We start from the raw sequence: 144,179 nt of genomic DNA, 5'->3' as shown, positions 1-144,179 counted from the left end.
AAGCATGCAGGAAATACCAGAAAACAGGCTAGAACACCAGCAGAGATGCCCTTAGGAGGGTATTTGCACTTTTGTGTTTGTATGAACAGGAGGAGCACTGCCAGAGCCTTACAAATCGATCTCCAGTTGACTCCAGCAAGTTAGGGTATGTGCTCACAGCCTGGCAACATGAAGCCTGATAAACATTTCCCAGAGAGCAATAGAAGCGGTGGGTTCACCACCAGTGCCCTTTTCTCTTCACAGATGAAAGTAGATTTACATTGAGCACAAATGACTGATGTGAAAGAGTTTGCCGGCAACATTCCCCAGCCTGACGGTTTGGCCATGGGTCAGTGATGTTCTAGGGAGGTACTGTATGTACTTGTCAGGCCATACAGATCTCCATCTGCTAGCCAGATGTAGCCTAACTGCTGCTTAGCACCGGGATGAGTTCCTCAGACTCATTGTCAGACTATGAACTATTGTAGAAACTTGAATCCAGTCCAGCGCTGCTGCTGTGTTGTGTTGCAGAGTGTCCGGGAGCGGTCTTCACGTCAGGTTGTGTGAATGGGAATTATTATTTTGTTCTCAGCTGATTACATTTACATCAAGATTTTTAACAGGTGTATTTATATATATGTATAAGTATTGCATGTGAGATTTTAGGGTTTCCTTTATTTTTGAGCTGTGTATTTATATTTCTTGGTATCAATGTACTTTAACAGTCATGGGTGTAATAAAACAAGGTTACTTTTCAAATCAGAACAAATCTCACGAAGAGTGGATTATTATAGAGTTAGGTCTCTCTCTTAAACTTGGCTACAATGTCAGTAACTATCCAGAGCATACACAAGCTGAGAAAACAAGCCCCCATTGTAGTCTTTCCGATCAGTATTTACAGTATGTATATTTTATGTAAACGTGTCAGTGTAACCAACAATCCAAATGCAAGTCATACCTGAATGTGAATGAATATCAGTCAGTCCTCACCACTTTTCTTTGACAGGTTTTCCACCTCACTTTCAAATGTGATAGTTTGGAAAATTTGACTTGCGTCACACTTGTATAACTTGTTTATTTTTAAGCAGTCCTTTGGCGATGCAGCCCCGTTAATTATTCTTCCAACTCCAATTCTCAAGAACTCAATCTCATTTTACTCAATATCAAAGGACCATACTTAAAAGACCATTGAATTTGATAAAATATTCAAGGAATTAATTGAAAACTTTATTAGAACAACACCGAAAAGAAAAAAGAGCGAGTAAAGTTCAAGCATCAGAATTAAGGAGTGTTGGTCAAGGTAATTGCAATGGTTTTAGTGTTTGGCAAACAGTAAAATATACCAAATTCCCAGTTCAGTGTGATTAAACAGTTAAATATTTAAGCACAAAAACTATTTTAAGAAAATGATTCAAGCAACCAGAATATAAAACCTTGCCAGTGGAAAGAGTTGTTTATGTCTGGTCCCCATCATTTAGACAATGCAGTGTTCCGTGTTTTTAATCATGGCAATGTCTCATATTTATTACTTTTTAACGTCTTGGCTTGAAATAAAGGTTGAAAATGTTGTGTATGATTGTGTATGCACATTTTTAAAAGATTTAAAATGCCTGTTAGGATTGAAACAATCCTGAGTCCACCTTTCGCCCGAGGTCAGCTTGGAATTCTAGCTCCCGGAACATTGAACAGGATAAGCAGTTTTGCAAATGGAAGGATGGATGCAGTCTGTGTGTTGGTTGCATTAATTTTATACATTACAGATTGCTGATAGAAAAGGCTGTTTGTGAATCTCTGTGTGCAGGTTCCGTGACGAACGTTGAAATCCCCTAACCTGTACACACAACAAATATTTTTTTTGCTACCAATTATTTCCTTGACACCAATCATATGAAAACCAAAATAGTGTCCCTTCCTGCTTTGAGACTATACTGGTGGTAATATATTCGATAGTATAACTATTTCTAACCAGGTTTGTACCATAATACAACCAATTGACATAATTGTTTTTTTTTTCTAATACATGGCGAAACATTATTCATAGTGTAAAACATTTTTTGTTTAAGTTTATGACTTGCACTTTACATATGTTTTACTTCTGTGTAATTTTTGTTCTGAAATGATATAACTGAGAGGCCAAACTATATAATACAATGGAAATACCACTGCACAGACATTTTAAAGTAATATCTCGACTGTCATACAAATGTAAAAAAATGTTTAGCACCGTTAGTAAATAGCAAAACATAAATCTTAAAACATATTTTTTGTGTGTGTGTCTCTAGAACCATATGTTTCCAAAAACCTTTTGTCAAATTCAGAATTTTATCCCCTCAGGGATTTGACTTTAAAGGTTCCAATCAGCCTTTAATTACCCTAATGCGATTTTTGGAATGTCATAGGAAACTGGAGGCAGACAAGCTAACCACATGCTCCACCATACATATATTTAGAATCCTTTTTCAAAATAACCACTGGTCTGTATTACATATAAAATGCTTCCTTTACCACTTGTCCTCATCAGGGTCAAAGGTGAGCTAAATGCAACATTGGGCGAGAAATATTTGACATGTGAGTTCATTATGTCACAAATCTCAAACATGCCCATATCTCCATGGTACTCAACAAAATGCCCGGCAACAAGCATGCCTTCCACTCGATGGAAATAACCTGCCCACTCTGTCTGGGCTGAAAATATAATGAACACAGTGACCCTGGCAGCTGGTGAAAGCAGCCCCTAAATACCTTGTTATGTCCCCGATGGGATGTGAGTTTCCCATGGCTGCCCATTATTATCAGAACCTTGGAGCCACGAACTAAAGGATTGCGGCTCCTGCTACAGTAGTGTGATAGACAAGGGTCAGAAAGGTCACATAACATGGTGGTAAAAGCACTGCTGATTAGGGCCTTTGAAATACTTTTTTTTCCCCCGTCAGGTTGATTGCACTGTTCCTGTATTTTTCAAAAGGAGCAACACATAGTATTGCGTGTCCGTGCAGTGTGTGTGTAGGGCCGAAGGGTTATTTTGGTTTCCGCTACTGAACGTTTTTGTGCTTTTGATAATGTATCAAAGAACACAGAAAGACAGGGCAGTTTTTTCATATGTTTGGCAGATTTTGTTATGGTCTCATAAAATCAAAATTGTTGAGCCTTTTGGCCATGATTTAAAAAAAAAAAAAAAAAAAGGTATGGTTGGGGCAAGCACCAGACTGCCCGTCACGCAAAAATAAATAAATAAAACATATCTACAGTGAAGTGTGGCGGTGGCAGCACCATGCTTTGGGACTGCCTCAGCTAACTGGGTCCTTTGTCAAGGTGGAGGGAATTATGAACAGTTCCAAGTAGCAGTGAGTGTTAGCACAAAACCGTCAGGATTCTGCTAGAAAGGAAAAACAATGTGAGGAAAAGCCAACTATGAAGCAGAATTTTATTTGGAGTTAATGCAAGGCATGGTGGAGGGAGTTATGAACAGTTTAAAATAGCACTGCAAACACAAAACCTTCACGCGTCTGCTCAAAAGCAAAACAAATGTAAGGAAAAGGCTGGTAGAGCAGCTGAACTGTATTTGTGGTTAATCAGAGGCACTTTAAAATGGTGGAAGGTATTTGCTGACTCCCATTTAACATGGGTTTGAAAAGTGAATATTTAATTGTAAACACACCCATATCCCACTTATAAGAGGGTGTACACACTGATGCAACCACATTATTTCAGCGGTTTATGTTTACTTCCCCTCATGAAAAAATTACAAATATTTCCATCCATCCATTTTCTGAGCCGCTTATCCTCACAAGGGTCGCGGGAGTGCTGGAGCCTATCCCAGCTATCATCGGGCACGAGGCAGGGTACACCCTGAACTGGTTGCCAGCCAATCGCAGGGCACATATAAACAAACAACCATTCGCACTCACATTCACACCTACGGGCAATTTAGAGTCTTCAATTAACCGACCGTGCATGTTTTTGGGATGTGGGAGGAAACCGGAGTGCCCGGAGAAAACCCACCCAGGCACGGGGAGAACATGCAAACTCCACACAGGCGGGGCTGGGATTTGAACCCCGGTCCTCAGAACTGTGAGGCAGACGCTCTTACCAGTCGATCACCGTGCCGCCTAAAAATATTTCAATTACTGTATATGTCAAGTTAATGGTAGAAAAAGACCAAATGAAAGAATAATGATTGTTTGGCACAAGGCAAACCACAGTAGGCTGACTGAAAACTGAGAAAACAATTTTAGATCATAAAATGAAAATGCTATTGTGTTATTAAAGTGAATGTATGAAGTTTTCAAACTGACAGCCAGATTTGAATGTACAACCCCAATTCCAATGAAGTTGGGACGTTGTGTTAAACATAAATAAAAACAAAATACAATGATTTGCAAATCATGTTCAACCTATATTTAATTGAATACACAACAAAGACAATATATTTAATGTTCAAACTGATAAACTTTAATGTTTTTAGCAAATACTCATTAACTTAGCATTTTATGGCTGCAAGGTCACGGGCATTCAATGTTGGTTTTCAGCCTTGCTGCTTACATGCAGTGATTTCTCCAGATTCTCTGAACCTTTTGATGATATTATGGACCGTAGATAATAAAATCCCTAAATTCCTTGCAATTGTACGTTGAGGAACATTGTCCTTAAACTGTTCGACTATTTTCTCACGCACTTGTTCACAAAGAGGTGAACCTCGCTCCATCTTTGTTTGTGAATGACTGAGCAATTCAGGGAAGCTCCTTTTATACCCAATCCTGGCACCCACCTGTTCCCAATTAGCCTGTTCACCTGTGGGATGTTCCAAACAGGTGTTTGGTGTGCATTCCTCAACTTTCTCAGTCTTTTTTGCCACCTGTCCCAGCTTTTTTGGAACTTCATGCAGCCAAACAATTCTTAGTTAATTATTTGCTAAAAACAATCAAGTTTATCAGTTTGAACATTAAATATCTTGTCTTTGTAGTGTATTCAATTAAATAGAGGTTGAACATGATTTGCAAGTCATTGTATTCTCTTTTTATTTATGTTTAACACAACGTCCCAACTTCATTGGAATTGGGGTTGTAGATCTACCTTCAATCCCCGTCCCCTTGGCTTTCTGCCCCCCAACACACACACACACACACACACACACACACACCTAAAACCACCCTGCACACTAAACGTCATGTTCACCTGGCGGTCTCAGAGTGCACCTCAGTCGCCCGCGAGTATGCAACATTACCATGCACAGCACACCAAAAGTATGCCAAACATGAAATGTTACCGGTTTGATTATGTATTTTTGGCAATGTACAATCAATTAAAAATATAAGATAGGTGATCGACTTACCCGACGACCCAGTGAGAACGGTGACACGTGCGGTGATTTTCCAAGCCCAGCAATATGCAGCTGTCCGCCCATAGATCACCACTATTATATATATTTTCCTTGATTTGAAGTAGCGAGCTATTTAATTCATTCTTTTATAATTTTGTTACTAACTGGAGTTAAATAATATGGCCAAGAAACTTTGTCTCCTTTGCGAGAGTCTGCGGTGTCTCACAGCTATGCTCTGTGTGCGGCAGCTTGAGTGCACAGTAAATTGGAGGGCACGAGAAATGATTGACAGACTATTTGGTCACGCCTCCTGTCTCTACAGTCTCTGATTGGCTATTCTTGTCTTGCCGTGAACAGTAGTAAAATAATAATTACAATTAGAGGCATTGGATTGGGCCAGATCCATAATTTTTCAAAAGACCATTTAAAAAATATTGTACTGTCAGTATTAACATATATGGCAAAAGCTTTTTTTTTTTTTTCAGTGCCTATTGCCTGTTTAAGATGTTAAAAATACTTTTATGGCTACAAGGCATTTGTTGTTTTTGCCATTAATTTGTTTAAGTTCAATATGATAAATACCATTCTGCACATTGTACTTTTGCCTCATGTGTAAATCCAAATAAGGTCCCCCTAAATAAACATAGTTTGCATGTAGAAAAGCAAAAACAAAGCTGAATTAACAAAAATAAATAAATAAATGAATAAAAAATACCCATGCATGTTCTTGTGTACGTAGCTTTTAAGGTTTCGTCAGCTAGTGAGATAATGAAGATATGTTGTACTAAGACAGCTGGAAAACACAGACAAAAAGTAAAATCCTGTATGTGCCAACCGGTGGGAATTCATGTGTACAGTGACCTCATTTAAAGTCTTCGGTGCAAACGGCAATTAGATTCCTGCACGTTCCTCGTCCACATAAGCAATGTCACTTGTGTTTAGGTTTAAGCCGCTGGGAATGTATTATCCCGCATGTGAAGATAGCTCTGGCAGTGATAAGTGGCCTCTGCTGACAGATACCTCTGGAGCATCAAATCAACTACACCTAGGTCTACCTGAATTTGAATGATGGGCAATCCTTACAAAGATTCACCTGCTGTCACCACATTGTTTAAATTCATTCAATGCGTAACGGCTCTTGTGTCTTCACTCCTCATGCCCACCTTTTAAAACTACTATCCAGTAAAGTGAACATTTGCCATCCCATATGGTCGTTGAGTTGCAGGCTTTCAATCAAAATAAGGCACATTTAAGCACAGGCTGATCTCAGGGTCTTATTTAAATTCTAAAATGCATGCATTTGCCAGGAAATACAAATTATGCACCCTGACTACGCTTGTGGTTAGGTGTAGGCCAGTATGACACAAGTCCGTCAATGGCAGTCTCTGCACGCATACAGTATTGGTGAAATGAAACCTTGTAGCCCCGAGTGTTGCAGATAAGTGTAGTTCACACCAGGACAGCATTACAGTTGTGAGTTTAAATCTGGCCATTCTGCTATTTTGGGTATGCACTCAGCCTGCACACTTGGACATACACCAAATGTTTAATGAGCAGATCCACTTTTTGAAAACAAGTTTACTGTATTCACACATTTCACACATTAACAGTAGCAGTAAAACAGAAAAATGCTATCCCATGCTTGGAAATATTACATTTTTATCTGCATGTACATATAAAAAAACACTCACTCGATCCTTCTTACTTCAACTTGGCATGTACCAATAACAAAAATATCAATGAGGGAAATGAAAACCTTCTCACTTTAACACCTAGCAACCTTGTGTATGACTTGCCAAACTAATCTCAATCAAAGGCTGTTCAAGGCCTGATTTGAGGAGTGTGACGTCAGCGTTTTATTAACATAAATAGATCCGTCAGTCAATACTCTGTCTGAAGGCTTTGCTCCAGTATGTATGACCTAGAAGACAATGAGCAGCCAGCTGCCTGGAATAGACAAGTGGTAGAAGGTCTGACTGGTCCGCTAAGTTTCCCATAATTTATAATACACTGGTCGTAAAGTGAAGCAAGAAAACATCGAGGCTGCTGACCAGCTGACACTGGATTTCTTGGGCACAGATGGATTTAGGTAGGATCAGTCTACTCCACTGAGTACATGGATGATCATGTTTGGTGGTTCGTTTACATGGTCATACTTGCAGTAGCATGTAATGCATATGTACATAGAGTTTGCAAAACCTGATACTTTTTAACCTATATAGGAGAACATAGACACAAGGTCAAACACAGACAGTTCTGTGATGCTTGTCAAACAGATTTGTTTCCAATTTGGAAACAATTTTCCCATTGGAAATGAGCCGTTCCAGGGACAAACCATTGCCTTCACAATACCTTTGTAACTGAAGAGGCAAGTAATGTTTTACTTCAGCCGTTTTAATATAACTGTCATAGATTTCTAAAGAGAATTCAACCATGGCTAAAATGCAAATGCCGAAACAACAAATCGCTCTTGAAACACTAGCTAAATGATGAGGGTGCAATAAAAGTCAAGTAGCATTTTTTTTTTTTTTTTTTTTTTTTTTTTTCATTCTTAAGGGACCAGACTATTTTTAAGTAAAAACTGATGAACACATCACCATTTTGGTTTTGGGTTTCTTCATGGCAATGGTGCTTTGAAGCCGGAAGACATAAAGAGCTTAAAATGGGTCTCAGAGTGTTTTTTTTTTTTTTTTTTTTTTTTTTTCCAATTGAAAAACAGTGATCAGTAACAGGTTTCAGTCTAGCAAAGTGTACTTTTACTGCATCACATTACAATGCAGTCTTACATGACACACACGCATACTTCACATTACATGCAGAAGTGGGGTATTCAAAACTCTTGGAAGAAACAAGCAGTTGGTGTTTCTCTATCAAGAGCCATTTCCAACTGCTGGCCTGGCATGCCAATGATAGCATTTCCAGTTGTTTGTGAAGCTCTATGTGAATGGGAAAAGATTGCTTTCAAGTCATCTGAAAACCTCAAAGCAAAAAAGTTTATTTTTACGACGTTGTTGTCGCGCAAACATCTCATCTGTCACACAATATTCAAAAAGCTTAATTCATGCACCAAACACACAGACAATTGGAAAAAGGTTGGCAAATGGCCTGTATAAAGATAACAGAGAAAGAATAAAAAGGTAGAAATCTAAAAAATAAAGGACATAGCGATACAAATGATAAAAACAACAAATTAGTGTAAACATCCCTTGTTGATGCTAATCCTTCTTTTGTAATGTGTTGCAAAAAAAAAAATAAAAAATCCAAACCAAAAAAAAAAAAAGCACAAAAATGTAGTCCCTTATTGCTCACTGAATTGACGTCTCACTGTAGCAAATCTTTTGCTCCAAGGTTCTATGCAACTTCCGAGGCATATTCTTTTGGAAAAGTTTGGTCAAAATACAAATTGCACAAGTTTATGCGCATTTGAATGTAGAAGTACCATTGTATATTAAACGATGCCTGACATCATAGCCTCAAAACGTGTTTAAAGAAGGAAAGCGGCAGAGAGCTGGATGTAATTAAGCTGGTTATGGCTGAGTGAAGCTCTCAAATTGGGCAAGCTTTTATCGCAGACTGTCTTTCATGCTGCAGGTGCTACACGAGGTACTTTAAACTAGTGCAGTGATTCCACTTACCTTTGCTTTCAATAGAAAATGGAAGTTTATTTCATGAAAACTCTGAAGAAAGATGCAAACCTTAGATTTTTGTAGAAAAGAATTCTAGAACCATAATGTTCTACAGAGAATGTAGTAGTATTTTTATGCAAGAAGTAATGCTTCATTTGTTATATAATCTGCTCTTATCGTAAACTTTTAAAAGTTTGGGGCAAAATACAATCGTTTCAAATTGGAATAGTTTTGCCTCACAGTTCAGAGGTTGGGGATTCGAATCTGGGCCCCAGTCTTTCTGTGTGGCGTTTGCATGTTCACCCCGTGCTTGTGTGGGTTTTCTCCGGGTACTGTCTTCCTCTCCATTCAAAAAATGCACAGTTAGCTTCATTAAAGACACCAAATCAGTGATTCTCAACTGTTTTCACCCTGAGACCCGAATGTTCTGATTGTTGCAAACTCATGACACACTTTATGGACAATTTTTTTTTTTTAAATTGCCTCTGAAAACACGTACAAAATGTTATATTTTTAAAATACTGTTTCAAATGAGTATGTTCTACTGCCAAAAGCATTTTGCTAGCCATGACATCCGCTAGCCAGATGCTTAGCTACACTGTGTTCGTTTACGGAGTAAACTAGTAGCTAGAGTGCAATAAAGTAACATTTCTTCTTGCTTACGTAACATGTTCCGTGTGGGAACTTGGTACGCCTCAGTACTGTACCGAAAAAATCTGAATATGAATACATGTCATTTTTTTACTGGCTGACCTGTGACTAGGACAAAATGGGTCCGCGACCCACTTTTGGGTCCTAAGCCACCAGTTTAGAATCCTACTCTAAATTGTCCTGAGGTGTGAATTTGAGTGCAAATGGTTGTTTATCGAAGTTTCCCCCATGAATGGTTGATGACCAGCCCAGGGTGTAGCCCACCTCTTGCCGAAAGTGAGCTGGGACAGGCTACAGCTCACCTGTGACTCTAACGAGTATAAGCAGCATAGAAAATGGATGGATATCTGCGGCATGTCTGCTGATAGCTAATCAATTACAGATAGTTTCATTCATTTCGTTGGCAGTGTGGAACACTAATTATGTAAAACTAGTAAAGGCATCTCCTAATTTCCTGCAATTTAAAAAGTGGAGGTACGCAAGATTAATGAAGGACAACTAAAAGAGTAGTTTTCTTTGCAGTACAAAAAAGTACAAAAGTGTACATGTGGATTTCTTGGTTCTGCCTGCGTGAGTTGGTTGTTTATTGTGGTGATGATTTGCACATTGGGATGGGAATGAAGATGAGTCACTCTTTTGTTTTCACCCACCTTTTTTACTTGCTGCTGCTAGTTGTCATGCCAACATAAATGCTCAAGGAGAGCAAAAAGCTCAAGCTCATTCATTCCGGTTTTTATCCTTATTAAGGGGAAAAGACGAAAAAGAAAAATGACAAAAGAAAACTGGGCCAAACAGATGCCCAGGTACAAGGCATGCTCTTTCATGCAATTAAGGATGTGCATTTAGCATGCACACAGCTATTAATAAAAGAGAGCGCCATCTTGTTTTAGTTTGACCTCTGGAATTGAACTGGCCTGTACAACTGTCAGTCCAATAAATGTATTTCAATTTTTTAATCAATCCGCCATGAACATTTTGTATTCAAGTTCTTTGTGCTTTCATTTCAAGAGGAACCATTATTAATAACAAATAAAATCTTTGGTTTTAGTTTAGTGTTTTTTTTTCTCTGCTTCTAAAAGATGTGCTTACCAAATACACAGTAAGTAACCTGTGAGTGTAGTGAGTGTATACTTCAGAGTATTTGAGATGCATATCATCTGGTTTATTCTTCATTTAATTAAAATGGATGATTGCAAATTGGTGGAATTAGGAAATACTCAGTCATATTTTTATATTCCATCCATCCAGTTTTTTCCGCTTATCCAAGGTCAGGTCGCAGCAGCTTAAGCAGGGAAGCCCAGACTTCCCTCTCCCCAGCCACCCAGGCCAGCCTGGAGACATAGTCTCTCCAGCAAGTCCTGGGTCGTCCCCGGGGCCTCCTCCGCTAAAGCAGAGCACAGACACCCTGAGTAGAAAATCATTTTGGCCGCTTGTTTCGGTAGGGCAGGATCTCTTCCTCTCCCCGGAGAGGGCACTCTACCCTTTTCCGACTGAGGATCATTGCCTCAGTTTTGAATGTGATGATTTTCATTTGCTGTGAACTGCTTCAGCGAGAATTGAAGATCACAGTTTGATGAAGGCTTTCAGAACCACATCATCTGCAAAAAGGGGTGACACAATGCTGTGCTCAATAAACCGTACCCCCTCAATGTCTGGCCTGCGCCTACAAATTCTGTCCATAAAGGTAATGAACAGAATCGGTGACATAGGGCAGCCTTTTTCCAACCCTGACTAGAAACAAATCTGACAGCAAAAGTGGATCAAACTCTGACACCGGCCATACAGGGACCGAACAGCACGTATTAAGGGGTTCGACACTCCATACTCCCAGAGCATATTATTGATGTTGACAAATTAAAATCTTAAGATTCACACTCATTCTGACCTCTGTGCGACTGCATGGCTGTATTGGTCCATTTCATACAAAAGTGTTCATAAGAGAAAACAAAACCAGCAGGCAATAAGAAGACAGAAGCCTCTCTTTGCTTAGTCAAAACAAAAACAGTCTTTAATGTTGTGCTATAAACTGATCGGTGAGAAAATGTGGAGTCAATCAGTTCTGGTTTGGACGAGCATGAAATGCAACTGTGGCTTTTTATGTGTCATGCTGTTTTCATTTTTAAAAAATCCACACATTGTGCCTTGTGGCTGTCTGATAATCTAATTTATGACCTTGGTGAGTTGAATGATAATTGGCCCTTCTGCAGCACAACTAATAATTGAAACAATGTGAGAAACATCTGCAAATACATTTTTGGGTGGTAACTGTGGATCGGGTCTACTTGGATCTGTTTATAGGGGCATGTAATTGCTTTATATCATTTGTATACAGGCGGCACGGTGGAAGACTGGTTAGAGCGTCAGGCTCACAGTTCTGTGTGGAGTTTGCATGTTCTCCCCGTGCCTGCGTGGGTTTGCTCCGGGCACTCCGGATTCCTTCCACATCCCAAAAACATGCATGAATTAGAGACTCTAAATTGGCCGTAGGTGTGAATGTGAGTGTGAATGGTTGTTTGTTTGTATGTGCCCTGCGATTGGCTGGCTACCAGTTCAGGGTGTACCCCACCTCCTGCACGAAGATAGCTGGGCTAGGCGTCCCTAGTGAGGAGAAGTGGCTCAGAAAATGGATGGATGGATGGGTGTTTATATACAAATAGTTGTCATACTGTAAAAATATCTCACCAGTGAGAAGTATCCAATTTTTGTGTGGTGCTGTTCTCAAAAATTATATTGCCACTTATCATTGAACTGTATCTAACATTTTCTGTTGCTATTTTTAAATCACATTTGCATTGTTGTAAATTTGGAAATAAATATTTATTTAAAAAATTGTATTGTTCAAAGTTTAGTATTGTCACGCATGATAAAAGCATAGCATTCGAGGAGAAAAGCAACTCGGTGTAAAGACGATGAGAAGAAAATTATTTTCCCCAAAATAGTTTGAGCAAATTTGTTATTTCAGAAATGTGTATCAAACTGTGACCCTTATGACGGTTGAAAATGGATGAATGGTTTGAAATTAGAGTATTGGTGGAGTACTACTTTAACTACTTTATTATAATTCTACTTGATGGTGGTCATTCTCCACCAACCTGTTACCAACCCTCTGAAATGGATATAAAGAGTATTAGTAGCATTTTACGTGTCAACCCTTCAGTTCACATCTGTGTTTTGGTGTATAAGAAACACTTTTTAGCAGGAATCTCTGTCAAAGGTCCGTCATATATTCACTCTTTGTTATATATGCCATATTCATGGAGATGTGAGCAGCTCCTGTCTTTCAGTTCACACCAAAGCCTTTCAGATGAATGTATGCTATCAAGCTGTGAATGGAACTTATTTTTCCCTTTGGGTTCTGTGCATAGAAATATTCCAGGTGATTAATAATGCATCTTAATTATGAGGGATGTATTAGCAGAGTATTTATTAATAGGTCTGTGTGCAGGGCAGCTGGCATAATTGTGGAATTTGATGGCTCTCCATCTCCACCATCATCTCTGATGTGTTGTTTACAAAAGATAAATGGAAAAAAATTAATTGAGTGGCATCTACCTGCTCACTTGCCTCCATATTAGTAAATGAATGTATACTTAGAAAAGATATGGAAAGACAGCCAAGAGTTAGATTATTCTATTTTCTACTCGCTAAGCTAAGCGGTAAAGAAAATGGATGGATGGATGGATGCTGCAGTGACTTTTACAACCAGACCCACAATAAAGTTGGCAGTAAAAGTTGTCAAGTCAAAGCAGATAATAGTTACAAGTCTTGTATAAAGTATAGTGTCTGAAAGCGATAAAGTACCTTAACAGAAAATAACTTTGGTATTTTACAATACTACTAGTCTTACATTATATCTGAAGAGTGACAAGTGAGTGTGAGATTTTTTTTATTCTGCTTTGATTTATTTACATTGTTAATTTTATTATTTATTTAGTTTACTCAAGTGGTGCTGTAATTTGCCGTCTGTGTGTTGTGTTAATGGGCAAAGTTACCACAAGGGGAGGAGAGGGGAGGGAAGGAGGGCGGAGGAGGAGGAAATAGGGAGGGAGGGAGAGAGAGAGAAGAGAGAGGGAGGGAGGGAGGGCTTAGGAGGAGCAAAGAGTGAGAGAGAGAGGAGAGAGAAACCAACCAAGGTTTTTTATTTTTATTTGGTTTTTTTAATGCATATGACCCAGGATGGCAACCTCCAAGTGACAGTGGTTGCTATGACAGCAAGTACAAATAGAATATAGGGCAGTTGTGGAACCTGAAGCGATTAGATATCTAAGATGATAATTGCTAATAAAACAATTTCATAGCTACAACAGCAACAAACCACTGCAAAGCCGTATGGTGTCTCATCTTGTAAATGTCTTTATATTAGGCCAGTTTTTACGATAATCCACCATCAGGATGAAGAAATACAAAGTGCTTGATCTGTTCCAAAGAGAATATACAAACATCTCTGTGTATGACTTCTTCTTTCCATTCTCTGTGTTTTATAGCAGTTGTGGATATACGTTGTTGCAGTCAAACAACCATCATTTAATATTGAACATTTATTTCTGATAGACTATACTATAACAATAGTACCTAGATTTGCCTTGCTGTGACACAAATAAACTTGATGACTCACCGTTCAAGGCCGTTGGTATAATATTATCTGAAGGAGTCTCAATTTGCTTTCTAAAAAACATTGTTGTCTTTATTTTTTTTTACACATTTATTTTTTAAAACTACTGGTGGAAAACATTATTCTTTTTCCGCAGTTTGAAAATTTATGTAGTTTTTTCTTTTATTGAAACAATCAATGAATTGATCATTTACCCATAGTACAGCCATTCATTTTCTATAGCCCATGTTCTCATTAGGGTCAAGGGTGAGCTGGAGTCTATCCCAGCTGACTTTGGGCAAGAGACGGAATGGTCACCTGACAATCACAGGGCAAATTTCGACACACACTCACATTCATAGCTACGGATATATTTAGAATCATCAGTGAAACTAACCTAGTACCTGGAGGAAACCAGCACGAGCACTGGGAGAACATGCGAACTCCACAGGCCAGAACTGAGATTTAAACCCCGAATCCTACAACTTTCAGGCAGACGTGCTAACCAGGCTTAAACCGTGATGCCTTAGCAAAAGTCCATCCATCCATTTTCTGAGCCGCTTTTCCTCACTAGGGTCGCGGGCGTGCTGGAGCCTATCCCAGCTGTCATCCGGCAGGAGGCGGGGTACACCCTGAACTGATTGCCAGCCAATCGCAGGGCACATAGAAACAAACAACCATTCGCGCTCACAGTCATGCCTACGGGCAATTTAGAGTCTCCAATTAATGCATGTTTTTGGGATGTGGGAGGAAACCGGAGTGCCCGGAGAAAACCCACGCAGGCACGGGGAGAACATGCAAACTCCACACAGGCGGGGCCGGGGAATGAACCCGGGTCATCAGAACTATGAGGCTGACGCTCTAACCAGTCGGCCACCATGCCGCGCCTTAGCAAAAGTCAATCAACGAAAATTAGTTGACCCCATCCCCAAAAGATATATAAAAAAGTCTAAACTACAATTTTTATTTAAACTGAACTATGGTTTTCTCAAAAACATTCTGAGATAAATTTCAAGTTATTATTGAATTTTTTTTGTGTAAGCAGAGTACAGTCATTGACCTTTTTCTTTTCCTTTTGACTTGTCCTGTTAGGGTCGCCACAGTGCGTCATCCTTTTCCATCTTCTGCATCCTCCTCTGTAACACCAATTGCCTTCGTCTTTCCTCACGACATCCGTCAACCTTCTCTTTGGTCTTCCTTTAGCTCTCTTGCCTGGCAGTTTCATCCTCATCACCCTTCTACCAATATACTCACTATCTCTCCTCTGGACGCGTCTAAAACATCGAGGCTGCTTTCTCTAACTTTGTCTCCAAAATATCTAACCTTGGCTGTCCCTCTGATGAGCTCATTTCTAATCCTATCCAACCTGGTCATGCCTCGAGAGAACCTTAACATCGTAATTTCTGCCACCTCCAGCTCTGCTTCCTTTTGTCTCTTCAGTGCCACTGTCTCTAATCCGTACATCATGGCTGGCCTCACCATTGTTTTATAAACTTTGGCCTTCATCCTAACAGAGACTCTTCTGTCACATAACACACCTGCCACCTTCCGCCACCCGTTCTAACCTGCTTGGACCCGTTGCTTCACTTCCTGACCACATTCACCATTGCTCTGGACTGTTGACCCCAAGTATTTAAAGTCCTCCACCCTCGCTAGTTCTTCTCCCTATAGATTCACTCTGCCCCCTCCACCCATCTCATTCATGCACATATTGTATATTATGTCTTACTTCAGCTAATCTTCATTCTTCTCCTTTTCATCGCATGCCACCACTTTCCTAAATGTTCCTCCTCGCTTTCACTGGAGATCATAATGTCATCTGCGAACATCATGGTCCATGGGGATTACAGTCTAACCTCATCTGTCAGTCTATCCATCAACACTGCAAACAGGAAGGGGCTCAGAGTTGATCCCCGATGCAGTCCCACCTCCACCGTAAACTCCTCTGTCACACTTACAGCAAACCTCACCACTGTTTTGCTGCCCTAATACATCTCCTGTACTATTCTAACATACTTCTGTGCCAATCCAGACTTCCGCATACGGTACCACAGCTCCTCTATGGTTACCCTGTCATTATGTCGTCATTATTGCCACTTTCAAATATTAAAGTGCAGTTTTATTATGTTTGTGTATATGTTGATTGTTCTCAAAATCAAGGGAAAAATATGACCATTCGAAACTAGCTTCTCCCTGATTATATAACAGTGGATTTCTGGTTCTTTAGCTACACTAAACATTTGTTTCTCATAGAATATGTATGGAACCATGACATGATCCTGCCTTTAAAGTGGTTACCTCATTGCATATTTGACATTCTGCTGGCACAGTTTTAAAGCATTGGTTCACATTATCAGCAAGTGCATTGAAGATAATACAAAATGACTGGACGGAAATAGTCATTTGCACTGACTTTTTGTCTGCAGTACCCAAACTACATACTGTATGCCACTATTTGATCCAAAATTACTTCAGCATACAGGAGACTTATGACGCACTGACATTAATCTGATATTTGAATTTTTTAAACAAAGAATCATTTCAACTACTGTATCCTCATTTACTGTACATACTGTACAACCAGACTGTTCAGTATCCCTCACCATTTCTGACTGAGACTGCAGTAGTTCAAAGATAGTCCGAGTGGGTTACCCTCCAGTATGATGTGGATTTATATCCAAAGCGTCAAAAGATGGCTTGACTTGCCGGAGGAGAGGAAACCGCTGATGACTCATTACTGGGAGGCTGGTATTTAAACTAGGAAAACGAGCGTCATGATGTTCCAGAGTTCTTGTTAGTTACAGTATTTGCGTTGACAAAGGTCACGCTAAAACAATCCCAGAGTTCATTTAAAAGGTGAAACCTCAACCCCCACATTTATAAACTACAGCAAAAGTAATAAATGCCAAGACTTTTAACATGAAGCAGCTTAAAGGTTTGCTTGGAAATTTGTTTTTCGGTCATTATGGTTAGCATGTTAGCTCTGCTTCCACAGGAATACGAATAGCCTTTACTCTTTTGGTAGTTAAAACAATAAATAGTATGGAACCTCTACAGCCAAATGACCCTGAGCACGTACAAATTCCAATTTGACCCACTTTTTCATGGAAAACGTTTTTTACCATCATGGATAATGCCGCCCAAGATCTCAGCATATCATGTGAGACTTCATTGTCCCTAAAGCGACATCAGTTCTGTGAGCATTAAGAGTAATGCGGCATGTGTCTTTTTTTTTTGGGAGGGGGAGATTTTTGAATTATTTAATTTATTTATTTATTTTATTCCAAAAGAGGAGCACGCCTTGACAAGGTGTGTTAAGAGAAGAAGAATGTGAGAAGAGAAAAATATAGTGGTACTTTGATTACGAGTTGAATACATTATGTGACCCAGCTCAAAATTAGATTTAGAAGTACCCCATTAAATTGAATTGAAATGCCATCATTCCTTACAAGCCCCCCAAAAACATCAAAATAGTTGTGTATTTTCATGATATCACTGTATATAGCCAATGTGAAATAAGTCATAAAAGTATGTTTGTCATGGAACTCAAATTCAATGCAGTAAGACCCCAGCTCCACTATACAATACTTCTTAGTGCAAGTCTATGCTGGAGCCAGGCTGACGGGAGAGAAACGCTAGTGGATTGTTTATTTGACACATTACTATTCAGTATTACCACAAAGAGGTCACTGATCGACCATGGCTTGTCTCCGTTTCACTGTGTAAGCGGATACTACAGTATCTTGTCCTTCTTTTTGCTGTTACAGGAGGGTGTTTGGTAAATTTGCTGATGGCTAATGTGAGCATTTGAGGCTGCTCGCCAGCTGGTGTTAGCCGTTTCAGATGAGTGTTCGTAGCACTTGTGCTTTGTCATATTTAAGGATAGATTTCCATATTATACAAGTGACCGTGCTACTCGTCTCCTTTTTAGTAAAATATTTCCCCAGGTTTGAGGCATCGCCGTAGTTTGCTGCGCCGACGAACCACCTGTTGATTTCAGCGAGGCATCCCTGCCCAAAACACGTGATTGGTGATTAGTCGACCTCAAGCTATAACCGTCATTGCACAGTGACAAAGTTGACGCATCGACTTATCAGTTCAACCCCGAGGATATTGCGGGTCGGTACCCAATATGTTTCCTCTTGCCCATAGCCTTCCAAGTCCTGAAGTACGGCCTCTCCTAGGACGGCGGGACCACAATAGACGCCTGACTGAGAAGGTTGGACCTGGACCAAAATGAAATGACCGAAAGGCGCTACATGCTTGGCACTGTCTCTCCAGTCTGCCGTGCCCCACAGTCGAGGCCGATGGATTAGGTGGCGGATCGTAAATTCTACCTTGTTCAGAGGCAAAGGTTCGGGGCTGGAGTGAGAACAACAAGGAGAGGTTTGTCAGGTCTTGGTCTCTTGGTCTCTATTGTAGTGTTCTGAAGTGCCCACCATGGGCTCAGTAACGTCAGAGGGGATTAATGGAGCAGGAATTGGGGGTGAAGTAAGAGAAGCTGGAAAGTGTGAAGGTGCAGCATTCTGGGACCTTCAAGATTGTAGCTAAATATGTGAGTGCTTGCTTGTCAGCATCAGTTTCTTGCAGGCCTTATGAAATTGCTGCAGAAATCACATGCTAATGTTGCTCGAGGACACTCCTCTCCAGGGTAAAGGAGTTCTCCGCTGGGTCCATGACTGACAAGATGATAGTGTAATGGATAAAGTCAAATACCACGCAACACAGAGTTCTTGGCACCAATGGAGATTTATTTCCTCACATTTGCACAACAGGAAACAGAGTTTCCTGTTTCTCAGGCAGGTGTGCTTCCCCTGAGCCAAGCAGGGGAGCAAGCATGAAAGATTGTTGCAAATATTGATTACTGATTATGTCGAATCCCGTGTTCAATACCAAAAATCTACTTTGAATGATTGGCCAGTTTGACCCATGAAATAACAGGAGGGCTAAAGTACTGTAGATTCACTATTTTTACCTTTTATTATGAACAGTGCTTCCTTTTTTTCTTTTTTAATGCCACGTTAAATGACAACTTGCACATTACACCATCAGTAAACTGACACCATCAGTAAACTTAAGACTGAGTGTTTCAGTTAAATGTTGTACAATTAAGTGGTTAACTTATACACTTGTATAAAAGTGAAGAATATTAGATGCTTTCATTTTACAATTTTATGAAAAGGAATACATTGTTATACATACATGAAGCTGTCTTCAGAAAGCTGATGGTGTTGGTTCTAGGTTTTTTTTTGCATGGTCATTTGTTCCTTTCTCATCCTTTCATGTGCACCCCTTTGCATGCAAAAGGGTTTATCGTAACCATGGTAGGGTACACTAATTTACACATACCATGATGGATTAGCCCATTTTGCCTGACATGGTGACCTACCAATAAAAGAAAATCACGTTCATTTGAGCTGTGTGACAATACAGACACCATCAGACCAGAAAGACCCACACTAATTAAATAAAATGTCAACTTTGTTGACTTTGTGCATGCACAAAGAGAGTGAAATGCAGATGGCACCTAACCAGAGGTGCAAATGTGCAAATAATTACAGAAGTAATTTCAGGGGTTATATATTCACGTAACTCTTGAATATATCAGCATCTTAACATATGAAATAACTACCTGTCAACAGCATTTTGTACAGTTGTTTATACTGTATGTTTGGCAGTTAAGGTGTAAGTGGATGAGTCAGTGCAAAAGAATACTTACTTTGCAGTGCAATGTGTCACTCCATGTATTGCTTGGCATTGTGCCACACACAGCCCAGTTGGACTTGTTTCATGGCTTATCCAACAAGTCATTCTGGACATTCACAAGTCAAGAATGAAGGAATAAGATAGCTCTAAGATGATCAGGTTCATTTGACCTGTCTATTGACCCACGCACACACACACACACACAGTCGCATAGACATGCTGACCTCATAAGACCTTCCGATAAGGTTGTCAGACGGAACATCATTTTGTTCATCAACAAACTTCTCTTTCAGTACCACAGGACCACCCAACAATCATTTGTAGCAAAGGAGGCTGAGCATATTCCTCAAACCACAGACTGTGAGAAAGGAAATATGATCCTTCTTTGGAATTAGGAAGAAGATGCCAAGTTTGAATGAAGGCAGTGTGACCCACTGAAACTAATACTTAATATGAGTAGTCATGGGTTGGCTCAGTGAAATGTTTGCAAGTTAATGCTATATATTCATAGGTAATGCCATTCCATCCATCATTTTCTACATCTTAAACTCGTTTAGTCATATCACTTATCACTTGTATTAAAATTACAAAGCATTGTAAAGAAAGATATCTTATCAAATGACAATCGCACCATCATGAACAACTTCTCAAGTGTCTGAGATATCGTCATAATTTCTCACTTGTCAAAGCATGGCAAAATCCATGGCTTAAATATCTGTTGTTTTCTATTGATTGAGCCCTATCTCTTGTCTGGGGAGAAAATCATAGGTTTGACTTAGCTATCCTAAAGTCAGTCTTTGTTATGAGGCCTCTTTGTGAAGCCATTTTTTTCTGACACGATTCCTCCCTTGAAACATTGTCAAAGTTTAAAACAGGATTCATCTATCAGTCGAAGAGGAACTTGAGTTGGCAGCCTGGCGAAAGGTGATATAACTTTGAAGAAAGTCTCTCGGGCTAGCTTGGTTTCCCTTCAGTGACCATGTTTTTTTCTGAGAGAGTGATAAACGGTTTGCCACCAGCCAGTGTTTTTCTGAACGAAGATGATAGAGAATGCGCTAAAATGATGTGGGTTCATTAATTACTTCATCTGCATTAACACTTGCGAAACAAAATGAACCTACTTTGAGGCAACATTTATTCACCACAGTTCTATCAGGAGACTTCCAGTCAAACTGCATATAATAGTTACACACAGGCATATCAAAATTTAGGCCTTTTATTGGTGTAATTACTGTGTCGTAAAGGCCAAAAGAGCATTCCACAATAAAGATGGCAAACACTTGATGACTCTATAATACAGAAAAACAATGCTGCTATGCAGTAGTGTGAAACTATTCAACATGGCTGGTCAGAATTTGAGTTTCACAAGAGTCCTTTTACAAGGTTGTGTATTGTGACAGAGAATTCTGACAATTGCATGAAAATTAATTGGAAAAGGGGAGATCAAATTTGCCCGTCTCAGCTGCGTCTAGTTACTTTGTTTTTCATGCCATCTACAAACATGGAATGTGCAGACACTTTGCACCTTCTAGCTTAGCGTTGCTGTAGGCACGTAGCTTATAGTGGCTTGTTGTATCTACCTCTTGTTCATTTCTATGACAGCAATAGACTAACAACCGGGAAAAGCATTCATGCTACTTCCTGGTAGGCTGCTGAGCAACCACTTCCAAATATGGAGAAGCTTACACCGAACATACAGGTATCTTAGTGAACAATCTTTTTCGAGGATTGTAAACATAAAAACAAAGAAAAGGAGCAGACTTTGTTGTGAAAGTGATATGAGAGTGGCACTTGCCGATGTTGCCAGGAAGAAAGGCAACAGAAAAATTTACATTCATTTACAGTAAATTGTCACTGAATTAAATCATGTTTTGTTGGTTTTGTTCTTCCAGTGATTTTGTATGCAACTGATGCATGGTTCATTTTGTGCTCCAAAAAAATATACCTGTTTTGAATTTGAAATAAACCTTTTTTTATCCAATTACAAAAGGTTAAGTGAATGCGCATATGAAAGTTGAAGGTTAAGAACCACTGGCCTACATCCACGCAAACCACTACAATGGTACAACTCCCCAGGCAGCCTTCATCTTTTGAATACAACACCTAAGCACACATGGAAACTGGAGTAATTCTCCCAGCCCTCCATTGCAACCCTGCAAACTGACGGAAAGTGATTCAAATAAGTGGTTAGTCGAGTTAGTGTGTCAGAATCTCGGCACGACTTTGCCTGTGTTTATATTTCCTCGAGACTTACTTGAGACCTGTCTCAAGACCGCGTTCATGTTGACATACTCATATTTCTGATCTGTACATTTAATGTGAAGAGGTATAGTTGTGCCTCAAGGATGACTGCCTTGAATTTAAAAATGTTAATATAGCCTATTATAACATCTGTGTGGAAAAACACACTTTCCAATGTATTTTTCTCTGTCATCCAGAAAGATTGAGAGCGAGAATTGTAAGAATGAAAATGTAAACCCTTTTGAATTACCTGTATTTCTGCATAAATTGGTTAGAACATGGACCCTGCACACTGTGCGACAACAGTTCAGTCAGGTTCTGCTCCTTCGCTTCGTGCGCGGTGGGCTTAAAGTTCCCGTATTTTGGCTATTTAGACCTCCATAGAGTGACTCTCTAACATGGATTTAGTATAAAAGTGTCAATTTCATTTAAAAAAAACACTTTTGTCATACGAGTGTGGAGAAAAGGCCCCTCTGACAGCTACTTCTGTTTGACCCAGTTTTGAATTTGCTTTATCCATATTTGGCAAAGACCACTCCCTTTCCTCTGATTGGTTTCCTCCATGTAGAAGACCCACTTGTGAGAGCACTCGTGTTTGCTATGTCGAAAGCACTGGCTCGATCTCTTGGCTGAGATCTTAAATGCTTCTGCACAGCTGAACTGCTCTTGATTCAAATCACCAGCTACAAATTAGTATTTGGTGAGAGGCATTGATGATGCAAAAGTAACTTTTTTTGGGGGGGGGACAAATTCCTTGTGTGTTTTTTCGACATTCTTGGCAAAATAAAGATGATTCTGATTCTGACTAACCAAAATGTTTTTACTATTCCTTTCCTCTGAGATGAAATACTCATATTGTATTCATACTGTTACAAAAGGTTTGTGCTTTTCTGACAATAAACCAGACTTTTATAATGTATTGAATAAATAGATGAATAGATATAATAGTAATATTAACACACGAGCGCACTCACACACTTCGCACATGCTCTGAGTGCAGGCAGCCATGTCCTCTCGCTTTTGAGTGTGGAAAAGGAGTTTGCACACATTGCCGTTCAAAGCAGCCAATGAGCTCGTGGCGCTACGAGCTCAGGCTCAGATTATCTTCCATGGACTATGGACTCAAAAATATAGTCTAGTAGTCGAGAAGGCTCACAGATTCATTTCGAAAAATGTTAATCTTTTGTCACGTAGGCCTGTGCACCTAAGATTATTTTCAGTGAGGCTGTGGTAGGCTGTTGCAGATTAGATTCCCACCAATCAAACCAAATCACACCACTTTCTTTATATATTTTAATGCCCTATTGATAAACAAGTCTATACGAGTATTTCTTAACACAACAATAGCTACAGTGATAAAATATAAAATAAAACTTTTTTTTTTTGGTTTGTTTTTAGAGATCCATGTCCAAACATCTTGGTGGGCGGGCACGGCCCTCTATGCCCCACCCATAGCGACAAGTGTAGCAGTAGTGTTGAGATGCAATGTACTCTGAATTGAAGTGTTACATTTGTATTTTTTATTTTTATTTTTTTAATTGTAAGTGTCGCACTTCATTTTGGGCTTTGAAAAGGCAAATTATTCTCTTAACTATGAGCAAGAAAAAAAATTGGAAACAATGAAAATACATTTATTTTACCTCAAATAAGACCAGTCTAGTCTTGAAGCTAAATAAACAACAAACACCTATACAACAACACCTATACCAAATTTCCTTTAAGCAATAAAGAAACTTAGGTAGGCTAAGAGGAAAAAAAAAAAAAAGTGACAGTGAAAGAAATGTATTTTTGGTAACTGCAGGCTGTATGTTATGTCCTGTTATGCACCTGGTCTCTGGCTTCATTTTATGAGTCACTCCACTCCATTAGAACCTAGAACTGGTCTGGTAGGGAAATTTGTATTGCTGATACGTAGGATAGACCCCCGCCCTTATCGTTCACAAACAATAATTCCTATTCCCCTTTTGTTTCTGACTGTTTTGTTGTTGTTTTTAATTGATCCCATCGATGACATCTCAGAATCCTCTTTACTTGTCAAGTATGTCAAAAACACAAAAGGAATTTGTCTCAGGAAGTTGGAGCCACTCTATAGTATGACAATAAACAGCCATCACTGCACCGGTTTCACCCCAACTGCTACAGTTTGGAGCGTTGTGAAGACTGCCCAGTGAAATGATAGACAGTAGTGCTTCATATATGCATCCTCCTGCTCAACTGTGCATTCCTTAACAACTGTAGAACATGGATTACGACAGCTGCTTGACACAACAAAATCTGTTTCTTTCCTGGAAAACCTGTTTTTATGAAACAGCGTATAAAAATGTCAGGATTGTGCTGGAAGGACAATTTATCAAACCATACCATGCAATGAATGCTAACTTCCGTTTTTTGTTTTAACGAGAATGGCGTTTTCAGTTCAAATCTTGTCCTCTGGGAGCATCTAGTGGTTAGTATGACATGCACGTTTAGAATTGAAATATGGATTTCGAACGTAAAGAACAAAAAAGAAACACGACAACAACAAAACAAACACCACTTGAACAAAAAAATACAAAGTCAAGTTATACATATTTGAAAAGTAGTAGGAAGAAGTAAAACATATTTACTTCTACCCCTGTCTCTACTTCCTCATCAATAGAGTACAAAAGTAATATGATAATATAATAAAAATAAGAATTCAGAAATAATATATACACATCCTTATTCTTATATACCCTAATAAAATAATACAAATGATTATATCAGTAACAGCAGTATCTTCTATTATAAGAAACGAAAATGAAGGAAAAAAAGATCAACAACACAAGCAAAACAAAAGCAACCATAAAAACAGCTAGACCTTCAGTATATAATATAAGTAAGAAAGGAAGAAATGCTCATTGTATTCATACTAATATGTCCCATCTAATAATAATAATAAATTATTAATAATAATAAGGCATAATAATAATAAGGACGACTGGTTAGCACATCTGCCTCACAGTTCTGGGGACCGGGGTTCAATCCCCGGCCCCGCCTGTGTGGAGTTCCCCGTGCCTGCGTGGGTTTTCTCCGGGCACTCCGGTTTCCTCGCACATCCCAAAAACATGCGTGGTAGCTTGACTGAGGACTGTAAATTGTCTGTAGGTGTGAATGTGAGTGCGAATAGTTGTTTGTTTGTATGTGCCCTGCGATTGGCTGGCGACCGGTTCAGGGTGTACACCGGCTCTCGACCGAAGATAGCTAGGGTAGGCTCCAGCACGCCCGCGACCCTAGTGAGGAGTAGCGGCTCAGAAAAATGGATGGAAATGGATACTAATAATAATTAATGACTACTCAGTTCCTTTCTAGATACAGTAGCTACACTATTAATCACTTTGTGTGTATGTGCGTGTGTATTTCGCCTTACTATTTCAATTGTCTGTTTTGTTTTGTTTTGTTTTGTTTTGTTTTCTCCCTCCCTTTGTGTCGCATTTTATTGTATGAAAAGTGCTATATAAATCATTTGATTGGGTATATATTTATATTGCTACTACTTCCTTATAAATTGTAAAGGTCATTTGTTTGTTTTTGTTTTTGAACTGGTTGATGCTTGGATGTGTTTCAGCTCCACACTTAGTAACATGCAACATATGGACGACAAATTAAAGTAAAAAACATTAGCTTTCCTCAGTCGCTTTGGTACATTTCTCAGATCAAAATAAAAATTCTCAAAACTACTAGTGCCCATCAAAAAAGCTGTTTTTCCTCTCTCTCTCTTTTTATTTATTTTGTTTGTTTGTTTGTTTTGTTTTTTGAACAATTTGCAAATGCTTTGGTACATCCATACAAGTGTTTTCTACATTATCAATTGCTTATGTCATGTTGATCAAAATGTGTTATTGTGGGTCTTGTGTTGCGTAGTCTCACCCCCCACAACGTGTAGGCATTTGTTCATCACATAAGTCTTTACATGCAAAATGGTTGAAGAAGTTGTCATATGTCAAGCATATTTCTACTCATTTACATCAGACTTTCCATCAGACCTTTTCCCCCCAGGTTCTCTAATGAAGGAACATTTGTGAACCATTAGATCAATAATGATCAACCAGTTTTCTGACATAGTTGAAAGGTGCATCACATGAATCATCAACTGGCAAGCCAAGTACTGTACAGTACAGCCGGTGCGCAACAAAATGTTACAATGGAAGGAGAAGGAATTGGACGGGGTCAACAGCCAGAGGGAAGAAGAAGAGGCAGAGGAATTGGGAAGCGAAACTGAGGAAGCGGTAGAGGAGGCCACTGATGAGATAAGAGCCGCTGCTGCGTCACTCACCCCCTCCTCATCAAAATGAGCAAAGTCAAGGCTTTCTTTTCCAACAAATTACAAATACATATGGACGAGTTGCGGTCCACTCAGCGGAAAAGGCTCTCGACTTCCTTCGAGGCTGTTAGGTCCCCACTTCCAAATATGGGATGGCCGCTTTAACGCGGGGGTCTTTCACACTGAGCAAGTGTCCAATACGTATAGGATAGACTTGACAATGTGTCCTCAATCATTCAGACGTTTCGTTGACAGAACAGGTGTGCACAAGCATAATCTAACCGTAGGTCTTGTACTGACATACTGCATGCGTTCTGCAACACTTCATACAATATTACAGTGTTCCACATTTTTAAATATACACTAAGTATACGTTATACATTGACAGTTTATCTTGCTCAATATTGTGTTTTGCTTTACTGTATTTTTTCCACATAGGACTGCGAGACAACTTCACATGGGTGGCAGAAGTCCCCTTGTCACATCCGAACGGGAGGAGGCAATTTACACCATGGTTGTTGAAAACAATGTCATAAGACTAAGGGAGATAAAGCTTGCCATTGTAGAGGATAACAACATCTTTGTGATGCTGACTTGTTGGTTGTTTTCAATCATTGACGGGGTACTGAAAAGACACCGAATGCCTATGAAGCAAATGTACACTGTCCCACTTGAAGGAAATGGAAATGGACACGGCACAGTGAAGAGTTACCATTTTGGCTTGCACGGCAATCCACCTTGAAGTGATTAATTAATGTACACTAATTTTGCTCATCATTGTCTATTGTGGATATGTATAACTTGCTTACATAAATCCATCCATCCAATGTTACAAATCATGTCAGATGAGCTGCCCTTGAGCTGTTCACTCCCTACTAAATCCTCTTTTAAAAGTAAAGCCACCATTGCTGACTGGTCTGTTTGACTCGCACATACGTGTGTTAGTGTATGTGCGTGTGTGCATGTGGGCGCGTGTGTGGGCAAAGTTTAGTTTTATTGAGACCAATGACAAGCCATTGACTCAGCCCAAATCATCATAACATGACATTTTAATACTCGCAGTCAGAGCAGATCCACATTAAAGAACTAGGAGCAATTGTTACTCACCTATAAAGGAACAAATAAATAAATAAAAATCAGCAAAATGAAGAGGAAAAAGAGCGACAGGAAACCAGTGTTAAAAAAAAAAAAAAGTATCCTCTCAATACACACATTCTAAAACGACGTCAGCATTGACAATTTATCACGTCTTAGTTTGTTCCACAGATAATCCCACTGGACATTAATCACATTCTGTATTTTACTTAATTCTATACGATCACTGTAATCCATGAACCAAAGAAACAGACACCTGCTTTAATAAACTCATCCTACACACACTACTATAGACCTAGCAAATTTGGAAACTAAACCCTTATCACTAACAAAGTAACCTGGACAAACACTCACATCGGGCTACTACACGACCTACCTACCCATCAGATAGGATCACCTGTAAATAAATCAACTTGATTACATCTACTGTAATACTTATCATCTATGAATCAGACCAGGAATTCTGAAGCCCAACAGACTTTTGTGCACACCATGTCCAATCTTAATTTAAGAACAGTTACAGTATGTTCAAAAACTTTCTCACAACTACATAAAGGTCTGAATATGGAATTCAGTAGATTCTCGGATTACGAATACATTTTTTAGATTTCTTCCATTTAATTCAATAAATGATGTTGGTTATAACAAGCTGCGTAGCTCCAATTCATCTTTGGAATAAAAGCGCCTGACTGTATGTAACTTTACCAAGACTGATTTATTGGCATCAGCTTTAATACATGTACAACGCTTGAAATACTGTAACACATCAAATTTAAAAATGCCTTATTAAAATTACATGTTTAAACCATATCCATTCTTCTTTACAGAACGGTGGCCTTCCAATGAGGAAATTATATGCTATGAAAAAGACTATTAAGGCTTGTAACCAGAGGAAACGAAAGAAATTTGCCAGTCTGAAAGTGAATGTGGTCACAATCCAAAGAGGAGTGTGCATGCTGGTGGAAGTGACAAAATGTGGCTTACTACCATTGTTAGCAACAACAGTTCCTCAGGAGTTTTCTGGGGAAATTTTCAAATGAAAGGTCACTCTATTGTATAAAAGAGTGTGCGGACAATCGCTTTCCTTGCCATTTACATCAAACACAAGGTAAGATGCTACTCATGACAAGATTTAATCAATGCATGATTTTTTTTTTTTAATACAAGCACAGAACATACCGGTCGATATTGTACGTGGCTAGAGAATGAAATTGTATTATTAGACTAGAGGGCACGCTATAAAAAAAAACCACCAAACAATCAGTATAAAAATATATAGTATACAAATATAACATTATATAACATTTCCATACAGATGAATTTGATTGGCTTCAGCCTTATCTGTGCATTTCTGCACGTGGGTTATCAAAACCCACTGAGCTCCTGGATGCTCCAACCTAACGGTAGGTTTGCTCAGCCTGAAAAGACTTCAGGTGAAAGTTCAAGTGATCCTCTCTTTACTATTTTGCGGTGTGTGTTTGTTTTCCATTTAGTTCTGGTTGTGGAGGTAAATGGTGCATTGGGCCAACAAGCCCTCAAGTGCCTTCACTCAGCAGACAGAGTAATAAATGACGGTGACAAGGATATAATGTGGAAGAAGAACGGTAAAGACGAGGCACAGAGGGGTAATTCATACCTGGTGAAGCTACAGGAGAGTTTAGGAAGAGGCAACTATAGCTGCTACAGCACAAACGGCTCTTTTCTCAATCACACCATCGTCCTTATTCAAGAGAACAACACGACGAGAAGGAAGATTCTGGCAAAACCTGAACTGGGTAATTGCTTTTAAACCATCAGTATTAGAAGATGTCAAAATAGTATTTCAACTTCATGTGAAATGTTTGTGTTGATATGTCTCGTTATGTGTAGAGGATTATTTGAAGTGCTCAACACAGAATTTTGAGGGAGCATTCCAATGCTCTTGGAGCTGGCACAGGGCTCGTGTTGGAGAAGTAGCACTTATCAGAGCTGGACGGTAAGCTCACACACGCTGTAGCCATATTTCCTGTCTCGCTGTCCAATAATAACATACTGCTCAGACTCACTGCAGTGCTGAAAGGAACAGCCAGAAGTACTTATTTTTTTAAAGCAGAAATACATTTCAGGGTCAAGGGCACATCTATGGATTTAGTTGCACGTGAAAATAGTCATACATGATGAATGAATGAATGATAGTAAACGTTGTTATTATGGAAGTTGTCTGGAAATTGGAAAAACACAAACAAAACCCAAAAAAAAAAAAAAAAGAATCCTCCTATGTTCTGATGATCTCTAGAGGTAGAGATGTTGAGTGCTCTGTGGACATCAGTGGTCAGCACTGGACGTGCTCCTCCGATCAGAGTCATCTCAGCTGCTCAGTGGACGGCACCGGAGACGGGATCTCCTGTGTGGACAAGCTGCACTGCGCATTTGCAGAGGAGAAACAGCGTATCTTCTTCACAGTCTACGTGAAGACAAAGAATTTCCTGGTGGAGAGCTACAACCAACACTTCTACCTGTCTGAAATTGGTAATTCTCATGTTTGTTTACCAGACAGCATGGTCTAAAGGTTGTTTTAAACGACCGTAGTCTCCCTGACACATTTTGTAACTGAATTCTAAAGTCGTTCCACATTCTGACCCTGCATTTATAGACCCACGATTCCTGAAGTAGGCGAGGTTAAATCACCTTGGATTACATTTTTATATTCAATTTTTTATCTGACACAAAAATGTCAGAATATAATAAATACCTATACTGTATATAACTACTTATTCAAATGTTTGTCAGATCAAGAACATCATTGTGTTTTTATGGGATCATAATGTAGCTGGTTTGTTTTGTTTTGTCACTATACCAAAAGTAATAGTAACATTTTGAAAATGTTACACTGTTGAGTTGTGATTAATTTGCACTGCTGTACTTTTGTAAAAATCCCAATCCCACAGAAGTTGGGATGTTGTGTAAAAGTAAAACAGAATACAATGATTTGCAAATCCTTTCCAACTTGTATTAAATTGAATACAGTACAAATACAAGATATTTAAGGTTCAAACTGATGAACGTTATTGTTGTTTTTTTTTGCAAATATTCTCTCATTTTGAATTTGATGCATTTAATACATTCTAAAAAAGATGGAACAGGGGCATGTTTACCACTGTATTCTGTTTGTATTTAGGTTTTACATGACGTCCCAACTTTATTGGAATTGGGCTTTGTACAGTAGTTCATTCATTTTGTGCATTCATCCTTTTTTTTTTTTACCCTACCCGTTTTGGTTTAACAGTGAAACCTGACAAAGTGAAGATCAGGAGAGTCAACACATCAATGATAGAATTGACTTACCCGGGCTCCTGGAGCAGTCCCTACTCTTACTTCCCCCTCACTTTCCAGGTTTCACAGAGAAGACATGGGTGTAAAAACTGTGACAAACCCTGCCATGACTCAACGAGTACAAAGGTAAGGATCACATTTTAGTTGGAATTAATAAAATGGCTAAGAATGAAGATACATTTAACTTTTTGGGTTGAAAAACGACACAAGGTTTACATAAATGTCAGTGAAAGTGCTATGTATCTCTGTCAGACCTTGATGGTGAACTCCTCAAGCACTTGTCAGTTTGAGGTGGAGAACAAGTGGACTGTCTGTGTCCGAGCCAAGGATGCCTTCTGCAATTCACAATGGAGCGAATGGAGTCATCTCGAGTCAGTATTTTAGTAGGATGGTAGCCATTTAGCATTTTACTGATTCATTGTTTACCAGACTTTTGACCATCCCAGCACATTCTGCTACCTGTTCCCCTCATATGCCTTGGGTTTTTGTCCTTTGTTTGTTTTTTTTTAGTTTTCTTTTGGTTCATAAACATTGTTATCCTCCACTCTGTTTGTATTATAATAATAATAATTATTATTATTATTATTATTATACAATTAAAATACTAATTTGACAATTATTTCATTTCCAGTATAGAATGAGGAAGAAGAGGAAAAGAAAGCAGAGAAAACAAACCAACTGAGAATGTATGGAATAAATGTAATGGAAGACCTGGACATCTGTAGGAACAATATTTATTATATTTGATATTCTTATTAATATTTTTGTTTATTAATAAAATGTTGTTCACATGTGAAATTGACAATTGTCTGCTTAATTAATACAAAAGTAGCCCACCTTAATGATAAAATACAGTGGTGCCTTCCGATACGAGCTTGATTTATTCCATGACCAGGCTTGTAAGTCAAAATATTCAAGTCTCAAATCAGCTTTCCTCATTGAAATGAATCCAAAGGCCATTAATCTGTTCCAGCCTCCCCACAATATTGTATATTGTACTTTATTAAAACATACAATAACAACATAATTACAAATAATGTACAGCGTGAAACCGTTATTGCCACATTTTTCACTTCCACTCAGTGGACATTGTGCTGCTCCTTCCAGTGCGGGCGCCGTGACCACCTGCGGCAGTATGGTAACAGACAATTGAATATACATGGAGGTGTTCTTCACTAGGCTGCAATTATCGTAGCCATTTTTGGAAGGGTTAAAAAATTATATGCTTGTGAGTATGGTTACATTTGTCAGCGCATTCACACCATATGTGTCCGAATAGCCACAGCTTAAAGGGTTTTAACAAAGTGACACCGATACTGTTTGTTAGCCCGTCTATTGCTTTTTGTGTTGTTAGTCAGCATTAAGCAAAACAGACTAAAGATGGCAAAGCTATCTGGTTGTTTTAAATACACAGTGTGTAATTCTCTTTGTTTGATGTTTAGTTTGACAGTAAACTTCAACTGGCAATAAAAAGCTTGAGGTATTTTCTTTAAGGAGAATTCACGATCTGCTAAACAAAACTGCTGCTTGTTGTGAAGTGAGTTGAGTTCAAATCCGGCCGACCGTCAGCTCGTATCTTGAAGAACTCATAAATAGGGTCACTCATATCAATGTATTACTGATTGTTTTTTCATATCTTTGCACAGTTTTCTAAATTTCAAGCCCTCAACGCTAGGTCATTTTTATAATATTTCCCCTCGTGTCACAAGTTGCAATACTTTTGTTTCGTGAGTTTGCTGATGATGAAGTTACCTCACTTTTTCACGTGTGGCATGCGGACATCAGATTCTCACCCTGTTCCTCATTTTCAAACCACACCGACCAGTCTGTGACATTTGATGAAAATTCCTCTTCCAAATTGTAGCTTTGCTCTGTTCTCTGGAAGGGGATGTGGCATTTTATCCATTATGAGGTGAAAGAAAGACGTACAATAGTTTCGCCTATCCTCTAATGATAGACCCGTCAGACCCTCTCAGACATCGAATGAATATTAAGTATGTATCTATCTATATAGGATTTGTCATTGTAGTGTTGCAAACACTCATCATTAGAGTGTTACTGTTAAAGATCCTAGTTTGGTATCATTGACTTTTGGCTTTAGTACAGACATACATAAAACATACCTGTTTCTGTGTAAAAAAAAAAAAGAAAAAGTACACAACGTTAAATTGAAGTAATCCAGTGGGGTTCACATAGACTAGACTACTACTGAACTACTATACTCCATCCCATTTATGTTTAGTGTTCAGAACCTTTCAAGAACTAAAGAATCAATGTTCACATAATTTGGTTGTGCAGAACTAACTGACCAAATCCAATAATTCCATTGGGGAGCATATTTGAATGACTGAAAAAAAAGTGGCCCTAGGACACCATAAAGAGTCCCTGTGATATAACATCACTTATTGGAATGAATATTTGTAGCTCTGAACAGAAGAAATATACAGGAGCAATGATTGCAAGTGAGGTGAGATTATAGTAAGCAGATATTTACACATTGTATGTTTAACAGTGTTAATTTATTTAAAAGTTCCGAACTGCTTCATTCAACATGGGAAAAGAACCTATGACGTACACCATACACACAAAATAAAATGAAACAATGTTGTGGTCACTAAGGAGGAAGCAATGAACTCTCTCCTCACTTCCCTGTCTGTAAAGCAGAAGAAATGAATCAATAGTGATGTGATTTGTCTCAAATGTTTAACCGACAAGCGTGATGTCTGGCCTTTTATGGAGCATTTGTCACCTGTCCTTATTCCTCTCCACGGTCAAATTGATGCTGGTCTTTTAAATGTTAAAGCTTGCAAAAGGTCCAAGTAAACTGCAGTACCAGTCAAACAATAGGATACACATTTTCATTCAACAGGATGTGTCCAAACTTTTGACTACTACTGTATACTTGTATAAGTATTTACTACAGCGTTAGAATTAATCTGTAGGAACTTGGCTTGGAGAAAGGAGGTTCACAGCTTTAAGATCCACAGCAGACAATAAAATAAGATTGGAACTTGTGCCTGGAGGGATGTCAGTTCCCAATCACTACTAGGGTGCCCTTGAGCAAATCAAATGAACTTTTTGTTGTTGTCTGATAACAATAATCACTCTAAGAAATAAAGGTGCTTCCGAGGTTTTGTATTACACTGCTGGTTCTATATAGGAGCCCTGGGTCCAAATTGCATCGTTGTACACCAATGACGTTACAGTGGCTGAAATAAGTATTTAACACACCATCATTTTTCTCATTATTTAAATGTAATTCCGAAGGTGCAAATGACCTGAACATTTCACCAGAAGTTGGGAGCAACCCAGGTAATCCGTACATACAAAGAAAGTAGAACAAATAAACAAACTCAGAAATTAAATTGTGTGTAATAATGTGAAATGACACAGGGAAAGGGTATTGAACACGTCAACTGGTATTCATTTAATACTTTGTATAAAAGCCTTTGTTTGCAATGACAACTTCAAGACAGCTCCTGTATGGAGAATCTAGTCACATGCATTGCTCTGGTGCGATTTTGGCCCATTCCTCCACACAAGCAGTCTTCAAATCTTGAAGGTTCCGTGGGCTTCTTTTATGGACCTTGAGTTTCAGTTATTTCCACAGATTTTCGATTGGATTCAAGCTGGGCCATTTTAGCAGCTTTATTTTTGTTTCTTTGAAACCAATTGAGAGTTCCTTGGCAGTATGTTTTGGATCATTATCCTGCTGAAATGTCCACCTTCATTTCATTTTCATCATCCTCATAGATTTTTTTTTCAGCAGATTTTTGTCAAGAATTTGTCTATTCAGCCTTCCTTCAGTGCCATTTGCTGAAAAGCAGCCCCACGCCACAATGCTCCATATCCAAACTTCACTGTTGGTGTGGTGTTTTCATCCGACCAGACTGTATTCTCCCAGTATTTGACTGGCTTCTCCAAATGTTGTTCGCCAAACTTGAAAAGAGCTTTGACATGCTTTTTTTTCCCAGCAATGGGGTCTTGTGTAGTGAGCGTGCATACAGGCCATGGTGACAAAGTACATTACTCACTGTTTTTCTTTGTGACAACAGTACCTGCTGATTCCAGGTCTTGTTGAAACTCTCCACAGGTGGTCCTTGGCTCTTGGACATCTTTTCTGATTATTCTTTACACTCCTCTGGCAGAAATCTTGCGAGGAGCACCTGATCGAAGCAAATTTATGATGGTATGATTGTCTTTCCACTTACCCATTATGGCCCCAACTGTGCTCACTGGACCGTTCAGAAGCTTAGCTATGCGCCTGTAACCAATGCCATCGTTATGTGTTGTAACAATTACTTTGCGATGGTCTTGAGTCAGCTTTTTGCTCTTACCCAACATGAGATGTGTCTTGACTCACACCTTGGCAATGAGACCTCTTTGTAGGCCATCAATTAGGACTGAGCAAGCTGATATTCATTTGCACTGACAAGGGGCCGGATTGCTGTTTGATTATTGATAGATTTTAGGTGTTGTCTTGGCTTTCCATGCCTTTTTCCACCTCCCTTTCTTAATGTGCTCAATACTTTTTCCCTGTGTCATGTCACATTTTCACATACAATGTAATTTCTGAGCTTATTTGTTCTACTTTCTTTGTATGTGTGAATTACATCTGTAGAAACAACATCTGGTGAAATATTCATGTCAATGGCATCTTTGGAAGTATATTTAGTGAGAAAAATTGTGACGTGTTAAATACTTATTTCAGCTGCTGTATTAGTTATCAATGACGATATTGATGCTGATAATTGAAAAACAAATCAAGTACTCTAGGTCTTTGGGTGCTTCTGCTCTTAACTTGATTTGTAAAGGGCCTTAAGTAACCTGTAGAAAGGAAATTAGTTGTGTTATAATCTGCTTTGGGTTTCATTAATAGGCAGTACTTTTTGATGTCCAATACTGTGAACTAAAACTTCACAAACTCAAAATTCACAAACCATAGTACAACATATTCAGGATCGATTGTAGTGTGTGTGTATTGGGGCAGCGAGGGTGGGTTTAGGTAGTGGTGGGTGGCCTTCAGGAGGATTATACTGTATATGGCGACCCACAATTTCGATTATCAGGGCACTAGGGGCAGTAAGCCCCAAGCTTGGATGGCAGCATATGTTGCTGCAAAACCTGTATGTACCTTTTAGCATTAATGGTGTCTTCAAAGATGATAAAAGGTAAATGGACTGCACTAATATAGCACTTTATCTACACCATCACAGTGGCCAAAGCACTTTACAAAGCTGCACATTTACCCACTCACACACACATTCATACACCAATGGGCGACTGCTGCCATGCAAGGCGTTGCCAGGCCCACTGGGAGCAAATTAGGGTTCAGTGTCTTGCCCAAGGTCACTTTGACATGCGGACAGTCATAGCCGGGATTCGAAGCAGTTACCCTTCGGTCACTGGACAACCTACTCTACCTACTGAGCCACAGCCGCCCAGATGTATAAGTTACCCATGCCATAGGCACTAACATACCCCCATACCATCACAGATGCTGGCTTTAGAACTCTGTGCTGATAACAATCCGGATGGTCCTTTTCCTCTTTGGCCCAGAGGACATGAAGTCCACAATTCCCAAAAACAGTGTCAAATGTGGACTCGTCAAACCACAGCACACTCTTCCACTTTGTGGCAGCGTTTCTGGGTGTTGTTTATATATGGCTTTTGCTTTGCATGGTAGAGTTTTAACTTGCATTTGCAGAAGTAGCAAGTGACAGTGGTTTTCTGAAGTGTTCCAGAGACCACAATGCAAAAACATTTACACAACGATGCCGGTTTTTAATGCAGTGCTGCCTGTGGGATCCAAGGTCATGGGCATTCAATGTTGATTTTTAGCCTTGTCGCTTGCGTGCAGACAGTTTCCCAGATTCTCTGAATCTTTTGATGATATTAGGGACCATAAATTACGAAATCCCTAAATTGCTTGCAATTGTACACTGAGAAACATTGACTATTTGCTCACAAAGTTGTTGTGGTGCGTGGTGAGCCTCACCCCATCCATGCTTGTGAACAACTGAGCCTTTCAGGGATATTCCTTTTATACCTAATCATGACACTCACCTGTTTGCAATTAACCTTTTCACCTGTGGAATGTTACAAACAGGTGTTTTTCGATCATTCGTCGACTTTCCCAGTTTTTTGTTGTCGCTGTGCCAGCTTTTTTTGGTATTTGTTGCAGGGATCAAATTCAAAATGAGACAATAATTGCAAAACAACAAGAATAACAACAAAAAATAATATTTATCAGTTAGAACATTTCATATTTTGACTTTGTAGAGTATTCAATAAAATGTAGGTTGAGGGCTTGCAAATAATTTTATTCTGTTTTTAATTTATGTTTTACACAACATACTAAATTGGAATTGAGGTTTGTAAAACAGTATATAACAGTATATATACTACCCATCATTTTGGTGCTTTAGAGTACGACTCAATCACATTATTTTCCCCATTTGATGTCCCCAAACAAAATCAATAATGTGCAGAAGTTGCTCTCTCGAATTCACACATCTTATTGACCTTGTCCACATTCGTCCAACCTGTTCATTAAGTTAACGAGCACAGAGAAACAGAAATTGGGGCAGATGGCTTTTTTAAAAATTTATTTATTTATATTCCCCCCCCCTGCAGGCTGTTGAGTGTGCGCCCAACTGCATTTGAGGGGACATGATTAGTACATGACGCAAATGATCATTACACACTCAACGTCTCTTATTTTCCACTAGATGGCAATGTTGCACCAAATACCCAAGTGGGCCGCTTGGTGGTTTGTGATATACATTCAACGCTAGTAAATACTTATTTATCTTACAGTATGCATAAAAACACGTCTGTATTTTCAATGACTCGCCAAATACACCACTTGACTGCATTATAACGCTACCTATTAATCAAATTAGAGACTGCACTAATCAGCATATTAAAATCGCTGACACATATCTGCATGTGTGTCTGTTTTTATGGCGACAAGAGAGCTTATTGTTAGACACGAGAAGCACTCTCATAAACATATGTCTGAGTTTTACAACGGGTCATTTTACGAGTCTTCAATCCAATCTGGCCATTATTATCATCAGCCCAACCTTTTTGATATACGACAACATCTGGCGGTTGCATGCATGGGGCCGTTCGCCCGAACAACTCCTTTCTGATCACTTAGCGCCTTCGAGATGAGTTTTAACGCGCATGCTTTTTATGGCCCTTCCCATATGTGCGCGCGCGACACACACGCACACACACACACACACACACATACTGTTTGACACGCTTTGTTCCACAGCCAGAGAGATACAGTATGTTGCCAACCTTATGTCTGCGTGGGTGCCACGGAGTTGGTAGATCGCAGTGTTGGGGATCAACGCAGGGCCCAAGTGACATCTCTGTTTGTGGATGGCTATACAGTGATATTTGGGCTAACTGTGTGTGTGTGTGTGTGCGTGCGTGTGTGTGCGTTAGCGGATATAAATATAAGCCACCCGTGGGGCCTTCGCTGACCCGCATGCCGACCGAGGCAAGGCAGAGCATGGCGAGCCACTATCAAACAAATGTGCTGAAGGATGATTCTGAACGTGTGTGCGTGTGTGTGCGTGTGCGTGTGCGCGCGTGCTGCTTTTATTTATCAGCATTGAGAATTATTGTGTACACACGTGGGCAGGCGCTCTCATTTCTCATTCCACAGCAGGAGGCAGAAACAGATAAAAGATGACACGATTGCTGCTTGTCGACTCCTTAGACTCCAAACTGCAAAATATTACGAAATTTTAACATATCCATTTTGCAAGAACAACAACAACAACAAAATAATAATTCACAGTTCTTTAATTATCCGTCAAATTAAGCTAATATTGTTCCAAAATCACTAGCTGTTTAAGGATCAGATACTTATCAATTATAAGTATAGCAACGGGAAGCACAGAATTGTAGAAAACATATAGTAGATATATTTTAATTGTACAATAATAATAATAATAATAATAATAAATCCATATATGTGATGTCGTTATTCTTTTGTTGCGTTGTACATTCATGGGCACTCTATGGTACAAATTCTGTCTGGAAATTTGTGTTGACAAAATAACGCATCTATTCCACTATTATTATTATTATTATCGTGGTACTAATGCAGTGCGTCGTTGTGCATCTGCTGTAGAAAGCACGATTTGCACCAAACTCCAACAATTGCTTTGAAAATACATTCTGACAGTGTCAAACCTGCATGAGTACTGTATTATTTCTATTATTGCGAAGTGCTTGCTCCAGGGATCTCATTCAGAACGGTGTGCATGGCCAGTAGTGAAGTCCTTATACAGGAAATCACTTTAGAGAGTTGTGCACATGAAGTGTGATACATTTCTTTCTTGTTATTCCGTGTCTGCAGTTATTTATTTCTTGGCTTGTGGCGATGCTGTGGGACAAGTAAGACGCAGCACAGATGAGCTGTAATCCTCACATTCGTGTTGCACTTGGTCCCAAATGATTTATGTCGTGCATCAAATGGAAGCTCTCTGTTTTCTCGGTGTCGGATTGAAACTGAAAAATGTGTAAAACGGCTTTGTTTCCTTTTTCTTTTTTTTTTCTTTTTAAATGGATGCATATTCATGCAGGTTCTTGGAGGGTATATGCAGTGTTTAATGTGGTTCTTGTTTTTTACTTTTTAAGAGTACATGTGTGCATACAATAAATAATGTATATTAAATTGTTATATACAGGTAATATTAAATAGAATAAAATTAGCTTCATAACTAATGTGTCGAAATTGGAACATTGATCTCATCTAACAAACATTAGCTTCATTATAATAGGCACCTAATGATGCATTATTGTGTTTTTTTTTCCTTTGTCTTTTTTTTTATTGACATTATCCATAAACGGGAACAGAATTACACGAATGTCTTCCCCGACCGGAGCGTGGCTAGTTTGTCACAAGCAAACGCGCGCACATGGAGAGCCAGCAGACGCTCACGCCGTGCACAGCTTCTGACTAAGTGGCTGGGGCGGGACATTGCAAGTGCTGGAAATGGGAAATGGGAAATGGGGAAGGGGGTGTTGGGCGTTTGGTGCTGGGGTGGGGTGGGGTGGGGTCACGCAGCATGCCGGTCTCGTTGGTGGACAGGTGATTGTCCGTCTTATTAACCGTGTTTGGGGCGGAGGGGGGGGGGGGGGCGTTACCGTTCTCCTTGTAGGCCACGCCCCTCTCGCCCACTCCTCTTCGGCGTGCCACGGAAGGTCTAAAGTGATTCCTCTGGGAAGAAAAGAGCGCAAACCACGCGAGCTGGAGCTGCCGAGGAGCCGCAGTCGCTGCAGCCGAGGACTGCCTCCTAATTTGCGCCGGGGAAGACTCCGTGAATAAAGGAGCAGAAGGAAGGAGCGATGTCACCTGGGTGTTTCTTCCTCGCGTGGACTGATTGTTGCCAAAACTGACATTTTGCGTTTTTTTGTTTTGCTTTGTTTTTTTTGTAAGCTTGCACCTTGATCCGCGGGAGTGTCGCAGCCTTGTGTTCTCCCTCTCCTCCCTCCGCTTCCATTGACACGAGGTGCACGCTGACAGCCTCTCGCCGCTTCCACATGTCGCATCTTTTGTTGACTTTGAGAAGCGCTAAAGTGAAATAGAGCACGCGACACTTCGCTCCCGTGACAGCGCCTTCAAACGGACGCGCGAGGAGGGGAGAGAGTCATAGGCAGAGAGTGGAGAGGAAGAGAGAGCGAGAGAGAGAGAGAGAGAGAGCGCGAGAGAGAGACGGCGTGAAGGTGTGTTTTGATGTTCGGCATCCACGAGAGCATCCACAGGAGTGGGAGTAGTATGAAAGAAGAGCCCATGGTGGCCGGCATGAACGCGGTTCGGACATGGATGCAAGGTGCCGGGGTGCTGGACGCCAACACAGCCGCCCAGAGGTGAGCCCGAGGCGGCCTGCGGGCAGGGGTGGGCGCAGTGCACGGGGAGCGAAGCACGATGATCGCATCTGCGGCGTTTAGAGCTCCACAAGCCGGTACCACTCGGGGCAGGCAGCACGCGGTCCCAGAGGACGCAGTTGTTGGAGAACCATGAGAACCACCGCTGGCTTTAGGACTTTAGGACTTTAGGAGTTGATCCGCTTTGCAGCCAGCAGGATTTCAACGGCGTGGCATTTCAGCATCCACATGCAGCTCACTCCAAGCAACTTTAGGCGTGCAAGCTTGAAATGTCAACTTTTGCTTCTGACGTTTATGGTGATGAAGTTTTTTTTTTTTTTTTTTTTTTATTAATTTATTTATTTTTTTCCTCTCGAATGCACGCATAGAATCCAAAAGAGCTGAATTATTTGGGATTTGTTATCATTTTGACCAAACGTTGAAATCACAATTGTTGTTATTGACTGCTTATGAACGAAAATCAGAATTCCAAACGTCCTTTAATTAATTATGTTTGATCTTTAGGGAATAGCGCAATCGTTGTAGTTTAAACATCCCATCAACGTTATTTAATTAAATTGCACACCGCTTTGTCTTTTTGTTTTTTGGTTTTTTTTTCAAAGCGAGAATATGCGTGAACTTTAAATGTTACGCACGCGTTCCCTCGTGTTTTTCGACTTGAATTTCCGCTCCCGGCGCTGATTTTGTGCCTGTGGTGTCCGCAGCGGAGTGGGTCTGGCCCGGGCGCACTTCGAGAAGCAGCCCCCTTCCAACCTGCGCAAATCCAACTTCTTTCACTTTGTGCTGGCTCTGTACGACCGCCAGGGTCAGCCCGTGGAGATCGAGAGAACCACCTTCATAGATTTTGTGGAGAAGGAAAAGGTGAGTTGAAACATTTTAAATAATAATAATAATAAGTTTACGCACATTTTTTTTAAAACAAATATCTAAAGGTTGTTGTTGATATTTCACTGCGGATGCCCGAGTACCGTTAGCCGGCCTGTTTAATCAAAGTAATTTATTAGCGAAAATAAAGTGTCCAGCAGGCATCGTTACAACTGAATACTCGTGTCAGTTTTGACATTGAGTCTTGCAAAGTTGAAGGTGCATTAAACTCCGAGTGGTCTCACTTTTCCAATTAAAACATTTTATTGCACTTTCCGGTGCTGCCAGAAAATAACATTTAATTTACCCCCCCCCCCTCCTCCTCCTCAAAGAAAAACGAAACCAACGTCGTTTGTATTAAATGTTCATGTTATTATTATTTTTGTAAGCTTGGAAAAAAATGAAACGTCTACTTTGAAGTGATTATTTGGCTGGTTCAAAATGTATATATGCTTGTAGTTTTTGAAATCCTAATGCCATTTTACGCTGGCCAGCATTAACAAGGTCGTTCAACATTTTACGCTGTATCATATTAACATTTGCAATTTTGCAGGCCATTATATATATATAAAATAAAAGCACATCCGTGTATTTGTATATAGAAAATATAAAACGCGACTTTGCGAGAGAGGTGACGTGATTTACTTTATTTTAATTTTATTTATTTTTTTTAAATACAAATCCCGTTCAATGAAACTGTTGCTCTTCTTACTACATACTGAACTATTAATTTGACATTTTTGTTTGTAGGAAACGACAGGTGAAAAGACCAACAATGGGATCCACTATAGACTGCAGCTCCTCTACAGTAACGGTGAGTTTCTTTTCCGGGATTATGATGCAAACGCACCGAGTGAGTGAGTGATACACTCCAAACACTAGAAGCCGAGAGCAAAAGCCATCTAATATTTTATGAAGTCCTAATAAACACGTTTTCTTAAATGTTTGTTTAGAAGAATGAGAGATAGAAATTTCATGAAAAGCTTTAAAAATACTCAAATCTAAGTTGTTGTAATTACTATTATAATTACTATTATAATTATTATTAACAGGAGTGCAACTGTTTTCAATCAAATTAACATTTTTGGAATATCTTCCTGTAGTTTTACTAATATTTTGAAAGCCTTGTTTCTTTGATCTTAATTTAGTCCTTTTTGTTCAGTAAATGGAATGTGGGATTTCATAAGCATGTGTGTACATGTGTGGCGCGTGTGTGCGTGTTTGTGTGTTTATTAAAAGATGCATGGAATTATCCACTTTCAAGGGAAGCAAAAAAAAAAAGTAGGGGTAAAAGTTCAAATTCATCCAGCTTTTTTAAATTGCTCCAAAAAATGAAACAATGCGATTTTGATTCTCTTGGGATGCTAAATCATAAACAATATTTTCCTGTCTGTGTCACAGGCATCAGGACAGAACAGGACTTATATGTGCGACTGATCGACTCCATGACCAAACAGGTGAGTGCTTCCATTTGACTATACTGCCACAGATTTGAACTTTGCAGCGGTTCCACACTTGTAGTGGTCTTAATTGTGGACCCACCACTACCCACAACCCCCTCCCCCTGTGTCTGAGACCCTCAACTTCAGCACAGCGCAGTCAGTGTGATAAACGACCTGTCTTACCTGTGGAATACATTTACGAAGGCCCAAGAACATAGAGGACATGTGTCCTCCTATACTCTACCTCCGCTTATAGCAGCCAGTAACTGGAATGTAGGATTTTGTAAGTGTGTACATGTGAGACGTGTGTGTACGAGTGTGTCTGTGTGTGTGTAGAAGAAGTGCAGGAGTGTGTCAGGGTTGGGGAGAGACAGTGATGCATGCCAGCTCACTCTTTGAGGACCTTGACCCTCATTTCCTCAATGTGAAACAGAACAAACTCTATCTCAGAGTGTGTTATGGCCAATCATATCAAGAAACACAAAGTGCTACATATAGACTGGCACAAAAAGTGTGGGAATCCTTTCATAAGTTGAATTAACAGACTGACAAAATTAATCTCTTTATAGGTTGTTTGATATTAGGTGACATTAGGTTTAAATAGAACTTACAGTATAGAACGAGGGAGAAGATTTTATTTTGATCCTAGTGTGTGTGTGTTTGTGTGTGCGTACGCATGTTGAACGCTACCCTGGAGAGCATGTTGAGTGGGGTTGCAGGGGAAACCAGACAAAAATTTGGGACGCTGTGCTCTTTGGAGCAGATGGTGCACTATACTCCAGTCTGGCAGCCCAACTGCTCACTGTACACCACACATAAACAATACATGCGCACACACATACGTGCACACAGGACACACACATACACATTGAAATGCTTTCTTCCTTGTTGTTAGAACAGTGTTCAGGAGGACAGGGTTCCCACGATACACACAATTAAAAACACACTGTAATATTTCTATGGCCATAGTTCTCGGATCACATTAATAAAATAATAAACAAATTAAAATACCTGTATTGTTGTTTTTTTTTTTTTTTTTGCTTTACTCTAGGCGATTATCTATGAAGGCCAGGATAAAAATCCAGAGATGTGTCGGGTTCTGCTGACCCACGAGATCATGTGCAGGTAAGACTGACTCCCACCTTGCTGCAAATTATTTTAGTCCAGAATATGCCTTTAAAAAAATAAAAAATGAAGGTGTCTCTACTGGAGTAAAGCGAGGGCAAAGATATAAAGAGAAGTGCTAAATTACTATAGAAGTCTTTTCATTTTCTTCAAAGTGGGTTGGGAAGATTGGCCCTGGCCTATTTCTGTTGGTAGGGGTGTGAGAATGCGTGTGTGTGTGTGTGTGTGTGTGTGTGTGTATCCTTCTCATGTTCAGCTAATTAGGACAAGAAAAAGATCATTACTCAAACCCATCCTCCTTAGTCTGCGTAACACATGCAGTTTGCATCGTCCTGACAGTGAGCTATGTGCCGAGGAGGCCACGCTCGGATTGCCCACGAAACACACTCTCACACACTCAAACAAGCAGACCCCTGTCAGGTTCGTTCGCAGTGCCAATAAAGGTATCATACGGCCGATAACCATCTAAAAATGCATGTCGACTTATAAGTAGAAATAAATGGCCCGTGGCTCTTCCTGGTTATCACACAAGGCAATTTAGATCACTTGTTTTCATATGCTGCAGGAAACGGCCCGAGATCAGAAATCTGATCTGGCTCTGCGAGCCTCCTGTCCTGGGGGATGCAAAAAAGTAGGGGGAGGGTCAATCCCTCTCCCTCCTCTCTTTTGTGTATTTCTCCACCTCCTGCCATACGGCACTAAAGCAGATGCTCACATGTAGCAAGATCCAGGTAGACGCAGACACGTGTGTGTGCAGGCGCAGTGCAGCGCAGGGGAGCGAGGGAAAGGAAGATCTCAAGACGATGTCGTCTTGAAGGTGGAAAGTGATGGCAACAAGCAAGATGACAACACACTGTTACATTGTGCCGCAGTCAAATCATTGGAAAAAGAACTCGTCACATCAGTATGCAACCCCCTTCTACCCAGCATGCACTACTCCTCAGGTCCGGTGGGACCACTCTGTGACCCACTTCTGAGGCAGAGAAAGAGCGAGGCGGGATAGAGGGAGGGGAAGAGCTATGAGGAGGAAAGACAGAGAACACAAGATGTCTGCTTGTGTGATGTCTGACAGAAATGGAGCTAACCTGAGTCCCCGAATGTGATTTAAGTTCCTATCCTGTCTGGCTCAAGCTCACAGCTTTCGCTCATTTCCAAACTGTGGCCAAAACCACCCTGTTGATCCCACTTATACATCAGCGGCATGAGCCCGGTCTTACCTCGACAAGCCCGGGGAAAGCCAGCTCCTGCTGTATCTTAAACTTGCCAAAAAGTCTCACGCCCTTCTCACTCCTCTCTCCTTTACGAATCTTTACACATCCTCGTTGCTGCACATGTTCTGCACATTTCGGTGGCTAACTTTTCTTGTCGCCCCCACAGTCGATGCTGCGATAAGAAGAGTTGTGGAAACAGAAATGAGACCCCATCAGACCCGGTAATCATCGACAGGTAAGCAAAGTTTGACCTGTTGACATGGCCCATGCGGGGAAGACGTGTCGCATGTTGACGTTTAATACATCAAAAAGTCCGGAGAAAATGTCACACGGCTGAGACGTGTCATTGGTCAAAGAGAAGCAGAACAACCTGTTGTTTACATTTCACCAACCATTATCATCGCTGTGAGCAAAATGTGTGAAGCAGCAGTAAATACCATTGCAGCAGTCTCGGTGTGAGTGTGTGCGGACTCCTTTATGTGTGGTCACACACAGTGTTCAAGTGGTCAGGTTGATGACTTAGATGATGAGCAGTTAGCGTTACAAGTCAAGTCTGATGTGTATGAATGTGTTTTGCTGGATAATTCCCAACCGACCCAAGATGCTTTGTTGTTTTTAGCCTGCACTCCTCGCAGTTTTATCTTAAAGTGTACCCCGATCTACCGGTCGTCGTAAACTACCGATGACTAATGCAGCAGGTTGCATGATTTACACTTAGTAAAGGAAGAAACAAAAACAAAAAAACAACAAAAAAAGGGAAGGCCCTGCATGGAGATTTACAGTTTGGCCTCTGCTGTGAGACCAAACTGAATAATCACTCTTGGTCAAAGTGGTTATTCTCGCATATTTAACTTGACATTGAATCATTATTACTAACGTTAAGAACACAAACTATTCAAGCAGTTTTTCTTTCAATTTAAAAAAAAATCTATAATCTGGGCTGGTAAAAAAAAAAATAACCCAAACAAACATGTTTGTTTGTATAGTTTTTATGTTGTGTCGACAGTATGTATGTGCGCGTTAATGAGGCAGTGACCTGTGTTATCTGATGAACACAGCTGTCCTGTTCTCACTGCTGCGTTGTCAAAGGCTACTCTTTTACCTGTGTATGTGTATGCATGTGTGTATGTGTGTGTATTTGTGTGTGGCACCACCCTGGTTCCGCTCCAGTGAAGCGGAAGGCCTCACCTCAGTGCTCCCTGAGACAGCTGCACCCCAACCGCATGGCCTTAGACAACACGCCTGCCCGTCACTCTTTGCCGCAACCATTTTTGTTCGCATGCGTCCGTACTTGTTGAGTTTCCTCATCAGTGTAATAGCGGACCGCCATTTCCCCTCAAGTTGGTTTTGGAGTTTGGAGCAGTCGCACCTAGCGACGGAGGCCCAGGCACCGCCCTCCCCGCACCGAGCGTGACGTGGTCTCTCCGTGGCGTTACTCCCCTGACGCTTAATGGCTCAGGTGTGCAAGGCCGCAACAACAAATTAGAGCAGGCGGAGGGAAAACAACCGCCATATCTCCGCTTTCCTCTCCGACGAGCACTCTTCCCGGACAGGAAATTAGGTCAGGTGAGGGGAGTGTGATTTGGGGGTTGGTATTGGTCGCTCAGACTGAAGATTGAAGTGGAATATGAGGAGGCGGGTTTACTGTAAGTGTTTGCTCATTTAGCATCTATATAGTCTTGGCAGTTGTAATAATCAGGCATTCATAAACAAACAAACAACTGTGATGCCAGAACTGACTCAATTAACATGAACCCCCCCCTCCTTCAAATTCATAAAGAAATACCATCAGCGGCCCCTCTCCACCCTTGAAGTTATTTAGTTCGTTAAATAAGGGCTCGTTAGCCTGCTGCTGTTTCGCAGAGATGATTAGATTTTACAGCCCTAATTAGCTGGGCTAGCTCAAACTCTTCTGGAAGAGTAATGGGTCTTATTGGCTAATTAGCTCTCTCTCTCGTTAAGATTGGAGAAACAGGCCACGGCAGCAAAACCGCAGGAATGAGGAAAAATAAAGGCAGCTAATGAGAAACTTATTTGATTGTTAGGAGAACAAATCAGTACAGTGAGCATCTTGCAGCGATCTGGGTACAGTGCTCTCACGAGGAGACACCCTCTAAGCCGCTCTTGTTGAGGAGAGAATTTGTTTGGACATTTAAGCGTCTACAGGAAGTTACATGAAAACTGATTTTGATGATGAAAAGTTGTAGATGTATTCAATCTGCAATGCTGTTACTTCGGATGAGTTGAAGTGTCTTGTTTGTTTTAGCTTGAAAGAGGGTTTTTATGTTTTTAGGAATTCAATGGTTTACCCTGACAAATGTGTGCCAGCGGAAGCAGCGGTGAAAGGTGAGATGCTCCTGTGCACCTCTCTATGTCTTCCCAAGGGAAACACGGGGTCCACTTTAGCCTCTTACAGAAACAGGATAATATGAGGGGGAGCCCTTAACCCCTTCACCTCCACTTTCAGCTCTCCTCATCACTCCTGCTTAGCACAGGGTTAATCGTATGCAGGCACTGCCAGTCACTTTGTGGTTTTCCTGGATGGGCCTCACATCATGAACACATCTCCCTCTCACCCGTGGACACCTTTGCTATGTCTTTATATAGCTTCTGTCAATCCATTTCCTGCTCTCTCCGAATAACTTGCCCTATGCATTTGATTGCAGACGAGTTTGTCAGTTGTGCTCGCTGGCTCTTGGGCTGAATGCCCCCGCAGCTCCGTGCGGCCTCCTTTGCCTCATACCACCTGTGTACTGTGGTTCTTGCCTGTCCAGCTCCCGTAGGCTTTCCGCGGGGAGTCCCCCAGGCAGGCTATCTCTGTGGCCCGAGATAAGGATCCATCGGACACCCTTGCAGCATGTTCAATTACCCCCCCCCCCACACACACACACATTTCCAGTTGCTGTGTTTTGGATTGTGTGTACAGACGATGTTATTTCAGGTTAATTGCTGTTTTCAAGTGTGTGCTCATGGGTGTTTGTGTTTGCGCACACTCCTGCGGCCCGCTGTTGATGTGGCCCATTTCCTCGCAAGCGCGTCTGTGCTTGTGTATCGGCGTCGATGTTGGTTGTTTCCCTTGGAGTGTGTGCGGTGATAGAGGCCATTTCCTGGCGAGTGTGTGTGTGTCTTGAGTGAAGAATGTCGGGCAGGAAGTGCTCCTCCCGGGGAGGATGATGTCATGGCGGTTTCCTGTTCTGCTCGTGGAGCCGAATGGCTAGGACCAGGTTTTTGATCAACTCTTTGCTACTTCAGGTCTAGAACTCCCTTGGCAACATATGTGCTACGAGTGAATACTCTTGGGAGGCTTACATGTTTTGAAAATGTTGTTTCGCAAGCGTGTGCATTCTGCTGCTTGTTTGTCACTCTCCTGCTAATTGTCTCTCTTTAGTGGGGAACCCCCTCATTGTTTTGGTTGTTGTGTTTGGATGCACTTCCTGAGGTGAGAGTTCATGTGTTGCCTTGGCTGAGCTTACGTGCGCTTGTGAATAATGTATTTCATTGACTTTATGTCAGCTCTGCCAGCCCCCCAAGCCGAGCCCACCCATGTTTAATTCATCCGTCTCATTTGTGTGTCCGCGTGCGTGTGTGTGTTTGCGAGCGCACACGCTTACGAATTTGTGTCATTTAGAGGCCCGGTCTGCACCTGTCCAGCCATTAGCGCGCTTCTAATTTGCATTTGATGCTAATGTGGTTTACTGGCAGCGCCTTCCGTTCCTGCAGCTTAGTTTCACTTTCATATCCATGACTGTGTCAGCGAGAAGGTGAAAACATACTTATTGTACATACGTCCGTCATACCCTGTGCATCTCACTTCAATAATGACAGCGTCATCATTTCCCTATGTCATGTTGTCCTGCCATTTGCCACTTAAAAATGGCGAATGAATTCAGTTTACAAAAAAAAACCAAAAAAAACAACAACAATGAAACGTGATCCAGCATTGGTGCACCTTTGAAGAAATCAGTCAAGATTGTGCTGCTATTTTTGTACTTGACTTTGGCTCGTAGAAGCGTTCAGTTGCAGTTGTTGCAGATTTCAGGGTCAACAGCAATAAACATTTGGTGGGGCTTTACAAAGGGTTGGCTTCAAGCTACTTGTGGTTGTGCAGGGCTTAGGGCCAAAGGGGCTGACTTACTGCCTCATCGATATGCAGAAGACCCTCCCTCAGGTGCAGGCTGCTCTTCTAAGAACACAAATATATACACAGAGCTCTCACTCTCAGATAAACTCATTCCCAAACACAGTATGTATGGAGACATGTGCATGCGCACCCTTAAGAACACACAGCCATGACAATAAACACGCACACATACACAAATACATTTTGACCTGCAGTTCCCTGCATCTGTTTGGCTGCGTGTTCTTTCTTCCCTGCAGTGGTTTCCCCCCTCAGGGTTGGAAGAAAGCTCGGCCTCAGGGGACGGACGGCTGGGATGATTGACAGCAGAGAGTTTGGAGGTCGAGGAGCCTTTAAAACAGGGCTGGCTCTTTTTTTCTCGTGCTGCAGCACTGTAACCCCCAACAACCGCTGCACTTTCACTTGCAAAGGGGGAAATAAAATACAGTATTCTTGTGTTGGTTTAGTTTTTCCATATATGAAACATCAATTTCAAAAGCTGCTTTGGGGCAAGGAAACAATGGGGGAGGCTTATTTAAAATTTTTGTGGGTAAGTGTAAACTAGACATAAAAATGTGCGTGTATTTCCTTGTTGGGTTTTAATTCTCCTCCCAATAACAGAGATGCTATCACACTTTGTAGGTTGTAAAACTAATGCCCTACAGCTGAATGCATGTAACAAACACTTTACTATCCCTCATAAAAGGCAATTTACAAATGTCATAACACCTAAACTGGCTAGTAAGTAGCTCACGTTTCTGCCTAAATTGCTTCATCATTATTGTTTACTTTCCCTCCTTGACCTGGCCCTTTTCTTGGTCATCCCCTCTGCCTTGGTGCCAGTGTTTGTTCTGTCTCAGAATGACAGGGTTTGGCTGGCCAGAGCTGGTCCAAATGACAAGCGTCCTACTTCTTTGAAAGACATTTTTGGTGCAGAAATTGCAGGCCAGGGAGATAGAGATAGAAGGGGAGGTAAATAGAATAAGGATATATTTACTGTACAAAAAGCCTTTTGTGTGTGTTTGTGTGTGTGTGTGCGTGCGTGAGTGCGTGTATGTGTGTGTGTTTGTCTGTGTGGTGCTGCAAGTGATGAAAGAATAACATTTTCCAGGACTTAGTCCATGCCCTAGAAGATGCGCTCAATTTGCTTTTCAAATGAGGCGTGAAGAGCACAAGCGTGTGCCTCTCAGTGTGATGGTATATTTGTCTTTGTGTGTGTGTGTGTGTGTGTGTGTGTGTGTGTGTGTCCGTGTGTGTGTGCACGTGTGGCAGGAGCAAGGCTTTGTTTTCTCACTGCTGATGCCTGTGGACAGTCAGAGCACGGCTTAAGTGCGCTCTCATGGCCAATGTGTTACACGGCTGTCTGTTTGTGCCTGTAATAGAAAAGACTCAGCGGCAGTATGTCATTGAGCTGCATGTGATCCCTGATCTCAGCCTTCTGTCTCTCTCTCTCTTACACACACACACACACACACACACACACACACACACACACACACACACACACACACACACGGTGATCTCAGGCCCAATGATGCATTGTTTACTCCTGCTTAAGTGAGAACACAGACAGTACGTCTCATGCCAGCTCTATACCCCCCAACGCTGGCGTCTCATTTCCTACTAGCCCGTCTCCATCCCAGCCCCTCTTCTCGGGAGGGTTACCTCAGTGCCGTAGCCCAGGATGTAGTTCCAGATGTCCAGGATGGGCGCTCTGTTGACCCGCTGTGCCCGAACGCAATGTATAGTCTGTTGATTGTTTTTCATCAATCTGTTCAGGAAGAATGGATCGCTGGCCAGGCAATGCGAGCGTCGCTCTCAGTTTAACACGCCACAATAGAAGGAAGACCTGCACGGCATGGGGGAGAGGGGGGGTTGATGGTGGGAGTGGGGAGGTGTTGGGCTATATATGTAGCATGATAGTAGCATTGGTACAGTCTAACTAAACAATACGGGACAGATCTTTTTTAAGTTATGAGATTTGTCATGTCTGTTTAATTTACGAAAACATACAATTATTTCCAACCTTGTTTGATTTTTAAGACATTGAGCTTAACTAATTTGAGCTGCAATGTTAAGGTGCAAAACAATTCTTCAAGTGACATAATTAAAGCCTAAAGCAGGCATGTCAGCAAGCAGACAATTATGGACAACAGCAGCATTCATCAAAGGAATGTATATATTCTTTCTCTCATAATATATTCTTTATTTTAAAACTTGGCATTAATCATCGACAAATGAGCCCCAGCGCATGTCACTGTTTCACTTCAAAAAGCCAAGCTCGAATTTAAGGCCTTTGTTTGTGTTTATGTAACTGATGGGGGAGACAAAGTAAGGCGTAGGCAATCGACACTTTGTTGTTTTACACTGCCTCAGCCCTTTTGTGTGTCGGTGCTTGTTTGTTTGTTTGTTGAGTGGCTTGACCTCGCTGAGAGGAGCGTTCGCTCCTCCTTGTGTTCGTTCGCCGTGCTGACTGCCACCCATGTGTGTCTCCTCTACTCTGTTTCGCTCTCTGCCCCTATTGAATATGTGTTTTTCTTTGGTCTTCCCACTCATAACTCCTGTTTTTTTTTGTGTGTGTCTGTTTTTTTGGGGTGGGGGGGTAATCACACATGGAGTCTTCCCGCCTTTGAACACTCTTACTCACATCTACTTCGCATCCTGCATGTGGCGCGGGGGTGAGTCGTGCTAATTATCCCAGTTATTGGCTTCTCCTGCATGAGGACCTTGATTTACATGAGGTGACATTCAGTTCAAACACAGAGACCTTTGCAGCCTTTTTTTGGAAAACAATTAACAGTGTAGTGTTCTCCTGTATCCTCTTTTGCTCCTGATGCACCACTCCCTCGCTCTCTTCCTCTGGCTATTGTCTTCACTAATACACAAGACTTGCAGGCAAAGAAGTGAGCGTGTATGTAAGCATGAGGCACATTTACAATGAATTATGGGCCTTGTAAAAATACACAAAGTAGGGCCCTGTCATTGTGTCAATGCTGAGAAAGAAACACACACACATTGCTATCCAATGAAAAGCATGTATCTCCAACTTTTGTGCGTCTTTTATTTCTATTTTTAGCCGAACAAAGTTCTGAGCCACCCAACAGTGCGAGTGTCATTGTAAGATATCAGGATGTACTTGAAACAGGATTTGAAGGGCATACAGGGGATAACAAAAAAGTGCTACCACCACAATTTAAGAGGTTAGCTTTTCCAATGATGTGAATAATAGTAACAACAATTACGTCTTCATGTGTCAGATAGAAATATAAAACTTGAAGACATGTGGTGATATCCTTTACACATTGATGTCGGTTTTTGATGCAGTGCCGCCTGAGGGATCGAAGGTCACAGGCATTCAATGTTGGTTTTCGGCCTTGCCGCTTACATGCAGTGATTTCTCCAGATTCTCTGAACGTTTTGATGATATTATGGACCGTAGATTATGAAATCCCTAAATTGCTTGCAATTGTACGTTGAGGAACATTGTCCTTAAACTGTTTGACTATTTTCTCACACACTTTTTCACAAAGATGTAAGCCTCGCCCCATTTTTGCTTGTGAATGACTGAGCAATTCAGGGAAGCTCCTTTTATACCCAATCATGGCACCCACCTGTTCCCAATTACCCTGTTCACCTGTAGGATGTTCCAAACAGGTGTTTGATGAGCATTCCTCAACTTTCTCAGTCTTTTTTGCCACCTGTCCCAGCTTTTTTGGAACGTGTTGCAGACATAAAATTCTAAGTTAATGATTTGCTAAAAACAATAAGGTTCATCAGGTTTAACATTAAATATCTTGTCTTTGTAGTGTATTCAATTAAATATAGGTTGATCATGATTTGCAAATCATTGTATTCTGTTTATATTTATTTATTTATTTTATAACACAGCGTCCCAACTTCACTGGAATTGGGGTTTGTATATAATATATATATATATATATATATATATATATATATATATATATATATATATATATATATATATATATATGTATATCCATCCATCAATTTTCAACACCGCTTATCCTGGTTAGGGTCGCGGGACGCTGGAGCCTATCCCAGCTGACTTCGGGCGAAAGGCGGACTACACCCTGAACTGGTCGCCAGTCAGTCGCAGGGCACATATAGACACGGACAACCATTCGCACTCACATTCACAACGTCACTGAGTGGGAACTGAACCCACGTTGCCTGCACCAAAGTCAGGCGAGTGTACCACTACACCATCAGTGAGGATCCGTAGTGGGGGTCCGGTTTGGTGGCCTCAGTATTGCATCTCTGCTTTTTGCAAATGATGTGGTTCTGTTGGCTTCATCAAGCCATGATCTCCAACTCTCACTGGAGCAGTTCGCAGCCGAGTGTGAAGCGGCTGGGATGAGAATCAGCACCTCCAAATCTGAGACCATGGTCCTTAGTCGGAAAAGGGTGGCGTGCCCTCTCCAGGTCGGGGATGAGGTCCTGCCCCTAGTGGAGGAGTTCAAGTATCTTGGGGTCTTCACCAGTGAGGGAAGAATGGAACGGATCGGTGCAGCGGATCGGTGCAGCGTCTGCAGTGATGCAGACTTTGTATCGGTCCATTGTGGTAAAGAAGGAGCTAAGCCGAAAGGCGAATGTCTCAATTTATCGGTCGATCTATGTTCCTAACCTCATCTATGGTCACGAGCTGTGGGTCGTGACCGAAAGAACAAGATCCCGGATACAAGCGGCCGAAATGAGTTTCCTCCGCAGGTTGTCCGGGCTCTCCCTTAGAGATAGGGTGAGAAGCTCGGTCATCCGGGAGGATCTCAGAGTAGAGCCGCTGCTCCTCCACATCGAGAGGAGCCAGATGAGGTGGCTGGGGCATCTGATTCGGATGCCTCCCGGATGCCTCCCTGGTGAGGTTCCGGGCACGTCCCACCGGGAGGAGACCCCGAGGACGACCCAGGACACGCTGGAGAGACTACGTCCTGCGGCTGGCCTGGGAACGGCTCGGGATCCCCTCAGAAGAGCTGGATGAAGTGGCTGGGGAGAGGGAAGTCTGGGCCTCCCTGCGAAAGCTACCGCCCCCGCGACCCGACCTCGGATAAGCGGTAGAAAACGGATGGATGGATATATAACAATAAAATTTATTAATTATATATACATTGTTAATTATATATTAACAGCTATTTACAATATACCATTATTATATATAATATATTATTATATCTGTAAGATATATAAATCTGTACATTCATTGCAAAACAACAAACATTTTCCAAAGCAGACCCCAACACAACAAAACAGTATATCAACAAAAAACAGCTACAATAGTTGAGATTAATTATCATTGATCGTTTTAAAAATAATTGTAAACTAATATAGTCAAGGACCAATCGGTTTTAAGAAATTAAACGTGACATGTGCTGAGACACTAAGTTTTATTGTTCAATCAGTGCAAAAAGCAAAACAAATCAACTCAAACAGTAAATTAGGTATATAATTTGTCTGAAAGACTATTTGGATCTTTATCTGGTTCATATTTATCTCTAATCCTTGATATTATTGGAGTGGCAACCTCAAATGTTAACAGGAACAGCTAATAACCATAGAAGATTCCATATTTTATCAAATGCCAGTTGCAGCCCAACAAGAGAGGCATAACATTTTTTTTAATTTCACTGCCTTCTTCCTTCTTATGCCCTCCAACCATTGCTGCTTATTTAGGCGTTCAAATTAGGACAGAAAACTCCTCAGCTATGAGGTAGCCTACATTTTTCTTTTTTTAAACAGGTGTTGACTCCACAATGCTCTTATGATCACATTGGTGTTAATGCTTGAGTGTTGTGAGGGCTCTGACACCTATATTTGTCATATTTTCTTTCTGGACAAAACAGAAATATTTTATTATGTTTCTTCAAAGCCATAATAACGATGCACAGTCTTTGACAACATAAACTGAATTTAGCGATATAACGTTTAGATCATATGATGCTATTGGGACGTAGTTATATTTGGAAAAAAGAGTTTAATCCTTGCCTTTCTCAATGATGTAAACTACTGTATATCAAATGCAAACCGGTAGTCGGTGGCCACTGACATCCCTGTACGACACTGCTTCCTCATTCGCTTGCTCAAATTTTCATGTCAAACCATAAATGTACACTGTGATTGACCAAATTCTGGAAGGGTATTATTTGCCAACTTACTCTTCTGTAAATAGTCAAGAGTTGGCATGCGTGGTTATGGTCAACATGTAGGAAAATGTTGAGGAAATGGTGACAGATGCAGCAAATTACATAGGGGGATTTAGGTATATTTTAGGGGGGCTGAACCCCCCCCCCCAAAAAACAAAAATAATGACGCCCCAAAACCCTTTGTGTGTGTCCAGGTCATGTGAGCTATTATTTCATCCAAGCCCAAACACTTACTGGTTCTTAAATACTGCAGCAGGAACATCAATGACATCCTCTCAGAGGGATTTCATCTTCTCAAGTGTCTAATCAGTTTGCTTTGTTTGGGTGCGCTCAGCACCTCGAGAGCATATTTGCATGCAATCTAAGTATTGCTATGATATGCAGTGATGTCTCAACCAGCGTTCTAATCCTTTATTAATTTTCAGTCTTGGCAACATCATCTAGATGAAATATCACCCTGTAACCAGTGATTATTATATATATATATATATATATATATATATATATATATATATATATATATATATATATATATATATATATATATATATATATAGGATCTTTGCAGAAAAAGTAATGTAATGCATTATCAAATGTTGTGGTTACTTACTTGTATTTGCAATTATGTCATCCCCTATCCGGTTTATGTATTTGAGGTGGAATATTTATATGGTATCTGGGGGTTGCTGTGATAAGGATTTGGTTTTCATCAACATTCGTGAGTTTTTTAATTTAATATCATGTTCTAAAAAGTTTTAAGGTAATTTCAATCTCCCCTTCCTATAAGTTAAATGCAGTACTTCATACTGTGTGTTGTGCTGCATGTGAGTACTCGCTCCTGAATTGGCAGTTATTCAAGGGTGAATGTAGCGAGATGTTCACACAATCCTTAAATTGTGTCTTATTTGTACAATGAAAGATCCTGCATTGGGATCCTGCTTCCGACTCCAGATAATCCTTACGCTCCCATATGCCTCCTTGCAAGGGTTCTGTAGCTCCCACATTCAAACACAGAGACAAACTTGCAAGAGTTGCCGTTAATGAAGCGCGTCTCTCTTCTGTCATGACGCCTCTGTTAGTGTGACAAGATGTTTACACGAACAATCACGGCGGCGCCTCTGATGCGGACGGGGATGAAAGGGAGAAGAGAGAGGAGGAAAGAAGTGGAGGCAGAGATATGATGGTGAGTGTCTGTTTCTCTCTGTTTGACAGGAGGACAGTTGTAACAGTAGCCCACTGAGCACACAGACAGAGACATGGGGAGGATTCACCAGCCAGACAGGCACACAGAGGGAGATATACCTGTAGGAAAATGCTCCGAAGGAAAATATTTTTTTTTTTTAATCCTCTCATAGGACCACATTCTTGAATCCAAAGGAAAACAATTACATGCGCCCACTTCCCCCCTCGCAGTCCTGCAGTGTTGATTACAAATGAGCAAAACTGGCATTTATCACATTACTACAAACATTTATTAAAGCTGGTTCTTCTCTAAAGCTGCAGAGATAACAGTGGGTAATTGCAGAGACTGGCTCTATTAGTTAAGTATGCCTAATGTCACTGCCTCCGAGCATTAATGGACGCCGTAGCATTATGTTCCTGCTCTCATTACCACCCCACTCCCTCTCAAACACACACATGCACACACACATGCACACACACACACCTCTCTGCGCATTGACCCTGCAGCAGGAGTCTGTGCCACTCTAATGAGAAATGGAAAACACTACGCCACATGCTCCAAGACACGCACACACACACACATACACACACACGCACACACGTACAAATTGACACACACTCTCAGTGAGAACCATTATAAAGGGACTGGAAGATACAACAGTGTAATCACACACGCCCTGGGAAACAATTGTGGCCTTATCAGAGTGATCACATTATAAAAGTTTAATAAACACCAAACGGGCTAATGGTGAATTAGCCTGCATCTACCCTCTGTTGTGCTAAACTATAATTAATGATTCAACAAAGACAAACAAATGTTTTCACCCAGAGTTTTCCAAACGCTACGCATTTGTACATTTTATTTATTATCTCCCTGGCCGGGAATTAAAAGGAAACTTGTGGTTTGGGGATGATTTGTCAAGTTTTCTTTGAGACACACATATGTCGCCAACGCTGTCACTGAGGGGGAAAAAAAGAAAAAAAAAGCACACACATACTGAAGCCTTCGGCGGACGGTTTGGCTCGTGCCCCAGTCTGGTTTTCCAAGTGCCACTTGAGATGTGTGTGGAGAGAGGAGGATGAGTGCTTGAGACTGTTAAAGAGGAGGCAGAGGAAAGAAGAAAAAGACACAGGAAGTGATGGTGCTGAATGACATAGAATCAGTTAGTCAAGAGGGCGTGCTGGTTCCCGCCACCCCACACACACCCACACCCACTCCTCATCTCAAAGCTTGTGTGTCCCCTTTTTATTTGTCTGAGAGCATTTCCATGTATGTGGTAATTGACGTTAAATCGATGACAATTTGTAATTCACAATCACAAGGACCTATCACTTTTTTATGGAGCCTCCATCCTCACTCATCAATATTACATCAGGACCCTGATGCTCATGGTGAGGGAGAAGGAAAATGGCTGAGGGGGGAGAATATGGCTTTAGTCTACTGTGTGTGTATGTGACTGTGTGTATGTGTGTGTGTGTGTGTGTGTTTTTGTGTGGTGGGGGTGTGTGCGGGTGGAGGAGGGCATCTGCTGAGGTTGTAGAAAATGTTGCTTCCAGCGTACACAAATGTGCAAACGCGTACCTGACCCCACGTGTGTAGATACGCCCTGCATATATGTGTGTATGTGTGTTTTTGTGTGTGTGTTGCGCCTTTGTGATGAGTTCATGTGTGTGGGCTTGCCAGCTGAGTGACAGTCTAGTATTGATCTGCGGGAGGCCCCGTGTCATTAGACCCAGTATGGACCAGCAGGCACACGTGGAGGTCAGGGCACAGTTTGTGCATGCGTGTGTGCATGTGTGTGTGTGCGTGTATGTGTGTTTATGAGGCGGAGGAGGAATGGGGGACCAAGTGTTCAGTCGTGACAGGCTCAAGCATCTGAAAGAAAATCAATCATGTCATAAGAGGAAGGTTTCCTACAGCCTTCTTCTCCCTCATTCTCCTGCTTTCCCCATTTTATGCACCTTCTTTTCAGCTGAGAGAGTTTCTGCAGGCACCCCACCTTCGACTTTACCTTCCTCTTCTTCTTGATCTGCCATTCTTTCCATATTGTTTTCTTTTTTAAAAAAGAATTATGTCTTTCTCTGCCAAAGGCACGCACAGACTCCCGTGTCAGAACAGAGGTTGCGTGTGTGATGTGTGGATCAATCCATGAGGTTATCCTGGTAAATGCAGCCATTAGTGATAGAAGTGATCCCGGATCATCCCTCATTAACTAAAAGGGCACCAGGGCTGTTTGTCCAGATAAAAGAAAGTGAACCAAAACCAGGGCCAATTAACTGTGAGGAATTAGTTACTAAAGTTACTTTGTTTATCCAAAGTTTAAATCAAAATGTAGCTGATTAGACTTTTGTTTTATTAGGAATCCAAGCTGTCCTTCAGTTATTTATTATGAAGGATCAGCATGCACACACACACCCACACACGCACACGCACACACACAGGATGCACGCAGGGCAAGCATCCACCTGTTCTCCTCTCTCGCCTGAGGGCACTAGTATGGTGCATAACAGTTTGAGGGAGTCGGTTGCAAAACACTAATCAGACCTAACGCTGCCTAATTAGCACAGAGTCCACTGATTGGCTTACAGCAATAATTAACACAGGTGAGAATAATTAGCTCCCTATAGACCTGTGGGTGTGCGTGCGTGTGCATGTGTGTGTAAGATGTTATTATGCAGCCTCGGTCCCCAGTGAGACTTCGCAGGCAGAGAGAAGAATCAAACTCATTACAGAAACCAGGCCAACCTGTGTTAGGTGCTTCGCTTTCCCACACCCTGAGAATTAGCCAAAGAGAGATCCACATGCTGTGCGCATGTCCCCCCTTTGCCTTTCTTGCTTACTTTGTCAGTTTTCTGCCTCATCCCTTTCTCTTAAGCCCGCTCTCTGTCAATGATGACTGAAGGTGTGTTTGAGGAATTTCACCGCGAGGTGAACCTGCTAAAATGAGATGAAACACAAGCATGGGGCATCTTTCTATCATATTCCGTCTCGCTGCTGGTGTGCTTCTCGCTTTTATCCCCCTCCCAGCAACTTCCTCTCCTTATATAAAGGGGGGGAAAAAACTTTACGGTGGCGATATCGCCTGCAAGCCGTGCTTTTTCTCTCTATAAAAATGCACAAGACATTACTTACCTGCTGGCTGTATATAGGAGGAACAGGCACCATGAGAGAGAACGTAGGAGATAATGAGAAAGACAGAGATGGACAGACGAAGGAAAGAAATGGAAAGAGTGTTTTTGCAGAGAGTCTGGCCGTCGTTCATCAGTCTGTGTAGCAGCATGGTGTCTTCCTATTTTTACCAAAGTGCCGCTTCTTTGATCAAACCAACATCACAGCGCGGAAGACATGCACGCAGACAACGAGAAGTTTCTTTTTTTTTTTTTTTTTTTTTTTTTTTTAATCGAAGCACAATTGACGGCTTGTCACTTTTAGCTCCAAGGCACCGACGCTGCAGAGTAGTTAGTGAGGGATCTCAGAAGGAGACGGTGGAAAGTAACACACACACACACACACACACACACACGGACACGCACACACACGGACACGCACACGCACACGCACACACACACACACACACCTTCAAGAGCTCGGCATGCTAAATAAATAACAAGCAACGATGTAAATTGGTGTTTTCCTGGAGTGTGTGGTTGCTTCTGGGATGTATTTTTCATGTCAAAACATTTTACAGGGGTTTAGGGGTAATAAATGTAACCCTGCCCCCAGCATCCCTGGAACCATGTGCATAAATACACATACCCGTATTCATTGGACAAAAGATCTACCGCCTGCAGCAATGTGAGACACAATCCATCTGTGTATATATTATGATTCTCCACCATCAGTGTTCAGAACAGTGATCATTACTCTATTAACATATAATCATTGTTGGCCAAATACTGATAAGTCAATCTTGTGTTCACACCTAGTAAAGATGCTGTAGGGGGAAATGTAGAGTATTTGGACACCGGACTACTACTAAAATGCCATCTTTCCTTATGTAGTGGCTGCAGGGGAGGGAGTCATTAACTCAACTGTAGAGGAAGACATTTTCAGACTAATCCATCCATCCTTCCATTTTCTGTACCGCTTGCCTATTAGTATTGAGTATTGTGAGCTGGAACTTAGCCCACGTGGCTTTAGGATGAAAGGCGGGGTGCACCCTGGACTGATCATCAGACAATTGCAGGGCGGATATAGAAAAACAACCATTGACACTCACATTCACGCCGAAGGACATATTAGAGATTTCAATTAACCTACTGGTAACTGGTAAATGTTCTTTGGAACGTGAGATAAGAAAACACACAAGTGCATTTAAACTCCACACAGGAGCACTTTAAAAACATTTTAACTGATTAAAAAACACTTGTAAAATAATTTCTTAGCAGTATTTTCAGTAATATAATAGGAATAGTACTCGCTAGCGAAATCCTCTAAATGAGAGGCAGAGCATGCTTGCTTGTCATTCCAAGTTGAAGTTCACTGTCAAACTGAAACAAACACAAAACAAAAGTCAATTAAACATTCTCCATTTAAACACCAAAATATTTAACGAAACCATATATTCGCAAAAGTATGCCTGCTTAATGCAAACATCTAATGTGAAACGCCAAAGACGGGCTAACGGAAATTAGCATATGCAATGTGCGATGTGATTAGAAACATTCAAACTAGTGCTACTTTAACACACACGAAGCAGTCTCACGTACGAGAATCAAAGAGAATCTAACATTGTATACTTTAACACCAAGATGTTGACCCAAACCATTCACTACAACGTCACTTATGGGCATATACAGTATATAGTTTCCCTGCGTACAAGGGGACCTTCTCTGCTTTTTCTTCTCTTCTCTAAATTACGCTGCATCTACTGTACATCCATGAGACCTCTGTGCCAGCCACTCTAAATTCGTAATTGCTAGTACACTGTAAAAACCCATTAAAAAGAATTGCTTCAAATCTGTGATATAGCGTGGGCACAAAAGATGAAATGCGATATAGCCGAGGTTCACTGTATTAGACAAGGCAAGGTAAATGTATTTATAATTAATTAATATATCATATTATATTATATTATTATATATTATATTATGTTAATATAAAAATTTCATACACAAGATAACTCGTGCTTTACCCGATTAAAGCATTTAAAAACAAAGAGAAACAGACATTTGTAAACAAATTACAGAAAAATAAAAGACAGCTTAGTAAAATTATTAAATAAATATGTAATGTAGGCAAGATTTTATTTATTTTTTTAAAAGGAAAATGCTCTAAAATTATTAATCATAACAATAAGAAAAAAAAATTGCTTTTAACCTTGACTTCATAAATGTCATACTTGGGGCTGACTATATGACAGAATGGATTAGTGAAAACTGAAACAAAAGAAAGAAAAATACCGCAATAGAGGTAATATACAGTAAAGACAGACTGGGCAGAACTTATCTGAAGATGTGTTGCTCCGCCGGAACATAAACATGGACATGCGGTTTAAATAACAATGCCGAGTGAACACATACAGTAGTGGGCTGGAACACTAATTGCCAGAAAAGGCACCTGTCCACATAAAGTAAGATCACTGCACAAGGAATGTGTTTATACTGCGGTAGGTGCTGCTGTTTCGGGTTAGCATTAGAGTTGAGAAGTTCTGCCAGGTTAAGCAGTTAATACTTTAATGTCTGTGTGTGAACCATTTTCCTCCCAAAACAGGCAACTATTATCCAAAAAAGATAGTCAGTATGGGCATCTCACTCGGTGGTGGTCGTTCTTCATTTGCTGTGTTTCATGCTGTACTTTGAGATGTTTGCATGAGCGGAATGGATGTACTGACGAGCAGCTTAAAGCCATATAAGAGCTGTTAAAGTGGTGTTTATAGGATGCATTTGCATAGTGTTCATCGCTCATTCTGCCTGCTGCCATCTTTAACACACACACACACACACACACACACACCCACACACACACTGCACTTTTCCCTCTTGAATACTTTCCACATGCCTTCCTGACTAAAGAAAAATGAAAGAAGTTTGATTGAGGCAAAACAAGGAAAGTTGTTTTTTTTCATATTTCCTGTTTCAATAATTAATATGCATGAGTTTTATGGCCGGTTAAGATGCGATCAATTATTCATTAACAGCATGTTAATTGCATCCACAGTCTTGAATATTTAACCAAAAGCTAAATCAATGGGGTCGAATGAGCAGCAATATGGACATTTTATAAGCTTTGCCAAAATTAGGTTAGGCTCGAATGAAAAGCGCAGACAACAGATTGTGAAGGAATAAAAAAAAGTAATGAAAAAGGAAATTGAAGGAACTTCTGTTTAGAAAGAAGATACCATGAATGAATGCGAGGTTGTCTCAGTCTTTGACTCTTAGCCTTTTCTTTGGCGTTGTCTTTTTATTCTCATCTCTTCCTATTTTAAATGGAGAAGATGTAATCTCTTCATCTCTGTCCACTGCAGCCAGACTTTTTTTTTCTCAAAGACTCCAGACTCCTTTGTCCTGCATCTGTGTGTGGACTTTGTATGTATATGCGTGCATGTGTGTATGTGTGTGTGCGCGTGCGTGATAGTGTGTGTGTGACAGCGGCGTCTGGACGGTGACATTTCTCTGCTTGGATAACCATCGAGCCCCCTGTCCCACAGTCCGTCCAGCCATGACGCAGGGTAATGTCACCTGTCAGTCTCGAACTCCTACTTACAACCGTTGTCTGCCACCCACCTCATTCCCCCCGCACCTCCACCAAAACCACATGGAACACCCTTTCACCCTGTCCAGTCAGCTCCTCCCTATGCTGGACCTTACCCGAAAGCCTTCAGTGCTTCCACTCTATTACTTTTGTCTTCCTCTCTCGTACCGTATATGACTTGATATCCGTTTGCTCTTTTTGCTGCCGTATATTGAAATGGCAGCCCCGCCTCCTATTACCCCCTTACATTTGCCCCAGGGCCTTCAGACATGGAGTGGGAAGATTTCTCGTGAATGGCCAAGTCAGGGGTGGGAAGTTAACTTTTTACTTGGACCCTGGTGTGCTGGGCGCCTGTTTCCAATTACTTTCTCGGCACAGGCGGGGTGGAGGTTTATGCGTTATATGGGAATGTAATTGACTATAACTGCCCTCTTAACATTAACCAGGTGTACTCGCTGAGTGTGTGAGATTAGGCCCCGGGTCTTGGACCGTTGTTGTGTGTCTTGACTGTCTGCATGTGTTGTTGTTGATGTATTTATATTGTGCCTCTGTGAGGTACTGCCCTTGAGCGCTGCGTTCACCAATAAAGACGCCATTTCTGCAATGTGTGCATTTGTACAAGGCAGTGTATTTTAAGTGTCCTATTGTGTCTGCCTGTGTGTAGATATTAAAAAAGAGGCAAAGTAATGGAAGCAGGCTACAGATCCAAACCGCTTCAAGAGAGCAAAGTCAAAATGGGCCCTTTCACGGGACTGACACACTGTGTTTTGTATGTATAGTGCTGTGCAGCCTGCGGGGCACAAGCCCAGGGGCTGTCGCAGATGCAGAGAGCAGTCCGTGGGCAGGGGTGATGGTGGAGGTGAACAGAGGCAGTGTGAGTGTGTGGGCGCAGAAAGAGACAGTTGTGTGGCGTGGAACACGGAGCCTCAACTGACTGTCAATCAAGCGCCGGCCGCAGCCCGTCACTCTTCTCCTCCAGGGGGGACCGGGACTCCCTGGGACCCCAAAAAGAAAAAAAGGAGGCGGAATCAGCGAGGAAGGGGCTGCCTGTCTGTCTCAGTGACTTGATTTGATATTTGATACCGAGGATGTGGCATTTGAATGCAAATCTATTTTGATTGTCCCACTGTCTGATAGGGTTAAGAGGAACCTATTGGGGATGTGCATGCATGTATGCATGTGTGTCAAGGGGCTTTCTGTGCGGGGACACGCACACACAGAAAATGGGGAATTATTCAGATGCATTATATTACTCGCCTATTCAATTGCATCAGGCACTTGTGCTCTGAAAGCAATATGACGGCAGCTCGCTCATAAAACATAAAACAATAACTTAAAGGCAACAAATATGTTTCGTGTGGAGATCTTTGACTCTTTGTGGTTAAAGTTGGATAGTGGCTCTCCTGCAAAAACAATACATTATGCATACTTTTTGTATGGAAGTTTGGATGCATGAGCTGGATAATTATTTTCGCCTATTTGCGTGCTGTTTTAAAAAGCAAGCATGCCAAGTAGGTAGACGGATTTGATAGATAGACGGATGGATAAAGCCGCTAGTATTGCTGTATGGAAATGTGAGGCTCACTTCCCTCCCAATTAGAGCAGTGATTTCTGAAATGCCATAATACCCATTAATTAGCCGGCTGCTATTTTCTCAGTGATTTGACTAATTAGTCTGTGAGGCGCTACACTATCTGGACCATTATTATTGGGTTGAAGCCATGCAAATACACTCACTCGTGTTCAAGTTGATGCGCAAACACTAGTGTGCTCACGTTGGTGTATATGCATTTGCAACAATTGCCCACAGTTGAGTGACCCTATTTTAAGTGACACCATTACACGCTTCAGCGCATACCACACAGCATGAGAGGGTTAATGGTGAAGAAGGGGATGGCTATGAACAGTTACACACCAGTCGCCCTCTTTATTCTCCTCATAACGTCTTAATGTATGTGATATTCTAATAATGAAAGCGAGCAAACAGCAGCGCTGGCCTGTGTTCTCCTCTGGGAAGCCTTTAAACACCTTGTAATGACTCTGCAAGTGTGTGCCGTGCCCCCTGTGTGACAGTCCATCAGGCTCTCCCACTGGACAGACAGGCCACTGACACAGCGCCATGAGGCCGCAAAACCTTTTCAATCACTCCCCCACTTTTCCCCCTCTGTCAGGTGCCAGATTGATCTGCTGTTGCTCCACAGGCGTAAAGGAGTGGGGAAAAAAAACTAAAAAAAAAAAGGGGGTAGGGGGGCTCACCATGTGTGACAAGCACCATCTTAAGTTTATTAATCATTGTCATCAATAATGCACCCACAGCCCTGCTGCTGGTCGCCATGCAGCTCGTGCGTTTGCATGTGCAAGTATGAGCTCACACTCCTCGCCGCCCCGTGAACTTCGTAAGTGTCCCATCACCACTTTAATCAAATTACTCATGAACCAAAATTGACAGTTTTCATTAATTATAAAGGATTATTCTAATTGCAATTCAAATTTATTCATTTAGAACAGACGGCATTCAGTAATGTTTCAGGAAATTTGCATATTAAATGGAGAGAGGAGGCCATTAACTATGCTAATATATGCATGATTCCTTATTTTGTGATTGGTGGGCCATATGTAGCAAGCTGGGGGAGTGCAGGTGAGGAATCTAGAAGGAGCTGTAATATGTTTGATAAACACAGAGGGACGCAAGGCCAAAACAAACACACACAGACACGCACACACACACACACACGCGCACACACACACACACACACACACACACCAGCCGCGCTGAGCCATAAGTCTGCTCAGCATCAGTCTGTCTTTGCACCCTCAAACACATGCATAACTCTTTTTTTCATATTCCTCACTCAAGACCCATTGGAGGAGCAACTTTTCACCCGAGAACAAACACGGCACACTAATTCAGTTTCAGATTTCGGATCCTACTGCATTTACAAACATAACCTTGAGCCCATGTACACACAAAGTCAGAGTTATGATTTAATACACTGCTTAAATGGAACAAAAAGAGAGAACTTTTGCATGCGGGACATTCATCTCCACAATGTATGGAGCTGGTCCCCGGCTGATAGAATGCTCTTTATCAAGCTATATGTAGTCGATACATTATGCATTGAGTTTAACATGTCGTCAGATCAACACTATTCAATATGAATACGCTCTTCAGCGAAGTTAGAGAAGAGAACATTAAGGGTGAATGAGCGGCGAGCTACGCAGGCGGGCACAAACACACGCTCACACGTGGTCACACACACCTCAGGGCTGTGTGGTGGCGTCCACCCAAGCTGATGACAGGGCCATTATTCACCGGTCAGTCCCAGGAGCGCAGCGTTTGGGTTGGACAGAGCAGCAGAGCAGGACGGCGCTGAGGTGAGAAGGACCAGGACCCTTCATTACTCCTCTGATCTGGAGGCCGGCAGACCCTCTCTCTCTCTCTCTCTCTCTCTCTCTCTCTCTCTCTCTCTCTCTCTCTCTCTCTCTCTCTCTCTCTCTCTCTCTCTCTCTTTCTCTCTCTCTCTCTGCCTCTGTGCGTCTCAGCCTGGTGCGCTTGGTCTCTGTCTTCATCAGATTAATGGGCCAGGCCCGACAGAGGAAGTGTTTCAATCAGCACCGCCTGCCAAGCTTGTCCATCACTCAGACAGCCACTTATTCCTCATGGCATACGAAAGCACACAGTCTTACATGTTTGATGTTTATTTGGCTGCCTTTTCCCCCCTCACTGTGCCACAGAATAAAAACCAGGTCAAGGTAGCAATGTTACCAAACTACAAGTTGTTGTACCCAGCACCGACAAGCTGGACACGTTTTACCGCCTATCTTTCAGCGCTCTCTCAGTTGAATTTTGAATGATCCTTTTCGGATGAAATGGATGAAACACAATTTGTTAAGTGTCTCTGGGACTTCTGTCCCCAAGCTAGGATGGAAAATCCGACTTGGTAGAAGGCGACCGACTATATCTCCCAAGTGGGGCTTCTCCCCGAGCGGCAACGGCACTCTGCGGGATCCCTCGACCCACCGTCTCCCTTCTCCAGGGTCCATTTGTTCTGAGAAATATTTAACGACGGGGCAAATTTGGCTGACATGACATGCACAGACAAGGCAGCAGATATGGAGGAGCAGGAGGATGGGGCGATGCCGCGACCAAGCTGGGAATGAATTTTTCAGCGTCGTGAGATGTTCTATTTGAATAAATCATGACACTTAAGATAGACATGAGGGCAATACATATGGAGGTTCATAACATGACTTTGAGGACTTTCACTCTGAAGAATATCTATCTATCTATCTATCTATCTATCTATCTATCTATCTATCTATCTATCTATCTATCTATCTATCTAACTATCTATCTATCTATCTATCTATCTATCTATCTATCTATCTATCTATCTATCTACATATCTATCTATCTATCTATCTATCTATCTATCTATCTGTCTGTCTGTCTGTCTGTCTGTCTGTCTGTCTGTCTGTCTGTCTGTCTGTCTGTCTGTCTATCTATCTATCTATCTATCTATCTATCTATTTATCTATCTGTCGATCGATCGACCGATCGATCTCAATGTAAACTGGGCCATTGTAGTTGTATTAGAGTCCGAGGCTCAGGGCCAGAACCGCAGACAGACCTGGTTCTGGATTATTAATGTCCCTCCTGCAGAGACAGGACCCCTCCCCCACCGAGTGGCCCCCTACACCCCTGGGGTCAGCCTCCGTGGCTCCTGGTGCAAGGCTCCCCTCATAAATCTCCCTAAATTAGTGTGCGTGTGTGTTTATGTGTGTGTGTGTGCTTCGAGACTTAAATATGTACTGCAGGAAGGGAGACAGGTCACCAGGAAAACAAGGCAGGCAGGCTCTTGGTTGAAGTGTCAGTGATGCATGGCGGAAGGAGGGAAGTAGAGAGTTGCAGAGCCAAGAAAGAATACGAGAAATGACACACAAGGGGAGGGAAAGAAAATGCAGAGAACAGAGGAATGACATTCTTGGTGTCAATCCCCCACCCATCTGGCATTACATTGTACTTACAATTATTTACACTTAATTTGAGGTGTCAGTGACTTCATTCTAGTGGATTTCCTGAACAAATTGTATTGCTTAATTGCCGGAGTAGAGGAAGTCCCATTCCTCTACCTGCCTAGATTAGTTCAACATGTCCCACGGTGGTGAACAGGCACAGGGAAGTGCTGTTGTGTCACTTAGTTAACCTTCGAGATAAATGGCTCCCCTCCGGAGCACACTGAATTACACACCTCATGAAGCATATTAGGGGCCTGATACAGTTTTTCTTGTGGAGATGATGTGTTTGGCAGAAATGGATGGAGAGAGGCGGAGAAGGCTGAGTTATGGCATCACTATTCTTACAGTGTGTGTCAGCATCGTAAGAAAGCTGACAGCAGAGAGAGAGAGAGAGAGAGAGAGAGCAAATAATAAAGAAATGCGACACAAAGACGTGCAACACAATGAGAACAAGAGAGAAGATGAATCAATTGGAACTACTGAGGTAGATAAAACTGCTACGTTGTAAAGTCCCTCCCACCCCATGTTAAATTTGACAAGGAAGTATATTGTTCTCCTCATTTGTGACTAATGTAGGAAAATTATTAGAGAATTTAACACAATTGTCCCTTTGAGGCTTGCTTGCTCTTGGCTAATCACATCGACATTCTGTATCTTCACCAGAGTAATCATATTTAGATGCTACAGGGATTACTTAAAAGTTGTGCTATAATTGCTTTCCTTGTTTTGTTTTTATGGGCAGTGGGTGATTTTGTGTTTAATTGCTCCAGAGTGACAAATAATGCCAGCTCATGATGAAAGCGTGAGATCATTAAATTACTACAGCATTACACTTCCACTGTGGGTGTAATTCACCCCTTTGCGCTGCTACACATTTTTACCATGTGCCATCAGGAGGCAGAGCAGTAATTTACACAAATTCACTTTTCACAGCCATTTCTGGATTTGGGAGTTGTAGGAGAGGTGGGGGGCTAATTATCGGAGACTACAATGGTTTTATTTCATTTAATCCAGCCCATGAAACAATTTGCAGTGGTAATATTTGGAGCAGTGGAGTCGATGCCGTTAAAACAGCACGAAACCTGCAAGTGTGCTAAGCGCAAATTGAAGGTATTTGGAGGAGGTGGAAAAAACACACATCACAGGAGCCACAATTTGGTGCATATGCAAAAATATGCTTAGGGAATATTGTTAATTTTAAGCCTTTCAAACTCTTCTAGGCCAGAAAACCTCCAAATCCCTGTCTTGTGTGTTATTGAATAATGTAAACAAAACTTTGAAACAGCTCTCCGTATTATGCAGTCATATCCATACCACTGAAAAATAAAGTCACAATAGTAGGGCTTGAACTCGCTCTCTAAATCCCCATTCGCTATCCATATTGCAACATATTGCAACAAATGAAAAATCCAACTTGATTATTTTATTAACTATTGAACTATCTAACTAAATTATATTCTATTGAACCAGAAGAAGCATATGATGGCACATTTTGGCTGATGCATTTTAACTGCTGTGTCTCCCACTGGAAAAGTTTTTATTTTTATTTTTTTTAGTTTAAAATGGCTTACTTGAACCAAGATCCCCCGCTGTACCTTGGCCAAAGGTAGAAGCCCGGGTATTCTGTTTTCCTCGCTACCTTCATGCCTTACTAGCTAGCCAGCTAGCTACTTAGCCTGCTGGCTAACTAGCCAACTCTCGCCATCATTCACGCTGTGTTGGATAAACTTTCTCAAAGTCATTCTGCCACGGTCGCCGTGTTGATGTCTAATTTCCGGCTTTGTTTGTGGCTCTCCATCGGAGCTAGCCCAAAGGTTCTGTCTGCGACAAGCTCTTTCTTTTAGTTTTTTTTGTTTTTAATTAACTTTATGCAGATACCTGCAGCTACAATTCGTACATGCGCAGAAGCGATACGCACTAAGTCAAAATGGAGGTGGCCATAAACACAGGCAGGCCAACAATCTTGGAAAATGTTCTCCTTTTAAATGCGGCATGGCAACAGTTGCCAGTAAGTAGTATGTTGTTTTTTGATTCGTTGTGATTTGATTGCGAAAATACATAGACTCCAAAAAGGTTCCTGTGTACAAACAGCAACAAAAAGCCAAAGGAAAAGGCAAAACGTACTTTTGCTTAAGTTTTGAATCGTATTGTATCTGATGACATTATGCAGAAGTGCCTGTTGTGACCAATGACCATCTGTCATTACAGTCATCCATTATACCTGCATTGGCAACCCTTTTTTTTTTTTTTTAGGCAAATCCACACAGGGAGAAGAACAATAAATCTGGATCAGTAAATAATCTTTAGAGGATGAAAATATGATTAAATAAAATTACAAATCAGAGGCTATCATCAGAATTCTGTCCATATTTACTGGTCATCTGTCAATCAGATTATCCATAAATCCTGGCGGTAATCTCTTTCCTATTGCATATCAACATGTATTGCCCTTTATCCCCCAGTCCACACCCACCCACTATGTCGATCCAAGTACTGTAAATGTGCGCAACGCTGATTCCAGTCCTCAGACACCCGAGGTGATGAGAAAGAGCACACGAGGAATCAACATGCTGCAGTTTTGTAAAGTTTCCGTACGGCTGATCACAGACACCTTAAATCATGTAAATAATTAATTAGATGATCCACGTGTGGGACACGCTGGCATATGGCATGACAAATAAAGTGTAACAACTAGCCCTTTTTTGCACGGAGCGTCTCAGGTGATATCCATCACAAACTCACTTTTTCTTTCACTGCCTAAACTTGCTATTTAACCTGCTGATTTAGTCACCTCTGACTGCACTGACCTTAGCTTTCCTACTTTCACTTATGCATCATTCCGCCATCATAAACGCCTCCGAGGAGGAAAACGAGGACACTTGGGAAAAGATTGGAGTCAATGAATTAAACAGGAGGTGCCGATAGGAAGGTAGAGGAGGGAGTCCGCAGCTGTCTGCGAAGATGCCCTTTGACCCCTAATGGATAAGGAAGTTAGGAGACCATCAGCCTGTGGGCTTCAACAGCCCAAAAAAAAAAAAAAGGAGAAAAAAAACTCCATCGCTCAGCTTCATGAATTATTGAGCTATTGGTCTACAGCTTCTAAAATATACAGGAGGGTGGTCTGTCTCTCCATTCGGATTTCACATACCCTCCACTTTGTCCTTTTCTCATCGGTTTCTTCTTCCACCCCCACCCCAATCTCTTTCAGATTTAGTGTATCTTCTTTGCACCAACAAGATTGTAAATCAGAACACAAACAAAGCAGGAGGGGGAAGAAAGAGGCAGTGCCAAAAACACTTTGTTATTCACAACATAAGTGGCTTTTTTCTTCTTTGCTTAAGGAACAGCATCTACCACTAACCAGCTGTCATGCATTTAAAAGTTGTCAGGGATAAATTCTTGAGTTACATCAGATTCATGTAATGCACACAAAACAGAAGGACAGCCCTTAAAATGAGAGCGAACTTTGCTCTGTTCTTTTATCTTTGTCTTTTTCTGTTTTTGTTCCTCTGTGTCTGACTTGACATGCTGCTATATGTCCACATGTGACACGTTTGCCAGTGCATGATTATATATCTGAGGCAAGTTGGCTCCAAACGCGCTGCCCAGTGCAGATTCCCAGCTGTAATAAATGAACAGAGGGGAGAAAATAAGACATATGAAAGAAAAGCTGAGCAAAGGAGCGATTCTCTCTAGCTGGTGGAGATCTGTATTGTAAGCACTTTCGGCTGTCAGCACTTCTTTGAGCTACCTCAAAGAGAGGATGAGGAGGGGCACGATCAGGAAATGTAGCTTTTCTTCTAAAAAAAAAAAAATAATAAAATAAAATAAAAAAAATAAAAAAATCCCCTTTTTTGAGGGTTCCTGTTTATTTGTTCACAATGCTGTTTATATTAGTCGTTCATTTGATAGTGTGATTTATTTGTCAGGTAGACAGACAATGCAGCAGCGTGAAGCGTGGAGAGATTTACTGTAGTATCTGTTAAGGAAGAAGTTGTCAGGCTTCAAGCAAAGTGTTGGAGGTGGGGGGGGTGTGTGTTAGGGAATAAATTGCTAGCCATCCTCTTTCTGCTTTTCAGGCCTCCGGTGCCCCCCCACCCCCACCCACCCCACACACACACACTCCCCCCTTTACTACTCCGACCCACCCGCCTCCCTCATTAAGTATTGATGTGGGTAGCCATACTTGCCATCTCAGCCTATTAATAATGTATGGCAGGTGCTGTTGATGTGGTCTCTCACACTGAGATTGAGAGCGGCAGGAATGGCAACAGTGAGCTGCATAGTCGCTACAGTACAACCTCTGTCACTGGGCTCTGCTATGGGGGATGAGGTAGGGGGGCCTGTATCTGCCCATTTGAGTTTATGGCAAGCTGTGACAGCAGCGCCAAGATGGATATACAAGGTAGCATCTTACTCAATATCCCGGAGCAGTTTTTACATCCAAAACTGCCTTTTGTCATAAAGAACTGATGGATGAGACTGCAGCATACAGTGTGTGAGCTCTGTCTGCCACTGCTGCTGCTTTATTTTGTTTTCGTCCTGTTTTATGTTTTCAGCACAGACACAATAGTTTCACTGACAGACAGATGCTCTTATTCAAGCTCAACACCTAATTTCTTCTTTTATTCTCTATGTGTATCTGTAGGTTCTTCCTCAAGTTCTTCCTGAAGTGTAACCAGAACTGTCTGAAGAATGCTGGCAACCCTCGAGACATGAGGCGTTTTCAGGTAGGATGCAACCAAAATGTACAAAGAGACTGGACTTGGCTGCAAATCAAAAGAAATAATGGGAATAAACATGAATCATTACTGTGCTCAAAGAAGAAATAATACATATAATACCTATTATCTTATTTCATTTTTGGGACCAATGGGATGGATTGGCGGACGGATATGTTGTAACGGGAGTCGGAATCTTTATTCTCTCTCCGTGTGATGTTCATTCACCCATGACTTTCGACTTGACGACAAACACTGACGAGCACACCACTAAAGAATGCTACTGTTACAATACGCTTCGCCGGATCGTCTCTTCGACGACGGTGGCGGCACGAGGAGAGCCAACTTGAGTCAGGATGCGGGCTGCACGAAGCGGAGTTCCACTGGCAGCCAATCCCAGCCCGTGGGTATGCGTTTGCTGGGACAGAGGCTGGCGCGGATTTTAAACACAAGGCTCATTATTTTATACTGAGACAAGACAACGACAATATCGAGGCACTTCGAATTTCGCAATATCACGATATTGTGAATATTGTTACAACCCTAGCATTGATCGTCATTTTTTTCTTTGTTAGTGGTATGAATTATTTGTAAAAATTACTTAATGACTCAACCAAGTTCCATAAAATGTATTGGAGGGCTGGGGCACGGGCCAAGAAAATGCATTTTTGTTTCAGATTGGGATAAAAGTCTGGATTCGGTCAATTTAATAATATGAGGTGCTTTTTTTTAAATTTTGTTTTTTAATTCCCTTTAATTTCTAATTGAATAACGTATGAACTTGAAGATAAAATTCAGGCATATGAAGGAAATGAGTTTCTATGAGGTGCACAATGTGGTTGTGATCCAAAATAGAATTTTTCAGCTTTCAGCGCTTTGTATGCTACCAAGTTAGTTGCATTTGCCTTGAGTCGCTTTCCCCGTTCCATAGATTCCCTCTGTCTTTCTCCATCTCAGGTGGTTGTGTCAACTACAGTGAGCGTGGAGGGTCATGTGCTTGCTGTGTCCGACAACATGTTTGTGCACAACAACTCCAAACACGGGCGCAGAGCTCGAAGATTGGACCCCTCGGAAGGCACGCAGTCCTACCTGGAACACGGTATTAAAAGCAGCAACATAATCAGACTTCTTTGTCTTCCCCTTCCCCTTACTTTCCTGTCTACACTCCTCATCCCCTCCTTACTGTCTGTCTCTGAGCTCAATTCCTCCTCTGCCTCCCATCTTTCTTCTTACTTGTGTTTCTCACTTTTTGCCTCGTAGTGTTTCTAAATTACACTGAGAGGAGAAAGTGGTAACTAGTGAGTCTCTTGTATGTCCCTGGTGGCTTGCTCCCCTCAGGTCTCTGCCTCTAGGCCTTCTACTGTCTCGCATAAGCAGTATGTGTCTTATGAGGTCTGTTCTGCTTAAAGCCAACACAGGCTTTATTTCCTCAGAGACACGCTTTTATCCCGTAGCCCTCCATCACTCCCGATCCCTCAGGTTTTTAAACACACCGTTGCACATTTCACTTGCAATGTCAGACCAAAACCTTAAATACTTCATAATGACGTAGCACATGATTTAGGGAGCATGCACTGATTCCCAAATCTCTAATCCAGTTATTTTCTCATTTCTATTTCCCAGAGATTGAATAAGAGAAACATATTTATTTTTCTCTTTGAGGAAAGTCAACCTCGGTGATGATAATGACAAAAAAAAACACTAAGCAAGGATTTACGTGATGGCCTGTGGTAGATTGCATTTGGCTTGAATGCTCTGGTTAAGTATTTTTAATGACTATTCTCCAGAGGTGCAGAGGACCACTTGTCCTGGTCTCATAGCCGATTACAAAAGTTCAAAAATACAAGACATACTGGAGTCATCACAAAGGCTTGGCTCTCACGAAGAAAGAAGGGTACGGCACACCACGCTAACAGATGTTCCCTGTGTCAGAGAGATTTGTTTGGGAATTTCCTCCCTGTGATTTTCTATTCTCCTGATGATGGGGGATGGAAGGTGAAATGAAGGAGTGAAGGAAGAGAAGAGAGAGGGCCTGACAGGAGAGGAGGAGCAGCCGCGACATGTGGAGGGAGCAAAAGTGCTTGACGGTACAATGAAAAGATGAAACGCTAAGCAAGGAGACACTGTGCTTTCTTTCTGTTTTTCCTTTCACTTTTCACCCAGCGCAGTGTTGAGTGTATGTGCAACACATTTCATTTTTGGGGGGGGTGGGGGGGGGGGCTCATTTCAGGCGATAATAGATAACAGTGCATAGAGTTGAACAGATGGCACAGAGGAACACCCCAAAGTATAATCCTATCACATGGATTCACGTTCCACCATCTGGTTAATCCAAACACACACACACACACACATCCGCACATGCATGGAGCGCAGATAATATCAGCGGCTGTGAAAAGGCGGCATTTTAGGCTGTGATTACAGCCACAGATTGCCGCTTGGTGAATGTTGATCTCTGCAGGCATATCGGCAGGCTAAATATCATTCTGGCTTGGTGGGGACGATCAACAGAACCCGGACTCAGGCGAAGAGCAAGGGCTCGGCTGCGGGGGGAAAAGAGTCAGCCTAGTCTAAAGTGGATTATGCCGCTTTGCAGAATTACAGCATGTCTGACAAGCAAAAGAAAGAGGTTTAGCTTGTATAAACATACATTTTCCTCATGTTGTTCTTTTCTTCAATCACATTCCCCAATCTCTAAAGCCATAATACCAGCAGATAAGGTCATTAAGAACAGTGGAGCACACATTATTGCAATTGTGGTGCGTTGTTGTTATTCTGTGTTGTTTTTCTGTTCAGTCCTAAAGAGCTCCCAAAACACATCACACAAATACTCCAACCCGAATGAATCCAAGCAACTGTGCGCTCACTGGCCAGGCTACTGAGACAACCACATGCAGGAAGGAGATAGCTGAGCAAGTGCTAAGTGTTTGCTTAATGAGGGCGGTGTATTCTGAGGGCAGCGCTACTGTTGGCCCGGCCTCGCTCCCCGGTCGCGTGGCCTTTGATCAGACACTCAGCACACCTGACATTTACACGCCTTCACGCTTTGCCACGTGTCATAAAACAAGCACACCACTGCTGCCCTCACACACAGGGCAGGGGTGATGTTTAATAACGTGGTGCGTATAATCACTCTGATTAGTATTCCTCGCTTGCTCTCAACCCCTGGGATGAGGAGAGCAGGTAGTGTGTGTGTGTGTGTGTGTGTGTGTGTGTGTGTGTGTGTGTGTGAAGAGAGGACTGTTACATGCGTCATAACCATAAAGGTCTTTGCTGTGGTGCCAATAGCAAAGGCCTTTATGGGCTTGTCATTAGGTTACTTAACATCTCATCTTCTCTGTCCCTTTATCTTCGCAGCAACCCCCAGCATCAAAGCCATTAGCCCCAGTGAAGGCTGGACCACAGGGGGCGCTACTGTCATCATCATCGGGGACAACTTCTTTGATGGCCTGCAGGTCATTTTTGGCACCATGTTGGTTTGGAGCGAGGTTGGTCAGCCTTTTCACACTTGAAAGAATATACCGCACTTTTCTTTGGTCTACTGCCACACTTACATTATTTCTTCTAAGCTCCCTCAATGTAATTAGTCTCTCCATCCATCAACTGTATTTTCTATTGCATTTATCTTCAATATGGTCGCGGGTGGTGGCACGGTGGGCGACTGGTTAGCACATCTGCCTCACAGTTCTGAGGACCCGGGTTCAAATCCGGCCTCGCCTGTGTGGAGTTTGCATGCTCTTCCCGTGCCTGTGTGGGTTTTCTCAGGGTACTCCGGTTTCCTCCCACTCCCGCATTCCCAAAAACATGCGTGGTAGGCTAATTGAAGACTCTAAATTGCTCGTAGGTGTGAATGTGAGTGTGAATGGCTGTTTGTTTACATGTGCCCTGCGATTGGCTGGCGACTTGTTCAGGGGGTACCCCGCCTTCGCCCGAAGGTAGCTGGGATAGGCTCAAGCACGCCCGCGACCCTAGTGAGGATAAGCGGTACGGGAAATGAATGTGTGAATGAATGAATGGTCGTGGGTGACTTTGGGTGAGGAGTACACTCTGGACTGGTTGCCAACCAGTTGCAGGACCCATATAACCACTCACACTCACATTCACACCAATGGACAGTCTTTAATTAACCAAACAAGCATGTTTTTTTTATTATTATTTGGGGGGGGAGTGGGGAGCTGGAGTAAAATCCATGCAGGCATGGGGAAAACGTGCAAACTCCACATAGGAAAAGCCTGAGTTGATATTCAAACCCCTAAACTCATAAATCTGAGGCAGATGTGCTAACCACTAGTTCACTGTGCTGCCCTAACTATTAACATCACTAAATACGAATAACCTGTCCCCACTGGGGGGTGGGGTGGTGGAGCCTAGTAATTGCTTAAATTCACAGATGCCAATTTAGGAGTTTCCAACTCCATAACTAACAAAAACAGCAGCATCAAAACATGAAAACAGTCTCTTGGATGCATTAAAGTCTGCCCTGCACAATATTGAAGATGAACTTACTGTACACTATGTTGATCTTTTACAATGAATAACATTCGAGTAGGCTCTGACATAAACTTTCCACAATGTTGTGGAACGTGATTTATTGGTTCTTGTCGTTTCACAGTATTTCTCCACAAAAGTCCTTTTTGTTTTATTTTAAACTCCAGTTTCATTTGACATACATTGTTAAATACCTGTATTATTGTGCAATTTAGTGAATAAATGCCCCCTGGCCACTATTTGTGGAATTATAGTATTTGCTGTTTTAATGTCATAACGACTGCTATTAAGACGGTAGTAAAAATCTAAGACTTTAGCACAACACTCTGTTTATCAGTATAAGTGTTTATACAGTGTGTGCATTATAAACACCCTATTTTGCTTTGAGGTCCATTCATCCTGACTTGATAGAAACAAGTTAGAGTATGTTCTCTTCATCAAATGATTTTTAAAAGTTTGAAGGCTTTCAGACAACAGACTACCAATACATTTATTTTGTCAGCAAGATGATATACTAACCACTGTTTTATCCCTGATTGACAAATGAGGTAGTAGCACTGAACATGACAATGTCGCCTAAGCAACCAAAGCCCATAATGTCGCCATATTGATGTCCCAGTGGGGTGAGCAAAACTTTTCTAGATAATAATCAACAACTTTAGACTTACTGCAATGGATAACAAAGTTACTGCCAGGTATTCTGAAACAACAACTGTCAAAACAAATCTCGTTTTTCCAGCTAAGTGGCATGCGCCCACACAGAGCTATGTATAACTGTCACTCTCGAATATAAAGTTAACATAACGATCCGCCTGTTCTTCCGTTACGTAAAATAATTATTGAAATGAATAAAATGTGCAGTCAAATGTTGTAAAATGTTATTTATTATTAACATTATTTATTAGTTATTTCTGGCTGGCACAGTGAGCGAGTGGTTAGCACATCTGCCTCACAGTTCTGGGGACCCGGGTTAAAATCCCGGTCCCGCCTGTGTGGCGTTCTCCCCGTGCCTGCGTGGGTTTTCCCCGGGCACTCCGGTTTCCTCCCACATCCCAAAAACATGCGTGGTAGGTTGATTGAAGATTCTAAATTGCCCGTCGGTGTGAATGTGACGTGCGAATGATTTTTTGTTTCTATGTGCCCTGGCGACCGGTTCAGGCTGTACCCTGCCTCCTGCCCGAAGATAGCTGGGCTAGGTTCCAACAGCCCGTGACCCTAGTGAGGATAAGCGGTAAAGAAAATGGATGGATGGATAGTTATTTCTGTTTCCTCAATACACATGCCCATGCGTCACTGCTACAAAACAAATGAGCTCATGGCACAAAAATTGGGGCTACTGTCTGTTAAAGGGTGGTATTTGCATGGAAAGCTCCACTATTTAGAATTAAGATCTGATTTCAAACAAAACAAACATTTAGAACAACAAACAAAATCGTTTAAGTTAAAATGCAAATACATTTTGACAGTGTTACCAGCTTCCTTGACTTTTTTTTCTCCCTAATTGTCACCTCTTATACATTATTTCTCAAGTACATGAAATCTGCACCTCTCAGTTTGTCGTTTGTTAAATTTGTATCTCAGGAGCGTGTACGCCGTACCATATGAAACACTTTGCAAGGAGCATCTGCCACATGACAAAAATGTAAATGCAGTCTATGTGAGAAATTGAAGGGTCAGTGAGCGGTACAGTGAAACAGCTTTCTCTTTAGTAAAAGAATTATTCTATAAAAAGCTCCTATATTATCGCGCCGGAGCTTGAGTAGGGGTCAGACAATGGCAGAATGAAAGCCTAGTTAAGTGAGCAATAAAAGAGACGGTTTGAACAACACACATGCACGTACACATGCATTGCACGCTGGCAGGAGCACTGATAGCTTTTGAGCGCCAGTCGCTTTGAGAGCTAGTTCGACACAGGATGCGGAAAATGAGCACTCAGTGAGGTCTCATCTGTGTTTTGTCGTTGCTGCTTTTCTCTTTCAAAGAGCCTTCAGCACACGCGCATGCATGCACGCACGGCGAGTGGGCCCATCAGCCACACTAAGTGAGCCTCTTAAAGACACCGTGGCGCTTTAATGTAAGCTAACGGCAGCTAGACAGCCAAGGCTGACAGACACAGAGACAAGGGGGCAGTAAGGATGAGCATATCATACGTTTATTTATGCGGTATAATAGATATTTGCAGAGGGAGTTTTTTTTAATGTTTTTTATTCACATGCACATAACTACCTTTGAAGCCCTCTGTAAAGATCCATGTCAGCACCCATAACCATCTTTAGCATGACATCGCCTGAGGCTTTATCAGCTCACCTCAGGCCTTTACAGCAAACTGATTTACCAGTAATGGCAACAAGTAATAATATTAATAATTCCATGATGAAGAAAAACCTTAATCAAAAGGAAGGTTATTTTTCTCTAAAGCTTGATTGATCAAAATACCGATATTGGGAAATACCGTCAATACAGTGCCACTCAGTTGTTTTACACTTTATCTTTCTTGTTAAAAGGCGAAAGAGAACATAAGCAGGAGACTTTTCAGCTGTAATTACCCAGTCCACTATGTTTGTGTGCTAAACCGTTAATCTGCTTACAGTTTTGAAAACAAGACATACTGTGAGTGGTGACCATTTTGTTTTGTTTCATAACTGTCATTTGTGTTATTGTTGTTATTGTTCTTTTTTTGAATATATACATAAAAGTTTACTCGAAAGACAATGCATTTTTCTTGCTTCTGAGAAAAACACCAGACTATAAAATAATATTGTAACAGGTATATGTTTTTACATTTAAATATGATTTATTTTATTATTATTCATGATTAATGTGCAAGATTACTATTTTTATAGCTTTCACCGTCATTAGTCACACACATATATCTTAGTTTTTCCGATAAAGGGGAAAAAAACTGAGATACAAGGTTTTCATTTGACAGTGATGATGTCATGTGATCATTGCATCATGATACTATCGTTACCGTTATCGAAAATATGGTGATAATATTGTAATGCCCGTTAGTCAGATTAATCCTAATAACCTTTCTGCCCATTCTGCCTCCTCGTAGCTGATTACCCCACATGCCATCCGAGTGCAAACTCCACCCAGACACATCCCTGGCGTGGTTGAGGTCACGCTGTCCTACAAATCCAAACAGTTCTGCAAAGGCACACCTGGACGCTTCATCTACACAGGTATTACCTACACACCAATGCTCACAAATTCTGTTACGTTAAGACAGGGGTGTCAAAGTCATTTTTGTCACGGGCCACTTCCTAAGTATGGTTTCCCTCAGAGGACCGTTATCACTGTGAAAGCAAATACTGTAAATTATAGGTACAACAATTAATCGATGAGTCAAGAACTAATCAATTCTCAAAATAATCAACAACTATTTTGATAATCGATTAATCCTTTAAACCTAAAATTGTGAGAATTTGAGACTATTTTCTGATGTATGTCCAAACCAGTAATTGAATCATAACCAATTTATGTTTGGGCATTTTCTGCACTGTCAATTTGAAATAATGTCCTGTTTTTTAATAAATGAATGGAAATTTAAATGTTTCATTGATTAATCAAAAAAGATTATTGACAGATTAATCAAGTAATGAAATAATTGTTAGTTGCAGCCCTACTGTCAATGTATAATTGCCTCATATCGTTACAAATACACAATACATTGATGGATAACTAGTTTTGAAATCAGAAGCTAATGAAAACTGTTCAACTATTATTCAATTTCTTTTAAAAGGGGGCACTGATAACAAAAAAGGCTTGCAATTCTCAACATTATTAAAGATTAAGACAGTTTGCAATTTTGGTATTTTAGCAAGAAGCATGAATTTGACGCACATGATTTGCTTTCGCAGGCCACATGAAATGATGTGGCAGGCCGGATCTGCCCCCCCAGGCCTTGAGTTTGACACTTGTGTTTATAAATGAAATGAATGGAGGATCTACCAATCTGCTGGCATCTTTGCTCCTTCATAACAGTTCTGACAAAAAATAAAGAAGTTGTTCCATGAAGGTGATGTCAGTAAAGGTGTAGCAGTGATTCATTATTTTGTATTAATTCCAAAAAATAAATGCAGTAGCATAAGAAAGAGTAATGCAGTAGCAAAACTGAAACATCAGAAAGGAATGCGTTTGCTGTCTTTTATGAAGCAAGTGAAGGTCAGGGGGAGGTTTAACCTTTTGATTAGTGGGATTATTGAGATTTAACCCTGTCGAAGGCAGGATACAGCAGGAGGGCGATCCATACAGAGAGTGTGATTTCTGATGGTGTGAATAGCAGGAGTGTTACATCAGAATGTATCGCTGTAGATTTATAGCCACACGGTGAAAAAGAGCGGCAGAGAGAGTGAATGTGAAGCAGTGATTAACCGACGCGTGGACACAGGTCTCCGGGGAGCATGCGAATCACATAAATCTGTCTGTAATCTCAACTACTGATGGATTTAGCATGTAAGCCCCTGCTGGAAGTGCCAACATTTGACAAAATCACATTTGTGCGAGTGCGCTGGCTGCGTCCCCGGCATGCGTTTGTATGTCTTTTAATTATTGTACATTGACAGGATCCATGTCCGTGTTTGCATACTTGTGGCAAAGGCGGGAATTGCCTTCCTGGGCTTGAATATATGTGTGAAGGTAGTCTAGGCACACACATGCACATTGACACTAACTGCATTACTAAGACAGAGGGCAGATGGGTAGCCAGACTTTGCCATGCCAGAGCTGTCCAACAGACCTCAACTCTGCCAAGCCCATAAATGTGTGTAGGTTTTTGTGTGTGTATGTGCGTGGTGTTTTAATGTGCCAGACATGTGGGAAGCGTATGCATAAACACCTCATCTTTTCCCAGTCCTCCACTCTTTCACCTTGTCACATTCACTTATTCAAAACTTGCCCCTGTGAATGAATTCATCCCCCCCCTCTGCCTCTTGGCCTCTATAGAGGCGCATTGAAGAATCTCAACAGGTGAGATTTAGCAGAGGTCATCCACTGGAAGCTTAACACACACCCACACACATATGCACACACATACACGCAGGCTATGATGCTACTCGCCAAGCACTGGCACCTTCATAGTGATACGGTCAACTGTGTCAAGGCAGAGATCTCACTCTAGTCTTTGCCCTCTTCACAGTCTGAACTCTCAGAGACTACTTGTATCGGCCTACCCAGCTTTACTCCCATCGGTGCCTCCTACGGGAATGATAGGCGAACCATTTGGAGGAACAAAGCAACTGATGAGAGTAGAGAGAGGTAGATGAGAACAGGAGGATGGCAGAGAGAGATGGTGGATTACCATGGGCCATGTTGCCCTCCTGGGTCTGTTTGGCACCAGTTTGAGCCCAGTTGCCAGTGGGTACTAATCATGGAGGATTGGCAGCGCGACGTGGCAGCTGGCAGCGCGCGTGTACACACACATAGACACACACAACCACCACCACGGTGCCCCGCTCGCAGCCACACACGTACACTCGTATATAGCATGCACACACACACACACACACACACACACACACACACATGCACACATGCACATCCTGAATTACATTGGGGACAGCTGGCATTGCTAATCAACTTCTGCTGAGAGGAAAGTGAGCAGCACATAGACCTAATTAAGTCAACACTACCCTATACTGCTGCTACTGCTACTTTGCAAAAACACATACACATACATATGCATATGCATATACATGTACAGAGTGCACCATCCATAGGCTGGTTCCCAGTACAAACACAAGCATTCCGCACAGTAGTAGTCCAGGATGGAGGAGACGAGGAGGGACTTTTGGTGGAGAAAAGATTGGGAGAGAAGCCATTACTGTAATGTGTTCTCCGCTGTCTCTGAGGACTCCTCTGCTATTAGACTTCAGAAAGCTCCAATTAGACTCATCAAAGGCAATTAAGCTCTCCACTGATAAGAATAAAAGAATGTTTTTTTTCATTCTATGCTCTTCCTCTGTCTTTTTATCCCCTTATCCACACTCTATTCGTCTCTCTGCCCTCTGCCTTACCCACCTCTGGGGCTTAGATTCCCCCTAATCTCTCTCTCTCTCTCTCTCTCTCTCTCTCTCTCTCTCTCTCTCTCTCTCTCTCTCTCTCTCTCACACACACACACACACACACACACTGACTCTCTCTCTCTCTCTCTCTCTCTCTCTCTCTCACACACACACACACACACACGGACTCTCTCTCTCTCTCTCTCTCTCTCTCACTCTCTCTCTCTCTCTCTCTCTCTCTCTCTCTCTCTCTCGCTCTTATTATCAGGTCATTGCCTACCACTACCTACCACTACTCCCCCCTCTCCTACTGTTGACCCTGTATAAATGCATTTAAGTGTTTTGCTGTGTATCAGATTTAACCGCATGGCTGTCTTTATGACATTCATCAATGAAGTGCTCTCTTTTCTTTTCTCTATGCAATATAAGGCAGTAATAATAGTGTGTGTCAGAGGGGCCCTTGTGTACGTGTTTGTGTATTTGGCACAGAGGTGCTGGCCACAGATTGAGAAAATTGATGAATTGCCCTTGTCGTTCAAAAGGCAATACCTCCCTCCTCAGTATGCAGCCCTGTCTGCTTAGTGCTTCCACTCCGGTCTGTGCTGATATTAAAAGGCCCTGCTTGCTCACATTAAGGCCACCGCCGCATGCAGCAGAAGGCATCTGCACACACGCACGGACAAACATTCGGGGTAGTCTTTCAGTGCTCGCTGGATATTAGGCGTGTAGGAGACATTATTCAGGAGCAGGCTGAGCGAGGAGAAAAGACAAAAGTCAAGAACTGAATATAAACCAGACATGATGACGAGTGACATTTCTGTTCATCTTTGCTTCTGTGCTCCCAATTAGTTTTAGGAGCAGAAAAGTTGTCTGGTTATTTGACAAAATACAGAGAGTGGAGGTAAAAAGCTCCAGCTATGGCCAAAATTAATAAGCTTTTGATACATACAGTATTTGAAATCATCATTTAAAATCATGATGCTACACTAAGGATATGTTCAGATTGCAGGTCAACTCAGATTTTTTTGCACAATGTGATGTGTCTGATTTTTTTATGTCAATGTGAACAGTACAGCTCTGATTCTTTTCATATCCGACCCAGCCCTTTTTCATATGTGGATATAAATCGCATATGTATCCAAGTATGGACGCTCACGGGGCGCGCATCGGAATTAAATCACAATTGCTCGACAAAACAGACACACCACAAAATGGCAATGGTGGAGAAAAGAAAATGCTTTAGAACTGATAAATATAAGAAAAAGTTGGCTTCATTTGCACAAAATCTTAAAATCCCCACAAATGCGCCATGACAAGACCTCTCTGAGGGGCCGCATTTACTTCCGTAGACCCGCCGTCTCGCAGTTGTACACATGCAAATATGAGAGTTAATCCAATTGAAAATTGTGCCTTACAATGATAATAACAATTGAGATTATTATATACTGTATAATTATGCCATGTGATTGACTGGTGTCAGCTGCGATCGGCTGCAGCTGCCCGTGTCTCTGAACAGGATATGTGGTATAAAAAAAAAATGGATGGATGAATACTGTGTATATACAGTGGGTACGGAAAGTTTTCAGACACCCTTAAATGTGTCCCTCTTTGTTATATTGCAGCCATTTGGCCTTAATTCTAAGCGGTATGTGTGGCGAAAACCAGGCACTGGTTATCACCTGTCCAATACAGTCCCAACAGTGAAGCACGGCTGTGGCAGCATCATGCTGTGGGTGTGTTTTTCAGCTGCAGGGACAGGACGACTGGTTGCAATCGAAGGAAAGATGCATGTGGCCAAGTACAGGGATATCCTGGGCGAAAACCAGAGTGCTCAGGACCTTGTGTGTGTGCGTGTAGTGGTGTAGAATTGTTCTACATCAAAATTCCATGTATGCCTTAACCAAAATGTGGGAAAGCGCTCTGAGTTTAAGTGAGTGCAGTTTTACACCACTGCAAACCACACCTGCATTATTAAACATATTGCTATTACCTCTCCGTCAATGTCAATTAAAACTGAGCATTATTATCTTTGTTGTGGCAGAATCTTTGATACAGCTCTTGTATTGCATTTCATTAGATAGTGCAGGTGTCAATGCAGGCATCCATCAATAATGCCTGTGCAAAAGTGAACATAATGAGAGTGGAAATGCACTTCCTACCTTTCTATCCAAACACAGACTCAGATATACTCCTCATTCATATGCACATTCGATACAACGAGCACATTCGCACACATCCCCATCACTCGACTGCAGCATGTAGTCATCTGGCAATAAAAGTGGGGTGCAAGCATGAGGAGATCAATTACTTGTCTTGCTCCTATTTGTGAATGCTATCTTTTATTGAGCTTGGGTGGAGGCCTGCTGTTGATTAAAACGGCTGGTCTCCATCTGGAGACAGAGGGCCAGCTGATATAGCAGCGCACATTCAGATTTACCCCATCTTAACTGCAAGGAAATTCACACCTCTATTTGAGATTGAGATTAATTTTCTGCACCATGTGGCTTGTCTTCCCTCTTTAGCATGCTCAGTTCTTATTACACAGGCATCTGTTCCATGATGATGATGTAAATGAATTTGGAATGTAGGTTGTTTTATACCCCGCTGAAATGAGCAGCGCACACCGAGGGAAATGATTCCCTGTGTTTTGTTGTGTCTTAATTCAAGCGCATACTTTTCATCCATACTTCCAGAATTTGCATTCTCCCACTGAGGATCCATGCTGTCAGGTATTGTTAACTGTCGACATGCGCTATTTTTTTTTTTGCAACAGATAATTAGAGCTTAGGTTGTAGTAGCTTCCACACCTCAATTGATTTGTAGAATCTTTTAGCACTCCTCCACTCCATTCTCCTCCCCCTCCTTCTCCCTTGCTTTAAGAGCAAAAAAGCTCTACTCATCTGTTTTCTCTGTATGAATTTCCAGCCATGCATTAGTCTCCCTGACATTTTCAAGCAATGCTTTATTTAGCTTGTCGGATTCTCCAAATAAACGCAATCTCTGGGTTTATGGAAAAATGGATAAAAATTAGATTGTAGAGTATTGATCTGGATTGCGAGTAGTGGGAGTTGTGTGTGTGTGTGTGTGTAGTGGTGGGTGAGGGGGGCAGCTCTCATTTGTGTGTAGGGGGGGAGAAATGAAGCCGTAATTCAGGGCTATTGAACCCCCTGCCACTGGCGGCATCGATCGCCAAGCAGCGCTTATGAGATCACACCTGAGCACTGGAGACTGTAGAAGGGAGTGGGGGTGGGTTGCAAGTGGGGGGATACGAATGAGTTGAGAGGGAGAAAGACAGAGAGACACAGGGTTGTGATTTGATCAGCTCCTAACCCACTGTCTGCGGGCTTGAGAAGGTGCTAACACCCAGCCTCAGAGCCAATTACCTAACCTTGCAAGTACACGCTCACCTGGCTGCACACACACACATTATGACACAGGACGAGTGGACACTGTACTTTCCCCTCCTCTCCTCCATCTTTTCCTCCTCCACTCTCGGTAACAACCAACGATCTGACCTCTCAATTATAGGACTCCACCTCCTGAAACTCCCAACCACTGACCACCCCCCCCCCCCCCCACTCCCACCCATTTTCTCTTCCCCTCAAGCACATACCTCTACCTCTCCATCCCACCTCTGTCTTCCTCCCTTCTTGATCTCACCCGCTCGCCCCCGCCCCAGACCCACTCCTCCTGCGGCTCTGTGGATTATTATAGTGAAATATGAAGCGGTGTAGATTCTAAGCTTCATGAAATTTCCATGAGCATTGATCTGATCTGATGTGGCTGATTGCTAGGTGAATCCCTCCAGTCCAGGGGCTGTTGCTCATCTATTCATTTATTTATGGCATTTATGTTTTACTGGCTTTCATTTGCTCTTCTGGAGCACGACAGCTAAAGATTATAAATACACCTGTACAGGAGAGTGTGCTGTGAATCCCGGAGTGGACCTGCATGCTGACACTCACCAATTGTACTCCAGTTGTTTTCCTCCAGTGTTAATTCCCAGTGTGAAATGGGAGTTATAAAAAATTAATCTAAACTCCCCAAAGAGACACCGCCAGGTAGTGCATGCTGCACATTGCCCCACACATATACTCCTCTTCTGTTTTATGGTCTTTGAAAACAAGCAGAGCATGTGACTTCATCTCTCAATTACTAAGATTGTCTCTTTATTTATAAGGGCTGTCTCTGTACATTTTGGATTTTTATTTTTATTTTGCTCGTGTTTATTTGAGACTCATCTGGCACATTGTGGGAAAACATATAATAAACTAATCACCAAGAACAACAAAAGCCATTCAGACAAAGGCTAGGATTTTTTAAAGAACAATTTCCTGATCCCATAGGCCTAATTGAAATCAAATCCTTCCTCTTAAGACTTCAGAGCAGGTGTGTCAAACTATTTTTTGTCGCAGGCCACATTGTAGATACGGTTTTCCTCAGAGGGGTGTTATGATTGGGAAACCATATAAATATTGAATCGCCTCATCATATTATTACATATACAAAACAAATGGATGGATAACTAGTTTTGAAATCAGAAATAGGATAAGAGTTTGTTCAACTATTGTACAAATAACTGTAAAAGGTAGCAAGAATCATGTAAGTTAACACACGATTTGATTTCGCGGGCCACATAAAATGATGTGGCGGGCCGGATCTAGCCCCTGGGCCTTGAGTTTAACACCTGTGCTTTAGAGGGTCCTGGAATGGGAAACTATTGTCAAATAATTGTCCTTAGACACAATTCCCACTCAAGTTTTAGCATGTGATCATCTCGCTGCTCTGAGTGAGCTTATCAGTGGACAAGCTCCTGTAATATGTGTCATTAGAGAGAAAAAAAAAGAATTGCTTAAAACCTTAGGGTGGCACGGTGGATGACTGGTTAGAGCGTCAGCCTCACAGTTCTGAGGATCGGGGTTCCATCCCCGGCCCCGCCTGTGTGGAGTTTGCATGTTTTACACACATTTTCCTTTAAACATTGCCTGTACAGTTAATGGTGTTTTTTTCATGAGGCCGATAGTTTGACTTTGGAAAGGGTTCAATTCAATTTCACTTATGGGAAAGTTTTTAAATCAAATTGGAGATCAAGTGTCGCAGAACGGATTGTGTTTGACCTCCGTGTTTCCACTGCAGTTACTTTCTTTTCCCAAAAAATATAATTCCACAGCCTGTTACCTCCCCTCACTTTCATTTATGTTTGTCAACCTAGAAGTTTCCATTGGGAGATCTAAAATGTCTAAATGAATGTGAGCTGTTAAAACAGAGCATCCCCTATCCCTGAGCTTTGCTTTGTTTCTGGCTTCTCTGTTTAAGTGAGCTATTCAGGGAGGAGCTCTGCTAAAGCCACTAGCGGTCCGGCAGGACAGCTTGTGCTCATAGCCTCTGGGGGCCTCTTTTCTAGGGGCCGCCTAGTCAGCCTGGCTGCTCAGATGTGAGGCGAGCAGGGCATCGGCCCCCAGGAAACGTCCAAGCTGTGACCCACAGGGGAGACAGACGGACGACGCAAACACATAAGGGCAATCCCTCACATATACAGTCGTAACTAGCAGATTTATCAGACCACACCACCCATTTGTCTCCGAGACCATGCGGCATCATGGATTGCTTTAATGCGAACTCTTTAAAATCCAACATTTATTTTACCATTTTGAACTGTAATTTAAAACTGAAGTCATCTTTTTAGACCTACAATTTAGCCAGCTTCCATGAGAAGTCAGAAAATAAATCACATGTAACATTCAACCAGCAAAACTAAATTTTATGTTCTGCAATGCCAGTAAATAACTACTTTGACATCTTAGTCAAGAAATATGCTGAATGATAGTTTTTTCAGTTTGGTTGAAAATAATACATTTGAAACATGATTAGTAAATAATTATTATATCGTAGCATGAACATATTGGTTAAAAAGCTTCTGGATACCAACGTGTTAACCACAAAAGAAACAAACAGTGATGCTGGTAATTAGCAATGCTGTTAGGTTAGGAAAGCTGTGGAATAAACCTTACATAGTGTGGTGGTCAAATTCTTTGTTAAGCACTGTATGTAGGTCTCCTTTATGTCCACACTTGTACAAAGCTCTTTGCAGAAGCCATGAGAGTGAACTAGTCAAGACCATTACCCATGCATGTACACTGACTCCCCGGGCAACCTGGGGGGGTGGTGGCGTAGAAAGGGGAACAAGAGAGTATATTCGGAATTAATTATATGGCGAGAGCATTTATCCAACGATCCTCCTCTGAAGTGTTTGTACTGTAAGCCTCAGATCTTCATTGTATTTATTCAAATGTTGAAATATTCATCTCATATTCAATTACAGTAGCACGACCACAGCATACAGAGAGAGTGCGTTCTCCCTGCTGTCTGCATGATTTGACTCTCTCTGTGTCCGCTGTATATGTGTGTGTATGCACGTGTGTGTGTGTGTGTGTGTGTGCGCGGGCATGCATGTGTGTATATTTAGCTTTAACTCCCCGGAGCGATCAAGCCTTTGTTATATTGGAACCTGGCTCTGTAATTGCTTATATTAGTCGTTGATCAACACAAGACCACAGGACACACACGCTCAAACACACATTTACACGCATACATGCTCAAAAATCCACTCTATCCTGGCTTTTTATTAAGTACCAAAGCGGGCGACAAAGAGATTCATTACATCACAAGCAAACAAAGGCATACCAGACAAACAGAACACCCACATTTTCTACATGTTTAGGCTAAATGTTGCAATATTCATGCACACTCCTGCTTAATTCAGTCATTTCTAAAGCAGAAGTGAATCACTCATTCATCTTCTTCATATCATAGCACGAAAGTGTTTTCATTACTAAGAATCAAACATTTGAATTTCCCATCTGTCTTTTCTCGTTTGTGCTCAGCGCTGAACGAACCGACTATAGACTATGGCTTCCAGAGGTTACAGAAGGTCATCCCCAGACACCCTGGAGACCAGGAGAGATTACCCAAGGTACCGTGCATCCACAACTCCTCTCATTTGTCCATGCTCATGTCGTTCTGCCACATGCAATTATTGCACAGCAATTTATCTTGGTAACACTGATACCGAGATGTATTTACGTCGTCTACAGTGTCATATGGCATATGGATATACATGCCACAAGGGCAGCATGACCTCACATACAGACAAATGACTGTATTCCCTGGACACTGAGACACTTTGCAGTGTGAACATTAACATTTTATTACACGCTCATGGTCATTTTCTGCAGTTTATTTTTCACTGAAAATGCACAAGCAGCTCTATTCATGCTCGCACTGTGCATAAGGTCGTTTAGATTGGCAAAGGGGGAGTGATGTGGGAGGAAAAGGGGGGTAACGGGAGAAGAAGGTTGAGAAAAGAGAGAGAGGGACACGGAGAGAGAGAGAGAGAGAGAGAGAGAGAGAGAGAGAGAGAGAGAGAGAGAGAGAGAGAGGGAGAGAGGGAGAGGCAGAAGGAGGTTAGGTGATCCATCATAGCTGTCCAGTCTTACCTCCTGCTGGGTCAGTGGATCGAAGTCAACCCCGGGTGGACTTTATTACTTCCAACACACACACTTTCACAGAGCAGCATGCACATGCACACATCTCAGCAGCAGCACCCACACACACATACACACAGCGAACGTCAGTGTGAGGTGGAGATGGAGAGCCCAGGTGGATGTAGAAGGACGATAAAGAAATCACTTGTCCTGGTTGTGTGTCATGTCTGGTGGACACAGGACTTGTCCTGGTGATGTCTTTAACCCCATACATCTCTCTTCTTTCACCTCCTTTTCTTCCCTCGCTCTGTGGTGTCTCCTTCTCCTCTAAATGAACAGCAGTCGCTAGCAGGCCCAGTTGTTCATTTCAGCTCTATTGATTTGTGCCTTTATTAGGTAATAACAGTTTGTTGACCACACTCCTCTCAACAGTTGGCCTCAATCATTAGAGGGGCAAACACTGCCAACTTTTTTGCGCCCATTCAGTGCAAGCCAAGCCTTTTCGCTGCCTTTTTTTACGCACAATTTTTAAATTAGGAACAATGTTTTCCCTGAGGCACCTTTAGTGAGGAGATTCTTAATGAACCCTGGAAATGCCTGCTTTGTCTCCATATGCTGTGATGATGATCCAGCATCCAGCTGCACTGTACTGTCGCTAATAGTCCGGCAGTATGTAAGCAGGGAGTGCTGGAAGCTGGATCACAGGCGTACCGCGTGGTGCTTATAGCTCAGGTTGTGGTGCAGAGGAGGGGATCTGGGGCCGGCTAATGAGTGACCGTCCTGCCAGACGAGGCCAGACTCTGTTCTGGATCAGGTTCCCCTTCCTGTTGACGTCTCCGCGGGCCTGACTTTACGGGAAGATACCGTGCGCCCAGGAAATGGTCTCTCCTTACAGCAGCAGGGGAAGGCAGGCAGCACGGCGCTAACCACATTTATCTGTTTATCAGAATGACTCTGGAGCGCTGCCTAATCGCGTTTAGCTTCTGGACAGATCCCTTTGCTAACGAGAGACCGATAAGTAGACGGGGCACTGGACCATGAAAGAGTGATTAATAGAACAAATGGGAAAGAGAAAGAAGAAGATGAGACATGAAATAGATGAGTGAAGAGAAGATTGATGTTGTACTGTATGTGTGGCCAGGTTGTCCACACCCCCCTAAAATTTCCCTTTTTTCATGTAAAAAAATCCTACTTCACTCAAAAAAAAAATATTTTCTACATTCACTTACACAGAAATAATAAAAAAAAAAACAGTTAATGAAGAAAATTCGACAAATTATTAATCAAGCACATACAACATGTTAAATAGTTGCTTGTAGTCACCTGCCAACGCTTATGGACTCTAGAATTTATATACTCCTGCTCACCTAGTAAGATTTTGAATTTGTAAAATTTTGGCAAAGAAAGAACATAAAAGCCACCAGCAGTGCCATTGCTATCATCCATCGCTCCATTTTTCATACCACTTATCCTCATTAGGGTCGCAGGTGTACGAGAGGCTTTTCCAGCCGACTATGGGCAAGAGGCAGGGTACACTGTAGACTGGACGCCAACCAATCGCAGAGCACATATAGTCAGGGGAATTTTACAAAGTCTACATAGTCTACAGTGAAGACCGATGTTAATAAGTGCAGAAAATAAAAAAGGCAGGGACTTTACCAAGCTTTCTTTATTGACTGGAGACGAGTCCAGGGTGTAGCCCACCTTTTGCCTGAAGTCAAATGGTACAGGCTCCAGCTCCCCGCCACCCTGAACAGGCTAAGTGGCTAAGAAAATTAATTTACCAAGAATTTAACTTTTCCTCAAAATTGAAAAAAAGACGAACTAAATGTCAAAAACAGCAACATGCAAGCGGGCATTGTCAGTTGGACCTGACAGGAACAGACAAACAACCACTCACACCAATTTACAATTTACAACTTAGTCTTCAATTAACCAAACGTGCATGTTTTTTTAATGTGGGAGGACGCCGGAGTGCATGCTTTTATATTGGTCCAATTTCTCAACCCCTCAAAAACATGAGCAGAAAGGATGAAGGACCCTGAGCCACATTTTCATAGAGTGCAGCATCTCACACGTCTTCGATGAACACTGTCCTTCTCGAGGTGGGGATCTGTTGGAGCCATAATGCTTCACTCGTCCCTCATTTCCCCTCCCACTTCCTCTCTTCCTCCCCCCATCCATCCATTTACCTATCCAGGAATCCCTAGGAGGCATCTGGCACGGAGGAAAAGTAGCGAGAAGTAGGCGAGGAACGACGCATACATACTAAAGAACCACTTACTTCACTCGGGCCTCTACATTTCTCAATCACACCGAGCGGGCCTCCTCTCTGGTCCCCCTCTTTTCCTGTCTCCGCCCCCCACCTTCCCTCCACACTCCCCCAGATAGTGCTAGTAATGAGAGGTTAACACAGAGGCAGCGCTCCCATTATTGAGTGAATTTAGCACCTCGGACAGCGCTCTACAATCTTTATTGCTTTGCTGACCCTCCCGTCATGTCTTGGGCGTGCTCGACAGCCTCCGCATGTGTGTGAGTGTGGGTGTGAGTTTGTGTGTGTGTGTGTTTGTGTGTGTGTGTGGGTGTGTCTCTGTGTGTGTGTGATATGAGGTCTGATTGAAAGGCGGTGTGTCATGGAACAGAGAGCACACATGCTCCAGGGCTTGTTCACAGCGAGGGATACACTGAGGAGGGTATAACGCACAGCGTGTGTGTGTGTTTGTGTGTGTGTATGTGTGTATTAGTGGGAAAGAATGAGGGAGAGAAAGAAATGAGGGAGCAATGGAGGGAAGGGGGCTGCAATTTTCTGGTTGTCGTGCCTCCAGCATATATCCTGGCCCCGGCACATTAACTTTTAAAAAGGGTTTTGTAGGGTTGAAGGTGTCTACATCACACACATACACGCACCTATAAAGACTGCCTTGAGACACACATAGACTAAACGAGTGAAAAGAACAGAAAGGATAAAAGGAGGGTAAGTGATAGAAAATGAGCACAAAGACCAGCAACACTATACAAGAATAAATGTTTGATATGGGAAATTCCAATCCAGTCCGCTCTGCAACTACATTTATCACACAAAGTGGTTGTTTGAGTATTCATGTGGAACATTATCAGGGTCAATAAGGGTCAGGAGACAGGTGTGTCCCTGCTAAGAGGGGAGTTGTATCGTTGTTAGCCTGGTGATATGTTGTGCTAAGTTAGATTGATATGTGATCAAGAGCAGGAGATACATGATCCAGCAGGATGGAGGGAGAAGATTCAAAAGATGCTTGACCGATAAAGAGATACAGGCTCATGTTTTATTCATAGCTAACAGTATCTTCCCTATGCACTCCCAAACTGCCCAGCCAGTAACAAAGTGCACGGACAGACCCATTTCTCTTCCTCTCGCCTGCTCTCACCGCCATCTTCCTGTCGTGCAGCTTCTGTTCTGCATTCGCAGCATAATACTACTAGTGAAATGCAATGAAAGTGACTGAACTCCTTGAGCTGCCACACTCATGATCAATCTCCATCCTCTTTTTTTTTTCCTGATTGTAGGAGGTAATCTTAAAGAGGGCGGCAGACCTGGTTGAGGCCTTGTACGGGATGCCTCACAACAACCAGGTAGCGCACACAAACTTCAACATGTCATCTATGTCCTATCTCCCTACTATGCTCTTGTTTGGGATATATATTGTTTGGACCTCTGAGAGAGACCAAAACCAAACTTTGTATTAGAAATATAAATATAACCACGTAGCCTCCATGAAACCATAACCAGAATGTTTTGTTTGTTCTTTTTTGTTTGTTTGTTTGTTTGTTTTTAGCATTTGTATCTGCCATACAATTTTAAACAGTTTGGCTATTAATAGCAGTAAACAATAAAGCCTTGAATTGAATGATGAAGCCACAATGCAGAGGTGAGTCATGTCACAGATTCACTTTACCTACAGTATCTCACTTTTCAACATCATTAAAAGTGGAAAAAAAAAAGGTTATGTTAATGTTAACAACATGAATTGAGCCCGACAACTAATTAAGACAAACATTCAACGAACTATGGATAACATAAACACATTTAAATGAGAATGATTAAGGTCATTATTAGGGGGAAAGTTCAGCATTACATGCCGCAGTGCATGCTGGGAACAGAAGAGCGACCGATCTATCGGCCGGTGTCAACAAAAGTACGAAAATAGCTATTTAATTTTTTCACAATAATCACTTACAGTTTGTTTAAATTTAATGAGGACTTGCGTGTCCTGTGTGTCCTCCAAAAACATCTAAATATTTAAAGCCGTTAATGGCGTTGAAAACGTGTACGGTGGACAAGCATCTGTTATGACCACAGATATGAAAAGAAGACTAGATACGCTAGCGTGCTGTAGCAGCACGGCGAAACGACGTGCCAACATGGCGGCCATGTTGGTATGGGCGACATTCCCATCAAAGGCAATGACATTGAAATTAAGTGGTAATTTTCTAATTTCTCAACAGATTTTCATGAGGTTTACTTTTTTGTAAATGCCAAAGCATGTGCCATCAATAGAGAACATTTGGGGAGTTTGAGTGACATGCAGCGACATAGTATAATATTAAAATCTTTGAGTTAGTTGAGTTTGGTGAAAAAAGTGCACAAAATGAGTTCTTGCAGTTAATGTTGGTTTGTTGTTCAGGAGTTTTGTGCCATCTTTGAATGGTAATTTTTATGAAGAAAACAAAAAGAATCACAATATGTGGCAATTTTGTTGTTGACTTCAAACCCTTTGTTGTTGAAGAGTGCAGCTTTTATAGATGCAATATGTTAAGATACTCTGATTGGTTCAATAAAAACAAATTATAATGGCATTTTTGTCATACATCTGGTTGGGAAGTGCGCCTGTGTGGGGCCCTAGTAGCACTGACAAAAAAAATTTGGCCCTCTCCATCATTTAAGTTGCCCATCTCTGGTTTATAACATAATTCAATGTTAAAATGTCATAAAATACAAATAATATGGTTGACAAAAGATAGCTGGGATAGGTTCCAACAGCCCGTGACCCTAGTGAGGATAAGCGGTAAAGAAGATGGATGGATGGATGGACAAAATAACAACCCTTAGAGCCTTTCATTTGTAGCACCTTCTGCTCTAAAAGATGCTTCGATTTCTCTGTTTCTGAGATACAAAAGCCAAATTATAATGTCCCCTCATAAGGGTACACGGGTACAGTATTATGGAAGGATTTGTGAGTTTTATCCGCTTAAGTTCTAAAGAGTGTCGCCAGCTTGGATAACTCAATAGAGGAGGAATAGAGAGGGCAAAAGAAGACACAACTTGACTTTTCTTCTGACCCTCTCTGAATGACAGGAAATGATCCTAAAACGAGCGGCAGACATCGCAGAGGCCCTCTATACGACTGTGCCACGAGGGCACAACCAGCTAGCCAGCCTCGGCAGTGGATCTGTCCATGCAGGCATGATGGCCGTAAACTCCTTCTCTGGGTCGGAAGTGGCTCAAACAGCCAATCAGGGTGAGTAAAGATAACAAAGATCGGGTAAAGGATTGTCATAATTTCATCATCTAATTGCCAAGTGAAGTGTGATATGATTAACACGTGAGAAATTTCAGATATTTGAAGAAAAATAGGGGAACAAGGAAGCGAGCAGTGGAAGTGACAAGAAAAAGGAAAGGTGTAGATGAGGCAAGAAAGACTGAAAGATTGTAAAGAATGGAGAACTAGAGAGTCACGGATGAGGCACGATGGAGAAATATGAGTGGGTCCTAGGGGTGTGTATATTAGACTGGGGTCGGCCCTTGTCTGACAGAGAGAGATGTGGGTGCAGTCAAGGGTGATTCATCACATGTATCTAGGAAAGGAGAGAAAATCAGGTGAATGGATCAGCCACTGGATGTTTCTCAGTACTTGCAATGAGCTTCATCTCAAAATATCTTCCTTGTATGAGGAAAACAAAAGTCTCTTGGCTTGTGGTTTATTTACTACCACAATACATGCTAATAGAAGAGGGTACTTTGATGGTTAAAGTGCAGCCACTATTGCAAAGAGTACACTAGTGATCAATTCCAAGTGTTTTTTTTCTGCTGTGTCAGCATTTAGTACTGGGATGTACATGCATAGTCCTCTATGTTTTCCACTGTCACCTACAGCCCATTGAGAATAAAAATCAGAATTCACATCTTCGAGGGGAGCCACACAAGTTCTTAGTATGAATTGCCTTATCAATATATACTGTGTATATGTTTTTTAGTTTTTTTTTTTGGGGGGGGGGGGTTTGGAGAAGAGCCAGTTAGGTTAGAAGCCTCTTGTTTTACTACTTGGATCACTCTTTTATTGCTCTTCCTTGTCCGATCTGTTCATTGCCTTCTCAGTCCCATATGCCATTCGAACATTTCTTTTGGCTTATATCGCCATGGCCATTATCCATCTATAGAGCTGTAGAGTGGTATAGAGTGATGTATGTATCCCACCGCAATTTGTCCTCTTCATACTTAGTGTCATGGAGTATTATGGCTGCATACACTCAGCAAAAGTGCACCATTGTACCTTTTGAGGTGCCATGGGGTTGTACCCTAAAAATGTAAGGATTTTGTACCCTTGACACTTAACAGCTGGGGAAGCATGTTCCCCAGCTGTTAAGTGTCAAGGGTACAAAAATTGCCTTTTAGATCCAGGAAAGGGTTCAAACTGTTAGAGTGGAACTTCCAATATTGAAGTTTGAATTCATTCGTCTAATAGAGAAACAATGGAAATAGAAATATAATCTGTTCCAGGGTCAAATTATAGCCACGGTAAACAAAAATGTTTATAATGGGTATTGTTTTTATTTCCTTCGTAGTGGCCAGACAAGTGACAAGATATTAATTAAACACTATTACACAAATTAAGGCATACAGTGATGGTGAGTTACTTTTTCACCTCACACGAGTTTAAAAAGACATTAAACACTGTAAATATACAATTGATTGCAAATTTCCGTGAATAATTGAATCTCCCCTAAAGGTTATTGTAACTGCCTATATTAATAGTTTTCAATCATAAATATACCACATTTTGATCCTAAAACACTTAAGCAGGATTTCAAACACTTACATTGTTGTACCCTTAAAAATAAAAAATACAGTACTGTACCGTAAACATCTTACAGCTAGGCATTGACATTCCACAATACTTCTATGTACACATCCACAATTCTCATGATAATGACAAAGAATTACTGTAGCGTTGCAGTGTGGCGTCAAAAAAGTAACATTTGAATGCACAGGTAAGCACAAGAGTTACTGTACATTGATGATGCTTACGCTTTGCTGAGGGGAATGTCCGCTGCTTTGTAAGCGGCTGGCTTCGACCAATTTAGCAGTTAGTAGGAGACTGATGAATCCATGTAGTGACAGTATGAACTGGTGATGACAGATAGTTTTAGCAGTGTTCCGCTGAGCTGTTGTTACAGACTCCATCGGTTTTGATGCTGTGTTTAGTCCTAGTTTGGTGAAACTATCGTGAGTCAAAGCAGCTGCAGCAGACACGGGCGACGCCATCTTATCTATCCACTCCCGCTGACTGTTAATCACAAGCCCAATACGGCTACTCTAAGATTTGTTATTGGATGCTCTAGTCAGCTCTAGTCAGTGAGTCGAGTGAGCATGTGCGTAGCGGGAATTCCGCTGAACACGACAACCCTGTGACTTCCACTGCAGTTTTGTTGAGAGGACAACTCGATTTTTTTTTTTGGTATGGCTATGGCCGTCAGTAACCATTCATGGTCTCATTTAAAGATGCTACAATACAATGAATATCATACATTATGAAGAATTTTTTGCTAGGTTACATAAAATCACAAATTGGCATTGTTTTCCTGCAAAACATGGTGAATAGGTTTCCCCAAAAAAATCTGGGAACAGGTAAATTTGCAAATGCTGAACCCCGAATAGGCATAATCCACATCCATCCATTATCAATACCGCTTATCCTGTTCAGGGTCGCTGGAGCCTATCCCAGCTGACTTCGGGCGAAAGGCGGACTAAACCCTGAACTGGTCACCAGTCACTCACAGGGCACATATAAACACTCACCTTCACACTGTCACTGAGTGGGAATTGAACCCACGCTGCCTGTGCCAATGTCAGGCGAATGCACCAAGACAACATCCATCCATCCATTTTCTGAGCCGCTTATCCTCACAAGGGTCGCAGGAGTGCTGGAGCCAATCCCAGCTATCATCGGGCAGGAGGCAGGATACACCCTGAACTGGTTGCCAGCCAATCGCAGGGCACACATAAACAAACACCCATTCACACTCACATTCACACCTACGGGCAATTTAGAGTCTTCAATTAATGCATGTTTTTGGGATGTGGGAGGAAACCGGAGTGCCCGGAGAAAACCCACGCAGGCACTGGGAGAATATGCAAACTCCACACAGGCGGGGCCAGGAATTGAACCCCGGTCCTCAGAACTGTGAGGCAGACGCTCTAACCAGTCGCCTACTGTGACGCCCACTACGACACCATCAGCGCCAAATAATAATAATAATAATAATAATACAAATAATAATAATAATAATAATCATCATCATCATCTTAATTTTGACATGAAGCACTGGAGACTACTGCTTTGAATGTGAGTCCGCTTACTTTGCATAACTTAAAAATGGGTATCTTTCCTTCTCATGCCTTTGTAACCCTTCTTGTTGAGGTGGGTTAGTCATTCGGATTAGTGTCACAAAAAGCAAACACATGCCATAGCGCTCACAGACACAAATGAATTCAACTGTATGCCTGTTTTTGACATTGCATAGTTGAGGAATTAAAAAAAAGGCTTTCACGCAGTACCATACCAACACCTATTTTAATTCAAGGAACATTAAGATGAACGTAACTTGGGACAACATCTTTATTCCCCCTCTATTTCCTCCTGATAGTCAATTACACAATACAGTTGTTCTTATTTGAAATGTGTGATGTCTAACACTATCTGCCACTCAGTGTATTTGATCGAAGTGACGTCTGCCTCTTCGGTGTCATGCATATCTCTCAGTGGCAGCATTGCATGGATTTTTATTTTTGTCTCTCTTCTTTTATACCCTTAACATCTTTTCTCTCTTCTATTCCCTTCTACCTTTTCCTCTTCCTCTCCCTCTTTCCCTGTCCATAGGTTTCAGTAGGACTACAAGCAGTGTGTCCCCTCATGGTTATGTCCCCAGCTCCACTCCCCAGCAGGGTAGCTACAGCTCTGTCTCCACTAGCATGAATGGCTACGCTAACTCTGGCATGGCAACCTTGGGCACTTCGCCCAACTTCCTCAATGGATCCGCAGGCAACTCCCCGTATGCTAGTGAGTAAATGCATCACATCTTAGAGCCTACGACCAATCAGCTCTCACATGAGTCAGATGAGGAGGTAAAGAAGGCAGATCAAGAGCCTTTTGGCTGTTAAACAGTATCAAGTGGACACAAAATTGGACATACAAGGAGCCAATTGAGCAGTTTAGCTGGCTCATCTATTTCCTTAAGAACAGAGTCAAACACAAATCCTCCCTTTATTGGGAAAGGGGAGCAGATCACCTTAGCGGCCCCCCTGACACACATGCACGCATGCGCACACACGCACACACACACACACACACACACACACACGCACACACACACACACACACATTCACTCTCTACATTAAAGACCTTTGATTAAATCAATAAACTAATTGCGAGAGAAGCAATTCCATTTCAGTTCTTTGATTCCTGGGTGTTAACAAGTATTTTAACAGGCTCATCGGCCCCACACAGACATTTTCAATCAATGGCCCCTCAACCTGCCTTTGTAGGTCCAATTTTCATTAATTGATTAGTTAGGCCCCTTCATAAATGGATTATGACTTTATTGCAAGGATTTGGCAGGAAGAACCATAAAAGCTAAGTGTTGGATAATAACAACAATAAAGGCAGAAGCAGATATCAGAGGGCAGGTGAAATACGACTTGGCTGATTATAAAATCACTGAGGGGGGAAATCCTCTAAGTGTATTAGCAGACAAAAGACAAACCCTTGAGAAGTGGATAGATGGGATGATGTCAGTGTGAGAGAGAATTTGGCTGAGGAAATTGGTGCCTCCCATGTACAGTAAATCCAGCTAATAGCCATTGTGAAGAAGGCTTCCATCTTGACTTTGGAGCCCTTGCACAAATTCTGTTGTACTATTTTGGAAAGGAAATATTCACAGGTTGACATTTAAAGCTGTGAAAATGATTTTTATATATTTTATATGTTTAGAATATTTCTCAAGGCAGAATTCTGGAATGCAATTTCAGATGAATTTATATTTTATATGAATTAATAAAAGTAATATATTCTTCCACAACTGAGAAAATTTCCACAACTGAGAAAAAGTCTCAATTTAAAAAAGATAATGTTCATCTTTGATTGACACAGAGTGAGATTTGAAGTGGTTATAGTTTCCATTGTTGGAGAAATGCACTACATTAATATTGAGAGGTGTTTCTAATGCTGCCTTTACATTGGTGCACAGGAGGTCTCCAGTTTTAATCCCTCTCATTGCACAGTTAACATGTACTGTGAAGTAGTTAGTAGATGAGAGAGCGTAACATGATTAGAGTCTCCTCCGACCAGTATGAGGGTACCAAGATTTTGAAATTGTAATCTCACAATAACAGCATGAATGACGTCACTTGCGTTGGCTGCTGCATCTGAAGGTTGAATGTAAACAAACAACTTCCATTTTCTAATAGCTGTTAATCTGTTGGCGAGTGACTTTCCATTCCCCATAATGATCAATGGAAAGAACAGTTCAAATTTTCTGTCCCATTTAGTCATTTCTCTCATTTCACTTTAGCGTTGGCTCTCGTGCCTTTCTCTATCTCCTGTGGGATGCATTCTTGGCTGATGGAGATGCCAGCCGGCAATAGTTCCTCACGGTTGTAGGTGAAGCAATGCAAACAAAAGGGAAAAAAGCCAGATAGCGTCCACACTCCCCAATAGTGTTGTAACACTTGAGACACGTTTACTCCAAGATGCAAGACAAAGGTTTCAACGCTGCAGTTTAACAATACTAAATGTACAGCGGCTGAAATAAGTGTTTAACACATCACCATATTTTCTCACTAAATATATTTCCAAAGGTGCTATTGACATAAAAATTTCACCAGATGTTGGGAACAATCCAAGTAATCCATACAGACAAAGAACGTAGAACAAATAAACTGAGAAATTAAGTTGTGCGTAATAATGTGAAAAAACATAGGGAAAAAGTATCGAACACATGAAGAAAGGCAGGTGCAAAAAGCCATGGAAAGCCAAGACAACAACTGAAATATATCAATAATCAAACAGCAATCCAGCCCCTTGTGAGTACAAATGAATATCAACTGGTTCAGTCCTAACTGATGGCCTACAAAAAGGTCTCATTGCCAAGTTGTGAGTCAAGATACATCTCATGATGGGTAAGAGCAAGGAGTTGTCTCAAGACCATCGCAAACTAATTATTGAAAAACATAATGATGGGATTGGTTACAGGTGCATAGCTAAGCTTCGGAATGTTCCAGTGAGCACGGTTGGGGCCATAATAGGTAAGTGGAAAGCCAATCATACCACCATAAATTTGCCTCGATCAGGTGCTCCTCGCAAGATTACTAACAGAGGAGTGCAAATAATAATCAAAGGGGTTGTCCAAGAGCCAAGGACCACCTTTGGAGAGCTTCAACAAGACCTGGAATTAGCAGGTACTGTTGTCACAACGAAAACAGTGAGTCGCCATGGCCTGTATGCATGCTCACCACGCAAGACCCCATTGCTGTAAAAAAAACAAAAGCATGTAAAAGCTCATTTAAATTGTGCTGAACAACATTTGGAAAAGCCAGTTAAATACTGGGAGACTATAGTCTGGTCTGATGTGAGTAAACTTGAACTCTTTGGATGCCACGCAGACCACGTTTGGAGGAGAAATGTCACTGCAATCACCCTAAAAACATCATGCCAACAGTGAAGTTCGGAGGTGGGAACATGATGGTGTGGGGCTGCTTTTCAGAAAATGGTATTGGTAAACTTCCCATTATTGAAGGAAGGATGAATGGGCAAATGTACTGAGACATTCTTGACAAAAATCTGCTGCCATCTACGAGGATGATGAAAATGAAACGAGGGTGGACATTTCAGCAGGCTAATGATTCAAAACACACAGCCAATGAAACTCTCAAATGGTTTCAAAGAAAAAAGATAAAGCTGCCCGAATGGCCCAACCACTCACTTGACTTTGAATCCAATCGGAAATCTATGGGAAGAACTGAAACTCAAGGTCCATAAAAGAAGCCCACGGAACCTTCAAGATTTGAAGACTGCTTGTGTGTAGGAATGGGCCAAAATCACACCAGAGCAATGCATGCGACTAGTTTCTCCATACAGGAGGTGTCTTGAAGCTGTCATTACAAACAAAGGCTTTTGTACAAAGTATTAAATAAATACCAGTTGGCGTGTTCAATACTTTTTCTCTGTTTCATTTCACACTATACCATACAACTTAATTTATGATCTTAGTTGTTCTACTTTCTTTGTATGTATGGATTACTTGGGTTGTTCCCAACATCTGGTGAAATGTTCATGTCAATAGCACCTTTGAAATATATTCACTGAGAAAAATTATGATGTGTTAAATACTTATTTCAGCCGCTGTATATGTTGCATATTATTTCCCATTCATCCATTTTCTACCGCTTATCCGAGGTCGGGTCGCGGGGGCAGGGGTGGTCTTGTTCATATTATTTCCCCCAACACACAATGCCAATTGCGGCCCTGTACCTGATTTAGTGGCCAGTCAATTTATGTGTGTTTGAATGCATAACTTTACACGCATACAAACAGTTTCACTTTTAAGCGTACTTTTGGTGCACACGCACTCCGACAACAGCCAGGTTACAATGTGCTCCATCATGTGTGTGTCAAATTTGTCTATGAATGTGTTTCCGTAGCGCGCTTTAAACATGTATTATACATTGGCTGCAGCTTAAGTCAAATCAACTAAATTGGCTATTTTATTTTTTGCAAGAATTAAGTTGTCGGTCTCGGCTTGTCTCATTCCTGGTCATGTCTCGGTCTTGGCTTGTCTCGGTCTTGGTCATGACTCGGTCTTGACCCCCAAAAGTCTTGGATAGTGTGGTCTTGAGCACAACACTGCTCCCCGATAACTCTTGGAACAACAAGACAAAATGTAGCAAATGTTGTGAAAAAGTACAAGAAAGGAAAATGAAACAAAAACATTTAAATTGAGTTGGAGGAACTGCATTAGGCTGCTGACTCCCAAAGCATAGAAGTGACTCCATCAAATTTGAGCATTATTATCTTTGTCAATACCGAATTCAGGATGGCACTTTCGGCTGTGCCCTCTCGCCCCCTTTTTTGGGGTGGGGGAATACCACCAAGAATGTCAATCACAGTCCCAATCAAAATCAAGGGGTCAGATTTTAGGATATCAAAGTGTGCTCCAGGGGAAAAGACTTAACAGGTAGGACAACAGTATTAATCATTAAAATACAGCAATATCTTTTTAAATATTTGAAGAAAAAAAAGAATAAAAAGTATTTTATTATTATTTAAACCTACATGTTAATGTCTCCATGTATCTCTTTGCTTAAAACAATACGTGGGAGCTATTTATCTGAACTATTATCCCTCCTGCCATCATCCGTTGACCAGTCCCCTTCTGTTCGTCCCGTCTGCCCGTCCTCTGCCCTCGGTCCTCTCTCTAACCCCGGCTCTTCCCCTTTTATTCCCGTCTTCATCTTTCTTACCCATCCCTCTTTCCTGACAACCCCCTCTCCTGCCCTCTGTTCAACCTCGCTCTCCTCCTCCCCCCTTCCACACCTCTCAGTCGTCCCGTCCAGCCCCACCATGGCGTCGTCGACCAGCCTGCCCTCCAACTGTAGCAGCTCCTCCGGCATCTTCTCCTTCTCCCCTGCTAACATGGTGTCCGCCGCCGTCAAGCAGAAGAGCGCCTTTGCTCCTGTCGTCCGACCCCAAAACTCGCCACCGCCCACGTGCACCAGCGCCACCGCTAACAGCCTGCAAGGTAAGAACGAGGTAGCTGATAAGTGACGTGTACAAACTGGACCTTCCAAAGTACAACACAATCTGTTCGGGATACTGATTCACTCATTGTTCCCATTATCAATGATAGTAACAGTAATGGAAAATATTACATATTAGTACATTTAACACTGTATTTACTGTACAGTTGATGCTTTAATAATCATATAAACATTATTAAGAATTCTTAAGAAATGAAAGGAGCTATAATGAGACTAAATAAAACTAAAATAACATAGCATTACCAATCCTCTGATGATGCATAAGGTGATCGATTGGTCTTCAAGTGCCATGCTTTTCAACGTACTTAAAGATAGCTAATTTCTTCATTGTGGGAAACAAAGGGAACTTTGGATGGATGGATGGCTGGATGGATGGATGGATGGCTGCATGGATGGATGGATGGATGGATGGATGAATTACCAAAGAATTGTATGTGCAGTGATAAATCTCAAGATTGGAAATGCCCCACATTTGTGGGAGTATTTTGCAGTGTAGTAAACTGTAGAAAATATTGCTTATGAAAGGAAACCTAAGGTTTTCTAACAAATCTGTTGAGGTGTACTCATTTATGTTGGTCACTGAAGAGAGACAGATTCAGTCTGTATTTTTTCCACAAACCTTTGGTTGGACTCCAAATTGCATTTGACTGTGGTGGTTCCACTGTACTTGACTCCTTCAGTCGAGTACAGTGACAGTGACCTACACGACTGCCTGTGACATGTTATGCGCCAATGCTGCTACATTAACCTCCTTTTAACAACAATTTCTCACCTTTTCCTTTTCCTCTTGCCTCTTATTACCCCTCTCTTCCTCCACTTCACCCTTTTATTTCTTCCTTTACCCTCCTTGATCCCTGACTGTCCCTCCTGACTTCAGATCAGTCTTTTGTGGACTCTAGCAAGTACTCATCAGCCAGCTCCCTGCAGGGCCTGGCCTTCTCCTGAAGTATGTTACCCTGCTCTCTCTTTTTTTTGTCCACCATTCCTGTTTCTTTCCATCCCACGCTGTCCCACCCAGCTCGTTCACTGCAGCAGCTCATCCTGCCCTGCCCTTCCTTCTCGTTTTTTATTTGTCACGCTCCACTTGTCAGTGAGAACGCATATGTGTTCCATTTCCTGTTTTCGCTTCCTGCTTCCTGCCTTGTGCTGTGTCCACCGTCCGTGGGGAGGTGTGTGTTGTGCCACCAGGGGTCATTCTGCTCTCCCATTTCCATCCAACACGGCTCATAGTCGGCCCGTCTGGCCAGGATGTTGTATGGTGTTGAGATCCTGAGCCAGAGAAATGATGGATGGGAATCTTTATCAGAGCCCCAAGCTAAGCACTTCCTCACTTCCTCTGTCGGCGTTGATGAGCGCTGAACATGGTGACCCGGGGGCCACTGCACGCTGATCATACTGACACACACACACACACACGCATTCAGTTAATCCAAACAAGACGAACGCATTTAGGAAATAACCCAGGAATTAGTGGATTGAAGAGAGAGAGAGGAATCAATAGGAAGCCAATATTTTACATGAAAAATTTCTCCATCTGATGGCTTCACCATGTGATGGCTTATGTGTAAAACTCAGGGGAGGGAATGGCTGAAGTAGGAGGCAACAACTGAATGATCTGATTCACGAGCTGTAAGAAATAAAATCTGCCATTTGCCTTTACAAAGATAATAATAGGTCAGTCAGTCATGTATTAATTTAACACTTGAAAGGACAAACAAAGAAAGCCATCCATCCATCCATTATCCTCACTAGGGTGACGGGCGTGGTGGAGCCTATCCCAGCTGACTGTGGGCGAGAGGCGGGGTACACCCTGAACTCGTCGCCAGCCAGTCGCAGAGGACAAAAAAACAATATTTGGAAATTTAAACAAAATGGACACCACGTGCCTCACAATAAAACCAATGATTCAATAAGGTAATAGAAATGAATTAATGTATAATGAAAAAAACAATGACAGGAAAATACATGATACTTGCATGTAATGATTATATTGCAAATTACAGTGGAACCTCCAAAGTCAAACAGAATCTGTTTAATGAAGCTAGTTGACTTTATTGAGTCATATCTTTTCATTAATTTAGTATGGCCCTCCAAAGTGAAAACACTAAAAGTGAAATGACCACAGATTGGAATGAGGTTTCCCACCCTGAAGTCTTACAAGATTTGCTGACATCTATCGTGACTCATGCACATGATGACTCTTCAACCTCCAGTTCAATTCAAAATTTTATACATTTTGGGGCGAGATTTGAGGTTCCACCATAGTACAGTCATTTTGGGGGTTAAAAAAGTTTAAACTTCCATTATTTATTATTTAGAACTGTGCTTCATCATACATAGAGCTGCATCATATATTTTGACTCGTAAGAAACGTAAAGGGGAGTTCGCCGTTTTAAAACCCCTAGCGAGATTTGAATGTCACCTCACTTCATTAATTCCTTCCCCTCTCAAATCTCTGACCAAAGCCAATTGTAATGTGCTTCTCATTTACGTGCATTGGTTTGAAGATTACTTTTTTGGGAATGTACAATAAATAAAAAATCAAACAGAGGAAAAAAACTTACCTGTCGAGCAGAAATGTTTTTAATTCTGCATCGCTTCTGAATCATCTCAGCTACCCGAGATCCTTACACTCTGCTCCTCTTAGCTTGTCCTATGCTCAGTTGTTAGCAAACGAGGAATGGGCACTTTTTTTATTTTTCCAAAAGTGGATATTCCAACATGGTTTCAGCAAAGACCCTAAAGCCCAAGCTAACAGTTCAGCACGACACTGCAGGTGTGTGCGGGTGACCACGAGTGCATGGCAAATGATTGATACCTCATCTGTCACCCCTTCTGTCTCTAGTTGGTTGCTCTTCCTCTGGTGCAGTGGTTAAAAATCTAAATAAAGGTACACAATAGCCCCAGAGAGGGATATTTTTTCACTGATCATTTTACTAATCATACTGATAGCTTTAAGAAATATGATAACAAATTTTTGGGAAAGCTGCAAACATCACCTTTAATTTAAGGTTCCATAAATATTAGAAAAACCTCTCAATGTGATGTGGGGAAAACTCCAACCACAATAGTGAATACGTATTTGACATTGACACACACACACACACACACACACATTATCTTTGTAAAGCCATTTGTGATACAGTTCTTATATTGGAGCTCTTCCTAAAGCAAGCGTGATTATACACGCCAATGTTGAGTGTACAAACAGGCTGCTCCATTTCAGATCCATTTCCATGTGTCAAGCATAATCTCATCGCCTCCATCACCCACGTTGCATTTGTTCACACACACAAACAGAATACTTTGGGTGTAATGTAACTGCTAACAATTAGCAGCGGCACTGTTCGCATGAAACTATTTGTGAAGAGGCCTGTGCCAGACTGGAATGATGTGGTCCGTGTGTGGCGGGTTAGCAGGAAAATGTTTTGATTTGACGAGATAATGAGGGAGGGAGACGCATCCTTGCGGCAGCACATTTGGGTTATGGCACTGTTGTGATGACAGATGAAACCCAGCTATCACATGACTGACCTCTCTCTCTCTTTTTTCTTTACCCCCCACTGCCTCGCTTTCTCCCTCTTTCCTCCCCCTCTTTTCCCACAAGCAGCGATTCCAGGGATGATTGTTCCACCCATGTAGAGGATCTGGAAAAGAAGAATGTTGAGAGGAGCAAGACACAAGTGTGTGTCAGACACTGGAGCTGAAGTGACGATAAGAACTCTGTTCAAAACTCAGGCCTTTCCACTCCACTGGGATTTAGAAGACGGAACAACCTTTTCCATGTCATTTCCCTTTTGGTTGAATTAGTGTAGCTCCGGGATTCATATTCATATGTATCTTTGTTTATTCGATTACTGGAGAAGCAAAGTGTAACGTGCACAAAAAACAGTTAAGTGATTAGCTTGCTTGCTAAAAAAAAAAAAAAAAAAAAAAACACACACAGAAGTAAAACTGAATGAGAGAGCATAACACAATGATCCTATTCTATTTATGCTGTTTTAATTCTACTAAAACTGTGACCATGAAGCATGTCACAAGAGTTTAGAAAATATGATGTGATGATTTAGCCAAAAGGGATTCATAAAAACTTGAAAAGCCCAATGATGTGTGTGTCCAGCCAGCACTGTACTGAAGGAGTCAAGCAAATATGACATTAGAATAAAAGGTGTGATATATTTTTGTATATAAAAAGGTGGTTTTTTTTCCCATTTATTTCATTCAGCTATTTTATTTTATTTTTTTCTGGCAAAAGCTCTAGTTTGAAAAATGTCTTAAGGCAGCTTCTCAGTACAGAAGATTTAAAGATACAACAAGGATTTGGATACAAAAAAGGGGGTTGTGTAAGATATTCTATAAATACTGTATTTATCCCTTGTATTTGTACATCACCTTTGTTTAGTTGTGAACATACTACACTGTGTTTTGTTACATGATTCACTGTTGTCTCTCACTATTTAAATGTGACTTCTTTTGGTTTTGTATGGGACTCACCAACACACCATTGTCTATTTTTGTATAAGTTAATAAAATGTGTCTGTTGTTTTTTTTGGTTTGTTTCCTTATAAAAATGTTTATTGTATGGCAAAAAGTAGCATCTTATTCAGAGTATTTGGTTGAAGTAGATTTTTTTAAAGAATATATACACATATTATACTGTAAAGATATATCTTTTTGTTTTTCCAGATTGATACTGTTAATATGCATGGGTTCTTCTCTTGAGTGGCACTGTCCTTGTGTGTGTATATGAGCGTGTGTGTGTGCGTGCACATTCTTTCTTTCCCCATGTTATTTATGCCTGCTTACATATTGTATGTATCCCTACACTCTTGTTTTCTGTCACTGTAATCTTTACCAGCAGTCTAGATGCCTTAACAATGCAATCCCATTCTTCATTCAATCACGTGTACAGTTTTCTAGCCTTGCCACAATAGTCTCTTTGCCACAGAGGAATTCATGGGAACTTGGGGGACAAAGCACAAACACACACAAGAACACAAAGAGCCATAATTCAAAAACACTCGAAAATACAACAGCAATGGCACGTTTTTACTTGCTTCGAGAAATCCTTTCACCTTACTTATCCTTGTTTAATTCTAAGTAGCACAGCGAAACGCTGCCAAAGCACAATCTTATCACACACACGGAATCACAATTCAGACCTAAGTAGCCGATCCCTGTGGCATTCATGCTACATGTCCCACTCTAAAACATGGCTTCATTACAAGCTAAACGGTAGCTCATTTCTGTAGATTTTGAATTTTTTTAGATTATTGTGTGCGTGTGTGTGTGTGTGTGTGTGTGTGTGCGCGTGTGTGTGTGTCTGTGTGTGTGTAAGTGTGCGCGAGCATGTTGTGGACAGACCGTCAGATAAGGGGACTTTTCTCTCTGCTTTTCTAGTTTTGTTAAGGAGCATTTGAAGTGAGTGGTGCCCGCTGACAGACGAGTGTTTTCAGTCACTTGTGTTGTTGTTCTATATGAGGGGCCACGCCATATCTGTTTCACAAACACACCACAGAGGTCTATTGTCGTACACAAATGAATGGCTTCTCTTTGGAAACTTAGCTCCATCCCCATTATGATTTTTGTTTTATACAACGAAAAAGACAGATGCAAACCAAATAGCCAGTGTCTATTTTTTTCCTCTGTGTTTTTTGTTGGGTTTTTTTCTGTCTTTGACTGCAAATACACTAAAAAGCTCTAAGAGAAGAAAAAAAATCTACTGTATAGATTGTTATTGTTTTTGATGAGCTGTAAGATAACTTTTGGACTCTCACAATGTTGAATTAAAGTTACCTCTTGTCTGTGACTTTGTCCGCATTTTTATTATTATTATTAATCAAGAGCTAATTTTGTGTGTCCCCACATTGTCTGCATAGGTTGCCAATTGAAACAGAATGCTCATGCTGTTTTAACTATTGTACAGCATCATGTGATGTGATAGAAGTTGCCCACTCAGTTGGTCCATTGCAGCCTGGTCATTCTGGAAGGGGAATTCCTTCATCTGTGGTCCCTCCCAAAGTTTTTTGTTTGTTTGTTTGTTTGTTTTTCCTCCAAATGTATTTTATTTTTATTTATTTATTTATTTTGCGTGTGTTTCCTTGCCCAGTTGAGCGGTATACACTAGGGGATGTAGTCGATCTTTGTGAACTGTGGGCCTGTGAAGCCCTTTGAGACACTTTTGTGATTAAGGGCTATGCAAATAAACTTGACTTGACTAGAATACGACAGTATATGTACAGTTTATGAATTGAAACTGCAGGAATAGTTTTAAACCTTGGCAGCCTAGTGATTAGCATGTCTGCCTCACACTTCTGAGGTTCAAATCTTAGTTGGAGGTACTCCAGCTTCCACACACACATTCCAAAACCGTGCATGGAAGGTTAATTGAAAATTCTGAATTGTCCATAAGTGTGAATGTAAGTGTGAATTGTTGTTTGTCTATATACATCCTGTGATGGACTGGCAACCAGTCCTGGGGTGTAACCCACCAAGTCAGCTGGGATAGGCTCCCGCGCTCCTGCTACCTGATGAGGACAAGCAGTACAGAGTAGTAGATGGATGGATGGATGGATTATTATTACGTCAATAATAATGTTGTCGGAGTACATTTCCATCATTGTATTTTATTTTCAATGTGACATTACCTTTCTTCACTGATTTTAAAAGTGCTAATAAAGATAAACTTCCCAAAAGAAAAACCTGAAAAACCAGCACATTCTTGCAATGAATAAATACAACAATAAACACAAACAAAAACACGGTTCTTTAAAGAGCCCTGTTGCTATACATTTCAACTTAAAGCATGTAGAAATCAAAATTTTTGTTATTACTATATTATGTTATCAAGTATGGTTCTTTCCATGCTGTGGTATTCTATTGCACTCAACTGTTTACGAGAGCACCAACAAGGATTTATATTTTTGAAATATTTACTATTATCATTGTCATTTTGACTTTCTGTAGATTGAAGGGGAACGATGATCTGCTAAATCAGATTAACACACAAGAAGAGGAGTTGCAGAGATAATTCCCCAAGTCAAGAACAGGTCTGCATCCCCTCCCCCTTATCACGAGGATTCTCTCTCTAATGAACCAAATTCATTAATGCATTAGCGATGGCATGGTGAACATGGTTAGCCTGACAAGTTTCCTCCTAAACATATTGATGATTCCAAGGTTATTAATTTCAAACACACCAGCCCACCATAATTGAGTCATCATTTGCATACCCGGTCATCAGCAGAAAATTAATTTATTTTTTATTTTTGCATATGTAATTTAGGTAGGCCGCGATTGGATTACCTTAGCGGTTCCCAGGATTCTGCTGACCTCCGAGTGTTGCGGGGTCTCTGTGGTAACTGGAGGCTTCTGTAGCGCTCAGGGAGGGTAACCTGGAAGTAGTGATGAATGAAGGATTTGTAAACACTTTGTGACCTCTCTAATCGCTTGCAGGTTTATTATTGCGCAGAGCTGTATGTCTAATAAGAGAATTGATAGTTTGCTGACAAACAGTAAAGTGGTGTGCATGATTTAGCTGTAAGAGGTAGAATATTGAATTACACAGGTGACTACATACAGAGAAAAATACATTAAATGGTGGAGACTAATGTTTTTGATTGGTGCGCCAAGCATCAACAGGGACTCCATAATTGCAGACATACACACTCGCACAGCATCTGAGCAGAAACACATAAATCATAAATACACCAAGACAAAAGGTGAAGCCATTTTGCTCAAGCTTTGCACGGCCAGATAGAGTGGTCAGTGTGGAGGAGGACAATATGAGCGGGAGGCCCGGGGCAGACCTCAGCTGCCTCTCGAGACATCATATTCAAAGACACTATTCCTGGAGAACTAGAGGCACCAACAGCCTCAGCACACATCAAGAGTGCTGCTGTTCACGTGTTTCTGTGCTACTAGTATCCTGATGAAATATATTAATGCATATTTTCCGCACCATCTTGCACATTCTCCTCTGTATGGACACATGAAGAGAGGAAGGGTGGTGGAGAGATATATTTGAAAGCAAAAACAGGAATCCCCCATGGGGATCCCGCATAAAGAAAGGAAAGAAATGGAGAGGAGAGGATGAGGGGTAGTCGGGGATAGGTTTGACAATGGAAGCAGAGCTAGTCAGTGAGCAAAAAGACAAGGAATGAATATGAATAATATTCCGTGTGGGAAAATAGATACAATGGACAAAGAGCTGCATTCCTCATCACACTTAATATCTGTTATGAGCCTGTTTCCTCCAAGCAGTTCAGGTTACACGCTGAGAATAGGACAGTATACAGTGTGTCAAGGGTAACAATAGAATCACAAAGAATTGATTATAATCAAATAGAACTGAATTAACTTTCAATAGTTCTGCAAATGCTAAAGTTCCAATTTTAAAGCAGCAAAGTAAAGCCTCCGAAAAAATATCTTTACATATTACATCAGGCAATGAATGCAACATTGTGTCTATACAGTATATGCAGATGTGAAAGGCAAACTGTATATGAATAATTAGATAGCATACAAACCGGTATCTGGCCTTACATAAGTGAGGGCACACGGACACTTCAGCTTCCTGCCATATTCTAGAAACATGCATGTTGGACAGGTATCAATACACCAGGATCAGCTACTGTTCAAGTGTATGTAAAGTTGTGCAATAATTAGACGTGTCACCGTTGTAAATGTAATAAGATGTACTTGGCTTAAGAGGAAAACAAATAAATTGTGATGTATTGTCACGTTCCAATGAGCAGCATAGTTTTATCTGAAACAACAAAAACTAATTTCCTTTGTGTTTTGGGGAAACAAATCTAAATTTGGAGGTTGATGCTTTTCATTGGACAGCAACAATAAGCTTAAGTGTTTCTTTCTACAAGGTTGCCCTTCTTCAGTGTTTACAGGGGCTGAGGGCACATAGAGCAACTGAATAGTTGAGGTTTTCTAAATACAACCATGATCAATGTATACCAATGGTGCCTAATCATGGTGCAAGACATTTTTGAAAGGTTTTCTAGGTTTTTATTTTTATGTCTTGCAACAACGAGCTGAGTAAACTTTGTTGATCAATGTTTTGGATAGATTATACTGTATTTCCCTTTGCCATCGTCTTATGAGATAACTTTTGTTGGGGGTATGTGAACATATTAAACGCGTTGTATAGTGGTACAATAACATAAATAGGTAGGGAATCAAAGCACTTTACAATCACAGACTATGTAGCAATCAATACGCACAGTTCCAGTGATTGGTTGACTAAATAACTCAGTGTTCCACAATATTTATTGGTGCCAAGACACATATTTTACAGTAGAAAATACCACTGCACACAGACCAAACAACAATGAAACAATGGACACACAGGTTAATTACATACCTTCTGCCATCTAGTGGAAAAGCATTGGTCAGCCTGTCACAATACGTCGCTGGCCTAGATAGATGAACAAAGATACATTATTTGTAGTAAATAAATAATCATTTTCAGACCATCCATCGATCCATCCATTTTCCGCACAGCTTATCCTCACTAGGGTCACGGGCGTGCTGGAGCCTATTCCAGCTGAATCTGGGCGAGAGGCGGGGTACACCCTGAACTGGTCACCAGCCAATCGCAGGGCACATACAAACAAACAACCATCCGCACCTTCAGGCAATTTAGAGTCTTCAATTAACCTACCATGCAGGTTATTGGGATGTGGGAGGAAACCGGAGTACCTGGCGAAAACCCACTCAGGCACGGGGAGAGCATGTAAACGCCACACAGGGGAGGCCAGATTTGAACCCGGGTCCTTAGAACTGTGAGGCAAATGTGCTAAGCAGTCGTCCACCGTGCCGCCGCTTACAAATAAGTATTGTATGAAAATACTGAAACGTTTTAAAGTGCCTGTAAAGTGAAAATAAATGTAATAAATGTCTTCTAAATTTGATACACCACAGAGAAGAGTGTTAACAACCCTGTCAAATTTGAATGATTAAAATCATTGTCAAATATGTAAAATAATGCTTCAAAATCACGAAAATCAATCAATTCGCTTTGTTCTCAAAAGCTGTAGGCATACACACGTAAATACATGCTTAAGACAAAAAAAAATATTTGCGGCTGGAACATATCCCACCGAATGCCGCTCTACGTTGGAAAAAAAAAAAGCTTGTTCAAAGTAACTCCCTCTTCCGCCTTCTCTTCATAACGTGCATAGTCACAGCGGACAACGAGGCACTCTAATGCAAGCACAAAGGCCCGGTCCAATGCTGGTTGTCAAGTCGGACAACCAGCATTCTTTGTTTTTAATTCCCTCCTCGCTATTCTGCTTTTCTCTGTGTGACGTGCGCGCACTCATGGCCATGATGCCAGCAGAGTTTACGAAGGGAAGATGCATTATTGTGGTGTAGCCAAAGTTGGCTAACTAACAGCACGTCACAATTATGTCAGGTAACTGCTGATGCAAACGAAGCCACATAAGGTCTGATATAACAAATGAAAGGCAACTCATACCAGACATCATGACTCATGCTGCGCCGTTTTAGATGCGCCCCAAAAAAATCAGGAAACATGAAAGTGTGAAAAACACCAAAATGCGATATCTCCACAACTGAGTACTAGAGTTCTTAGTCTTTTCACTTTTTCAGCAATTATCTTCATCCATCAATCCATCCATTTTCTGAGCCGCTTCTCCTCACTAGCGTCGCGGGGGTGCTGGAGCCTATCCCAGCTATCACCGGGCAGGAGGCGGGATACACCCTGAACTGGTTGCCAGCCAATCGCAGGGCACATACATACAAACAACCATTCGCACTCACAGTCACACCTACGGGCAATTTAGAGTCTCCAATTAATGCAATTTTTTTGGGATGTGGGAGGAAACCGGAGTGCCCGGAGAAAACCCATGCAGGCAAGGGGAGAACATGCAAACTCCACACAGGCGGGGCCGGGAATTGAACCCTGGTCCTCAGAACTGTGAGGCTGACGCTCTAACCAGTCGTCTACCGTGCCGCCCGATTATCTTCAAACACATATAATAGAAACTAATATTTGAATTCAATTTACAGGGTCAATTGCCTTTGTTTCATTCAGACTTGGGACGAGCAGTGGCAGGGAATTGGTCCACTGACCGCGACTCAAACCAGCACCCACCACCTGCGTGAAAGGCAGCAGCATCTACCACTACACTATCAGTGCATATGATCCCAAAATGTAATACCGTTAAGTATTGATCAATTTAGCAAGAAATGACTGCTATTAAGATTATCTATTGTTGTTTTGTGGGGCCTCCCAACTACACACCCATGCCAAATGAGGGTTTAGCATTCTGAACCATACTGTGGTTGGCAGAACTAAAGCGTATTGCGACAGCTCTTGTAGAAACAGACGTCTATGGTGCTTTTGCAGGTGCACAAAGCATCATTCTACATCTGGCTGTCAGTAAGACAGAGCACATTTGAGCTCCGTGGTTACACGGCGGATGAGCGTGCACTCACATTTGAGGTTTGTGCTCTCACTTATGAGGGTGTGTGGTCGTTTCCCACAGTAATTACGGCGGTGACTCTGTATGTCTGCCTATGATCTGTGTGGTACCTGTCAGAGGGAAACCGGCAGAGCCCATGCTTTATACGCCTTGTAATTGCTGCTGCTAATTTACTGTGCAGTGGTCTAATGAGTGGGGAGGGTGAGGGGCTGAGGTGTGTAATGGATGTTAGAGCGATAGAGATACAAAGATAGATTTTATCGTATATGTAGAGAGAGAGGGAAAGGGGGAGGCCTGCAAAGTGTGCGCGTGTGTGTTCAGCAAGCATGTCAGGACACTTATCTTTATTGTTCTACTAAAGCAAAAAACTATTTTTCCCTCAATCTCTTCCCCCATATACATCCCCCACCCCGCACCGCAGCGCTCAGCGAGCATATTAGACACGCTTTTTGTTATGTTGATTAATGATAAAGGCAAATCCATAAATAATGTAGATTATTTATTCCATTTATTCAGATGCTAATTAGGGCTAGAAGCAGCTACCTCCGAGAGATACGCCTTTTTTTTTCTTTCTTCATCTGTTCTAGTACAGCTAGATAGGCCAAGTGACTAAGGTACATATTAATGTCATTCACACTTTGAAGCACCAATGGTATCTTGTGATGGGGACACATCCTCCCTTCATTTTCCCCCAATGAGGTCGTGATCGAGGCCAGTGGTTTTTGGCACACACACGCACACGCACACATGTGCACGCACATATTTTTTTTTTTTTGTCTGTGCACTCTCAATGAACGCTGGATTGACAGGGTCTTCTTTGATTGATGCACCGCGGTCCGTCCACATGTTCTACATCTCAGTCATTTAATTATGTTTCCTAAGCATCATTAACTACCATTATTTTCCATCATATTCTAATGAGAGAGGTGGCCGGTCGCAGGACAAGCTAATTGGTGATTAATGTTGTGTATCAGTGAAAGACAACGCAAGATTGCTCATTTAATGACACAACGCTGTATTTAAGTGCTGAATATGTGAAAAAGCAAACAAAAGAAATGAGGACTTATCTGGATCTTTTTCACATCTTCTGCATCTTCCTCCGATCCAAACACACACACATACACACACACACACACACTCAAACACACACCTTGCATTACTTTGAATTGTTGACCTCTTAGTCGCATTATGCACACTTATCGCCCTAATGCTGGTAGAAATAACTCAGCTGCTCCTCCAGATTATCCACTAATAACTAACTCAGTATTGATGCACTGCGTCAGAGCTACGTGCAGACACGAGAGCGTGCGCGAACACAGACACAAACATCTTCATGCGGTATTGATGTGGTGCGGTGCTGTAGGTGTTTCCATTTAAGGTCAGTCGATCGCCTTAAGTATATAATGTAAGGAGGGGGGTCTGTAAACATGTCAAATTAGCAGTAATGAATGGGCAGGTGCCAGCAGGGGGAAGTGTCAGGGTGCAAGCTCAGGACAATACATTAGCCTGAGTTATCCTAGTGTGGCCCTCTCTAACACACGCGGCGGCCATGCAGACACAACGTGTAAACCAAAGGGACCCATTCAGTGGTCACACACACTGCTTTAATGGGGCTGTGTGCCTGATTGGTGTCCCAAAGACAAAAGTTCACTTGACAACAGAACGTTAGCATGCGGGAGGTTCAAAACACTTAAAGAGCAAAGTAAAAAGACTGGGCAACACAACTAGGAGAATTGAAAACAAAAAAACAAGAGACCTCCTCCAAGGCTTTCACATTCATTCCCCGTAAAATCAATGGGCCTCATTAAATAAAAGAATTGTGCTGAAATCATGCGTACGCACATTTGATGCACAAATATGTTATTCATCAATATGTTCATATTTGAATTTGTGAGTACTCTGCAGACACATTTAGAACCTCCTCAGACCATGCATATGCACAAACAAATTAAGGATCAGCTTTCGAAAGAAAAGAAAAAACACACCTTTTACCAAAGATTCATAACATATTGAAACTACAGTCATTTATAAAAACCATATAGATAATAACTGAAACTGGGAATTTGCTAATGAGTAAGCTAATGCCTAGATCAGAGTACAGGATTTTATCCCCAATATTTGCCCGATTAGCTATCGTAGCCGAGTTCCGAGATCGGGCCCGACATATTTTGTCAGGAACTTCTAGAAGTGTGACTAGAAGTGTGACAAAATCTACGACCAACGATTTGGCCCTACGATAGCCTTAAGACACCAAAATGAAAAGTCTAACATTTGATTTTTTGGATATCTTCTGTGTACTGTGACCTATCAACAACAATTCTCCAACAGCGCACCTTGACGTCGACTCATAGGATTGCGTATTGTGACCAGCGCTTCGCCCCCAGTGCTTGCCGTTGTCAACATACTTACTTGGTCACCGTTGTTTACATACAACCATTAGTGCTAGCACTAGGTCGCTAGGCTACATAACGTTTTGTTGCCTGCTTGCGAGCTGTATCATATTAAAAGTAAGTAAACATACCTCAAACAATCCTTGAATGAACGTCCTTTCCCGAGCAACGTTGCCCCCCCCCCACACACACACACACTACATTGGTGTGGCGTGGTGTGGTCGTCGCCATGGTAACGAGTGTATCCGGTCGCGTTGAGCGGTGATATGTTTTTTGGTTCCGTCTCTCCAACAGTGTTTGATTTTACAAGAAAAAGCCCAGTGATCGTCAAAGACGGGATGTGGTGGTATCAGAATACATGTCTCTGTCTGACCGAGATACGGCAAGATTTCATGCCAGTAGTCTGACATAGTGTAATCGGGAAAGACCAAGTTTGTCGTGTAGTCTGAACCAAGCATAAATGTCCCAGTGAAAAGGACACTTCTCATCACTTTCACTCTTGTTCCATTCAGGTGTTAGTATGTGCTGTATGTGTATGTACAGTATGTGTATCGGCCATTGGCTGGCTGTTGGCAGTGGTCACTCAATAAGCGATCAAGTGTGTACTCATGCAACCTGAACAGCGATCGAACTGCTGCATTTCCTACTGTATCCTAGATTTCAAAGTTTTCGTCTCGACCAAGTACACGCACTACAAATCTTGAACATTTCCCAAAATTTACAGTTGAAAAACAACCGTCAAAAACATCAAGGGAAGTTAATTATTCTTTCAAACCCTACAATAATCTGATTTATATATTTTTCTGTGATTCTGCAAAACCCACTATTGACGTAACTCTGACCGACATGTGCCTCATATACAGCATTTTCTGTCACTTTCAACTCTAATTTCATGAATTTTATCACCTACAAGAGCCTCTTTGATGTGCTATATTTATTCCTTACTATGTATTTGAACAATTTATGCAGTGTTGGCTCATTCTCGGCTCTTAGTTTTTTTTCTATGTGTGTTTTGAGTCAAACATTCTGTAATTTAAGATTAAATAATTAATAATATTTAACATAATTATAATATGTTGTCGCGGCACGGTGGATGACTGGTTTGAGCGTCTACCTCACAGTTCTGATGACCGGGGTTCAATCCCCGGCCCCGCCTGTGTGGAGTTTGCATGTTCTCCCCGTGCCTGCGTGGGATTTCTCCGGGCACTCCGGTTTCCTCCCACATGCATGGTAGGCTGATTGAAGACTCTAAATTGCCCTTAGGTGTGAATGTGTGCGCGAATGGTTGTTTGTTTGTATGTGCCCTGTGATTCGCTGACGAGTGCCCCGCTGGCGAGTACCCCACCTCTCGCCCGGAGTCAGCTGGGATAGGCTCCAGCACGCCCGCGACCCTTGTGAGGATAAAGCGGTACAGGAAATGGATGGATGGATGAATTTGACAAATCTTAACTGAACCATTTACAGAATCAGAATCAGAATCATCTTTATTTGCCAAGTCAGAAGCACACAAGGAATTTGTCTCCGGTAGTTGGAGCCGATCTAGTACGACAACAGACAGTCAATTTACAGGGAATACCTTTGAGACATAAAAAAAAAAAAAAAAAGTCGCTGAGCAATAAAAGGTTGCCAGTCATATGGTAATGCAAGTCCAATTTTTATTTTATTTTTTGACAATTGTGCAAAAAGATGCAGAGTCATCCAGCAATTAGAGCAGTTTGAAATTACTACTAGAACAATAGTCCGGTGCAATGACCATTGTGCAAAGGGCGCCAAGACTTCAAGAAATGTATGCAGTTTAAAGTGACTAGAAGTGCGATAATCTGGGAGGTTTCAGAGGTTACGTTTGTTCAAAACCTTCGTCGTGGTTCATAATGGCGTTTCACATATTAATGCACTTTTAATATGAGCTCCCAGTGGGAACTCCCCACTGAGAAGTACAAACAACAATGACTGCCTGTTCCATTTTAAGCGCCATTTGTTCCAAATTTTCTCTTTGTCTGTCATTTTCTGATCTTTCTCTGTCTTCAACTCAATTTACACGCTCTTTCTCTCTCTATCCTTGTCTCTGTCTCGTCTGTGTGCAGTTAGTGATTTCAGCAATTATCTGAAAGATGCAGATTTGCTTAGCTTTTGCTTAGCTGAAAGGGTGGCAGAATTCACGTCAGTTCAGTTCATCACAACCGTAAAGCCTGAAATATGTTGCACCGCTTAAAATAGAAGCACCCTGTATGTCTTGAATCATAGCCTTTGTCTTCGGTGTAGGTCCGTTTGGGACAGCTTCTTGTTTAAGTGTCTCATTTTACACTGTAAAAAAACAAAATCTATATGGTCACAAATTACTTGAGGACAGAGAAGCAATGTTATGCCGTGGATGGAGACAGTGAGGTGGACCACCTTCTAACATCAAGATTTTCACAATTTTCATCGTGTGTTTCATCGAAACGAAAATTAAAAAAAAAGCTCCAAGGATCTACCAACATATACAGAACCCCAGACATGACATTATATATTTTTTGAAATTATTATTATTGAGTCCACAATTTAGATATAATATGCACACTAAAAGTTCATTTCTGACCACAAAATACTCATTTGTTGCCATTACATTGGTGCACCGTGAACACAATACTAATATTGGGGTTTAATATAATTCCCATGAACAACTTTGAAATCCGGGTAGGCAAATGGCATGCACGTCACATCAAGCCTTAATCTTTGATGTCCTTAAAGCAAGTGTCCTTTCTTCTTCTGTTCCCGTCAATAACCTGCAATGTGAAGTTTTTCCGAATTTCATTGTAGCTTAGCTCTAGCTTCTGCCTCAAAGAAAATTCAATCATACAACTGTATCTCTGTCCAGTCTTTACCCTGGGACTCTACCTCCACCTTATCATTCCTTCCTTCGATTTACTTACCCAGCTGTCTAGTATGGAGCCACAGGTACTTTGTGGCCACAAATTCGGATTTCATGCACTCATTATACCTAGTTCATGGCCACAAATGGACATTTTGTGTGTACGTTTTATATATATATATATATATATATATATATATATTGTGGCCACAATTAATTTTTACCCCCATGTCATGTCTGGGGCTCCGTGATAAACATCATCCGCTGTGTCATGTAAGAAGCCAGCAGCAGGCAGAGCAGGAACACACCTAGTCATACACACATGCCATTTAAATTACTGTATATTAAAACTGCTTAGTGCTATGAGTTATAAAGTAAAGCAGTAGTTCCCAACCCCCGGTCCGCAGACCAGTACCGGTCCGTGAGGCATTTGTTACCGGGCCGCATTGAAAGAATGACCAATTTATATAATTTCCGTTGTATTGCATGTCGCATGTCAAATGTATTTTATTTTGAAAATTGACCGGATCTTCTCCACCGCAACAGCTGTGCGTCTCAGTTGACAAGTCATGATTGCACAGAACGCTGCAGCAGTTCCGTTTCTGCTCCCAACCGACTCTCTAACTGCGGCCGAGCTCAAAGAACCAATCATTTCATAAACTGATTCAATTCATTATGTTCAATGAAAAGATTTGTTCTTTTGAACGAAACATTCACAAAGAAAACAACACTAGAATGCACTTGTCGGTGATATGCGATACGTGACTAAAAATAAGGCTGTATAACCTCAAAGAAAAAGAAAGCTTCTTTTAATAGTACTTAAAATACGGGTTTATCGCAACAAGTAACTTCACGCACCGAATCCGCTCTGCATAATACTGTATGTGGCGACAAGCTAGCCAATGACACGTGGAGACCAAGCACCCTGGACTAAAAGATAGGCCGTTTGAGTTTTTTGAAAGAAAAAGAGATCAACTGACTACCCTGCTCCCATTTCCAACATCTTATCTTTGTGAAGCGGGCTTTTCTGCTGTGACAGTTACAAAGACAAAATTATGGAGCAGACTGGACATAAGAAACAAGCCCAAGGCTCACATTGATTCTGCGTTATGGTGAGTTGCTGTATTTAACATTTGTTTTTAAGCCGGTTGTGTTCATTGACTTTTGCTGTATGCCACACCTCGACAGCCGGTCTGTGAGAAAAAAATGCCTACTCTAAACAGGTCCGCGGTGCAAAAAAAGTTGGGAAACACTGTAGCAAAGCATGTTTCGGTCAGTGTTTCAAGCTTTTGGCCCTTTTTACTTTGAGCACCTGTCCCTTCAATGGTTTTTGCACACCCCTGCTAATGACTGGTATCACTGTGCTAATGGCAACATGTTGGGAAGGCAAGAATACTGTAGGTACAACTCATAAAATAAAATAATATTTGACAAGTTAGTTGAGGTCAATGTTAACCCCCAGTCCTGGCAACAAACCAGTTGACAACTGCCAAACAACTAAAAAAGAAGAACAAGGGTCTTGTCTCTTCCATTGATTGATTGACAGATTGGAGTTTTCATTTGAAAAAATTGATGGATCCATCATCTGCATTTGAGCCATAAATGAATGACCTGTGCCATACTCCTTCACAAAGTTTCCAGAACATTAGGTATTTCCTTCCATAGGCACTCTCAATTAAAACAGCTCTAAGTAGAGCACAGACAACTAATAAAAATGAAAAAAAAAAGATCTCGCTCCATCTGGCCGTTTCTGCACAGTATTAACAGACCACTTCCTGGTTTATGGAGGCCATAAATCATGATTCTGGCAGGGAGAATAGTTCTATCATGACTCAAATGGCAAAAATACACATTCTTGTAACAAAAGTGAAAAACGTGGAGCTTTGTATTTGTGTTTGTCTCAGGTAGGAAACTTGTTCACTTCAGTTCAATATTATCAGACATTAGGAATAGCTGGACAAGACTCTACTATTTGCAAACAGTTCCAGTGACTCAAATGGCAGAAAAGAAATTTCTTCTCTGACAAAAGTGGAAAAACATTTATTGGACTCTTCTTTTCATAATTTGGTCATTGTGTATTGATTCATCTTGATGTAGCTCCATGTAGTTCCCGGGTTTTTGTGCAGTCTTGTCATGTCCACACAAACACAAATATTTAATAATAATAATAATAATAATAATAATATTTTTTTTATAGAGTACTTTCAAAAGGCTACTCAAAGACAGCTTACAAATAAAATACAATAATAAAATAGAATACAAATAAAACAAAGAAGAAAAATGCAGATTTTCTAGATTTTAGATTCTTCACCAGAGTTAAGACAACTTTTGCGCGTCGATGGGGAAAACAGCGTTTCATATTTCATATTTGTGTTTGTCTGTCTGCCAGTTGAAGAGCAAGCAGACAGCGTTCTGGTTCATGGGGGAGTGATATAAAATGATCAGATGAAACAGGTGGGACTTCCATTCCAATGGCGAAAAGAGAAAATAGATTCCTCGAACAATGAAAAATGTGTGGAGTATTTGTGTTTGTTTGTCTGTCAATTTATGAGGAAGCAGGCTACTTTCTGGTTCGTTGAAATGTATTAATAATTAGGATTAGACGTACTGGACTGCACCATCTGTATTCTGGGGCAAGGTGAGCAAATCCATTGTTCCTCCGACAGCGAAGAGAAAATCATTCCCTTTATCCAGATTTTATCCCAAATCACATGGCTTGACGGTTACTTGGTGGAGGTAATAAATGCACTCACATGATTATCTCCCTATCCTTGCAGGTAGAAATCCAGGTAGATACATCAAGAACCCATGACAAGAGGTTGTACCCACATAAAAACAACAAATAAACCCACAGTGAGGAAATCTTCCTTGGCAGAGGTAAAAACAAAAAATATGACAGATATATGGCTTAGAAGGGAGAGAAAGCAAATGGTGGTATTTATTTGTTCTTGTCCGTGTTGAAACAGGAAAAGGACCTCTGGTTTAATAAACCATGAATCCTTTCACAGAGGGTTTGTATGTTATTCTTCGGCGAAACAGATATGTGGGGAAGGAACGAGAGAGTGAGGGAAAGAGTAACAGAAAGCAGCGGGGGTGGGGTGGAAGAGATATGTTGCAACCATCTGAATGTTGCTCTCCCTCTCTCTCCATTGCACACACATCATTTCCAGGCTGTATGTTAGTTTTGGGTTGAAAAGTGAGGGGTGGAAGTGAGGAGGGGTGTTACACATCCTTCTTGGTCCAGCCTGGGAGCGAACAAGCATAAATGAGAAGTAAAAGATCCACTTCCCATCTGTGAATGATTAAACCTCTCTCCTCTTCCACTCCACTTTTGACACTTTGACACACCAAAATTGCTCTCCGACATATTCGCCCTGCAATTGGCTTCACCACAACAGTACATGTGTACATCTACAGTTTATATTGCTGTGTGCTGCATACTTATCCAAAAGGCAGCTCTGATTTGGAGGATTCCTTTGACCCTTGCATCCACAGAGGATATGGTGATAAATAAACATGTACACAAGTGTCTGTGTAAGTTGTCTCTTTGGCCCCCTCACTCCCACTCGCCCCTCGCTCTCCCTCGCCTTCCTGTAACAAAGGTTACATTGATCATGTTTCTAAAAGAGACTCTGTATTTCCACACGGCGCGGCCTCTGATATGTTTTTCTTGGCAGCTCGCACTTCTACTTTTGTCATTCACTCAGCATATTTTAACAAATTAGAAACATTAGAAACCAGGATCGCCATGATGTTTTGGTTTGGGTTTGAAACTCTTATGGTCCCCACAATTATATTTCAAAACAGGGCTGGATTGTTTGACAGCCGAGCGGAATAAAACCCTAAAACAACGTTTTCATGAGAAACACATGGAGTTGCAATTAGAAGCTGGCGTGATGATGACGATATGTGTTCGCGCTTGCTCATTTGTTGTCATGTGAACAGCGACACAGCATACAGGTGGGAGGTTGATGCACGTGTATGCTCACCTTTTTAAGTGGGTATGTGTGTTGTCCTGCAATTGTGTGTTTGTGCATGTGTGTGTGTAAGGGACAAAGGGACACAGTGCTCCACATAACATTACAGATGGCTGTTGTGAGTGGTTGTGACAGTGAAAGCGAGTGAGTTCCCACTCCATACAGATGTACTCTGAGTGACCTTACAAAGTAAAACAGGCCCCCCCTTGCATCTCCTCTCACTCTCACTCTGGCACACACTGTCAATTCTCACTCAGCCCTTGCGGGCCACTAAAACTTGTTTCCTGAGCCAGGAATACATCAAGGGCCAGGAATATATAAGCAGTGCGCCGGGGAGATGCATAGCAAGGGTCCAGGAAAGCAAAACTTGGACTAAATAAATATTGGACTGAAGGATTAGTAGCTTTTGCCACCTATAAAAGCAAGACAGGTATTCCCGCCTGAGTTAATGACCACATGCTCTGACTTTGCCCTCCATTGTTTCACTTTTTGTATACTAAAAACATTTCAACACATTTGCTTTATGGACGAAAATGGGAAAAGTAGAAATAACTTCCCTTTGCTAAACAATCGCCTCCTTCCTCTTACTCACATAGAGACTATATAAAATGATTGGGTGGGGAAAGGAGCATAAAAAGGCAAGCATTGGTAATTGATGATTTCTGGAAGCTGAGAGTCAGAGGAAAAAGATGAAGCACCCTTCTCCAACAAATACAAATTATATTAAAGCTCAAATTCTCATGACTGATAACTCAACCTGCACTGGGAATTAAAGACAGTGTAAGCTTGTTAAAACTTGATAATGTCACTGGAATAATCATTGACACCCACCCAGTTACAGAATTTTGGTAATGAAGATGGGATTTTTGTGGTGTGTACTTTATACACAAACACTGGATGACGCTGTTTGTCTTTCTTTGTCACAAATATATTTAATACAGAGATTAGACTTTACACTGATCTGAACGGCCTGATCGGTATCGGCCGATAATTAGCATTTTATGCTGATCGGCTTTAATGTCAGAATTCCCCGATCCTTTCTCGTTGGAATGAGAAACTTTCTCGTTACGATGAGAAACTTTCTCCTTTGAATGAGAAAGTTTCTCATTTGAATGTGAAACATCTACCTGTCTGTCTACCTGTGAGTGGTATCTTATTTACACACACACACACACACACACACACACACATTAGCAAATATGGCTCAGCAATTCTATAGCCTATACTGCTATATTCGTGTGATGAAAGTTTACATTTATACTCACCTTATTTTCTTTTGGTTGGTCGATGACACTATCAGGTATATTCCTTGTTTTGAGGAAAGAGAGCCATTCCTCTTCTGTTGCCATTACCTCAGCTGACATGCACTGGAAGCAAGTTGTAAATAAGCTACTGTACGGCTACCCGACCGCAGGAAGCTACCGCTAGCAGGTAAATAAGCTACCACTCACAGGTTGATGTTTCTCATTCAAATGAGTCAGACTACTGCAATAAAATCTTGCATTCAGATACCACCGCATCACGTTTTTACGATCGCTGAGCTTTATCAACTCAAACGCAACTGGATACACTTGTTACCATGGCGACAACAACAATAATGGATCGCACCGTGTGTTTATAAGAACACAATGGGGAAAAACGTGTTCGCGGTCACTGGTGCTCGGGACAGGACGTTCGTTTAAGGCTTGCTTGAGGAATGTTTACGTACTTTTAATACGATACCGCTTGCAAGCAGGCAACAAAACGTTATGTAGCCTAGCAAGCTAGTGCTAGCACTAAGGGTTGTAAGCGAACATGCAGGTGTTTAATTACAATAAAGTAATTAGAGTAATTTAGCACCCATTATTTCTGTCATGTTGTAATGTTGGTTTGACCTGACTGATTAGAATACATGATCTGACTAGAGCAGTGATTTCCAACCTTTATGGAGCCAAGGCACATATTTTACAATTGAAAAATCTCACGACACACCAACAAACAAAACGTGGTTACATTAATTACTGTATGTACTTCCTGCCATCTAATAGAAGACCATTCATTTGTTATGTCTGTCACGATGCCTCACTGGCATAAATAGATGAACAAAGATACATTATTTGTTGTAAATATATATTTTTTTGAGCAATTAAGTCCACAAGGAGACACATTCCTTGTGTGTGTTTTGGACATACTTGGCAAATAAAGATGATTCTGATTCTGAAGTATAAATAGTAAATGAACAAGTCATTTAAATAGACACATTGCTCTGTCTTGTGATTGTTTTTTTAAACTCGCTGATCGGTGATGGGTGATTGGCCCCAAAAATTCTGATCGTGTAAAACCTTACAGAGATGTAAGTCAATTTTGAAATTAACATGTATAAATATAATCTGTGTCATAATTCTGACACAGTGGAACCTCTGAAGTTATACAATTCAAAACTGAACCAAACGTTTAAGGGAATATACAGTTTGTTTCTTGTTCAAACTGCCACGCCTCAGCTCAGAGCATTTTAGGATCAACTGGATGTTTTTTTTTTTTCTGTTTGGCTCTCTGTATCTTTTAAGGGTAATTTTTAAAAACTTTAATTTGAAAATCCTAAGTATAGTTTAAAAATTGTAACAAATAGGGAGGTGACTGAATGCAACCCTTTGATGTTACGTTATTATTTCAAAATTAATGTGTATACATACATCTTGTAATCCTAATAATGCTGTTTTTTACATAATTTTTCGACATTAAAATTTTTAATTTGTTATTATTTTTTTTAAAACCCAGCTGGTGCAACTCGTATTTGCCAGTGTTGACCTTGGACCATTGACCTAGAAGGGCAGTTATGATTGAGCCCTATTTACTCTGCCTAACAACAATTGGTTGCGCAGATATGATTTGAAAATAAATCTGAACAATTTTGTTGATCAACAGTATGTATGCAGTATGTTGTGGCTCGTGCCTGCCATTTTTCCATATAAAATTCCACTGCCAAAGAGTTTTATTTAGTTTCCCTTCCAGATGTTTGTTGAATATAATAAATAAAATATCAATTTGAAAATGTATTAATCAATCTTCTGTCAAAAGAAAAATGGACAAGCTTTCTGAATGAAACATTTTTGCACAAAAGCCTTTATGACTCCTGTCTTTTCTTTTTGAAAAACAAATATATTTCAAGGGCTTCCGTTCTGTAGCATTCTTCACTGCTTTCTCTGATGTTCAAGCTGATTTTGATTTTCACATTTGCTTGCTCATTCTTTTTTAGTCCTCCTTTGAGCCAGCTCTTTTTTGGTGGTAGATTGTGAAACAACAAGAATGTGTTTTATTCTCGTGTGGTCTGACCCGGCACATTTGTTTTCAATTTGATTTGATTTTGGAAAAGACATCCACGGTAGAGTGAATGATGGTTACATGATGGTTCACATGTAAAATCTTGAGCCAAGGCCAGGTCATGCAGTCTCTGTTGTACAGATGCTTTCTGCTGTATTTCCTTCTCCTCCACTCCTCTTCTGGTTCTGTCCAAACAATGTCACCTGGCTGGGTATTGTGGGAGATTGTAAAGTTTTCATTGAGCCCATGTGGAAATGATTTAGCCGTAATCTTCAGTAATTGTGACTGTAACACAGAAACAGGCTGGAACACATGGGCCTCCTATTTTTCTTCAGGGTCACGACAGGCTTATCTCAATATTTAGCGTTTTGCCTGATTGAGTTATCGTATCACATTTGCTGTTAAGAGCTGAGTGATGTCAACAAATGTAACCAGAGAGCATGAAATGTTGCTTTAAATCAGGTTCCCGTTTGAAGAAAGCGCACACAGCCATGTCAGCACATCCCCAGTGAGTCCTGACTTTTTAAAATGCATGACATTTAAGGCCGCTGCGGAGATGTTCGACTAAAATGCTGTTAAAAAAAATATCACCATTAGTCTGTGACCTATCCTCCATCTCAACCCAGTTTTCCGCCCAAAACACATTCACACACACACACACACACACAGACAGAAAGAGGACACACTGCTTAGGTGCAAATGGTTTGTCTCTCCCTACGCATCAGTGAATCAACACTGCTCCCTCACCTTCTCTCTCCCCTGCCTGCTCCTTCTTGACTCTGTCCATCAAAACTCTACCTCAGTCACCCATGTCTCTTTTAAAGCATTGTCTCTTCCTCACTTTAACAGTGGTAGATTATGGAGAGGGCAAAGGGGGTGCAGAATTTCAAAACGAAATAAAAACAAACAGTTGTATTTTAGTCGAAGTCGTCGTACTACCTCTCTTAACTAACTAAGAGTCCTTGTCAGTCATGGTAATAGTTTGCCATGAAGTTTTCAAGGTTGGGACCTTGGCTATTTTGTACAGTAAACCCTATTTAATGCGGCGGATACATTCCAGTCTTCCAAAAAAAATAAATAATAAATAACACTCAATTTAAACACATTTAAATGTATTAAAACATTTTAAAAAATATTTCTTAGCACCTGCTCTCTCGCTTCTCTGTCTCTATCTCTCTCTCTTTCTCTCACATACAATTCTCAAAATAAGAGGTTTAATCTGCTTGCTTCAAGCTATTTGTCACTCCCAGTTGAAGCTTTCTATAAAACAGACACATAAAACAAAAGATAATTCAATATTGTACTTTTAAACACCATAACGCTCCACCAAACCAAGAAATTTCATTGACAAAAGTCTCCCAGCTTAATGCTAACATATATGAAATGCTATGCAGGGGCTAACTCTACTTAACTCATCTTTACCGTGCCGCTTAAACCTAAATAGAATAATTAAAATAATATTTAATAAGTAAAATAATACATAAAAAAATATATAAATGGGAACGGTGGTTAGAGCGTCTGCCTCACAGTTCTGAGGACCGGGGTTCAATCCCCGGCCCTGCCTGTGTGGAGTTTGCATGTTCTCCCCGTGCCTGCGTGGGTTTTCTACGGGCACTCCAGTTTCCTCCCACATTCCACAAACATCCATGGTAGGTTAATTGACAACTCTAAATTGCCCGTAGGTGTGAATGTGAGTGCGAATGGTTGTTTGTTTGTATGTGCCCTGCGATTGGCTGGCAACCAGTTCAGGGTGTACCCCGCCTCCTGGCCGATGATAGCTGGGATAGGCTCCAGCACGCCCGCGACCCTAGTGAGGAGAAGCGGCTCAGAAAATGGATGGATGGATGGATGGATATATATAAATAAATTATAATAAAATAAATTATACAAGAGCTCCCTTTACATTGACATTTAGCATGCAGAAGGTGCATAGTTTTATTCGCTCCTTGTTGAATTGTCCAAAATTTAATTGAAGCTGACAGTAGATTAGAAGTCAGAGCAAGATTGAAGTCTCCCAACAACCGGTATTAGGGCGGTTGGATCATAAATGTCAATGACTGGGAGGGTGGAATTGTAATTTCGCAATCGAAGCATTCATGACGTCAGTTATGTTTGTTACAAGATGAGTTTGAATGTAAACAGACAACTGCAGTTTTCTAACAGCCATTACTGTAGTTCGTCCGTTGACGGGTAACACATACAGATGGAATGGTTCAATTCTTTTGTCCAATTTAGTCATTCGTCTCTCTCGCTTCACTTTATTTTATCTCTTCTCTTTCTATATCTTCCCATAAGCATTCTTTGTTGAGTAGACGTCGGCCAACCGGCTCCAAGCTGGGGCGAAGCTCTTCGCGTTTCTGTCATCGTATAGACAAACGGCGAAAGTCCAATAGCGCCAATATTCTCTACTCAACAAAATACTATGGCTAAAATGCTGCAAAGAATGCAAATGGCCCAGTATGACGCAAAAAGGGTGGAATGTGTAAAATAATAGAGAAGTAATGTAGCTGTGGTAAACAGGCTGTCAGTGAAGGCCCACACAACAAGCACCAATAATCTCCACGAAAGAGTGTCATGGCCAAAACGCTGAAAAAGTCCAAAACCACTTTCCGTGATGCAAAACAAGCATAACATAATTCTAAAGAAAAAAAACAGGTGGAAAAGTACAAATTAGGGTAACATTAGCGGAACTGTTGTAACAAGCTGACAACTCGCAGGCGCCTCTCGGACATCTAACAAAAATTAGCAAAGGTAATTATAAATCTTCAAACAACTGCTACTTTAAAGGTGTAGTTTGCAATTTACCAGAACTTTTTGTCATCACTTTTCTTTCCATATTTATTAAAACTGTCAGTATGGCCTGACAGTAGTACATGAGTATAGTGATCTGTGGGGGGAAAAAAAATCTGCCTTCTCTGAACCCATTTTATACCTCTAATCTGACTTTTGAGACACCACAGTGCCCGAGGAAACACAACCAATCAGAAACAGAAGACTTGACTAATATGTGTCAGTCATGGGCACACCTCCGCAGCTGCTCGGATTTCAGGAGTTTTGCAAAATAGCGTGGCCGTGAACAATGAGCCGCAATATGGCAGGGGAACAGTTTATTACTTTTTCTGATGTTTATGTTATATTTACATTAACAAATGTGATATGACTTGTTACAAACTCAGATTCAGGTATTGAGCAAAACCTCACAACACAATCCAACTGTCTTTGAGAGGTGGGGGACACTTGAGCCAATCCCCAGTAAAATATTGCAGGTTCACAAGTTACAGAGCTCAAATACTCACCGGTCCATCATGCTTTCCATTTTTTCGTGAGCCCCGTGTCCCTCAAACACACTCTCACACATCCTGATGAATGAGCAATCTTGTTGCATAGCATGCAGTCATCCTTGTCCATGTTTGATAATGACTCTTTTGATTCTTCTATTCCAGTACTGTGGTGAATGACAGGGACATGGAGCTGGAAGCAATGCAGTTATCATATAAAACACATCAAGTGCGAAGCCACAAAGCCTACAAGTGATTAAAACCCGTCAACTCAGGGTTACTTCATCACAACCATTAGTCTTTTCTTGTCCTACCTTCTGGCTGTAAAAACCCACAGAGCCTTACCCCTCCCTGTGTGTTAATAATATTCACTCTGCCTCTGATACATTAGCCAGTGAATGATAGGGCAAAGCCCCGGCCTAATTGCTTTCTTCTTGTAAAGTCTCAATTCATTTTTGCTGAGGAGACATGGCGATGTGTGCCTGTGCACATACACACACACACATTCTCATGGACACTTACACACACACATAGCCCCACCTTCCCCACTCCTGTTTTATGATGGATGGGGCTGAGGATGCATGGGAGGGTGAGGGGACGGGAGGACGGGGGGCTAGAAGACTGCACATGTGCATGTACTAAGTGTGTGTGTGTGTATGTGTGTGTGTTGGCTGGAAAAAGAAAAAGAGAGGGAAGCTGAGCAGAGGAGCTCTGATTAACGACACAGAGAAGGGGTCCCAGAGGAGCGTGGGGGCTGGGGGACAGAACTATCTAGGGCCAGTAGATAGAGAGAGAGACAGAGAGAGAGAGAGAGAGAGAGAAAGTGTGAGAGAGAGAGAGAGAGAGAAAGTGTGAGAGAGAGAGAGAGAGAGAGAGAGAGAGAGAGAGAGAAAGGGGTGGGTGGGAGGGAATTTGTTTTCTTTTCATATGTTTCATTAAGGGAATTCACAGTCGCATGAAACTTCCATTCATCACTGCTTCTGTAAGGTGAAGCGGTTTGCTGCACTGCCGTCCTTCTGTATTTGACACACACATATATCTGATTAAATCGTCTCCTCTAACCTGCCTTATAATTGTGGAGGCCTGAGGCTTGTGTCCATAGTTTTGTCAGCAGAGGAAAAAGTGTTGCCAGAGCGTGGGCCATCACCTCTCCCTGATTGCACATGAGAGTAAAGGTAATGGAGGTGTAATAGCACCTTAAGTACCCTGCTCCCACTGGCACTCCCTGTATAGCATTACCTCTTTAGTCTAGATGTGTGAATGAGGGGATGTGGGCATTGGCATATGTCCATGTGTAAGTTTATGTGTGTGTAGTGAATCAGAGAAGACCTTCCATGTCTGTGTGCGTGTGTGTGTGTGTGCGTGCGTGCAAGCATGTGCGCTGAAATACATTTGATGGAGGTTTGTTTTGTTTTCCCAGCGGGTCGTCTAAGTGGCAGCGATCAAAGAGAAAGATGGAGGTTAACTGACCAGACCTGAGAAGCTCCACATAGGGACCTGAGGGACACGTCTCTGTTAGCCCAGGTAGCAATCATCTGACACACACACACACACACAAAATCAGCAGAGAGAGGGAAGGAGGATGACCCATGGGAGTCTGAAGATCTGTAAGGTCCAAAGTTACTTTGTGATTTCGCTCACAAAGCCACAGCCCTTTCACACAATAGCCGCAACCTCAGGTACGTTCATCACAAAATAGCTATATCCCAACTCCTGCTTCAATTCTGCCACAAAAACATTTAGAAGTCCTATAAAGTAAGTACTGTATAAGTTCGATTTTGAGGGTCCCTGGAGAGGAAGCCAATAACTAGTGTTGTGGTAGAAAGTTAGACGTGTATATCTCAAAGTAACGACTCATGTATGCCCGAGGACCAGCATTTCTGCTGCAAGTTAAGCTGGAAGTTATCAAAAAAATTATTCAAGAGAAAATAATGTGTGTGGAATTGTGTGAGTCACAGGAGTGTGTGTGTGTGTGTGCGTGTGTGTGTGCGTGTGTGTGTGTGTGTGTGTGTGTGTGTGTGTGTGTGTGTGTGTGTGTGTGTGAAAATGAATGAGAGATAACCATCAGAGGCAGCTGCTGTGGTGAAGAGAGACAGCAAACACCAGCTAGAAATTTCCTTGAAAACGACTTTGACGACTTGTTGGTTCAACGAATGCTTGAATCTACCACATGGTAGTGGTGAGATCAAAGCCTTGTGAAACTTTTTAGCCAATTATTTGTCAGCTGTTGCACGTATATAATTTTAAATAAATCAAAGTAGCAACACAAATTAAATTGTTCTCTTGTTCTCGTTTTGAAAAGTATGTCAACCTATACAACCTATCTTGGTACAATTTATATTGCATTCATACTGTACAGTACACACTGTAACACTGTACATGTCTGTTTCCTTTAGCATGGAAACTTGTCTGAATAGCATTCATGTAAAATAGTCCACCTCAGTACTGGATGTTATATTTTTATTTTTGATAAACTATTGATTAACTCTACATTGCTACCTCGTTTTTAAACTGCTGAAATTAATTAAATTAATACATACAAAAGCACAATCCCATGAAGAGATCCTGTATTTTTAAAAATCTGCCTTTACGTTGATAATAATACGCTTTTGTTTGACATAAAAGACATTGACAGGGAGGTATTCATTTAACAACATGTTTATTATTGTGGCTCACCATGCAGTAGTGTTGTAACACTCGAGACCGGTCTCAAGACTACATTTTGAAAGTCTTGGTCTTGTCTCAGACTTGACTCCCAAAAGTCTTGCTCTTGTCTCAGACTTGACTCCCAAAAGTCTTGGTCTTGTCTCGGTCTCGGACTGGCCAGACTCAGGATTTTCCATCGAGACAGGTTGAGACCAGCACTGATCTGTTATTCTTCAACTTCATTAATGTGATAATAAGAAGAAGCAATTGATAAAATAACAAATACCTTCAATTAATGTGTTACTATCCCCCAGCCACCTGTGTAATGACCACAACCTGACATGTACTTTTGGGACAAAAACCATGAGAGATTCCTACAACTCTACAAGTTAATTAAAAAAAAAAAAAAAAAGGTTACTGGCCGGTTATTTCATTCACTTCAGTCTAACATGTCACTGGTAATCAATAATTTCATGTTTTTAAGATGAACATGATTAAATCAAGTAGAATTTGCATAAAACTGGTCAATTTACCATTTAATAGCTTATTTGATGTCGTGATACCACGAGGAAATCAGGTTACTATGCTGAGAGGTCATCAGAAGTCAAAACTTAACAAATGGACCATTTGCAGTGGCAATATTGCTGGGGCTTGTCTATGCTTCAAACCTGAGCTACCCTAAAGTCAAGTTTATTTGTATAGCCTTTAATCACAAAAGAGTCTCAAAGGGCTTCACAGGCCCAAAGTTGGCAATTATTCAACTAAAATACACCTTTGAAGCTCTGGAGAAGATAGTCATGGAATTTCAGTCGATGGAAACAAACTTTTCACAAAAGAGCAAGTTCTCAAAACATTAGTTTCACATGAGAAATTTAATCATCTCACCATGTTTTTTTTTTCACTGTCATATGTTGTGCAAATGTTAAGGGGGGGAATACATTGTGTAGTATTTTTCCAAGTAATTTTTCAGCAATAATTGTAACTGCCAATTTGAATATTGCCACATGCAGTACAATTTCATTTCAATAGCTCCTGTTTTTTTTTTACCTGGGTTAGCTTAAATAGACCAAACAACCAAACACACTCTACTACCCAGAATAAATTAAAGTTCCCATGCCATCAGAATCCATGTTTTCTACTGTTTTATGCATAACATAGGTCAAAATGCGTGCGTGGCCTTGTTTAAGTTTGACATCGATGGGGTTGGGTGGCACGGTGGATGACTGGTTAGCACATCTGCCTCATGGTTCTGAAGATCTGGGTTCAAATCCAGCCTCGCCTGTGTGGAGTTTGCATGTTCTCCCCGTGCCGGCGTAGGTTTTCTCCGGGTACCGCGGTTTCCTCCCACATCCCAAAAACATGCATGGTAGGTTAATTGAGGACTATAAATTGTCCGTAGGTGTGAATGTGAGTGTGAATGGTTGTTTGTTTATATGTGCCCTGCGATTGGCTGGCGATCAGTTCAAGGGTGTACCCCACCTCTCGTCCAAAGATAGCTGGGATAGGCTCCAGCACGCCCGCAACCCTAGTGAGGATAAGCGATACAGAAAATGAATGAAGGAATTAATCTATGGGGTTGGTCAATAGCGTTTGAACACCAAAACCGCTTGCAAACGACAGGATTTGAAATTGCCGACGGTGTGACATAGTTATGCCAGTTAATATTCAAGTACCTGCCCATTTCGTGGTTGCTACACGGCCATTGTTCTTGGGAAAAATTGCTGAGTGACAACGCAGCTGCGTCTTGTGCAAAGCTTAAAGTCTGTTTCACCTACTAAATTCAGGGGAGTTGAGGAATTAGTTTTGGGAGAAATTCCTAAGCATTTCACAACCAGAATTCTGTTGTGTTAGGGCCCATTTTGTAGAGGATGGCTTTGTAAAGTAAACTTTCACATACTGCTTGAAATACATTTCCGGGTTTGGAGTGAGCCAGCCAGCTGGCTGAGCAGCCATCTCAAGTCATGCAAATACACTATATAAATACATTTGCATGTGTTGTGTTTCACAACAACACTTAACTATCTTGATAATGTTGAATGTAACTGCAGTCACTCTCACCAAAATGTGTGCAACAGATGAACACCGTGAGCTGGTGACTTTCTAGTGATAGAATAGGAACCGTTTTCAAAATATCCTCCTCTCTTTTCCTTCACCCACGTGACACGTCCCCTCCTCTGTGGGGTTGTGACTTGTGAGTAAATGGCGAACAGTCCAACACTTGGTTAGTTCTACTTCACAATGATAGTATAGTGTAAGAGCCCCCCAACCCTCACGTCTGAATGAAATGAACGCAAGGTTGCTATGAATGCTTGACTGGCCACCGAGATAACGCCATTTGCCATCGGCCAATAAGAGCAAAGCTGTTTTCCATATTTATATTGGGGAAGATGAGTGATCCAATCAGAGAAAAGCATATTTACACGTCACATATTAATGAGAAATCCAGCCGTCTCATCTGCCATTCGTAAAAAGACCAACGAGAATAGCTAGTTAATTTTTTCCGTGTGGACACTGAAAGAACTCTCAGTTCCTGCCTCCTCTGCACCAATTGAGAGGGTTTTTGTAGAGGGGGCATTATTATGAGACCCCAGTGCACACATTGAGGTCACAAAATGTCTCTTATGTTTCTTAAATGCAAACATGCTATTGTTTAAATCTTCATTCTTAAATACATACACCAGAATTTAGTTTTGGCAAGAAGTTAGTTGGGAAAAAAATATTTGAGATTTTTGCAGTGTCGTGCTTTGAAACAGTTTCAGACACCATGTTTTTGACTGTCAAATGTATTTAAAAGAAAATTAAAATTAAAGAGAGAATGCTCTTTCACTGTTCGAACCTGTCATTGTTTTTAAAATATATTTTTATTGTCTTGGTCTTGTCACGGTTTCAGCATGTCTCGGTCTTGGTCTTGTCTCAGTCTCGACTCCCAAAAGTCTTGATCTTGTCTTGGTCTCAGTGAGTTCTGGTCTCAGGCAAGTCTTGGTCTCGAATAATGTGGTCTTGAGCACAACACTTCCATGCAGATATATACATTATTAGCTTCAGCGTTTTTTTCTAAATAACAGTTTGGCCTGGCCCATATTGTTTCACCTTAAAGGTCCCATATTTTGGCTATTCAGACCTTCATAGAGTGACTCTTTAACATGGATTTAGTATAAAAGTGTCAATTTCATTTTTAAAAAACACCTTGGTTTTGTCATAATCGTGTCCAGGAAAGGCCCCTCTGAACCACTTTGTCCATATTTGGCTAAGGCCGCCTCCTTTCCTCTGATTGGTCCCTCCATGTAGAAGACCCACTTGTGAGAGGACATGTTTGTTACGTATGTCAACAGTGCTGGCGCGGGAGCGGAAAGAGAAGGCGAAGATCTCCGCTAGTGACGTAGATAAGCTTGAGAAATTCGACTGACCTGATTTCAGGCCTCTAGGCAGAAAAAACATGTGGAGCTCAGGAATGTGTGGACATTTTGAATTCATATTACACGTTTACTGAGGCACCATATAGACACTATTACATCCCAAATACTTGAAAAAGTTGGTCTTGCAAAATATGTCCCCTTTAAAGGAGCTCTCTCTAAGCGTGTCAATAATTGGCACTTTTTCCATAGTTCTGGACTTAAAAACGATGTCTGCAGAAAAACATTCCCTCCAAAATAGACTCAGTTTCAATTCTAGGCTTGTTATCCAATTACATATTTGATTTTCATCCAGATTTTTGCCCGCCCACATCTCGGTTGAAACCGGCATGAGCCTGCTGACGTCAACGATGGAGAACGAGGACATTCCCTTATTAAGCTAGTACGTGTTCTCCATGTGATTGTCACCTATATTGAAAGTCTGGATGTTTTTTTAGACAATAATGAGTGAAAATAGTGAGGTTAAATACATTTGAGTAGGCTAGTGTTGTTAAACTCAATCGCTGTAATGGTTCGTTGCAGAAGGAAGGCAGACACATGAGGTAAGTGCGTGCAGATTCATTCCAGCCTATATACCTGTACACCGGTTTTGTCAGCTCATTATTGTGTTGATTACATCACTCACCTTTGAAAAAAAGGGAGGGAAGATGACGTAGTTAAAGGCTTTTTGTACAGTGGTGGCATATAACAGCGGCGGACTTTGATGGGCACGACGGACTCGCGCAGTGTTTGTACAATTTTAATCAATAATACCATAATAAATTAGCGATTTATTTATTTAGCATTTTAAATTAGTAATTGAACATTATTTTGGGGTGCTTTTATGTTGATGTGAGTGTGGAATGGTATATGATAGCAATATAAGGTATAATACCAACCTGAACAAAGCGGTGTTTGGAAACTCAAACAAGATGTTTTTTTTATTGTATTATATATTTTTTTTATTTCCTGAAAAAAATTCATTTTGGAGGTCGGGGATTCTGCCCGAAAGTGACGACATATAAAATATGAGTAAATAATGCCACTTTATAGCATAGTACATTTCTTTGTCCACACCGGACTATGCAGTGAATTTGGCCTCCAGTTCCGTTACAAACGTCACACCAAAAAGACATGGCGGCTTATCGATTTTGGTGATGAAAAAGAGCCGTTCCCAGTGCAATTAGTTATTTACCGATTAACGCAAAATGGATTGCTATTATTGGAAATGATTGCCAGTTTCAATTTCTTGTGCAAAAAATACATGAAGGAAACTTTTTAGTGAAATATAGGCCATCTGGACACTATAGGTCCTTTAAGAAATATACTGGTGACAGATGCTGGTAACCAGATGCTGGTAACCAAAGCCTGCCATTCCAGGGTCATGAGTGCATGTCTCTCTTTAGTGCCCAATAGTTTCTGCACTATTCTCAAAATGAAATTCAGAAGAAGCTCAGTCCTTCGAGAGAACTTTATCATCAGTTCCAGATAAAATATGTTTACCTTTCGTGAGTGAGCAAGAGTCTAGGTACAGTATAGTAGCTTGTAATGTAATGTTACTGCACTGTTAACACAATCCTTTCAAAAACATTTGTACATGTTTCATAAATAAAGCTTGCTAAAATTAACAATGCAAGACCTCCTCCTATCTACAGTATACGGGTTCCGTACATTTCAAATTAATGGTATCTTATTTTTCTACCAAATCACAAAAAGGTAGTTCTGTGCTCAATTCAAATGGAACAAAGGACCACGTCTCTTATATTTAAACAGCTCCAAAGAATTAACTTACATGTTTGCTGTTTTCTTTGGCCTTTAACGACACTTACAGTGAAGCCCTATTTCTTGTGGTATTTTCATCTCAGACCCACCAGCAACATGTGACAATCTGTTACATAGACAGCCCATATAACAAAAAATGCTATAGTGGTACATTCACCCAGCTTCAGTGCAAGCAGTGTGGGTTCTATTTCCTCTCAGTGACGGTGTGAATACAGAATAAGCAATGTAAAAAAATGGATGGATGGATGGATAGATGGTTTCACCCCTCCCAGACACTTTGAACACTCAAACTGATTAAAACAGAGTTACATTGATTAAAACACACTTTCTAAATTATTTCTTAGCACCGGTCCTCATGCTCTCATTGTAATGTGTCAGTCGCAAACGATCTGGTTCTTAGATCCAGCTCTTTGAAGTGAACAACGGGAGCCGATCTTAGTTTTTTTTTTTCCTCATCTTTTTTCTGTTAAAGCTACATGTGACTGGTCGAGATGTGTGACGGAGCTAGCTTGCCCTAACTAAGCAGACAGGGGAAAGGGGAGGTAACAGACAAGTAGCACATTGCAAGAGGGCAATGCTACATAATGAGAGACTACACACAGCTGAGGTGAAAATATTTTCACAAAAAAATAAGTACAATTTGGACACAAAGTTAATAGATAGTTCAAGGACAGAGTGTAAACTTTGAATAATTAAAATGTCGTATCGGGCAGGCTCCACAAACAACCTGCATTAGGTATATTCGAATTGTTGTTTGCTTGCTACCTTTAACCATTACCCCTTACAGGAGCAAAGACAAGCAAGGGAACCTGCTTTTCATGTGCCGTGCGAGTGTGTATACTGCAATTGTTGCTGCTCCAACAATAGTTGAACAATCCTCAAAAATATTACACCTCTTTGATGTTCCTCCTTGGTGTTTGTATTTTACTTATATAATGTAATAATAATAATATAATGTATATTAATGTATAATAATAATATAATGTATATATATTATGAATTAGAAGTAACAGAAATATTGCCATTTGGCAGCCAAAAGGGCCGTCTCTTTTTAGGTGGCCAAGCCTAAAGAACAGTCTCTCGAAAAAGAGCCAAAATTCCCATCACTACTGTATGGCTAGTACAGTTCTCCAAATAAAAGGCAAAGCATAATTGCTTCAAGCTGTTTATTTGTCACTTCCAGTTGAAGTTCATTGTAAATAAAACAAAAGAGAATTAAACATTGTCTATTTAACTAACACCAAAATGTTATTCGGGGCGTGCTCGTCTCTTACCCTTAATTACGCTTCATCTCTTTCAGTAAACCTCAGTGTTGCCTGGCATGTTGCAGCACAACGTATTCACTGAACATCAGTATTAAAAAAATAACTATTAAAAAACCTTTTAACTAACACGGAAGTGTTCATTCATCCATAAAGCTCGTTAGGTGACTGTTCCGAAGTAAATTAGTAATAACAATCTGCAGTCTCTTGTGGCGGGTGAACGATAAACCGCGGGGGAACACTTTATTCCAATTTCAGAAGACTCAGCCCAATCAGGGGTATTAAGCTTAAAATATACGCCAATGTGCAATTTCGGGACTTATAGTCAAAAGAAGACTCCAGCATCACCATCCATGTTGTCACTTGTCATTAAAATTACTATTTTGGCTAATTGCTTATTTTGTTTAACAGTGGTTGACTAATTTTTATTTGTTATTATTTTAAGTGGCGACACGGTGGGCGACTGGTTAGAGCGTCAGCCTCACAGTTTTGAGGACCGGGGTTCAATCCCCGGCCCCGCCTGTGTGGAGTTTGCATGTTCTCCCCATGCCTGCGTGGGTTTTCTCCAGGCACTCCGGTTTCCTCCCACATCCCAATAACATGCATGAATTGGTGACTCTAAATTGCCCATAGGTGTGAATGTGAGTGTGAATGGTTGTTTGTTTATGTGTGCCCTGCGATTGGCTGGCAACGAATTCAGGGTGTACCCCGCCTCCTGCCCGATGATAGCTGGGATAGGCTCGAGCATGCCCGCGATCCTAGTGAGGAGAAGCGGCTCAGAAAATGGATGGATATTTTAAGTGTGAATGGTGTGCCTCTGGGACATTAATAACTGCATTACCATGTTGTTATTTGTCATTAAAGTGAACAGTGTTTTATTTTCATTTTTTAGGATATTGTTAACAGTGGTTAACCTTTTTTTAACTTGTATGACAGTTAAGAAAGTTCAAATATTACTTTTGAGGTACTCTGGAGCACACAACAAAAGGAACATGGTTGCAAGTACAAATACACACAGCAGCATGTCTCTGCATTTGTTATTAGCTTTCCCAAAATTAACCTAATCTGTTAACAAATAAAAGACAATACTTTACATTTAATGCTTGCGGTATCAAAATTAGGGACGTCAGACTGACAAAAGCAAACCTTTTAGGCTGCTCAAGTTTGAATAACATAACATATTTAGCTCAAGAACAAGTATCCCTTACTCATTCATTCATCTTCCGTTCCGCTTATCCTCACTAGGGTCACGGACATGCTTGAGCCTATCCCAGCAATCTTCGGGCGAGAGGCAGGGTACACCCTGAACTGGTCGCCAGCCAATCGCAGGGCACATAAAAACAAACAACTATTCGCGCACACATTCACACCTAAGGGCAATTTAGAGTCTTCAATCAACCTACCATGCATGTTTTTGGGATGTGGGAGGAAACCGGAGTGCCCGGAGAAAACCCACGCAGGCACGGGTAGAACATGCAAACTCCACACAGACGGGGCCAGGATTCAAACCCCGGACCTCAGAACTGTGAGGCAGATGTGCTAAGCAGTCGTCCACCGTGCCGCATCCCTGACTTGTAAGTTAAATCTGATCCCATGGCATTGAGAGACGGGTTTTAAGAAAATAGGTTCCAGTGTGTGTGCATATGTGTGTGTGTCTAGAACAGGATGCCGCTGCTGGGTAACATCTCTGTCAGGGTGGCTTTGCTCCATCACCACCCCACTTCCACATGCACACACACACCCACACACTCCATCAGCACCCGCTCAAGACTCATCAGTCGCAACGGAGCACATGTGGCCAGAGTATTCTAAACAAAGCTTTATAAAGAGCTCAGCTAAGACAGTCCAATGTGACAGTCAGGTTACTAATGATGTCTAGAGACCGCTAAATACGCCAGTGACAGACCAACGGCCTGCATGCCATGCACACAAACACCTCACACACACACACGCGCGCGCGTTTTCCTTTTGGTGTGCATGAACAAACTCTCACAATCACTCTGGAGGGGTGGAACACATGACCACTGGGACAAACACATACACACTTTGTGCCCAAGGGCATCTGTCCACAGCCTAAGAGCTCCCAACTGTTAAAAAAAAAAACAGCTTAATTAGCTCGGTGGAGGAACTAGCGAAATACATCCATAGACACAGACACCGCCCACACACACTCAGAAGTGCATTGATCCTTCCCAACTCTGGGCCTCTAATTGGTGTGTAGATGATACTGTGAGAGTGTGGGATCTTTCAGGCAAACAGAACGACTTCCATTCTTTATTTCTCATTTAAAGTTAAAATACACCCACAAATTTTCCCAGTCACAGTGTATTCTACCTGATATTCCTTTGGAGAGTCTTATCTCTCTGGGTTTAATCATTTTTATGCATAAAGTACAGACTGGGGCCTTAAAATCTGAAACATTCCTGTGCCATAAATATCTAATAGTTATAACAGAATTGAAAAACCAAGATTCCTAACAAATGCATGTCAATTTCTTACAGTGAGCAGTGAGTTCAAATATACACACACAACCTCCCACACACAC

General features: G+C 41.4%; 2 protein-coding genes across 7 annotated transcripts; both read left to right on the top strand.

Annotated features, from left to right (window-relative positions):
- Positions 1–28,502: 28,502 nt before the first annotated feature.
- On the top strand, positions 28,503–31,523 carry il12ba (interleukin 12Ba). Of its 2 annotated transcripts, none has more exons than XM_061686019.1 (8): positions 28,503–28,599; positions 28,807–28,894; positions 28,985–29,266; positions 29,361–29,466; positions 29,767–29,999; positions 30,757–30,929; positions 31,056–31,174; positions 31,440–31,523. In XM_061686019.1, the coding sequence occupies exons 2-8, from the start codon at positions 28,807–28,809 to the stop codon at positions 31,483–31,485; spliced, it is 1,047 nt and encodes a 348-aa protein (XP_061542003.1). In that variant the 5' UTR covers positions 28,503–28,599; the 3' UTR covers positions 31,486–31,523. The 2 variants fall into 2 exon arrangements, with proteins under 2 accessions (XP_061542003.1, XP_061542005.1); XM_061686021.1 differs by having other exon boundaries at positions 31,435–31,518.
- Positions 31,524–40,085: 8,562 nt separating this feature from the next.
- On the top strand, positions 40,086–111,103 carry ebf1a (EBF transcription factor 1a). Of its 5 annotated transcripts, XM_061685908.1 has the most exons (17): positions 40,086–40,700; positions 41,423–41,579; positions 42,333–42,396; positions 42,984–43,039; positions 44,076–44,149; positions 45,527–45,595; positions 73,176–73,257; positions 74,206–74,347; positions 76,606–76,736; positions 80,795–80,921; positions 90,626–90,714; positions 94,769–94,834; positions 96,558–96,720; positions 100,360–100,539; positions 105,078–105,275; positions 106,172–106,240; positions 108,905–111,103. In XM_061685908.1, exons 1-16 carry the CDS (start codon positions 40,567–40,569, stop codon positions 106,237–106,239), a joined length of 1,800 nt encoding a protein of 599 aa, XP_061541892.1. In that variant the 5' UTR covers positions 40,086–40,566; the 3' UTR covers position 106,240; positions 108,905–111,103. The 5 variants fall into 5 exon arrangements, with proteins under 5 accessions (XP_061541892.1, XP_061541894.1, XP_061541893.1 ...); XM_061685910.1 differs by lacking the exon at positions 100,360–100,539; XM_061685909.1 differs by lacking the exon at positions 106,172–106,240.
- The last annotated feature ends 33,076 nt before the right edge of the window (positions 111,104–144,179 follow it).

Source organism: Phycodurus eques, chromosome 9 (genome assembly GCF_024500275.1).
Source record: "Phycodurus eques isolate BA_2022a chromosome 9, UOR_Pequ_1.1, whole genome shotgun sequence".
NCBI classification, from domain to species: Eukaryota; Metazoa; Chordata; class Actinopteri; order Syngnathiformes; family Syngnathidae; genus Phycodurus; species Phycodurus eques.
The sequence above is the reverse complement of the archived record's forward strand: the minus strand, read 5'-3'. Positions and strand labels throughout refer to the sequence as shown.

Coding starts and splice junctions, on each gene's coding strand:
- il12ba (XM_061686019.1), top strand. CDS start 28,807: ATGAATTTGATTGGCTTCAGCCTTATCTGTGCATTTCTGCACGTGGGT. Junction 29,467..29,766: donor GCACTTATCAGAGCTGGACG/GTAAGCTCACAC, acceptor GATGATCTCTAG/AGGTAGAGATGTTGAGTGCT. Junction 30,930..31,055: donor ATGACTCAACGAGTACAAAG/GTAAGGATCACA, acceptor TATCTCTGTCAG/ACCTTGATGGTGAACTCCTC.
- ebf1a (XM_061685908.1), top strand. CDS start 40,567: ATGTTCGGCATCCACGAGAGCATCCACAGGAGTGGGAGTAGTATGAAA. Junction 43,040..44,075: donor TCGACTCCATGACCAAACAG/GTGAGTGCTTCC, acceptor GCTTTACTCTAG/GCGATTATCTATGAAGGCCA. Junction 96,721..100,359: donor GGCTCAAACAGCCAATCAGG/GTGAGTAAAGAT, acceptor CCCTGTCCATAG/GTTTCAGTAGGACTACAAGC.